The sequence below is a fragment of the Cervus canadensis genome, chromosome 2 (assembly GCF_019320065.1).
Source record: "Cervus canadensis isolate Bull #8, Minnesota chromosome 2, ASM1932006v1, whole genome shotgun sequence".
Classification (NCBI taxonomy): domain Eukaryota; kingdom Metazoa; phylum Chordata; class Mammalia; order Artiodactyla; family Cervidae; genus Cervus; species Cervus canadensis.
In genome coordinates, this window is record NC_057387.1 from 94,653,924 (window position 1) to 94,764,860 (window position 110,937).

Here is a 110,937-nt window from a genome sequence, read left to right on the forward strand (position 1 = left end):
AGTCATATCTCACTCTTTGCGACCGCATGGACTACAACCCTCCAGGCTCCTCTGTCCATGGGATTTTCAAGGCAAGAATACTAGAGTGGGTTGCCATTTCGAGAATTGATGTGAGGCTGGCTCACTGATTACAGGGAAACTAGCAGAAGGGCGTGCTCCTCAGCACCCCTTTGATAAGCTGTCACAGGGTCTAAAGTTAGAATATGGCCTGGGGCAAGCATGTGGGAAGGTCAGGTGAGTAGGGTGCAGGTGAAGCAGGTACTGGTCAAGCAGGGGAGGTACAAAGAGCAAGAGAACAGCCATCTCCTGGCTTAGTGCTCCCAGTTGTTCTTTTCAGGATGGCACCTTCAGTTTCCTCTCCATCCTGGTCACCCTTCTGGGCACACCTGACTTTGCCAGCATGCCTCCTGGTGGGCACCTCGAACTTCAGTACAAGCAGCAGGGAGTGCCACAGCTCCCTTTACTCAAAGAGGGGAGGGCTAAGGAAGCTTAAGTACTGGACTGACCTTCAGAAGCATTTTGTTACGTCTAACTTCCTCATTCAGCAACTACTATTGATAATCACATTCCCAGTGGGAGGCCCTTGGAAATCTGATCAGGTCACTTCCCAGCTTAAAACTCCTACAATGGCTTCCAATTACTCCAAGTACTCACTGCTTCAGAGACCGCTGACTTCCGCCTGTTCTCTAACTTCATATTTCACAAGCATCCCCTTCTCTCTATGTTGCAACATACTAGACCTTTCAGGTTCCAGAATATACTCTCCAGTTTCAGAAGCTTCAGTCACATGGCCCATTATCTCTGCTGGAAGATACCTCTCATATACACACATCCCTCTCCTCCTCATCCCCAGGTCTGTTTGAATATGTCTTCCTCCAGGCTACCCAGGTGGCTCAGTGGTAAAAGAATCCATCTGCTATCCTCCCTCCTGTGAGGGAGACACAGGAGATGTGGGTTTGATCCCTGGGTCAGGAAGATCCCCTGGCGTAGCAAATGGCAACCCGCTCCAGTATTCTTGCCTGGAAAACTCCACGAACAAAGAAGCCTGGTGGGCTACAATCCATGGGGTCACAGAGTCGGATATGACTGAGCACGCACGTCCTCCACCACGCTACATAAGGTCTCCCAGGTAATAGGCGCTCTACACTTCTCTCAATACTTTGCTCCCTTGTAATTTACTTGTAATTCACTTGTAGTTTCTTTTCCATCTTGCCCACTAGGTTGTACATCCCTTGAGAAAAACGACTTGTCTGTTCTGTTCACCCCTTTCTCTAGTATCTAGGATTAGGTCTACCATATGATAGTCTGTACTTTATACCTTATATGTACCAAATATATTGGTACTGGAGTGTTAGAGACACAAAAATGAATACGAGCTTCCTGCCCCGAATAATTCTCAGTTCGGGGTTGTGGTGAGGAGAGAAAGCACACAAGGGAAGCGTTATATTCATAACATATACAGAGGGCAGGGGAAGCAGAGAAAAAGAACAACTCAGTCTGCTTTAAAGGAATCAGAGAAGGCTTCCTGGAGGAGATGGAAATCTGGGCTAGCAAGAACAGAGAAAAGGGCATTTAGACAAAGAAGACAATGTATCATGACACAGAGGCCATAGGGGATAGGTTACACTTGGGATACACAAATAACTTGTAAGAGAAGGGTGCATTGGGGGATAGGGAGATGAAACGCAATCAACAACCAGGGGCCACTTGACCCTGCAGGCAATGCAGAAAGAACAAAGAATTATAAGCAGGTAAGTAAATGACAGATTTGGGTTTTCCATGTGTCAATCTTTGTTGCTGTGTAACAAATCATCCCCAAACTCAGTGGTTTAAAAACAACCATTTTGTTTGCTCATGATTCTAAGCATCAGCAAGTTATTTGGTCTTGACTGGGGTCACTCACGCAGTTTGGGTTATTTAACCACTTAGCTGAGGTTAGAAGGTCTTAGCTTGGGGTCCATCACATGTCTCCCACAGCTAGCCTGGGCTTCTTCACATAGCAGTAAAAAAGAGCCAAGATAACAGTGAAAGCTGCAAGGCCTCTTGAGGCCTAAACTTAGAACTCAACACAGCATTCATTCTGCCAAACTTAACTGGTCAAAGCAAATCATACAGTTAGCCCAGATTAAAGGGGTGAGGAAACAGACTGTGTCTTAGTGAAGGAAATGGCAAAGTTACATTGCATTGGGACAGGATGTGACATTTAGTATATGCGCTGCTGAAGCGAGCACCAGGATGTGACATTTAAAACTTAAAATACCAAGTATTAGCAAGGCTGTGAAGCAAAGTACTCTGTATTTGGATTGAATCACCATGATCTATGTGAAGAATCTTGGCTGTAAGAGAGCTCAAATCAGAAGTTCCTAGCAGGGTTTTATGCTACTCCGGTCATGTAGTCAAGTCACACGTACATAACCAGTTACACCAGTTGTAAACGGTCAGTAATTAAAATAACCCTGGGAGTCACCAGGGGAACTTCAGATTTAAGTAGCACAACAGAAATACCAATACCTTTATCTGGGCTGTTATAGCCATGCTTCCCGGGAAACAAACTCACTCAGAAGGACAATGCAGATAGTGGAGTGTCATTTATTACACCTACAGGCCCAAGGCAGAGTCTCCTCTTAGCCAAGGGCCCCGACCAGCATTTGTGAAAATCTTTTATACCCCATGTGTACGTGTCCAAACCCACCAGCCCAAATCCCTTGAGGCTTACAAAGAAAGGGTAAACACAATCACAATAACCCCATCATTCACGTGTTATGTGTTCAAACAGTTAATAATCAATAAGCCTGTGGTTACATTCCGATAGATACTGTCCGGAGGCAGGGGAGATTAGTGTCTGTTTTCTCTTAGGCAATGAGTAACCTGGATGTGATCTTCAAGATTCCCCTGCCCAGATGGGGTCTTATCCTTCCATTGTCATTCCCACAGGGGCTAAGCACAGAGTTCAGAGTCCATTGGAGAGGCGGCCTAGCACAATCAGCACGGACAGGCCTGAGATGGAGTCCAGGCCCTATGAATTCCTTCTTCAGGGCCAACAGTGAAAAACCAGACATCCAGATAGATAAACAGAGCTTTTCCAATCCAGCTGTAAATCAACTCTCTTCCATAATGTGAAATTCTAGAATAGGCAAAACTATAGTGACAAAAAGCAAATCAGTGGTTACCTGGAACCAGGGATTAGGGAAAGGAATTAAGTACAAAGGAGCATAAGAAAACATTTCAGGAGATGGAACTGTTTTCTGTATTTTGATGGTGATGATGGTTATACTATTATAAGGAATTATCAAATACATTTAAATGGTACATTTAGTACTGATAAATTATATTGTGTGTAAATAATAACAAAAAAGAAGAAATTTTTTTTAAGTATCATGCTACATTTAATCTTTGGGACTTAACATTTAATATTTTATTGCTAAGAATCATTCGTATTGTTATGTGTCACTGTAGTTCACTTGTTTCGAAACCAGTATAATATTCCATTGTGTGAACAGTCCAGTTTATTTGTTCACTCTCTTGCTCATGGGTATTTGGGTTTGCTTTTGTGACCAGGGCTGCTATGAAAACATTCTTGTATGTATCTCCTGATGTACATGTAAGAGTTTCTCTTGGATTTATCCCTAGTATTGTAATAAGTGAGTTGTAGGTAAACATTCAATTACAGGAGATAATCAAACTATTTTCCAAAGTAGATCTCTGCTTATCTGCGTCTTTCTGTCCCCAAATAGATTTCGACCCCAACTGCAGGAGACACTATCCCCTTGAATTATCACTGCTTAGCATTTAATTAGCACCAGGCTGGCTACCCAGGAGGCCAAGGGAAGAAACCCAGGCACCTAAGGCGTCCAAGCCTCAGCAAGTACTGAATGTTGAGTAAGCAGCAGGCAGGAACTACACAGCACACATGGAAGCTAATTAAAGTCCTACTCCCTGGAGCTCCATCTTCCTAGCTTTACTTGATTTTGAGTCTGGAAGATCTTTCAGGGCCCTCAGTTACGATGCAAATTCCAAGAAAGGAAAGGCTTAACCTCATCTAAAATCCTTCTCAGCTGACACCTCTAATACCCAAACAAGGATTAGCAGGAAAGGCTTAAAGAACAAAAGGAGAGACAGAAGAGGAAGAGAAGGGTTAAGCAAAGTAGGAAGAATCCTCTTCCATGCAAGAAGCAGTTTTTCAGAAAAAAAATTTAATAAAAAAAATAGTATCTGCAAGTGACCATAAGCAATTTTTAATATCCCTACCTTTAAAGAACTGCCTTCTTTGTGTTAAAGTTACAAAAACAACACAACTAACAGTCAGGCATTCAGTTCAGTCGCTCAGTCGTGTCCGACCCTTTGCAACCCCATGAATCGCAGCGTGCCAGGCCTCCCTGTCCATCACCAACTCCCGGAGTCTACCCAAACCCATGTCCATCCAGTCGGTGATGCCATCCAACCATCTCATCCTCTGTCGTCCCCTTCTCCTCCTGCCCCCAATCCTTCCCAGCATTAGGGTCTTTTCCAATGAGTCAAGTCTTCTCATGAGGTGGCCAAAGTATTGGAGTGTCAGCTTCAACATCAGTCCTTCCAATGGACACCCAGGACTGATCTCCTTTAGGATGGACTGGTTGGATCTTCTTGCAGTCCAAGGGACTCTCAAGAGTCTTCTCCAACACCACAGTTCAAAAGCATCAATTCAATATTGCTCCAAATACACACTGTGAGGTGAGAGCCTGTGATGCTGGGAGAAGAGCTCTGAGGGATTTGAGGCTTAGCCAGAGAACTAGCAACAAAGCTCAGTGATGCACCAGGAACAAGAAAAAAAAAAAAACAAAACCTGAAGATAACAAAATAAGACATTAGGCAATTCCTAGGTGCTCAGAGAGCTGCCATTCTGAAGAATGAAGAGGCCTCATTTTCTCCCACAGTCCCAAACACTACATCCCCAGCAGTTCCCTGGCCACCTGTCATACAGGAGCTCAAGGAATACTTACTAGAGGAGTGAACAAGGGAAGAAACACACAACAGAGTATCACAGCCCTGTGGCAGAAGCAGCTTCCCAGCCACATTTGGGCAACAGAGCTGTTGACAGTAGGAGGATGCCTGGAATTATTTGGCTCTGGAGAGCTTTCTTAATGTAAGTAAGCAGATTATAATGCACTGGCTTAACATTTTCAGTTACTCGTTCCTGAAATCAGATCATGGGCCATATGGAGAAACTTGGCAGGCTTGTGTAGGTCCTTCAACTGCTTAAGACTTATCATGCAAAACTCATCTCAAGTGTGAGAAAGGTTCAGTAACCAGAGGCCTGTAACCAGGCTGAGGTCCTGGACTCTGGGTACCTGAAAGTTAGTGCTCATTAGCAGCACCTGGTACAAGAGGAACTAACAAAACTTGGACTGACATGAGACCACCCCCAACTTCAGCCCCAGCTCCATGGAGCTTCAACAATTTTATTGGCTAAACACTTCTTCCCAAGTTTACAGCATCACTGGTTCCTCCTCCTAAACCCCTAGTGGGGCAGGAACCTTTAGCACAGGCTCAAAGATGGGGAGCGGGGATTGGAAGTGGGGTGTAATAAGTGAGTTAGAAACCTGCTGATGCTCCACAATTGGACAGCAGGACAGAAAAACTCCTATTTCCTACTGCTGAAAACCATCTATAGAAAGGCTTGAATGGGATGGAGATTAACCACTGGTCTCCACAAGAGTACACCCAGTCTTCCTACACCAGGACTTCAGGAACAGGGCAATGCTACGTCATTCTACACATTTTGCAAAAGTACATAGGCCCAAAATTGGCCATGAGGTTTGGGATTACCAGCTCCCCAACTTGGCAGGATGGGAAGAAAGAAAATGTGTTCATGAAAAGCTTTCGGAAGTGAGTCAAGTCTTCCACCTGAACCTTGATGCTGTATTGATTGTCCAGGAGCTCGATGGCACCTTGCACCACATACTCATTCTGTAAATGTGAAAGTGAGCAGGTGGAATAGACAACGTGGCCTCCTGGTTTGGTGGCAAGGAGTCCAGCCCTGTAACCAGAGAGAGAGAGAGTGGTAGTAACTAATGAGCTTCACAGAAGCAGAAGGGCAACAGAAGAAGCTGGAAGGACTGGGGAGCCAGTTGTGGGATGGGTGACTGTGTTAGCCTCTGCATGCCTTCCACAGCGACGTCATCTGAAAAGCTGTTCTTAAAGCAGAGAGCAACCTAACCTTACTCCAAGGGCTCTCCTCCAGAAGCTGTCTTGAAACAGCCACCTGATCTTTGACTCCAGTTATAGACCAAACTCTGATACTGGCTATGAATCGAGTTCTTATCCCAGCTGTACAGAGCCTTGACCTCAGTATATATTTCAAAATTGTGTTAATCATTGACATAGGGTTAAGGGTTAGCCTGGAGGTAAAAGTGAATCTGTGCAGTTCATCCTACTATGTATTTCTACCACACAGAGTTTTTATGTCCCAGAGTAAGACCATCCTGTGATGTTTGTCTCCTTCAGACAGATTCCCAAACAGAAAACCCTTCTACGGGCGATGGTCTTGGCAACAGCTTCTAGCGCCCCAGATTCCCAGATCACTCTTTCCCAAAGTCCTGAGTTTTTGTAAATCTGTTACTCACGCAAGAAGCTGCACCTGCAACATAGGCAACATCCGCCGCTCCTTCTTCCTCGAACGCTGAAAGATGTTGTTTTCCTCCTCATGAAGGGAGTGGCGGTCTGTGGTACAAGGCACATCCACTAGCACCTGCCCAGAAGTGTAAAAGATGAAATATTAGAGCTCCTTACAGGCTCCTCTTCCTTAGGTCAGGGCTATTTTAGTCCCTTGACCTGGAGGACTCTGCAGAGTGCTGCCTTGGCCCATCCCCCAACTGCAGAGTACCTGACAAAGCTTCTCACCTTAACCTGGTGGACAACTGTGAAATAAAGAGTGGGAAAATAGTACATCTAGGTATACTTATGGCTGGTCAAAAAACCAAAACCAACATATAAATAATTGTAATTAAATAATTGATATCAACCTAAAAAGAAGTCTTCAGTGTTTCAGAGCTCTGTCCTTGACTCTATACCTAGCTATTTGAATGAAAACATCCAATTTACAGATGACATAATGACCAAAGGGTAGCTAATACACTGAGTAACAGGATCAGGATTCAAAATTATCTTATTCTAAAACAATGTCATATTCAACGTGGAAAAGTTTTATTTTTTTTCCATTTATTTTTATTAGTTGGAGGCTAATTATCAATGTGGAAAAGTTTTAAAGTGAGAGATGCAAAGTCATTCACTTATTGGGGAATTCCCCAGCGGTCCAGTGGTTAGGACTCCCCACTTTCTCTGCTCAGGGCCTGAGTTCAATCCCTCGTCAGGGAACCAAGATCCCACAAGTCACACAGCACAGCCAAAAATAAAGTCATGCATTTATTTATTAAAAGCCTACTCTGATGGGCAGCAAAACAAAACAAAAAGAGCCCTCACCTCCCCCAAAAAACCAGTCCTATATTTACATTTCAAAAAAAGTAAAAATTATCTATGGAAAAGATCTGTAAATTTTCAGTTAAGCAGAAATTCCATGTAAATTAGTAACGACCCAGGGTTCAATATTCTGATGCATTCTTTGGCTACATGAATTGATACAGCACACACAGAGTAAGATAAATGATTACCTTGTACTCTGGTCAGGTCATATCTCAAGAAATGTGATGGGACTAGCGTTCAGAAAAAGAGACATTAATTAAATAAGAACGCTCAGAGAAGGGATAGGAAAGCTCAGAGAAGGGTCACTGGGATATTTAGAAACCATATGACAATACCCTCTGTTTCCTGAAACCCTTGTAATACAAAATACCTAAAAAGGATAGATAAAATACATTTTAAAAATAGTCAATATTTTAAAATACGTAGCTCAAAGAAAATTAGAAAAATCTGTAGAAGCCAAAGAAAAATCAGGAGTACAAATCCAAGGAGGCATTCCAGAGCTGAAGCTGATGGCTTCTTTTTTTTTTTTTCCAATTTGAAGTATAGTTGATTTATAACGTTGTGTTAGTTTCTGTTAAACAGCAAAGAGATTCAGTAAAAAAAATATATATATATATATATTATTTTTCAGATTCTTTTCTATTATAGTATATTATAAGATATTGAATATAGTTCCCTGTGCTATACAGTAGGACCTTGTTCCTTTTTTCTTTTGGCTGTGCTGTGTGGCTTGTGGGTGCTCAGTTCCCTAACTAGGGATTCAACCCAGGCCACAGCAGTGAAAGCCCAGAATTCTAACCACTAGGCCAGCAGGGAACTCCCAGGACCTTGTTTATCTATTTCACATACAGTAGTTTGCATCCACTAATCCCAAACTCCTAATTTATCCCATCCCTTTCTCCTTTGGTAACCATAACTTTGTTTTCTATACCAGTGAATCTGTTTCCATCTTGTTCATTTGTATCTTTTTTTATTAGATTCCACTTGTAAGAGATTTGTCTTTCTCTGAGTTACTTCACTTAGTATGATAATCTCTAGGTTCATCCATGTTGCTGCAAATGGCACTATTTCATTCTTTTTTATGGCTGAGGCATATTCCATTTAATATATGTATCACATCTTCTTTATCCACTCATCTGTCAATAGACATTTAGGTTGCTTCCAAGTCTTGGCTCTTGTAAATAATGCTGCTAATTAGTTTTGTCTGGACATACGTCCAGGAGTGGGATAGTTGGATCCTATGGCAACTCTACTTTTAGTTTTTTGAGAAACCTCCATACTGTTTTCTATAATGGCTGCACCAATTTATATTCCCACCAACCATGTAAGAAGGTTCTCTTCTCTACAACCTATCCAGCATTTATTATTTATAGACAATTTTTTTTTAATCTTTTTGGCCATGCCACACAGCATGTGGGATCTTAGTTCCCTGACCAGGGATCAAATCTGCACTCTGTGCATTGGCAGCGTGGAGTCTTAACCACTGGACCACCAGGAAAGTCTCAATTATTTGTAGACTTTTTGATAACGGCCATTCTGACCAGTGAGAAGTCACATTGTAGTTTTGATTTGCATTTTCTAAAAATTAGCAATGTTGAGCATTTTTCCATATGCCTGCTGGCAGGATTAAAATTATCTAATGTAGAATTAAAATAAACCTTCCTAAATAAAAAACATTTAAGAGATTACACAGTGAAATAAACAGTAAGTAAAACAAACAGAGTAAATACTTTGACAGAGCCAAAACCAAATATATCAGGGACATCAATTGTTTTAAAAGAGAAAAATTTACAGATTGGTTCAAAAAACAAAACCCAATTCTAGGGAGTATATGAGAGACATATCTAAAGGGTAGTTATTTAACAAGGCTTAATATAAAGAGATTGGAAAAGGTACAACTGCAACATATATAAAAGGAAAGCTGTTAAGTGGGGAGATGGGTAGGTACCCTGCCATGAAAATGCAGAGCTCTGGCACTCCAGCTGATGGCCAGGTAGAGCTCTGGGAGAAATGAAATTACCAAGAGTGTATGGAGTCCTGAGATAGTATTCTTCTTTGAATCTGAAGTGCTTAACACTTGCCTAACACAGTATGTAGTACACAACTATTTGATCAACAAATTAACAAAGACATCTTCAGGACATTAAAGCTGTTTTCAAACATCTGAAGCACTTTCATATGAAATGGGAGGCAGAGCATTGTAATAGAAGGCATAGCTGGAATCAATGAATGGAAATAATAAAAATAAAAGGGACTGTGATGATGACAATATTATTAAATGCTTTCTATATGCCAGGAGCATTCTACATGCATTCCTATCACCTATGGGATAGGCATTAATATTATCCTTACTTTACAGAGGAAGAAACTGAAGCTTAAACTGAAAGATTAACTTCTCTGGCTGATAAGTGATGGAGCCAGGATTCCAAACCAAGCAGTCTGACGCTAGAATCCTTGAACTCAGCCATATACCATAAAATCTAGAGATTTTAATTTAGTAGGAGAAAGAATTTTTTCTAATAGCAAAGGTGTTCAACCACAAAACCTGAGTGAGCCCCTGTCACTGAAAGTATGCAAGCACAGGCTGAATAATGATGATGGCTACTACCTGTCTAATCTTCATGGCCAGTTGATGTACTGACACTTTCCCTGGATATGCTCATTATTAATCCTCATAATAATCATTTCCTATTTTACAAACAAAGAGGCTGAAGTTCACCAAGATCAAGCAGCTGTCTCAAAGTCAGTAAGTGACACCTCTGTGATACAAAAACAAGTTAGGTCAACAGCAGAGGTTACGCTCCCTCTACTCTGCTGCCTGTGTGCCAAAAAGGCTGAATAGGGGATTCCTACACAGATGGGAAGTAGGTCTCTCAAGCTATCCAAGATTCTATAAGCCTTGGTCTTTCTTTCCATGTCTTAGAGTGGCTGAGGCAAGATGGTAAGAACTGAACAGAAGAGAAAAATGTGTCAGATGACAACACAAAGGCAATAGCTACATATATTTTATATATTTAGAAGTATGTGTTTTAAATAAATATTTTTAGAATGTGCTGATTAGAAAATACAGAGAACTCTCCTCCACTGTTGGTGGGAATGTAAATCAGTGCAGCCACTATGGAGAATAGTATGGAGATTCCTCAAAAAACGAAAAACAGAACTACTGCGTGTGTGTGTGTGTGTGTGTGTGTGTGTGTGTGTGTGTGTACTCAGTCGCTCAGTCGCATCCGACTCTTTGTGACCCCATGGACTGTAGCCCACCAGGCTCCTCTATCCATTAGATTTTCCAGGCAAGAATACTGGAGTGGGTTGCCATTTTCTTCTCCAGGGAAACTTCCCGACCCAGGGATTGAACCCACCTCTCCTTTATCTCCAACACTGGCAGGCAGATTCTTTATCACTGAGCCACCTGGGAAGCAGAACTACCATATGACCGAGCACTCCCACTCCTGGGCATATAACCAGAGAAAACCATGATTCAAAAGATACATGCATTCCATTGTTCATTGTAGCACTATTTACAATAGGCAAGACACTGAAGCAACCTAAATGTCTATCAATGAAGGAATAGATAAAGATGTTGTACATATACACTGTTGTTGTTGTTTAATTGCTAAGGCATGTCAGACTCTCTTGCAACCCCGTGGACTGTAGCCTGCCAGGCTCCTCTGTCCATGGGATTTCCAAGACAAGACTATGGAGTGGGTTGCCATTTCCTTCTCCAGGGGATCTTCCCGACCCAGGGATCGAACCCTCCTCTCCTGCACTGCAGGCAGATTCTTTACTGCTGAGCTGCCTGGGAAGCCCACAAGAACACGAGAGTGGGTTGCCATGCCCTCCTCCAGGGGAACCTTCCCACACGTATTAATACAATGGAACGTTATTCAGCCATAAAAAGGAATGAAACTGTGCCATTTGCAGAGACATAGATAAACCTAGAGGCTGTCATATAGAGTGAAGTAAGTCAGAAAGAGAAAAACAAATAAAATATCACTTACACGTGGAATCTAGAAAAATGATATGGATGAACTTCCCTGCAAAGCAGAGAGACACAGGTGCAGAGAATAAACTTACGGATACCAAGAAGGGAAGGGAAAGTGAAAGTGAAAGTCGCTCAGTCGTGTCCGACTCTTTGCAACCCCATAGACTATACAGTGCATGGAATTCTCCATGCTAGAATACTGGAGTGGGTAGGTAGCCTTTCCCTTCTCCAGGAGATCTTCCCAACCCAAGAATCGAACCAAGGTCTCCCACACTGCAGGTGGATTCTTTACCAGCTGAGCCACAAGGGAAGCCCAAGAATACTGAAGTGGGTAGCCTATCCCTTCTCCAGCGGATCTTCCCACCTCAGGAATCCAACTGGTGTCTCCTGCTCTGCAGGCAGATTCTTTACCAACTGACTATCAGGGAGGCCCCGGAGGGAAGTAGGGGTGGGATAAACTGGGAGACTGGGATTGACGTATATATACTACTATGTATAAAACGGATAACTAATAAGAACCTACTGTAGAGCACATGAAACTCTACTTAATGGTATGTGGTAACCTAAATGGGAAGGAAATCTAAAAAAGAGGGGATACACATAACTGACTCACCATGCTGTAAAGCAGAAACTAACACAACACTGTAAAGCAACTATACTCTAATAAAAACAAATAATTTAAAAAATAATAAATAAAAGAAAATACAAATAACTTAAAGATGTAAAATTACTTTCCTCTTCATTCATAACAAAAATGTAATTAGATGCTTCAGTTTGGCAAAAACCAAAAAGTTGGACAACTCGAGGAAACAGTGCCCTTATTCATTACCGGTAGAAGTGAAACTGACTTAGCCTTCACAGGGAGTGATTCAGTAACCTCTGTCAATATTCTAAGTACATATAAACTGTTATCCAGCAAGCATACCCCAAAAACAAAACCAAAAGTTTGACTACAGGGCATATTATTAACTAAAAAAAAAAATACAAACTTCAGAATAGTAAGCATAATACACTACCATTCCTATTATTTTTTATATACACATTTATATTTGTATATACACAAAGAAAATATTTTAAGGGGATACAGAAGAAAATATAGACAATATGTAGGGAGAGGAAGTAGACAGCTGTGAGGCAGGATTAAGAAGGAAACATACTTTTCTCCAGATACCATATTGAGCCTTCTGCATTTAACATCATGTACTGTATTAATATTCAAAACTAAATAAAATGAGCTTAATCATACTACTTTAATGAGGGTTACTGTGCAGCCAAGTGAGTAGTGAAATAAAATAAGCCTAATTAATTTTTTTCCATCCAGACAGGTTCAAACTCTTTTTGTTCCCTCTAATCAAGATAGTAGGCAGTCATCTAAGCTGAACTGACAGTTCTGCAGATGGCTGTTTTCACCACATCACCCAAGGAGAGAGTTGCCCAGGTCCACAATCAGCCCTACATCTTCAAATACATATGGCTAGATCCTACCTGCTCAGGGCCTAGCACCAGGAGGGAATGCCAGGTTTGGCTAGCTGGATGTCCCAGGTCAGGAATCACTCACCCGGTCATAGGTGTCCCCCTCCAATTCTCCCCACTTCCTGCCATCCCATGATGTGACTCGAACTCGATTCTTATCCCTGACATCTTGTGGCACATAGCTGTGAAGGACCCTCTGTAGCCTGCTCATTCGTGACGTGGAGAGATCATTGGCAGCGAGATTACCTGTGGGAGTATAAATTTTTAGAATTGTTTTTTCTACTTCTGTAAAAAAAAAGCCATTGGACTCTTGACAGGAATTGCACTGAATCTATAGACATTCTGGGTAGTAGGAACATCTTATGCCTGCAGGAATAAAGAAACTTCAGAGGCCATTGCACAACGAAGCATCCCACCAGCAATGGTGCTGATGGAGAGTCAGACAAATTCTCAGGCATAGCCAATCAATGCAGACCCCCCAGGCAGGGGCAGGTGGAGGAGAAACATTTATTATATGCAAAGCACAGTACTAGACACTCTGGAGTAGGGGCTGCAAAGGCAAACACCAACTTAACCCAGAAAGGTTATATAAATAAGACAAAGCAGACTAGGTTAAAACATTTATTTCTTTAAAAAATATGCTCTCTCTCACCTTTCTTGAAATATGCATTTCGCTTCATCTTTGGTAGATACTACATATTATTTACCCCTAATTTAAATTCTACTCATTCCTTAGTATGGGCTTCCCCAGTGGCTCAGCTGTAAAGAATCTACCTGCAATGCAGGACACGTAGAGACATGGGTTCAATCCTTGGGTCAGGAAGATCCCTTGGAGAAAAAAATGGCAACCTACTTCAGTATTCTGGCCTCGAAAATTCCATGGACAGAGGAGCCTGAAGGGCTACAGTCCATGAGGGAAAAAAGAGTCAGACATGACTGAGCAACTAAACAACAATTCCTTAGTAACAGAACTCCAATTTTATTTGAGAGAGAGGGGAGCAATATTCCCTAAAAGACTACATTTCCCAGCCTCCTTTTACAACTAAGTAAAACTATAAGACTAAGTTCTGGTCAGTGAGTTATAGGCAGAATTATTGTGTGGGACTTCTGGGAAGATGTTTAAAAGAAGCTGATACAGGGCTTCCCTTGTGGCTCAGTGGTAAAGAATCCACCTGCCATGCAGGAGACATGGGTTTAATCCCTGGTCCAGGAAGATCCCACATGCCATGGAGAAGCTAAGCCCCTGCTCCACAACTACTGAACCTGTGCTCTAGAGTCCAGAAGCCGCAACTACTAATACCACAGGCCACAACTACTGAATCCTGTGTGCCCTAGAGCCCGTGCTGTGCAACAGGATAAGCCACCGCAATGAGAAGCCTACATACCACAACTGGAGAGTAGCCCCTGCTCGCTGCAACTAGAGAAAAGCCCATGTAGCAACAAAGACCCAGCACAGCCCAAAATAAATAAAAATTATATATAAAAAACAGAAGCTGATACAGGGACTTTCCTGGTGGTCCAGTAGTTAGGATTCTACCTGCCAATGCAGGGGACACAGGTTTGATCCCTCATCTGAGAAGATGCTGAGGGGCAACTAAGCCCATGTGCCACAATTACCGAAGCCCACGCACCCCAGAGCCCGTGCTCAACAAGAGAAGCCACTCCAATAAGAAGCCCATGCACCACAACTAGAGAGTAGCCCCCTGCTAGTGGCAATGAGAGAAAACCCACACAGCAGTAAAGACCCAGTATAGTCAAAAATAAATTTTAAAAATTAAGAATAAATAAATAAAAAGAAGCTGATACAATCAGGAGATACGCCTCTTTTGTCCAGGCTTTTCTTCCTGTCTGGAACTTGACTGTAATGATTGGATTTCCAGTAGTCAAGCAGTCATGTTGGAGGCATGAGGCAATCCTGAGGATGGAAGACAGCAATAAAATAGGTTGCAAAAAGAAAGAAGAAACCCTGATAACTGTGGAGCCTCCATGCCAGTCCTGGACTGCCTATATTCCAGCTCTCTTACGTAAGAGAAAAATAAACATTTCTTCTTTAAGTCAGTTAGTTAACTTTTCTATTGTATACAACCAAGCTAATCCTGAATGATTCACCACCTAGCTTTAATTTTCCCTTTTGTGATAGACACAAGTTTAAGAAATATTTCACTTCACTCTTGGCTCTAAGAAAAATATTACTATGAGCATAATGATAAATGGCAATTGATACCTGGCCTCGGAGTCAAGGAATGAAAGAGAGCAGTGGGCACTGCGGTGAAGAATTAGAGAGTACATACTTTTATCTAGTGAGTGAACCACTTTAGTCTCCCCACAAAGAAATATGTCCTAATTTTTGAGGGCACTCAAAGAAGTCAAAATCGGATTCTCTGCTCAAGAGGAATTTGCAGCAGGATATCAATTGAGAAGAGAAAATCTGGGTTCCAGTTCTGGACCTATCCCTAACTCCTTTGGAAAAGCAACTCTCAATTACTTCTCTTTGGCCCTTCTTCCTCTTCTGAGTTCCAGTTCCTCCTCATCCAAGAAACTCCACCTTATCCATTCCCCCTTCTGATGGATTCTCACAGCACTCAGTCAGATCAGCATAGCCCGGCTTAGGGTGATTGGACCCATTAAGCCATATCAACATTTCTTCATTCCCTCTGGACTTACAGAATGTGGAAATCAAATATAGTACCTCTCTGAATCACCTGTAGGGCCTACCTTGAGGCTGGAAGCTAATTCAAACTGTGCAAGTCGACTGATAAGAACTGGAAAAGAAGGGTCCAGGTCCAACAAAAAAGGCTATGGCAAAAGAAGCCTGGCTGAGCTCCATGATCAGTATCACAGCCATCCCCACCCTTCTGGCTTTCCTGGTGGTCCAGTGGTTAAGAATTTGCCTGCCAACGCAGGGGTCACGGGGTAAAGATTCCACATGCCGCGGGGCAACTATGCTCGTGTACCACAACTACTGAGCCCATGAACCCAAGAGCCTATGCTCTGTGACCAGAAAAGTCACTGCAACGAAAATCTTGAGCACAGCAACTAGTGAGTAGACCCCAATTGCCACAACTGGAAAAAGTCCATGCACAGCAACAAAGACCCAGCACAGCCAAGAATGAATCAATGAATAAATAAAAATCACAGCCTCCTTGTGAATCTTTCTCAAGATAAAAATACTGCTTATATTAAGGCAGGATGTCAGCAAATGGATGGCTGAAATGAACATTTACAATGAACAAAGCCCAGGCTGAGCTATACTACTAAGTCTTAGGCCTGTCCTCAAGGAACTCCTTATCTTGGGGAGAAAGAACATGTATACCCATTATCCTCTGATGCAAGGCTAATGTACTAACTGTTTCAAGGGTGATGCCCAGGGTGTGAGGGCACAGGAGACAGAGGACACACTTTGTAGCTGGCCAGCAGAGATCATGAGAGAAGACTTCCAGGAGGTGGCACACTTGAGCTGAGGCTTGAGAGCTAAGAGGGTGATAGGATGGGGGTATTCCAGAGACAATCTACAACATGAGCAAAAGAAGAGCCTTATTCAGGCAACAAAGAGTAGCAGGATATGGCTGAAGCACATAAAGCTTGGGGAAGAATGACATATGAAAGCTCTAAAGGACTACTGTGGCCAGATCTTATCATTTCAGCTGTCAGGCTAAGAAAATGGAATTTATAGACAAAGGGAACAGATGCAGAGGGGTGAAAAGTGTCATGTAGTAGATTAATCAGGGCTTTGCTTTAATCTGCTTTCAAAGACCTTGCTCTGTTCGGCAGTCTTACTTGGCCACCTGACAGAGAAAGAGAGGAAGTCACTGCAAACAGGAAAAAAACCCAGCTTAGCAAGTATTACCCTACCTCTGACCTGGACCAGAGAGCTCATCATATTCAGTGAGCCCCTGACTGGGGGAGGGAGAGGAAGGGAGAGGGAGCCTCCATGCTTAAGACACCAGCCCTCTGACTTACGGCAACAGCCAGTCTGAAGCAATGCTAATGTCTTTCCCCCAGGGGCTGCACACAGGTCAAGCACGGTGTCACCAGGCTGCAGGCCAAGGGCCAGGACAGGCAGCAAGGATGCAGCATCCATCAGGTAGTAATCCATGAGACCCAGGCTGCCAAGCCTAGAAGAGAAGAGACCACCTTAGAGTGAAAAGCCAAAGTCAGGAGACCCACTGGAAGTCAAGGTCTCAAGTCCATACCCTCAGGGATTACTGAGCTCTATGTAGCAAAAACTCATTTCTCCCACCCACCCTCAGTTATGTACTCACTCACTCATTCATCTACATAACAGCCAGAGCAGCCTTTTAAAACAGAAATCAACTTACCCGATTCCAGCCACACTACTCATCTTGCTATTCCTTAATTAAGCCACGCATACTCCTATTTTGTAGTTTTTCTGCTTTCTGCATGCAGCATACTTCCTTCAAATATACCTCATTTGCTTCCTCACTTCTTTCAGATCCTCCGCGAAAGTTACCTCACCAAAGAGGCACTGGTATGCCCTGACCACTCTATCTGAAAATAGCAGCCCCCTACTCCTATCTATCTATCTTTAAAGTACTTATTATTCACTTTGTTAAGTATAGGTGTGTGTGTGTGTGTGTTTTTCTCCTTCTCTCTCTCCCTATTAGAGTGAAGGTAGAGACTTTGTCTTGCTTTGTTCATTATAACATCTCCAACACCCGAAACAGTGAATGGCATGTGGTAGGAACTCAGTTTTATTAGGTTACATATTGAGATACAAAGTTCTTTCTGGGTTCAGAAAAGAATGCCATTCATTGTGCCTGTCAGAGTTAAAATTATCTGACTTAGGTTTGGATGAAGGAATGGACTTTCATTAGGTTAAAAAAAGGGAGTGGGGTGGGGAAGAGGTGCATTCTGAGCAGAAGAAAACAAAAAAATCAAAGGCACAGAACCAAACTCTTAGCTTCTTTCAGACACGGTGAGAAATCTGGTGTGTTAGAAATACAAGGAGATCCAACCAGTCCATCCTAAAAGAGATCAGTCCTGAGTATTCACTGGAAGGACTGATGTTGAAGCTGAAACTCCAATACTTTGGCCACCTGATGTGAAGAGCTGACTCATTTGAAAAGACCCTGATGCTGGGAAAGATTGAGGGCAGGAGAAGAAGGGGACGACAGAGGATGAGATGGTTAGATGGCATCACCGACTCAATGGACATGAATTTGGGTAAACTCCGGGAGTTGGTGATGGACAGGGAGGCCTGGCGTGATGCGGTTCAATGAGTTGCAAAGAGTCAGACACGACTGAGCGACTGAACTGAACTGAGAAATACAAGGTACACGAGATTGAAGTTGGAAAGCAGATAGAGGCCAAGGTTGTAACATATCAAGTTTGGACTATAACCTGTAGGCAGTTATCAAAAATTCTTAAAGAAAATCACATGATCGGCTAGTGAGAGTTTTAGAAAGCTAGGTAGGCTAGAAAGAACAAATTAGAAACAGAGACACCAGTCAGAAGACTGTTACGAGAGTCCAAGTGAGAGCTAGTGACACACAGATAGAGGCAGCAATCATTAGGGTAGAGGGGGACGACAACAACATAACAGTCACAGAAGGACTCCGCACTCCCAGTTGTCATAAGGGCAACTGCGGTGCAGCCATTCAGCCTGAGACACAGTTCAGCATGGACAGCCTTTGGGGACAGTCTCAAGGAGAGAGAAAACTTGGGTCCCTGCTGCCCTGACAGGAAAGCTCTGGGAGAAAGATGTGACAAGACATAAGACACAGCACCATCGAGGATCAGCTACAAGAACTACAATCCTTTCACACTTGAATTGTCTGTGAAACTGTGTGCCTTGTACCTCACAAAGGAGAAAGACGAGAAATCACAGAAAAATATAGAATTGCTATCATAGCAGTACTGGCTCACAAAATCCATTCTTATCAAGTTCCTTCCTTTTATTAATTTATTTTTTTTAAGTTCCTTTCCTTAAGAAGCATTACTCAACCTTTTTTTTTTGGGGGGGGGGCGGTTCATAGTTTTGAGAATCGGTTAAAAGTTACAATATCTCTTTCAAAAAAAAAGGCACAGTATACTTATAGCTGATTCACATTGTTGTATGGCAGCAACCAACACAACATTGTAAAGCAATTATCCTGCAATTAAAATTTTAAAAAGAAAAGCAAAACAACTTTTCGATTTCTGGAGGTTCCTGGACTCCCTGAATACATTTTTGAACTTCCCAGAGGTTAAGATCCCCTTCATTTACAGGGAATCCATCAAGACAAGAAGGGAAAAACTCAAATACAGAGAGCTGCTTTCCCCCTACTCTCAGGGTGTCCTCAGGCAACTAAGGAAACCACATGGTCTTACTCCATGGATCTGCCTAAGGCCAGGGCCTCCAAACTGGCCTCTAACCCTGCTCCAATCTATCCCCTCCTTACTGTGACTAAACCATCTTCCTGAAACACAACTTTGATGGCAATAACATCAACAGTAAGAGATACTATGTATGAGTATTATATTGCAGGGACTATACTTGGTTTTTAATATGCATCATTTGATTTAATTCTTACCACAACTCTATGAGGCAGGAGAACTCAGATTCTAGAGCCAGACTACCTGGATCTCAAATCCAGCCCACCTGCTCATCAGTTGTGTGACCTTCAGCAAATTACTCAACTTCTCTGTACCTCAGTTTCCTCATCTGTAATGAGTATGTACCAGATAGGATTAGTGTGATGAAACAAATTAACAGAAGTCAAATGCTTAAAACAGTATCTGGCACATAGTGAGCTATACTGTCAGCTATTACTGTCATTACTTTCCAAGTTATCTTCCTGATAACGAAACCAAGGCTCAGGTATCCAATGCCACCTGTCTTTTTTTTTTTGGTTGCACTTCATAGCATGAGGAACTTCTCCAACCAGGGATCCAGGGATCAACATGGCGGCCCCTGCAATGAAAGTTTGGAGCCTTAACCATTGGACAACCAGCGAAGCCCCATATTATCTAATATCAATAAGTGGTAAAGACAGGATTCAAATCTAGGTTCCCTTAACTCCAAAGCCCATGCTTATAACCACTCTGTTATTCCTTTCCTCTGCTCTGAACCCCTCTTCAGTGGTTCTCTAGAACACATACTGGCCATTTACAGCAATATATACTAAAAGGCACACAGTATGAAGCTACCCAGCCCTGGTATTCCAGTCATTTATAAGCAACCGTAGACCATCAGGAAACTCCCCTTTCCCCAGCCTGCAAACTCCTGGAATTCAAGATTCCTATACATGGCTTCCCATGTACTTTTCCAGCCTCATCTCTTACTTCTCTTAAGCATACAGTTTTCCTTCAAACCAGCAGCTAAGACTACTGCAAAGACTCCTAATTTACAACCCCATTTCTAGCCTTGCCTCTCTCCAACATATTTTCCACACAGCAGCCAGAATGATATTTTAAAAATTCAAATCTGATCACGTCATTCTCCAGCTTAAAACCTTTATGGCTGGGACTTCCCTGGTGGCCAGTGGTTAAGACTCTGTACTTCCACTGCAGGGGGCATGAGTTCAATCTCTGGTCAGGGAACTAAGATCCCAGATGCCAAATAAAAACGACAACAAAACAAACAAACAAAAAACCCTTTCATGGCTCCCTCTTCCTTTTAGAGAAAAAGTCCATAATCCCATATGGCCTGTAAAACCTTCCTTATCTGGTTAGATGGTAAAGAACCCTCCTTGCAGGCGGAAGACCTGGCTTTGATCCCTGGGTTGGCAAGATCCCACTCCAGTATTCTTGCCTGGAGACTCCCCATGGACAGAGGAACCTGGCAACCTACAGTCAATGGGGTCACAAAGATTTGGACATGACTGAGCGACTAAGCCCAGCACAGCCTTCTTCTGTAGCCTCACACTCCCATCCCCAACCCCATGCCACCAGTTTTAATTCCTATTCAGTTTTCAGGTATTAGCTTAAATTTCACTTCCTCAGCACTAGATCTTCTAAATATAAGACTTCATGGCATCTTGTACTTTTCTTCTGTAGCACTTATCACAACCATAAATAGTTAACAGTTATCTCCCTCACTACACTGCAAGTTCCATGGGGACTTGTGCACTTCAGAGTGCCTGGCATTTGGTAGACAATGTTTGCTGAATGAAAGAAACAATCCTTCAAAGATCAACTCCCACATCCTGCAACTACCACTGAGCTCTCCTTTTCTCAATTTCTAACACAATTTAGCATTTTATTACAGAATCTTTTTTCATTCAAATTCATATACATCTGAGCATTGGATAAGATGTCTGGAAGGTCTCCTTTCTTTTCCCCAGTCTAATACTAACTTTGTGTTCCTAAGCAAGCCCTATTTCCTAGACAAGGCCCACTTCTTTGGTTTCATGAGGTTACCTGTCCTACTCTCTTTGATGGGGGCAAAATAAGAAAGCAATTGTAAATAACACACATTTTAACTAGAAAGGGTGCAGTAAGTGCTCATATAAGAAGTGTGGGTTTTTTTCCTTTCTTAGGAAGTAGCATAGAGCAGGCTCAAAGTGCAGGTACTGGGGTCAGACTGCCTGGGTCTAAATACTAGCTACACCACTTACTACCTAAAGGACCTACAGAAGTCAGTACCTTAACTTCTCTGCACCTCGGTTTCCTCAAAGATAAAAGAAAAACAGTAATATTATCCACCTCAGAGGACTGTTGACAGAACAAAAGGAGGTAAGGCCCAGCATGTATAAGCACTTAGTAAATATTAGCAATATTAGGATTCCTATTAAACAGGACAAGAGCTTCATCTCTTCCTGTATACTTCCAGCAGACACTCAGCACAGCGCCAGCCATGCTCCAGATCCTACCTGGCAGGAGGGAAACGGCTGACATCCCCTCTGGTGAAAGTAAAACAACGAAGATTTGGACTGCAAGCCCAGGACGCAGGGGATGGAGCAGCAGTTTGGCTATTCTCAGGCTCTGGTTCCCGGTGGAAGATAGCTTCATTCACGAAGTCCCTGGCCTTCAGCTGCTCCAGCTCAGCACTCACATGATCCCCAGAAGCGAAGTTATTGACCAGTGCACCATACTTCTGCTCTGAGAGGAGACTGACCCGGATCGATGGCCAGAGATCTCCAAATTGCACACTGTAGGTCATGTCAAAATTCTGCAGAGCCAGTCGAGTAGCAGGAAATTTGGGCTCTGTGGAAGCCTGGAAGAAAGAGAACAGGCTTATAGGTCTTCCAGTCCTCTATCCCCTTACTGCCTGAGCCCACCACCACCTTAGAGTGCTGGGGCAAATATGGATCCAGCTAGTGCCCACTCCTGCTTTCGCATCGTGCCTCTGCCTGCCAGAGAAAAAGTGTATGAGAGAAAAGTAGTGGCCTTTCTAACTCAGTGTTGTGAAAGTAAACTCTAGCTCTCACAATAGCATGTGGGTGTCACCAAAAATGAGGGCACTCCTTGAGACCTAGGAGAGGACTCTTGAGGTAAGTCTATAGAAGGTTGGTAGCAACTATAGAGACCCTGGGCAAAGAACAGATTTAAAGATGGAAGACATTTTTTTCTTTCTGAATAGTCCTTCCATTTTCTAAAGCACTTTCACATCTCCTAGTTTAGATGAGCACCATAAGAGACGGAGCAGTGGGATACAAAAAATATCAACCTTCTACATTTGGTGGAGAAGAGAGGGTAACTTACCTAAAGGTCATGCAGTGACTGACACCACAATGCTCAGTATCACAGGCCTGAGGGTCATTTGGGGAAAGTTCCCAGATTCCAGGAAGGTGGGATGAGAAGAGCTCACAGAAACCTTGAAGTGTGAATCAAAGTGGGGACGTACAGAATGACTGCTAAGGAGGTAGCAGAGAGGGGCGTGAGTCAGGCTTGAGGAGTACAGAAATAGGTCGAAAGAGAAAAGCTGAGGAGTCCACAAGTTGGCCCTGGTTGCCACAGCCGGGATGCTTACTATGGCTGGCAGCCCTGTTACTGTCTATGAATTTTGGGTTGGCTTTGATTTTCGGATTGCTTGGAACTCCTTCTCTGCCCTCATTTCTTGTTATGGTGGGGGCTCTTGCTGCGACCATGACCTCTGCTACGGTGGGGACTCTTGCTCTGTCTCAAACTTTTGCCACGGTGGGGACTCTTGCTCTGGCTCCTGCTCTGGCCCTGCCTTCTGCCATGGTGAGGACTCTTGCTTTGGCTCCGACTTCTGTTACGAAGGGCACTCTTGATCGGGCCCTGACTTTTGCTAGGTTGGGTACTTTCACTCTGGCCCTGATCTTCAAGACGTGGAGGACTCTCTTCCTGGTTTTTATTTGTGCTTTCTTGGGTATTACTGCTCCCACTCCAACTTCTGCTAAGATGGAAAGTCTTTCTTTGAGTCCAAGTTGTGCTAGGGTCATGGGCACTCTCACTCTGGCTCCAGCTTGCGCTTTGGTGGGCGTTGTTGCTGTCACTACACTGGCATTCACTAATAACCAAAGTTGAACTACAACTGGCATTAGTACTACAGCTGGAACTCTTGGTTGAAGGCACAGGACAGCTGTAGGGAATCTGGGAGGACTCCTTGTGGGAGTCTCGAGAAGCCATGGAGTAGACGTGGAGGCCACATGGCATAGCATCAAGGTGACCCCGGGCTCTGGGGGCAATGGGTAAATTTTGGGGGTCAAAGGGTGTTCTCAAAGGGATAAAAGAATAGATGTGGGTAGAACAAGGAGGCACCACAGGCTGGCGATGAGGTTGGAGTGGGCCCCGGGGAGTGCTATAGGTGCCACCAGGGGGCACCACAGGCTGGTTATGACACTGAAGGGGACCTGTGCATTGGTTGAGGAGACCAGAGACTAGGCCAGGATCGGGGGTGGGGGGAACCATGGAATATACATGGGTACTGCAGGGGGGTCCTATGAGGGGTCCTCGGGGGCCGGCCTGAGCATAACTACTGGGTAAGACAGGATCACAAGGAAGGCGAAGGGGAAGGGAAGCAGGGATAACTGTTTTGAGGGTTCTGGGAACCACAGCGGGTGCAGTAGTCCCTTGGGGAAGTTCTTTGGGGCAGGAATTTGAGCAAGTTGTGATGGTTGTCACCATACAAGAAGGACCAGAGACGCCAGAAGGGTGGGAGGGAGGTGGAGGAGAGGAGCTGGGCTTGGGGGCCCTGGTCTGGTCAGGAGAGTGCTGGGTGACCAGGGAGTGACATCTGTGGGGAGAACGTGGTTGTTTTACCTCTGAGGATTTGGGAGACTTTGCTTGGGGACAAACGGGCACAGAGACAGGGGATTCCTTACAGCTTCTGCAGGGGGGTGACTGGGGTGGATTCATAAACTGGTTGCCTGGAGGTGAAGGGAAGAAGGCAGAACAAGGACAGTGGGAGGACAGGGGAAGAGGTGGTTCCTGGGGACAGGGGGGACCAGAAATCATAGCACCTGGGGTTATTCGGAGATAAGAGCTACCACCAGTCTCCCAGGAATAAATGGACTCAAAGCAAGGCTTCCTCAAATCCTGTAACTGGGGGTTGCCAGTACTCCCAGGGGATAGGTGGATGGCATAGAAAGGGTTCCCAGGGGCAGGTATGTGAGCCTCTGGGGGAAGATGGGAATAGTGATAAGAGCCCTCCTGAGGTGAGCTGGGAGAACTAGATGTGCCTGGCTGAGAGGGAAGTGGGGAGCCACAATAATTTTTCCCAAAAGTCGGGTCAAGCTGTGGTTTAGGTTCATGAGAGTCTAGATGCTTAACATGGCCATGGTAAAAGTTGTCAGTGGGTGGGGAAGATGCTGAGCAAAGAGGAGGATCATTGTAACTTCTCCCTGAGGACCAGGAAGAGAGCAGAGTAGAGGTCATGGCCCCAGTACCCAAAACCCTCTGAGGAGGTGGAGAAATTATAGGTCTAGTTTCCACATGCCGATGGGCAAGGGGAGGTGAAATTACAAGCCCAGTTCCCAGGGACCTATGAGTAAGAGGAGGTGAAATCATGGGGCCAGTTTCCAAAGGCACATGAGTGAGGGGAGGGGAGGTCATCGGGTTGGTTACCAGGGCTGGAGGGTATCCACCATAGTAACAGAGGTAACTGTGCTGGTCTATGTAAGGGCCTCGGGGACAGGGACGTGGTGTTCTCGGAGGACTGATCCAGCTGCAATGAGCGCTCCGCTGACGGGCAGGGGGTGACCCCACAAGGCGGAACCGCTCAACACAAGGACTTGGAGGGGACGAACCCGACAGGATAGGCTCCCGGCAGGAGGGCCTTCCTAGGTGTGGAGAACAGGGTTCAAAACAACACTCCCCTGGGCGCAGAAGAGCCTGCGGGGTTGGGGAGGGCGGTGGCGGCGGGGAAAGAATCGGTCGGGGTAGGGAGGAGGGCTGGCCGGCTAGGGAAGAAATTCCAGGGCTACAAGTGAGGCCAGAGAAAGGAGCTCTGGACAAGTGGGGTGAGCCCATAAGGTGGGAGGAGTCGCTGCACCTTTTGCCTGGTTGTGGGGAAAGGTCTGGAGGATGGTCGCTATAACCTTTCCCGGGAGCCAGAGGCAGCTCGAGGGTGAGCAATGGGGTTGAATCCTTTCCCGGAGGGCAGCGGAGACCCGGGAGGGAAGGATAAGTCGCTACGTCACTTTCCGAGCGGAGAGAACGGCGGGGCAGGAAGGTCTAGGAGTAAAGGAAGAGAGGAGATCATGAGGGCGGGGGGGGGAGAAAAGGGGAGGGACGGGGAAAGGGAGGAAGGGAAGTGGAAAGGTTAGTGGGGGTCCAGGGAAGGAAACCAAGTGCCGGGAAACGAGAGGCGTGACAGAACTGAAAGAATGAGGGCGGGGTGATGACGTAACTTAGAGGGGCGGAGTCTGGAGTCCGCAGACCTAACTAGAGGGGCAGCCGAAGACTTGTGACGAAATAAAAAGGCGGATAGAGGCGAACACTAAAGAGGTGAGAAGGAAGCACCCAGTCACGCCGCCTGAAGGGTGGGGGAAAGGTGACCCAAAGCGTTCCAGAGGCGCTGGAGTAGCGAAACTAACTGAGGGTGCGAGATGTGACAGGGCTGGAGAAGTTTCCCGAGGGGCGGCGGTAAAAGGCTGCCGTCACTGGACCTTACCCATTTCTTCTTATGTCGTTGTCTCCGCTGGACCGTCGCAAAGTCCGCACGCTTCAGCATGTCCCGAACACCTCTCACTACGAGCGCAGCCATGTCGGCGTGCGCCGCTTTGTAATTCCGACCGGAACCGCAAAAGCAGACGCTCAGGTTCCGGAGAGGTGGTGTGCCCCACTGTGGACGAAAAGGGGGAAGAGTTACGGCTGACTCTCTCCTGGGGCTCCGCCCTCCGATACGAAGCGAGTGCAAACCCCGCCCAGCTAGGGATCTGTTGCTGTTGTTGTTGTTTTTAGTCACTCAGTTGTGTCCGACTCTTTGCGACGCTCTAAACTGTAGCCATCTGGTCCCATCACTTCATGGGAACTAGATGGGGAAACAGTGGAAACTGTTAGACTTTATTTTGGGAGGCTCCAAAATCACTGCAGACGGTGATTGCAGCCATGAAATTAAAAGACGCTTACTCCTTGGAAGGAAAGTTACGACCAACCTAGATAGCATATTAAAAAGCAGAGACATTACTTTGCCAACAAAAGTCCCTCTAGTCAAGGCTACGGTTGTTCCAGTGGTCATGTATGGATGTGAGAGTTGGACTGTGAAGAAAGCTGAGCGCCGAAAAATGGATGCTTTTGAACTGTGGTGTTGGAGAAGACTCTTGAGACTCCCTTGGACTGCAAGGAGATCCAACCGGTCCATCCTAAAGGAGATCAGTCCTGGGTGTTCATTGGAAGGACTGATGCTGAAGCTGAAAACTCCACTACTTTGGCCACCTCATGTGAAGAGTTGACTTATTGGAAAAGACCCTAATGCGGGGAAGGGTTGGGGGCAGGAGGAGAAGGGGATGACAGAGGATGAGATGGTTGGATGGCATCACCGACTGGGTGGACATGGGTTTGGGTAGACTCCAGGAGTTGGTGATGAACAGGGAGGCCTGGCATGCTGTGATTCATGGGATCGCAAAGAGTCGGAAACGACTGAGTGACTGACCTGACTGAAACTGTAGCCCACCAGGCAACTCAGTCCATAGGAATCTCCAGGCCAGAATACTGGAGTGGGTTGCCATTTCCTTCTCCAGGGATCTTTTGAGGGTCTGAAAAAGAGCAGTCATTCGCAGAGAATGGTGGCTCCCTCTGAATGCTTGTAGCTTTAGGAAAGACTCTAAATTCCCCTAACCCAGTTGAGGGATCAAGGAGGACTGCGAACTGATTGTTGAGTACAGAAAGAGTTCAGCTCAGTTCAGTTGCTCAGTCGTGTCCGACTCTTTGCGACCCATGAATCGCAGAATGCCAGGCCTCCCTGTCCATCACCAACTCCCGGAGATTACTCAAACTCATGTCCATTGAGTCAGTGATGCCATCCAGCCATCTCATCCTCTGTCGTCTCCTTCTCCTCCTGCCCCCAATCCCTCCCAACATCAGGGTCTTTTCCAATGAGTGAACTCTTCCCATGAGGTGGCCAAAGTATTGGAGTTTCAGCTTCAGCATCAGTCCTTCCAGTGAACACCCAGGACTGATCTCCTTTAGGATGGACTGGTTGGATCTCCTTGCAGTCCAAGGGAGTCTCAAGAGTCTTCTCCAACACCACAGTTCAAAAGCATCAATTTTTCGGCCCTCAGCTTTCTTCACAGTCCAACTCACATCCATACATGACCACTGGAAAAACCATAGCCTTGACTAGATGGACCTTTGTTGGCAAACTAATGTCTCTGCTTTTTAATATGCTATCTAGGTTGGTCATAACTTTCCTTCCAAGGAGTAAGTGTCTTTTAATTTCATGGCTGCAGTCACCATCTGCAGTGATTTTGGAGCCCAAAAAAACAAAGTCTGACACTGCTTTCACTGTTTCCCCATCTATTTCTCATGAAGTAGTTAGGTAGGCAAAATGAGGCAAGAAGAGCCTTCTAGGCAGAACTTGTATGGAGAGAGATCCAGAGGTAGTGAAAAACGAGGCTGCTGAGGAGGTTTTGCAATGAAGCTGAAGTTTCAGGACATGTCATTTGTCCTCCCCCGTTCAAGGCACATACCTAATTTTTGTATTTTTCTAAAAAGACGGTCTCCCGAATTTTGTAAGCTTCAGGCCACATTACTTTTCCGACAAAGGTCCCTCTAGTCAAAGCTGTGGTTTTTCCAGTAGTCATGTATGGATGTGAGAGTTGGATTATAAAGAAAGCTGAGCGCCAAAGAATTGATGCTTTTGAACTGTGGTGCTGGAGAAGACTCTTGAGAGTCCCTTGGACTGCAAAGGGATCCAACCAGTCCATCCTAAAAGAAATCAGTCCTGAATATTCATTGGAAGGACTGATGCTGAAGCTGAAACTTCAGTACTTTGACCACCTGATGCAAAGAACTGACTCCTTGGAAAAGACCCTGATGCTGGGAAAGATGGAAGGCAGGAGGAGAAGGGGACAACAGGGGATGAGATGGTTGTATGGCATCACCGATTTGATGTACATAAGTTTGAGCAAGCTCTGGGAGTTGGTGATGGACAGGGAAGCCTGGTGTGCGTCCATGGGGCCGCAAAGAATCTGACACGACTGAGCCACTGAACTGAGACCCTGCAGAACTTGACTTCACCATAGGAGCCAGTGAAGAGGAGGGACATGATCAGATAATTGTTTTTTAAAATGATCATCTGATAGCCAATGATCAGTGCAGATGGGAGGAAAGTAGAGAGATCAGATGAGAGAAGATCATGGTCTGGATTGTGTCGTGGCTGTGAAGATGGAGAGAAAAGGATGAATTCCACTTACAGAGGAGAGAGAAGTACAGAACTTGTTGACTGGCCTTATCTATAATAGTACAGATGACACCACCAGTTAATAGCTGTCCTCTTACCCTGGTGTTATTCTTATGACTTGTCACCTGATATGTATTTATTTTCTTATAGTCTGCTAAATAATTTTCAAAAGGTTAAAAACATAACTTATAAAATTATAAAATGAACACATGCCAAAGACTTTATTCATCATCATAAACTGCTTAACCATTATTATCCTAAATAATGGGGGAACCAGTGAGATGGTAAGACTTGTTCAAATAAGAATTTGAGTTTCAGAGATTTGGATTATCAGCCAGAGGAATGCTGAAATGAATTTGCTAATAGTTGCAGAAACACTAATATCCTATTAAGCAATAAACTGTACTGTTAGAGATTAACTCTTTTACCAGAGGGAATTAAATTCCATCTCTAGTGGACAAAAATTCATTTGCATTTCTATGGATAAGAATTATTTGCATTGCTTGCAGACAGGATTTGCATTGCCATCAGTTTTTTACAAGTTAACCTCTATTGGTACAAAGTTGTAAGATTACCTAGTAATGTGAAGTCAATCAAAGGTATGCATGCATGCTAAGTTGCTTCAGTCATGTCCAACTCTTTGCGACCCTATGGACCTGTAGCCTGCCAAGTTCCTCTGTCCATGGGATTCTCCAGGCAAGAATATTGGAGTGGTTTGCCATGCCTTTATCCAGGAGGTCTCAAGCCAGGGATTGAACCCACATCTCTTATGTCTCCTCCATTGGCAGGTGGGTTCTTTTCCACTAGCGCAACCTGGAAAGTCCGTTAATTAAAGGTATACCCCAGCACTACAATAAAATATCACCCAGTTATCTTCTGGGATTTACAAGCCCATTTACAAGCTCTGGACAATTTTTCTGGATGTCTCCCATCATTAGGATGTATATTTTTAAAAGCAAGGATTTTGTTTAATTCATTGTTGAATTATCAGCCCCTAGTACTGTATATGGTACATAGTTAGCTCTCAAATATTTATTGAATGAGTGAGTGAAAAATGAGAAAGCAGAGATGTGAGTGTAAACAGTTTCCCCAAGAAGTTTGTTACAGGAACCTAGCAATCATAAAGTAGAGGGAGGTATGTGTATAGAGAAAGACCTTTTTTTTAAAAGCTCATAGTAATACCCTATATGGGAAGAGTCTGCAAAATAATGAATATATGTATATGTGTAACTGAATCACTTTGCTGTATACCTTACTCCATATGTATACTCCATACCAAATATGGAGTGTCAGGACCACAGCCATAATCTCCCTGGGAAGGGACCCTTCCCACTCCAAACCTCAGTTTACCCATCTAGAAATTGGGGGAACAAGGGGAGAGGGTTGTACTAGATCAATGATTCTCAAACATTTTGGTCTCGGGACCCCTTTAAAATCTTAATGATTGTGTTAAGTAAAGGTTATTTCCATCCCAAAAAAATAAAATCTTAATGATTATTGAGAATTATTGAGATTTTGTTTCCTTTATCAGTATTTGCAAGCTTAGAAATTAAAACAAATTTTTAAAAATATTTATTCATTAAAAATAATAATAAGCCCATTACATGCTACCATAAATATTTATATGAAAAATAACTATATTTTCCTAAAAGAAGTTTAGTCAAAAGATTGGCATTGTTTTAAAAATCTCTTGCAAAGGGACTTCCCTGGTGGTCCGGTGGCTAAGACTCTGCGTTTGCAGTCCGAGGGGCCCAGGTTTGATCCCTGGTCAGGAAACTAGATCCCACATGCTGCAACTAAGACCCAGTGCAGCCAAATAAAATAAATTTTTAAAATATATTAAAAAAACAAGTCTCTTGCAAATTAATGTCTGGCTTAGTAAAGCTGGATTCTTAGATATTCTTCCTCAGTTCAGTTCAGTCATGTCCGACTCTTTGCAACCCCATGGACTGCAGCACACCAGGCCTCCGTGTCCATCACCAACTCCCGGAGTTTACTCAAACTCATGCCCATTGAGTCGATGATGCCATCCAACCATCTCATCCTCTGCCACCCCCTTCTCCTCCCGCCTTCAGTCTTTCCCAGCATCAGGGTCTTTTTCAAATGAGTCAGCTCTTCACATCAGGTGGCCAAAATTCTTCCTCGGTGTGTTGTAATATGTTGTTTTAATTGAAGTATACATAAAAAAATCCAGTCTCACACAAATATATAGTTAGAAAAGAGAGGTATATTTTTATAGCTTTTCAAGATAACTATGAATATTCTTTGATACTACACCAAAATTTGACAAGTGGTAGTTTCCTTTAAGGCAGTAGCAATGTGAAATCTGAAACCATATCAAGAACTTTTCATAGTCTGTTTGTTACATTAAAATCTGTTCAGTTCAGTTCAGTCACTCAGTCGTGTCCGACTCTTTGCAACCCCATGAGCCGCAGCACGCCAGGCCTCCCTGTTCACCAACTCCCGAAGTTCACCCAAACCCATGTTCATCAAGTCGGTGATGCCATCCAACTGTCTCATCCTCTGTCGTCCCCTTCTCCTCCTGCCCTCAATCTTTCCCAGCATCAGAGTCTTTTCAAATGAGTCAGCTCTTCGCATCAGGTGGCCAAAGTATTGGAGTTTCAGCTTCAACATCAGTCCTTCCAATGAACACCCAGGACTGATCTCCTTTAGGATGGACTGGTTGGATCTCCTTGCAGTCCAAGGGACTCTCAATCTTCTCCAACACCACAGTTCAAAAGCATCAATTCTTCTGCGCTCAGCTTTCTTTATAGTCCAACTCTCACATCCATACATGACCACTGGAAAAACCATAGCCTTGACTAGATGGACCTTTGTTGGCAAAGTAATGTCTCTGCTTTTTAATATGCTGTCTAGGTTGGTCATAACTTTCCTTCCAAGGAGTAAGCGTCTTTTAATTTCATGGCTGCAATCACCATCTGCAGTGATTTTGGAGCCCAAAAAAATAAGTCTGACACTGTTTCCACTGTTTCCCCATCTATTTGCCATGAAGTGATGGGACCAGATGCCATGATCTTAGTTTTCTGAATGTTGAGCTTTAAGCCAACTTTTTCACTCTCCTCTTTCACTTTCATCAAGAGGCTCTTTAGTTCTTCTTCACTTTCTGCCATAGGGTGGTGTCATCTGCATATCTGAGGTTATTGATATTTCTCCTGGCAATCTTGATTCCAGCTTGTACTTCTTCCAGCCCAGTGTTTCTCATGATGTACTCTGCATATAAGTTAAATAAGCAGGGTGACAATATACAGCCTTGACATACTCCTTTTCCTATTTGGAACCAGTCTGTTCTTCCATGTCCATTTCTAACTGTTGCTTCCTCGTCTGCTTACAGATTTCTCAGGAGGCAGGTCAGGTGGTCTGGTATTGCCATCTGTTTCAGAATTTTCCACAGTTTATTGTGATCCATACAGTCAAAGGCTTTGGCATAGTCATTAAGCAGAAATAGATGTCTTTCTGGAACTCTCTTGCTTTTTCAGTTATCCAGCGGGTGTTGGCAATTTGATCTCTGGTTCCTCTGCCTTTTCTAAAACCAGCTTGAACATCTGGAAGTTCACGGTTCACGTATTGCTGAAGCCTGTCTTGGAGAATTTTGAGCATTACTTTACTAGCGTGTGAGATGAGTGCAATGGTGCAGTAGTTTGAGCATTCTTTGGCATTGCCTTTCTTTGGGATTGGAATGAAAACTGACCTTTTCCAGTCCTGTGGCCACTGCTGAGTTTTCCAAATTTGCTGGCATATTGAGTGCAGCACTTTCACAGCATCATCTTTCAGGATTTGAAATAGCTCAACTGGAATTCCATCACCTCCACTAACTTTGTTCATAGTGATGCTTCCTAAGGCCCACTTGACTTCACATTCCAGGATGTCTGGCTCTAGGCAAGTGATCACACCATCATGATTATCTGGGTCGTGAAGATCTTTTTTGTACAGTTCTTCTGTGTATTCTTGCCACCTCTTCTTAATATCTTCTGCTTCTGTTAGATCCCTACCATTTATGTCCTTTATTGGCCCCATCTTTGCATAAAATGTTCCCTTGGTATCTCTAATTTTCTTGAGGAGATCTCTAGTCTTTCCCATTCTATTGGTTTCCTCTATTTCTTTGCATTGATCACTGAGGAAAGCTTTCTTATCTCTCCTGGCTATTCTTTGGAACTCTGCATTCAAATGGGCATTTCTTTCCTTTTTCCCCTTTGCTTTTCGCTTCCCTTCTTTTCACACCTATTTGTAAGGCCCCCTCAGACAGTCATTTTGCTTTTTGCATTTCTTTTTCTTGGAGATGGTCTTGATTCCTGTCTCCTGTACAATGTCACAAACCTCCGTCCATAGTTCATCAGGCACTCTGTCTATCAGATCTAGTCCCTTAAATCTATTTCTCACTTCCACTGTATAGTCATAAGGGATTTGATTTAGGTCATACCTGAATGGTCTAGTGGTTTTCTCCACTTTGTTCAATTTAAGTCTGAATTTGGCAATAAGGAGTTCATGATCTGAGCCATAGTCAGCTCCTGGCCTTGTTTTGCTGACTGTATAGAGCTTCTCCATCTTTGGCTGCAAAGAATATAATCAATCTGATTTCGGTGTCGACCATCTGGTGATGTCCATGTGTAGAGTCTTCTCTTGTGTTGTTGGAAGAAGGTGTTTGCTATGACCAGTTGGTTCTCTTGGCAGAACTCTATTAGCCTTTGCCCTGCTTCATTCTGTACTCCAAGACCAAATTTGCCTCTTACTCCAGGAGTTTCTTGACTTCCTACTTTTGTATTCCAGTCCCCTATAATGAAAAGGACATCTTTTTTGGCTGTTAGTTCTAGAAGGTCTTGTAGGTCTTCATAGAACTGTTCAACTTCAGCTTTCAGCATTACTGGTCGGGGCATAGACTTGGATTACCATGATAAAATCTGTTGGTCTGTCTTGTACTTTCATCGAATCTTTTGCCTGTTGCATAATTGTTAGATCCTACAGTGGTTATTTGGAAATTGTTGGTTCACTGAGTTATGCAGAACTTCCACGTTTTCATATTCATTATATAATATAAAAAATCAAATTTGTTAATATCACTGCTCATCTCATCAGAAAATTCTTTAAATGTTAAGAAGTTTTTAAGCTCACAGTGGTGGGTATAAATTTTTCAGAATCGTAATTTTTTATTAAAAGTGCAAATTGTATTTTTGGCAACAAATACTATCAATTGACAGTTTTCCTCAAAGTGGCTTTCTTACTTTACTTCTCAAGAAAATGCTAGCATATTAAAATACAATTGATTTTTGTCAACTGATCATGTATCTTGAAACCTTGTTAAATGCAATTATGTTTTAGTAGCCTTTTTGGAAATCTTCTAAGACATTCTGTGCACAAAACTTGTCTTTTATGGAGTCACTTTTACTCATTTTTTAAAATTAATTTATTTATTTTTGACTGCACTGAGTCTTCATTGCTGTATTTGGGCTTTCTCTGGTTGAGCCAAGCAGGGGCTACTCTTCGTTGCAGGGCAGTGACTTCACTTGTTATGGAGCAAAGACTCTAGGCTCCAGGACTTCCAGTAGTTGGGGCACACAGGCTCAGCAGTTTCGGCTTGCAGGCCCTAGAGCTTGGGATCAGTAGTTTTGCACAGGCTTAGTTGCTCTGTGGCATGTGGAATATTCCCAGACAAGGGATCGAACCCATGTTCCGTGCATTGGCAGGGGTATTCTTATCCACTGCCCCACCAGGGAATTCCCAGTTTTACTTCTTTTTTTCCAGTCTATATACCTTTTTTTTCCTTTGCCTTACTCTGCTGGTTATGACTTACAGTACGCTGTTAAATACAAGTAGCAGTAGTAGACAAGATGTCTTATCTTGTTTCCATTCTTCAGGGGAAAACATTCAGTAATTTGCCATTATACATGACATTTACTAGACTGAGGAAGTGCCCTTCTGTTCCTAGTTTGCTGAGGTTTTTTGAGTCATGAAGCGTTGTTCATGTTTCTTCAAATGCTTTTCCTGTATCTATTGAAATGATCCTATGGCTATTCTTCTTTATTCTGTTAATATGATGAATTATATGGATTGATTTTTGAATGATGAACCAATGTTAAAAACTAAGTTTTCAATTTTGCAGAGGGGAGCGGAGTAAGGAGGAAGGAAAGGTTTTAAATTATGAATTCAACTTCTTTCCTTGATAGAGGGCGGTGGTTTTCAACCACAGGTGATTTTTGCCCACAGGAGATATTTGGTAACATTTGGAGCTGTTTTGGGTGTTACAGCTGGGTGGTGCCTCTGGCATCTAGTGGGTAAAGGCTAGGGATACTATTGAAAACCCTGCAATACACAGAACTGTCCCCTCATACAAAAAATTTATCCAGCCCAAAAAGTCAATAGTGCTGAGGTTAAGAAACCCTGATTTGAATTTCCTAATTCTTCTTGTACCAGTTTTGATAATTTGAGTCTTTTCAAGTGTCTGTTCATTTCACCTAGGTTGTAAAATTTCTACACCTAAAATTATTCAGAATATTCCGTTGTTGTTATCCTGTTAGTGTCTATAAGCAGTGGGCATCAAACCACAGCCGTAAGCCAAATCAGCCTGCAGCCTGCTTTTGAAATATTGTTTTAGCACAGCCACACCTTTCTTTATTATGGCGCCTTTGCTGCTAAACAGAGCTGAGTGCTTAGGATCTGAATCTTTACAGAGAATGGTTGCTGACCCCTGCTTTATACAAACTATAGCAATGTTGTCTCTCTAGTTACTATAACTTATGTATGAAGTTTTTTTTGTTGTTGTTTTTTGTTTTGTTTTCATTTTTTTGGTCGCACCACATGATATGTGGGATCTTAGTTCCCTGATCAAGGGTGGAACCCATGCCTCCTACAGTGGAAGCGTGAAGTCTGAACCACTGAACCACCAGGGAAATCCCTGTCTTGTCTTTTATACTTTATCAGCCTAACTAGAGGTTATTCTATTTTATCAAACTTTGTAAGAGCCAGCTTTTGATTTTGTTGGTTTTCTTCTTTGTTTCTTTTCTATTCACAGATTTCTACTCTTTATAATTTCTTCCTACCAAATTTACTCTTTTTATTGTTAGCTATCCCTTAAAGAAATTTTTAATAGATGAAATATCTAGTATATTTACCCATATAGTTACCATTTCTGGGACTACTCATTCTTTGTGTAGACCAAAATTTCCATTTAGTATAATATATTTTTCTGAAGAACTTCCTTTAATATTTCCTGTCGTCCAAGTTCTGCTGACAGTGAATTCTTGCTTTTTGTTTGTTTAAAACATCTTTTTTTGTTTTCTTTACTATTGCACTACCATGGGTTTTTTACATTATATAAGTTTCATGTGTACAACATATTTCTACTTCTGTATATACTACAACGTTTTTGTTTTTGTTTGTTCAGTTGCTAAGTCGTGTCCAACTCTTTTGCAACCCCATAGACTATAGCCCGCCAGGCTCCTCTGTCCATGAGATTTCTCAGGCAATAATACTGAAGTGAGTTGCCGTTTCCTCCTCCAGGGCATCTTCCTGACCCAGGGATCAAACCGGCATCTCCTGCATTGCAGGCAGATTCTTTACCACTGAGCCACCTGGAAAAGCCCACACTACAGTGTGCTCACCACCAAAAATTTAGTTTCCATTTGTCACCATAAAGTTGGCTCCACTTACCCATTTCACCCTTCCTCCCATCCCCTTCCTCCCCACCCCTTCCTCCCTCCCCACCTCCTGCCTTTCCCCTCTTAACCACTTCTCTGTCTTTAGAACATCTTTATTTTGCTTTCATTTAAGGTATTTTCACAAGAAACAGAACTCTTGGGTCAATTTATAGTTCTTTCAACACTTTAAAGATGAGTTGTTTCTAATGAGAAGTATGTAGTAATTCTTAGTATGTAATACGTCTTTTCTGTTTTAAGATTTGCATCACTGGTTTTCAGAACTTTGAAAATAAATGACTTGGTGTGGTGTGTATTTATTCTGGTTGGGGTCTATTGAGCTTCTGGGAACTGTGAATTTGTAGTTTTCATCAAATTTGGAAAAAAATGTTAATATAATTTTATTTATTTATTTTTGCCTGTGTTGGGTCTCCATTGATTTGCATGGGCTTTCCCTAGTTGCAGTGCAAGGGGGCTACCCTTAGTTGCAGTGTGCCGGCTTCTCATTGCAGTGGCTTCTCTTGTTGTAGACCACAGGCTGTAGGTACCTGGGCTTCAGTAGTTGCAGCATGTGGGCTCAGTGGTGTGGCACACAGGCTTAACTGCTCTGTGACACGTGAAATCTTCCCAGACCAGGAATCAAACCCACATCCCCTGTGTTGGAAGGCAGATTCTTATCCACTGAACCACCAGGAAAGTCCAAATGTGGAAAATTTTAATCATTACTGCTTTAGATACTTGTTCTTGCCCCTCCATTAACCCCTTCCCCCTCTTTTCTGGGCCATTTGATATAGTGCCTCAGCTTACTTTTCCTGTGTTCATTTATTTTTAGTGTTTCCTTTCTCTTGTGCTTCAGTTTTTATACTTTCTGTTGTTATGTATTCAAGAATATTCCGGTACACTCATTTTTCCTTCTTTAGCAGCATCTAATCTTTTGTTAATCTTGTCCAGTGAATTTTTTATTTCAGATATTGTATTTTTAAGCTTTGGAAATTATATGTGATTCGTTTTCATATTTTCTACTTCCTTTCTCATTATGTTGATTGCCATTAAACCCTTGAGCATATTTGTAATAGCAGTTTCAATGTCTTTGTCTACTGTCTTATCATCTCTATCATTCTGGGTCTGTTTAATTTTTTTAAATTAAAGTATAGTTGATTTACAATGTTGTGTTAGTTTCAGGAGGACAGCACTGTGATACAGCCATGTATATATATATATATATGTTCTTTTTCAGATTCTTTTCCTTATAGGTTATTATAAAATATTGAGTATAGATCCCTGAGCTATATAGTAGGTCCTTGTTGGTTATCTATTTTATATATAGTAATGTGTACATGTTAATCCCGAACTCTTAATTTATCCCTCCCCTTCTTTGGTAACTTTTCCCTTTTGGTAGCCACAACTTTTGCTTTCTGTGTCTTTAGGTCTATTTCTGTTCTGTAAATAAGTTCATGTATATATAATTTCCACATACAGGCATTATCATGTGATATTTGTCTTTCTCTGTCTAGTTTCTTTCACTTTAGTCTGATAACGTCTAGGTTTACCCATCTTGCTGCAAGTGGCATTATTTCATTCTGTTTTGTGGCTGAGTAATATTCTGTTGTGCATACATACCACATCTTTATCCATTCATCTGTAGATGGACATTTAGGTTGCTCCCATGTCTTGGGTATTGTAAATAGTGCTGCAGTGGGCATCAAGGTACATGTATCTTTTTGAATTATAGTTTTCTCCAGATACATGCCCAAGAGTCTGTTTACTATTTTTCTCCTGGTCACATTTACCTGCTTCTTTGTATGTCTGGCAGTTTTTTATTTTTTTTTTACTAAGCACTTGGTATTGTGAAATTTACATTGTTGAATGCTGGATTTTGCTGTCTTCTTTAAAATGTCTTGGAATTTGTTCTGGCAGGCACTCAGGGTTTTTGTGTGTTTTTGAATCAGCTTGATACTTTCACGGTTCCTTTTTTAAAGATTTGTTATAGCCTATCTTGAGTAGCTTCTCTCTATGGCTAGTTTTAGCCCTGGAGAGGTATCCCTTTCTGGAGTTCAAGTTGAATGGGAATTCTCCACAATAGCTGGTCAAAACTCAAACATCTCCTAGCCCTCTGCTTACAGCTTTGGGAATTACTTAGTTTACAGTTACCCAGTAGTTGCCTGGGTATGTGAAGTTTCATTCTACTCATTTGCAGCTTAGTATTCAGCAACACACTTAAGCATCCTCTAAGATGAATTAAGAGCTAGCTCTCTATGATAACTCCTTCCTTTTTATGATAAAACAAGATAGTAACACTTTGCTAAATATTCACTAAAATCTGAGTAATGAGTTTAGGGCTGTTCACTGTAAAATTTCAACTTTGTTGTTTGTTTGAAAACTTAATCGATGTTTGAAAATGATTGGATTACATACAACAAATATAGTACTACCATGTACAGTAAATCCCCTACATATGAACAAGTTCTGTTCCATGAGCACATTCAAAAGTCCAATTTGTAAGTTCAACAAAGTTAGCCTAGGCACCCAACTAACACAATCGGCTGTATAGTACTATACTAATAGGGTTCGAATACTTTATACACAAATAATACATTAAAAAACAAAAAATAAACAAAACAGTTTTAATCTTACAGTACAGTACCTTGAAAAGTATAGTATTACAGTACATACATACAGGGGCTGGCATCAAGTGAACAGACAAAAAGAGATACTGATTGGAGGAGGGAGAGGAGATAGCAGAGCTGAAGGATCATCAGCAATAGGAGACGGAGGGCAAGCTGCAATTTCACTCCACATGATGTTGATGGCACAGATTCTGGTTCTTTGCTGGATTCAATTCTATCTGCTCTCTTGAAAAAATGATCCAGTGATGTCTGGGTAGTAGCTCTTTTTTCTCATCATAGATGACCCCGTAGCACTAGACTGCATTCTGAACAACTGTTGCAGGCTTCATGTACTGTTCTATGTTTGGGTCAAAAATTCACCTCAAAAACTAACAGTGCCTCCTCAAAGAAAACCCCCCTCCATTTCCTGTGTCATAATTCTCTTCAGTTCTTCACTTAGTTCTTTTACCTCTTTCCTCTCTTCGTCCTTTCTCTGGGCCTCCAATTCTATCAGATTTCCTTCTCATGTTGCACAAGAGCTTAATGAAATCGTCCCCTTACAGATCTAGCTCCAGCTTCTCACTGAGGGTCACTGAGTTGCTGAAGATCTCTTTGGACTCTTCATCCACCTTCTCAAATCCATGAAAATCATGAACAAACTGTGGGCAAAGTTTCTTCCAAACCACATTCATGGTGACAGCAGTAACTTCATGCCAAGCAAAGTCAGTTTGTTTTTTTTTAGTGGCCTTGTAGATGTTACAGTCCTTTCAAAATTAACACAAGGTTGTTCCTAATTCATCATTCACCTTTATATCTGATGAAAAATGTGATGGAAAGTCACTCTAACTCCCTTGTCCGTAGGTTGGATGAGCGACATAGTATTTGATGACAGATGCACTGCTTTGACGTTGGGATGAGAGCCATCCATGAATGGGGTGACCCAGAGTATTGTCAAGCAGCAAAAGACTATTGAATAGGACGTACCTTCCAAGCAAGATTTCTCTACCTCTGGGATGAAGTGGTGGAAAAATCAGTTCTGAAAAATGGTCTGTGAAACCCAGGCTTTGGAGTTACTATTTCACACAACAAGGAGAGCCTTTGGCTATGTTTTTAAGGGCTTTTGGGTTCTCTGAATGATAAACGAGGAGAAGCTGCAGCTTCAAATCACTGGAAACATTGCCACCAAACAACAGAGTTAGCCTAACCTTTGCTGCTTTATCGTCTGGCATCAACTTTTCCTCCTTACTGATGTAACTTTGATCTGGAATCCTCTTCCAATACAGTCCTGTCTCATCCACATTAAGAAACCTCCTCAGGTAAATAAGTGCCTTCACCAGTAATTTCTTGCATTTCAGTAAATTCCTGGGCAGCTACCATATCTGCACTTGCTACCTCACCACTTACTTTTACATTGTAAAGATTGGTTCTAGCCTTGGACCGATGAAACCTGCCACATATAGTATTAAAAGATGTGCTCTCTGATTCTTCGCTGTGTTTCTTCTTCAAGTCTTCCTAAAGGCTTTTAGCTTTCTCTTGAATCAGTATTAAGCTAAGCAGAACTTGACAGTGTTGTTGATCCTGCATCCACACACCGAGATATTTCTCTATCGCTTTTCTACATTTCTTTGATATTATTGTTGGCAATATTAGCACAGATTTCACATGTTCCATGATCTTGTTCTTTAGAATAGTGCGATTCATGTTATAAGAACAAGTGACGTCTACTATCTTTTCATCTCACCCCACCCTCAATTATTTTCACTTTTGTTTCCATTGTTATTGCTTGGTGCTTCTTAGCAGTACCAGCTACATCACTGCTGCTTTTACACTTGCTTCTGGACATCCTGTGCTTGAAATAAAGATACTGCGCTACTGTACTATACAGCACACAAAAGCACAACCACTTTTAGACGATGCATGCGTGTGACAATGTGTGCCAGACATGTGAACTTACCTGACTGGACATGCAAACACATGTTCACATCTTTGAAAGTTCAAAACTTGAAGGTTCGTATGAAGGGAACTTACTGTATTTAGGTATTTGGGAGGATTATACGTAACTGTTGACGTGGGTTCTAAGTCAGAAATGGTTGGAAGATGCTGGCCATCCCTGTAGTTAGGACAATAGGCTCAAAGAGCTTCTAAATTAAAGTGGCCCTTTGCCCCACTTTTTCCAAACACAGTCCTTCAGATTCTCAGAAGCTCCATTACCATGCATGCCTGTGAAGCCTTAGTCTTGCAGGCTATATTGAATATCAGTCTGCTGATTACTTCTGAAGCACAAAGCACTCGTTTCTGGCATGGCTCACTTTCTGTGTATGATTATTTACATATAGGTCTTTCTCATGTGCAAACTAAAGGTTGCAAACTAGTGAGCTAAAGCCCCAGCCCATAGGTGTGTTTTATTTAGCCTAATGCTTTGAAAAGTTAGTTGTTCACATTTAACAACTGGGAGATTTCACATAAAACAAGTGATCTGGCAACACTGGTTGTGCCTTTCTACAAAGCTAACAGTTGACTGCAGTATAAAGGCAATTTTCCAGGGCCTGGAGGGCCTGCTTCCCTCATTTATCACTCAGATGCAACTTCTAGTCCTCTGCTGTCTAACATAGTAACCGCACAGGACTATTGAACATAAATTAATTCAAAGTTATAATTAAATAAAATTTAAAACTCAGTACCTGTCACATTAGCCACATTAGCATATTGGACAATACAGAAGAGAACTTTGTCGTCACTGCGCACTGCTCTATTGAACAGTGCTGACCTAGCCTGTCTCCCCAATTGGAACAGCGAACATTTTTGCCTATCCCTTAGGCAACATACTTTATTAGTGATAACTGTGGAGCCTCATCACAATTTACTGTTTTTATGGGGAAATGTGCCAAGTTCTAACTCTAGACATAGGCTTATGGATGGTTCACAGGACTACAAGTTGGCCTCTATTCCACATGCTTGGAACTTACTACAATGTTTTTGTTTTTAATAATTCCAAGCTTTAACATTAAGTCACTGTCATCTAACTCAGACTCTGTTTAAGTTTTACCAACTGTCCCAGTAATATCCTTAACAAAAGGATCCAGGTTACAGCCACATGTTGCATGTGTTGTTGTCTCCTGTGTGAAATGGTTCAGCAGTCTTCCTTGACTATCACACCCTTGACACAAGTAAGGATTATTTTGTACAATGTACTATTTTATAGAATGTTCCTCAATTTATCTGGTTGGATTTATCTTACCTATTTCTTACAGGAATCTGTGATGCTGTATTCTTCTTATTGCTGCCTATAGGAGGTCCATTTATCTGTCCCATTATGGATGATGTCAGCTTTCATCTGTCTGCTAGACTTCTCCAGTGTACTTTCTCCTTTAATAAAACATATATCCCCTTCTTACCAAACTTTCAGTTGATTCACTTACTTATATAATTAGTATGATTCATGGATTTCTGCTTTATTCAGTGAGTTATAATCCACTACTTTCATGTTTGTTTTTTTTTTTTTTTCACAAATAGACCAACTTTAATAGATATTATTTTGTATTTATATAGCGCCTTCTTCGAGAACCTTAGATGCTTTACAGACATTGTATCTAATTAATCCCCACAACAACCCTGTGAGGTAGGTATTACTCCCATTTTACAAGATAGGGAGACTGAAGCACACAGAGGTTAAGTGACTTGCCCAAGGTCACACAATTAAATTCACTGAAGAGCCAGGACCTGAGCGCCTTAGCCTCCCGGCTCCCAGGTTAAATACCTCAGGAGAGAAATCTTCAATGAAAAAGTAGCTTTAAAGAAAGTATCAAGAGTAGTATGTTATGGAAGTGAGGTCTTTCTACTGCCATCAAGGAAAGGAAAAACTCTACACGGATGGTTAGAGGCGACGAGACCCATATATTACACACCACCCCCCTCCCTTTGCCTAGAGTCTCAGGGCTCCTGTCTCCAGCCAGCTTCTAAAGGTACCGCTGCCAAGGCAGAAGCCGTGTGACTTAGAAGTGAGACTTAATTCAGAATATTTACTTTCAGTTACGGTAATTCATAGATATTCTTACCCCAATACACAAAATGCGGGACAGCCATCCCAACAAACATGTACACAGTTAGACAGCAATCACCACCGTGTACAAGTGAAACCCGCCTCTCCTTTCAGTTGGTCAGCCAACACACAACCTCATGTCACTTTCTAGACGCGTCACTTTTCTCCCTCTGTCTGCATTTCATGTTTTTAATGCTCAAGTTGTCCCAGATTTGGCTAGGGGTTTTTATGTTACTTTTGATATGTCCCTATCATTCTTTGAGCACTTCCTTCTCTCTGAATCAAATGTTCAGGTTGATCTTATACTTTCCCCACCCCAGGCTTGGAATCACCCATTTCTCCAAGCCCTGGATCCTTTGACTGGATAATAAAGCCCTCTTTGTGGGCCAAGGTGAAGAATGTATACATTCCCTACATATACACATTGGCATCTGCATTTACTTACACTGAAATTTGTATTTATTTAGTTCATACCAATAACACTGCAGGCTTCATTCTGGTTTTATCCTCTTCTATATTCATAACTCCATTTTCTGCTAGCTCTCATTATCTCCAATATATCAACTTACTGGATCAATTCCCCCTGTATGTATGTACCCAATCTCCCATTGCCAGCGCTGACTGGCCAGGTCCTCTTTCCTCACCCTGTTTAGACTCCAGTACCCCTCTCTTGATGAAAGTGAAAGAGGAGAGTGAAAAAGTTGGCTTAAAGCTCACTCAATATTCAGAAAACTAAGATCATGGCATCTGGTCTCATCACTTCATGGGAAACAGATGGGGAAACAGTGGAAGCAGTGTCAGACTTTATTTTTTGGGGCTCCAAAATCACTGCAGATGGTGACTGCAGCCATGAAATTAAAAGACGCTTACTCCTTGGAAGGAAAGTTATGACCAACCTAGATAGCAGAGACATTAAAAAGAAATATTAAAAAGAGACATTACTTTGCCAACAAAGGTCCATCTAGTCAAGGCTATGGTTTTTCCAGTAGTCATGTATGGATGTGAGAGTTGGACTGTGAAGAAAGCTGAGGGCCGAAAAATTGATGCTTTTGAACTGTGGTGTTGGAGAAGACTCTTGAGACTCCCTTGGACTGCAAGGAGATCCAACCAGTCCATCCTAAAGGAGATCAGTCCTGGGTGTTCATTGGAAGGACTGATGCTGAAGCTGAAAACTCCACTACTTTGGCCACCTCATGCAAAGAGTTGACTCATTGGAAAAGACCCTGATGCTGGGAGGGATTGAGGGCAGGAGGAGAAGGGGACGACAGAGGATGAGATGGCTGGATGGCATCACCGACTCGATGGGCATGAGTTTGAGTAAACTCTGGGAGTTGGTGATGGACAGGGAGGCCTGGCGTGCTGTGATTCATGGGGTCGCAAAGAGTCGGACACGATTGAATGACAGAACTGAACTGAACTAAACCCCTCTCCACTCTCCCTTAAAAAACAGTATTTTAAGAGAAAAGCAATCTTGTTGGACACTGAGACCAAAAACTGTTTGCTGTTATTTTTTTGGCTGTGCTGTATGGCTTGCAGGATCTTAGTTCCCTGACCAGACACTGAACCTGTGCCCAACTGCAGGGGAAACTCGAAGCCCTAACCACTGGACTGCCAAGGGAATTCCCAAGACACTTTTGAGATAAAAGAAACTTTCATATGAACTGAGTATTTAATGATATTAAGCAATTAGTGTTACTAATGCCAAAGTAAAAATTTTAAAAGTCCTTATTATTGCTAGGTAATGAGTACATGGGGGTTGATGATTATTCTATCTATCCTCATGCTTAAAATTTTTTAATTAAAAAAAATAAGACAGAAGGCAAGACTGCTGATCATTGGACTTTATTAAGATGAAATCACTGATAATTACACAGAAATTACTTGCCTAAGCCAAAATCCTTGAGATTCACGTGAACTTAGTTACACAAATAAACATCATGTTCAAAACCATGAGGAAATATCCCAATGCCCAGGTGATGAAGGCTGGGTTGAACAAATCTGCACACTTATTTCAAGCTGTTAAACAGTTTGTGGGCCACCTGGATGGGGGAAAGAAAAGGATGTCATCAACTGGCATGTTTAATGTCATGAATTACAAGGCTCTTCATAATCTGGAGCAGCACTGCCTCTTCCCTAACCACTCACCTTCTCACACTCTTCTTGAGCCCTAATGAACTCCCCTCAATTACTGGAATACTTTCTTCTTAACTGGGAATCTCTCTCCCACTTTTTCATCTTTTAATTTTCCTTTAAAACCTAAATTACATATTTAGGTTTTAACAAGCTCCTGTCCTTCCTGTCTTTCCCAAAGAAACATGACTCCCAATCACAGTGCTTACCAATTCAACAAATATTTATAAAACATCTACTATATGCCAGATACCATTCTAGACTCTGAGTCACTATGGTAAACAAGACAATATCTGTGTCCTATAGAACTTAAGAGGACAATGAGAGAAATATACATATTACTTCTGGTAGTGATAAATGCTATGAGGAAAATAAAATGGTGGGGGGAAGGAACAGCAACTTTATTTATTTTTTTGGGGGGGAGGAACAGCAACTTTAAATAGAAGGTTCAGTAAAGGGCATCCTGAGGTTCTACCCAAAAGATTTACCAGTTTACTAACCATTCTGCCTCCTGTGCTGGCTTATAACTCAGTGACGGGGACCATGCCCATCTCATTCCCTGATCTTAACCCAGTTTTGACTCAAAGAGTATTTAAATAACGTTCACCATTTTAATAATTTTAAGCAATTCATTTGTATGGCCTTAAGTAATTCACATTGTTCTACAACCATCAACCTCCAGAACTTTTCCATTTTCCCAAACTAAAACTCTATACCCATTAAATAAAGGCAACTACCATTCAATTTTCTATCTCAATGAATTGGACTACTCTAGGTTCCTCATGTAAGTAGAAAATTTGTTCTTTTGTGTTTGACTGATTTCACTTAGCATGTTTTCAAGGTTCACCTATGCTGTGGCATGTATCAGTTTCCATTTTAAGACTCAATAATATTCCATTGTATGTACATACCACATTTTGTTTATCCACCCCACCAACAGACATGTTTTTTGAGTAACGTACTTATTTCTTTTTATTGCCAAATAATATTCCTTTATATGGATACATCAAGTTTTATTTATCAGCTAATGGACATTTATATTGTTTCCAACTGTGCCTGTTATGAATAATGCTTCTATGAATATTTGTGTACAAATTTGTGTAGAGATGTTTTCATTTGTCTTGGGTGTACATCTAGTAGTAGAATTGCTGGGTCATATGTTAACTCTAAGTTTAACCTTTTGAAGAACTGCCAGACCTTTCAATAAGGCTGTACCAATACACATTCCCATAGGCAGTGTATATGAGGTTTCTAGTTTCTCCACATCACCAACACTTATTTCTTAAGATATAGAAAGCAGTATATAAGTATTTTGTATATAAGTTTTCCCTCTTTCCACTAAAATCACGTTGAAAAAAAGCTGTATGAATAATTATAAACTAGAGGATGGATAAAATATGAATATACATCAATGGAAAGGAATATAATGCTCCTTCATATTTTATATGTAAGTGTGTTATGTTATTATATTTCATTTTGTTTAAGAATATTAGCTTATATAAGAAAACATATAGACAGTATGACTTCAGTTAGGTTTTTGTTCTTATTTATTAAAAAAAAAAAAAAAACTCCAGGGAATTCCTTGGCAGTGGGTCCAGTGGTTGGTTAGAATTCCATGCTTCTACTGCAGCACGCACAGGATCAATCCTTGGTCAGGAAACCCTGCAAAATGTGCAGCATGGCATGGCCAAACAAAATTTTCTTTAACTGTCAGAATGTGTTTATAGGAGCTGTGTACAAATATGTGTGCATGTGCATTTGTGTTTGCACTGTATATTATAGAATTAAAATACCTAAATTGGGATTGCTGAAGCATAAATTATGATAGTGGAGGTCATTAACTATTTTGTGGGGAGTTATTTACCGACCCCCTTCACCCATTTCTCCCCATATTTTTTTATTTTATAGCCATCCTGAGGTGTGAAGGGATATCTCATTGTGGTTTTGATTTGCATTTCCCTGAGAGCTAATGGTGTTAGGCATCTTTTCATATGCTTATTAGCCACCCAATTTTAACATAAACAATCATATCAAACTTTGCCTACCCTGTACTATTAAAATACCTTACTGTTACATATGTAAGGGAGTCAAAAACAAGTTTAAAAAAAAAAAAACTTTTGTACCAACTCTTATGTACAAGACACACTGGAGGATATATATTAAAGAATAGCCTTTTGTACTTAAAATACAGAATCCAGTTTCCCTACTGCTTAGCAGTGTAAACTGGAACATCACATCTCTTTTCTGAGCCTCAGTTTTTTATCTGTAAAATGGGAATATCTATCTTCAGTGAATCAGAGGATTATGTAAGATTATGTATGTAAAATGCTCAGCATTGTCCTGCTCCTAGGATGGAAAGAAAGGTGGTCATCACCAAGTCTTCCCTGCCACTATAAGCTTTCCCCTTCCGGACTTTAGGCTGACTTACACAGTGGTCCCTTGCATGCAAGAAGTCAAAGAGCTCCTCTGTGCAGTCCTCCTCTGTCTGTGACCTGGAGGATACACGCTCATCACAAAGCTCTAGCCGCTCCCGAGCCTTCACACATTTCTCCAGCTGCTCGCACTGCTCTCTCACTGTTGTTAGAGGATCCTGGGAGAGAAACACACAAAATGGGGATTTCGGGAGACCCACAAACCACATGCTTTAATACAACCACCAAACCAAGGTGCTGCCTCTGAATTACCGTGCAGAAGGCCAGCTGGCAGAGCCACACTGCCGCCAGTAAGAGCAGAATGGGGTCTCCCATTTAATTCTGATGCTAAGTAGTAGGGGAAAGTTTCACATTCCTGCCTTCCAGGGTTGCCAGTATGCACTGAAAGCCTCAGTCCTATCTGAAAAACAAGGTGATAAAGGAAACCTGGCCAAATTTGAAGGACATCTAGAGGAGGCCTGCCTTGTTTATTATCACATCATTTTGGGATATATAATGTCTGAATTTTAATTCCCCTCACTGGACAACTGGCCTATGCAACCCAGCTGACCAGCTAGAAAGGCCATGTTAACATGGAGAAGGATCATTTAAGATTCCTTCTAGAATTTCTTTTTAGACCACAAAGAGCACATGGTTGAGTACCAGGCCTTCAAGTTGCTACTGTGCTCTCTGATACCATGACTGTAGAAGCCCCAAACCCAGAAAAGACTCAGCTTCCCAGGCCCACATGCCACAAACACTGAACAGGAGTATTAAAGGATTTTTCCACTCCCATTCTCTCCAAGGTGTTGAGTATCCTTAAAATGCCCTTAGTTTCATGAAACTCAAAACTTTCTTTTACTGAGATGGTTCCAAACCTGAGACAGCTCTTACCACTAATTCCTCTTCCTCTTCTTCCTCCTACAAAATGAAAACAAAATTAATGTCAGCAGCAATTTTATGACATATATATTCGCAATCATACTGACGTTGTAATTACTAAGGATAGACAATATCAGTCATGTTTTAAAATTTTCTGTATTTTATGGTGTTTTGACACTTTAGGAGCCTTGCTAATCCTGGAGACAGCCCCTCCCAGGGCTGCCTAATTTCTAGAGTTGGCCAACAACTTGCCAGGGGGCACACATTTCAAAGAAACCAATCCAAAACCCTTCTTACCATCTACCTTTATATAACTTTCCTACACTAAACCAATTATTGCCCCTGTACTAATCACATTAGAGGTAAGTACCAAACAAAAAGGGACCAGCCCAAAGTCGACAGCCTATTAAGAAATTATCCAGGCTTAAACTTGCCAGTATGTCAAGGCTGTATATTGTCACTCTGCTTATTTAACTTATATGCAGCGTACACTATACAAAATGCCAGGCTGGATGAAGTGCAAGCTGGAATCAAGACTACCAGGAGAAATATCAATAACCTGACACCACCCTTATGGCAGAAAGTGAAGAGGAACTAAAAAGCCTCTTGAGGAAGGTGAAAGAGGAGAGAAAGCTGGCTTAAAACTCAGCATTCAAAAACGGAAGATCATGGCATCCAGTCCCATCACTTCATGGCAAATAGATGGGGAAACAATGGAACCAGTGACAGATTTTATTTTCCTGGGCTCCAAAATCAATGAAGATGGTGACTGCAGCCATGAAATTAAAGACGCTTACTCTTTGGAAGAAAAGCTATGACAAACCTAGACAGCGCATTAAAAAGCAGAGATCTTACTTTGCCATATAGTCAAAGCTATAGTTTTTCCAATAGTCATCTATGGATGTGAGAGTTAGACCATAAGGAAGGCTGAGAGCCAAAGAATTGTTGCTTTTGAACTGTGGTGTTGGAGAAACTGTTTAGAGTCCCTTGGACTGCAAGGAAACGGACTGCAAGGAGATCAAACCAGTCAATCCTAAAGGAAATCAAGCCTGAATATTCATTGGAAGGGCTGATGCTAAAGCTGATGTTCCAATACTTTGGGCACCTGATGGGAAGAAGTGACCCATTGGAAAAGACCCTGATACTGGGAAAGATTGAAGGCAGGAGAAGGGGAAGACAGAGGACAAGATGGCATCACCAACTCAATGGACATGAGTTTGAGTAAGCTCGGGAAGACGGTGAAGAACAAGGAAGCCTGGCATGCTGCAGTCCAAGAGGTTGCAAAGAGTCGGACACGACTGAGTGACTGAACAACAACAAAACTTGCCAGAACATGCCCATCCTGCCTCACCTAGTCCTTCTTCTGCTCCTGATTGGTTCTGGCACCTCCCCATGTGGCCCTGGGTGGTATGGCCTGCCCTCTTCTCTTGGGAACTACAGTCAGTCAGTCCAGTCGCTATATATAACTATATATAGTCAGGAACTATAGTAATAAACTTCATTCAAAAACAGTTGTCCTATCTTGGTTATGCTTTGAAGAAGGGTAATAGATATCATACTAGACAGGGTCACTGATATAAACAACTTTACAGGTTATACAATTTAAATAATTTTAAAATAAATTATAAAGTAGTCTAAATTTTAAAAAAAAGTTGTCTCCATACTTGTAACCTTACCCTACCTGATTAAAACAAGTCCTGAATGGCTGATTCATGTCAATGTATGACAAAAACCACTACAATATTGTAAAGTAATTAGCCTCCAACTAATAAAAATAAATGGAAAAAAAATAAAACAAGTCCTGAGTATATTTAAACAAGGACACAGAATCTCATGTTCATTAGCAACAAACTTAAGTGTGTACAATGCTCTAAAAGTTTATGCACTTTGTATCTGTAATGATTTGATTAATTATAATAGACCCTTAAGGGGCTCCCAATTTAGTAATAACAAGCACTAATCAAACATTTTCTGATATAGAGTCAAGCTGTCACAGTAAAATTGCCATATCAATTTTAATGTATAGATTTTGCAAATACTATGCTATATGTAATACCTAACTGTATCTATAATGTCTGTCATATATTTATGCTCATTAAATGTTTTGATTATGGGAAAAAAAAAAAAGATTCAGGGACTTCCCTGGTGGTCCAGTGGTTAAGAACACACCTTGTAATGCAGGGGATCCAGGTTCAACCCCTGATTGAGGAAATAAGATCCCACATGGCTCAAGGTCAACTAAGCCCACCTGCTGCAACTATTGCACCTGCGTGCTCTGGAACCCACATGCAATGACTATCCCATCATGCAGCAACTAAGACCCAATGCAACCAAATTAATCAGTCATTCAAGCTGTCAACTGTTCATATGGAATCAGCGTGTGTATGTGTGTGAGCTGCTTAGTCGTGTCCAACTCTTTGTGATCCCATGGACTATAGCCTGCCTGGCTCCTCTGTCCAGGGAATTCTCCAGGCAAGAAGAGTGGAGTGGGTTGCCATTTCCTTCTCCAGGGGATCTTCCTGACCCAGGGATCGAACCCGGGTCTCTTGCATTGCAGGCAGATTCTTTACCATCTGAGCTACAGGAAAGTCCCCAACTTAAATATATTTTCTTCTAAATTCTGAGACATACCAGTAGTACCAGAAATAGCTAAATTTAGTCCTGACATTCCCAAACCAAGTTAGGTAGAAAGCTAACATTTTTTCCTATGTTCTGAATTTGAATTGGGTAAATGAAAATAGCCAAACCTAAACTCTCCTTTAGCCAGAATTTAAAGATAATTTCTGTCACTGATTTTTGGCTGGCTGAACTTTCAGGACTCTAAGTACACTATCAATATAAGTGCACCAAAGCTCTACACAACTCCACTCACAAGCTTAAAAACATCATGCCCTACCTATTATTTCAACCTCAGTTTCTTTTCTTCCAAGGGGTATGGGGAAAAAAAAATATCTTTGAGAGGAAGAGCACAGTCTTGAATCTGTGGCATAGTAGTGCCTGATCAGTAACTCAACCTGTCAAAAGTGAAGCATTTGCCCGCTGGTGCATGTACATGTCCACGTTTGCAGGAAGGGAAAGAAAAGGTATATATAGAGAAAAAAAAAATAGTTCAACAATCCCTCACTGTGTTTTCAAAACTCTATACAATCTGCCCCATTCTCTACCATGATCTTTAGGGAAGGGACCAAAGCTTATGAAAACTGGGAGTGAGGGACAGGGCAGGTTTCACTGTAATACAGGCTGCTTATTCTCAAATTAACAAAAGTGTCTTCTAAATGTGAAGTTATTACTTAGGATGTACAAGTCTAGTTTTCCATTAAACAATATTTCTTAACCTTGCTTTAAAAAAAAAAAAATTCATCCTAAAAACAGTTATTCAAAAAAACTGAAATCCCATTCTGCCTGAGTTAGAAACCAGAAATCAACATCCTAGAAGCAAGACCTTTATATCCTTTCCCTATTAGCAGTGTTACTATAATGATTATTTTATTGATCATTTTTTACAATTTTGTGTCAAAAGTATCATGATATATTTTGAGAAAATAAATCCAAATACAAGTCTGAATATGGACTACTTCAGGTAATGTTTTTTATCAATGATAAAAACCAAGGTCACACTAAATAAAAAGATTCAACCTCCAAGATGTATAGGTTCTTCATAACAAACCTCAGATTTCTTCATTTTAAAACTGACTACTTGTTTACTTTGTTTTCTCATCTACTGCTGTGATAAGCCCTACTGAACTTTCTGGTATACTTCCAGGTGAACCTCCTGAGATTGGCTCCATTTCTTTCTTGTCCTTTTTCTGAAAATAAGACTAGAAAAAATTATGGGATAAACTAGTTCCCAATTATTCTTAACCCATAAACCCAGAACAACTGCAGGGAAGTGACCAAAGAACAAAAGATAGGAAATGTGATGGGAAACAAAACTAGCTGGCTTCTGTAAAACCATGTAACACTGTGGCTAAGCCTTGTCTGGAACCACGCTGTTTGAGTTCAATTCCTGGCTCCGTGATTTATTAGCTGTGTGTCCTCAGATTAGATATTTAACCTCTCTATGCTTGTTTCCTCATGTAAAATGGCAATACTATGACTACCTAATACCTCACAGGGCTATTATGTGACTTAAATGAATTAGTACATATAAAGCACTTGGAATCGGAAGCAGCCAATAAATGATTAGTATTAAACTGGCATTCTCAGTCTGAGAAAGAGCTCCCTCCCTCATCACAGAATTATACCGCACATCCCCACACTATCCCCAAAGACACTTTTCCCTTCCCCCCACCCAAGGAAAACGAAATCACGTTTTCACAGAAACTAGCCTAAGGCCTGATGCCCGGAATCTCCACAGAAGATATACCAGGATCCCTGACTCGAGCTGAGGCAGCTTGCTTCCCAAATTCGTCAAACTAGAGGCTCTGAACAGCTGATTGACTAAAAACATAAGCAGGCCTCATTTTTACAAAAATTTAGTCCACAAAGCATTTTTGTTCTCGTTAAACCTTCATCACATTCACATAATGGGAAAGCCGAAGCCCAGAGAAAGCCTAGTCACCTACTTGCCCAAGGTCACCCGACGAACTCTGGGGAAAGGTACGGGGAACCAGCTCTCCCAACCCTGCAAACTCGAGCGGGAAACGGGGGACCAGAGGGTCCCGTGCTTCGGCGGGTCAGGTCCTGAGCCTCAGGGCTGTGAAAGGAGGTCGAATCGCCCCAGAGTCTTACCTCCTTGGGATCTCCGGACCCGGTCAGCATCCTTTGCTCGTCCTCTAGCCCCATGTCAGGCTGTGGTTCTGGCCTCAACACAAGCAGCAACAGCGGCACCTATTCCACTTGAGGATCAAAAAGGACTTGTAAGGGTCACTCAGCGGATATCCGGCGATCTGGCCGGAAGTGCGGCAGACTAGTCGTAGTGGCGAACACACGCTCCGATTGGCATGTACTACCGTCCAGAGGCAGGGGGCAGGGAGAGCTGGTATTTGCACCACAGAAGGATTTGCTAAGGAATATCCTCTTAGCCACACCAGGCCCAAATATGTTGACCTTATGGGATATTTGAATTATTGATTTCTAAGAAACTTGGGACGTATGCATAAATACTTGATATTCTTTTAGCGCAGTTCCCAGTCTTCCCCACATCGTCGATGGAACCTTCCTAACTGCTGACCTTTTCAAGATGGCGGCCCGAGACTGCTACTCGCGGACTCGCGCACCTCCCCAAGATGGCGGCGCCCGAGGCCTGGCGCGCCCGGAGTTGCTGGTTCTGTGAGGTAGCGGCAGCAACGACCATGGAGGCCACGTCCCGGGAGGCGGCGCCAGCGAAGAGCTCGGCCTCGGGCCCCAGCGCTCCCCCCGCCCTGTTCGAGCTGTGCGGGCGGGCGGTGAGCGCCCATATGGGGGTTCTGGAAAGCGGGGTGTGGGGTAAGTCGCGGGATGAGGGGCTACCACTGGCAACGAACGGAGGCGGCCCAGCGGCCGGGGGGCGCGGGGGGCGAGGCCAGGAGGCCTGGGGCAAGGCCCAGCTCTGGGCACTGGAAGTCAGACCTTCGGGTCGGAGCAAGAATTCTGTGACTGGCAGGACTGGCCAGAGTAAAGACGGAGACCAAACTGGCAGGTGAACCCGCACCGCGGCCTGGCTGGGGGGCTCGGGGGGCGAGGCCAGGAGGCCCAGTCTGGGGTGAAGCGGGCAGAGCCCGGGCGACAAGAGGCAGGACTGACTAGCCGGGCCTTGGTCACTGAAGTGACACTCGGACTGGGTCGGGCTGCAGAATCTCGGATGCCGAACGGACGGGCAGGGATGGCACTGCTATTTGGGGGCGGGGGCCGAGGCCTGGAGGCCCGGCCTAAGGCCAGGAGGCCAGGCCCGGGGCAACCTAACCAGACTGACGGCGCGCGGCCTCCGCTGTCTGCCTGACAGACCGTGGGGGCCGGGACTCTGGAGGCCAAGCCGCTGGGCGAGGGCAGCCAGCGGACTGGAGAGTGAGGGGATGGGGCTGCGGGAGAGGCCGAAAGGCTCGGGGCGCTGAGGCCGAAAGGCTCGGGGCGCCGAGGCCTTTCTGACGGCCCGGGGCTGGAGGGAGCGAACTGACTGACGGCCAGGGCGTCGGGTGCCAAACTGAGTGAGCGACTGACTGACGGGCAGGGCCCGGAGCGCCGGAGGCCGCTCGGATTGGCCGGAACGGCGAGGAAGGGCCAGAGAGCGGGTGAAGGGAGGCCCGGAGCGGGTCGGCTATCGACTGAGGCGCGAATGACGGACAGGCGGGAAGGGCCACGGAGGCCCCAGGCGCGGCGAGGGCCTGGGGAACCCGAACTGGGAGGGGGCGCGGCGCTGCTTGGAGGCCTGGGTCCGGGTGGAGTGAAAGAAGGCCCGGGGCCTGAGAGCGGCCGGGACCGCCAGGCCCGGCCTGGGTTGAGGGAGCCCAGGGTGAGTAGCAGAGGCGGGTGGCCGGGGGCACTGGGATGAGGGCCTGGGACGGTGAGTCAACTGTCTGGGGGGCCTGGCAGTACAGCGGCGGCGGGGCAAGCCGAGTAACGGAGGTGGGAGGCCTGCAGGCGGATGGGTGCGAGGAGGCCGGGCCTTGGGGTGGCTACTGCTGGTAGCATCCAGGCAGCTGAGGAGGAAAACGCGGGTGGACGACCTGGGCACCGATAGTGAGTGTGAAAGAGAGGAAAGTGAGAGCTCTGGGGTAGGCCTGCCTGCCTGGGCCGAGGAGGCCTTGGGCCTGACAGACTGCTGGTGCGAGGGGGTGGGGCCGGAGGCCTGGGCTGAAGTTGGGTGAGGAGATTTCAGGCCAGGCCAGGCCAGGCCAGGCCCAAGGCCCCGGGACGGGGGAGGGGATGGCAAGAGAGGAGGCCCTAGGCCCTGGCGGTGAGAGGGTCTACTGTAGGCCTCAGGGGGTGTGGTGGTGTCTTTGCCTGGAGGAAGGCCTGAGGAAGGCCTCCCGTAAGGTCAGGAGTCAGGGCTTGAGGTCCTGGGATAGGGGATTTGGATTACACCCTGAAGAGGCCGATGTGGAGAAAAGACCCTCAAGTTTGGGGAGCTGGACCTTCAGGAATAAGCCCCAAAGCTGTGGAGTGGTTAAGGAGGTTCAAGGATGTAGGAAGGCCTTTGGTGAAGTGGGGGTGGGGCACCCTTCCTAAAGAAGCCTAAATGTCTTGTCTGGTGAGGGAAGACTGTTAGCAGTCCTCAGGCCTGGTGAGGGGGAGGGGATTGTGGAGGCCCTGGACCAACAACTAAAAAGAATAGGGTCAGGCTGACGGGGGGGAATGGGAGAAAAGTCTCAGTGGAGCTGGGCTGGAGACTCAGAAAAGTCCTGGGGAATTTGGAAGAAGATACAGTGGATCTGGCTGTGTCAGCCCGGAGCTTCTAGAATGCTAAACCTGACTAAGAGGGACTAGGACTGAGGGTGAAGTTCCCAAGTTGGGACATCAAAGCATTAGAGATATGAGCTAGAAAGAAGCAAGAGACTCAGGTTCGATCTCTGGGTCGAGTAGATCCCGGAAATGGCAACCCACTCCAGTATTCTTTTTTTTTTAAAAACATTTATTTTTATTTATTTGGCTGCATAGAGTCTTAGTTGTGGCATGTGGGATCTAGTTCCCCGACCAGGGACCGAACCCAGGCCCCCTATATCAGGAGTGCAGAGTCTTAGCCACTGGACCACCAGGGAGCTCCCTACTCCAGTATTCTTGTCTGGAAAATTCTGTGGACAGAGGACCCTGGTGGGCTACAGTCCATGGGGTTGCAGAGTCGGACACAACTGACATACACACACAGAAAGAAGCAAGGAAGAACCTGGCTTAAGAAGATGAGGGAAGGTAGAGAAGAGTTTGTGAATAATAGGGATGAGAATCTCTGTCTGTGAAAGGGGATGGCTATGCAGAGAGAAGCATATTGGAGGCACAGAGGAGGAAGAGCTCCCATGGGCCTTGCCCAGGTGGACAGTCACACAGAAACAGCTGAATCAAGTTAGGCCTCTTAGAAGGGTGAAGTAAGAGGCCTGCTAGCAGTGCTATTTTGGAGCAAGGTCTCAGTGTGGGCTAACAGCCAAGAAAGCCTTCCTGGAAGTAGTGCACTAGCATTTCTTTGTGTAGGGAGAGAGAAGGCGAAAATGAGTAGAGGCAGCAGGAAAGGATATAATGAGGAATAGGATATGGAACTTGCACTTTATCTTGAATGCAGTAGAAAGATTTCATTAGCATTTAGCATACAGAATTAATGCTTTTCTTCAGAGGGTACATTGAGTACCTACTATGTACAAAGAATTGTACTAAGCTGGATATCAGGATTCAGTTACTGCACAAGTAAGGATAAACGATCCTGGAATGTAAGTTTTAAAAGAATTTCCTTAGGTATCAAGATCTTAAAACTTTTTCTTGGCAGGACAGAGAAGCTTTTGACAGAACAGGAATAATAATAGCTAAAGTTTAGTGAAATTATGGCCAGGTACAGTCTTCAAGTCTGGTCTCTTCAAGTCTACAAGTATTGTCTTCTTTAATTTTCACAACCATCTTAAGAGGTAGTTGTTATTATCTTCATTTTAAAATTAAGGAAATTGAGGCTCAAAGACATTAATTTGTCCATGAATTCATAATTAACTAAGTGATGCAATCAGGATTTCATCCAGTTTTGTCCAACTCTAGAGACTATACCATTTAGCCACAATATTGTAATGCCGCTCAGATCTAGGGAAGTTAGCAGGAGCGAGTTTTGTTTTTAAGATATATTGAATTAAGAGTATAGAACCTAATTATTTCTATTCTTCATAGGAAAGTGCTAGTTCAGGGTACAATGGGAGCCCAAAGGATGGAAGTGGCCAGTCTGGAAGAGTGAGAAGGGAATTCAGGAAAGGCTTAGTAAAGGGCATGTGATACATGAAAGATGAGTAGTTGATATGCTGAAAATGGCAAGAACATTCCTGGTGGAGAGAACAGCATAACAAAGGCAGAAAGCAGGGAGGTAGATAAATGAAAAAAGGTAGTTTAGTATGACTGAAGTATAGGGGGCAAAGCAGGGAGCTGGAGAAGTTAGTAGGGCTCAGATTATAAAGGACTTTTTTTAATCACACATATTCAATAGGACCTTTTAAATGCAGAATGGTTCATTATGTTTGGGCAGATTATGCTTGGGCAGAAGTGAACTGCCAGCTCCTAAATGAGCCCATCTGCTTGCTTTGTGGGATTATCTCACCCTTGAAGATGTGCATGCCTCTGAAATTCCCACTGCGAACTAAGTGTCTGAAGATACGTGAACCAGAGTTTGAATTAGATTTAGGTTAGCTTCTAAAGGTTCTACTTGTCAAATGAGAAGTCTGTCTTTCTGTTTTCCTTTCCAACAGAATAAATAATGCTTGCAACCCTGGGAGAAAAAAGTAAATTTTGTGTTTGGTTTTTGTAGCCCTCCCAGGCCCAATACTTCAAAGCATCTTACCTCTGCTCAATATATATTACTTGGAGAGGATTGAGGAAACTGCCCTCAAGAAAGGTGAGTGTTTTTCTGTCTCTTTCTTAGTGATTTTAAGCAAGGCACCATAATGTTCTTCAGGTAAATATGACAGTTGATACCTGCATAGAACTTCATGCTTTTCAAAAAGTACCTTCACACCTATTTTCCTATCTAATTTCTCAATGTCCTGTGAAACACAAAACAAGTATCTGATCCCCATTATACTAATAAAAATGAAACCACAGGCACACCACAATTAAGAGCAAAGCCAGGTAGAACACAGATCTTTTGTTTTGGGCTTCTTTTGGTCTTGCCTCATGGCTTGAGGGATCTTAGTTTCCCAACAAGAGGCCCTGGCAGTGAAAGCACCAAGTCCTAACCACTGGACTGCCAGGGAATTCCCGAGCCCAGATCTTTTGAAATTTTAGTTTTTCTGTTTTATCAAACTACCTCCTAAGCTCCTCATTGAATACATGTTAACAGCTATCATTCATCCTTGTCTCAAGCACTGTCTTAGGCTATCTGGAGAAACTTATTTAATATTTTCATCAATTCTGCAAAATCATTATTAACTGCATTTTGTAGATAATGAAACAGAGGTACAGAAAAATTAAGTAACTTGCTCAAGGTCACACAGCTAGACTATGGTTTGCTGATATTTAAACCCAAACAGTCTGTCTTTAGAGCCAGTGCTCTTTACCTGTCTGCCATATTGCTCCTGTGAACCTAGAAAAGGACATTAAAAGGCTGATGTACTTTAGTCATGGAGACCAAGGAGCAGCCAAGTAAATGGGATATTTCTCTCTACAGGCCTCTCCACTCAGGCCATTTGGCGACGATTATGGGATGAGCTGATGAAGACAAGGCCTTCCAGTTTGGAAGTAAGTTAAGGCACCAGGTAGAACTCTGGCCTGACTTTGCATGGTGAAAGCAGGAATAGCACACAGACACAAACTGGGTACTGGTAAAGTGCAGGGGCAGGCATGGAATGAATTTGAGAAGGGGGCTCCAATGGCTTGTCACAAAGCTCTTTCCTGTTTAACGTTTGTCACTGACTTGCTTGTTCACCATGTTTGCAGGTGACATAAAACAGGGAAAGATAGTGATCATGTTGGACGCAGAACCTGGATTCAGGTCTTGATAGCGCTGGAACAATGGTCAAACCTAACAGGATGAAATTGAACAGAATAAACTAACTCTTGAGTCTAAAAAATTCCAATTTCATGACCTCAGGGTAGTGGGTGGAGGGGTCTGGCTTAGCAGCAGCTAGTATTAAAAAGATTAAGGGGGTTTAGTCTACAGTGTGCTGAAGCCACTCATATAATGACTGTATCCTGAACTGTGTGAACTAATGTAACTATAATGTAGACTGAAGGACACAGGGGATGATAGACCTGCTTGACTCTGCAGTGGTCAGGCTATCCCTGGAGTATGGAGAAAGAAGTCAAAGCCACATCTTGTGAGTCACATTTGGAAGACTGGAGACGTTTTTCCTGAAAAAGAGAAGACTTGAGCAATATGAACTGTCTTGAAATATCTGAAAGAGGGATTAATAGGTTTGTTCTGGGTGGAAGCTAAAGGAAGATAAACTTTTGCTAAGCTGAATGTAGAATTTTTAAACTGTGAGCTTATTGGTGATGAAACAAGCTAATTCCAGAGGTAATAAGCTTCCCATCACTAAGTGTTTAATAGGGTCTAGATAACCATCTGACACAAGGGTATTATAAAAGAAATTCAGCATTGTTGGAGATGTTGGACAAGATGACTTTTAGGACTCCTCTTAGCCCTAAGATTCTATTATTCATTGGTTCAGATATAACTCACCAGAGCTCTCATCTCTGTTGCTGCTGCATAATCAGTTGACAGGACAGACTAAGTTCAATAAATATTTACTCCAGCTTACCACATACCATGTCTTATGCTAAATATTTTAAGTACAGACATAATCCCTAGTCTTGAGAAACTTATCAGTTTACTGGGGAAATCTACAAACAAATACATCATGTATGGCAGGGCAAGTCGTATGACTGAGTGTAGCAAGGAGGTGAAAGGAAAAGAGAACAAGAAAGTCTTTCTTAGGAAGTAATCATTTGAATTGGGCATTACATGGTGAATGAGGCCAGATGACAAGATAACAAGCTTTTATCAGGAACTGCAGATTTATTTTGTGAGTATACACTAGGTTCAGTAACATTCAGCTCCATATCCTTTAGCTTCCCACTTCCAGATCTAGATGCAGTCCCTGGAGTTCAGCACAGACACTAAGGCCCAGCGAAATTATCAGGCATTATGTACAGGATTTCGGCCTTAAGAGGAAGAGAAGTGGACACAAGAATGTTAGAAAATGGAAATAGCTTTCTGCAGTCTTTAAAGAAATATGATTCACTTTGTCACAGTGTTTCCCAAGTAGTATGGTTGACTAGGAAGTGATGGAGATTGTAATATCTTTGTCTTCGAGAAAGCTTTTTCCACCATTATCTCAAGCTTCCTGGAAAGAAATGTCTGTTTGTTAGCTGTTTCCTTGTCTCAGAGTATTTCAGAATATTTAGGAAGCCCCAGGCCTGATGGCCTCACAGTCACCTACACAAAGGTCTTAACTTGGAACATATCCATTCCAGAGGGTGTCTTCTTCCACTTCCCACTTTTGCATAACAGTAACCTTCACTTCATTCATAATCAACAGTTATTGAGTGACTGTACAGTTCCAGGCACTATGCTAGGTTCTAAGTATACAGTGGTGAGCAAGATAGACATAGCCCTATTGTAAAGCAATAATATTTCAAACTGTGTAGTACTAGTATATGTGTATATTAGGAGATCTGTAGAATAAAATAGATATTCTGGAAACAAAGCAATGAGGAAATAAAGGATTATTCAATAAATGATTCTCTAGTAACTGGTTAACCATTTGGAAAAAATAAAGTTAACAGTCTTGTTTGGCAGAAACCAACACAATTCTGTAAAGCAATTGTCCTTCAATTAAAAGATAAATTTAAAATGTAAAAAAAAAAAGAGCTTCACTTTACAGTATACTCAATTTCTATATAAGATTACTTTGTAAAAAGTAAAAGCACAAAACAATTTTTAAAAATAAAGGTGACTGGTTATCTAGTCTCAGGGTAGAGAGTACTAGTAAATGGGTAGAACAACAACAACAACAAAAAATATATATAGACACATTTGGCCACATAAAATGCCAACACTATAAACACAATTTAGTGAAAGATTCTGCAGGCCAAGAATACTGGAGTGGGTTGCCATTTCCTTCTCCAGAGCATCTTCCCAACCCAGGGATGGAACCCAGGTCTTTGCAGGCAGATTCTTTATCGATCTGAGCCACCAGGGAAGCCCAAACACAATTTAAAAAGTGCATAAACTAGGAAATTATGAATGTTTTGCACCAATATTTGCAAAATAAAAGGAAACAGAGAATAAGACAAAGGCAAACAGTAAAATAAAATGAATAAAGATTTGGATAAGTCACAAAGTATACAAAAATTTCCAATAAAGTAAAAAAATGTTCAATTTCATTAATAATAAAAAATGGGAAAGTAAAATTATACCTCTTTAAAAGATAATTCCAGGGGTGGGCAGACCTTATGTTTTAATATGTTGTTGGTGGGAGCAGAAATGCTACAACTTTCTTGGTGGGTAATCTGGTGATAACTGTCAAGAGTCTTTTAAAAAATGCTCAAATTCTTCAACTAAAATTATATTTTATGGTATATAAAAACTGAGATACTCATGATTTATTTCCAGATGTTCATTATAGCAAAGTTTAATATAAAAAGTTATAAACAATTTAAGTATTCGATAATTAGAAATTATTAAACAGTACATTTATATTTTCAAAATATTAATAAAGTCATTTTAGAAACAGTTAAGTACATAGTGGTACATAGTGGTAAAAATGTTTAATGACGTGGTAGTATAATCTTTTTTTTTTTTTTAAAGACCAGAATTTGAAACTGTTCAGAATTGTCTCAGTGTTACAAACACAAATACCTATGGCTTGTCACATATACACTCCAAAAAGTTTTACACATGATTTTTTATTTGCTTCCATAAACTATTCCTGTTATCAGAAAAACAATGGACAGTATAGTTTGAGTATGGCTCTAAAAGTTTAATACAAGAAAATATTTAGCTCTCCCTGGTTTGTACACACATTTCTTCCTGACCAGTACCTGAGCTACCAGCCCATTGTGGATGGGCTAAGGATTAGTTGTATTGGTAAGCAAATGCGACTTCACCTTTTTGATGATGTGTGACAGTGAGTTGCTATCTACTTATGCATTAATTCATCAAAAAGGACCCGTTGATAGTCGTCAGCTAATTTTACACATTTGATTTTCATAATTATATCATGTAGGTATAGTTATCTTCCTCAGTTTATAGATGATGAAACAAACAGGAAAAGTGATTTGCCTAAAGTTTCAGTCTATGAATGGCAGACCTATCCAGTTGTGGCAGCCTGGCTCTGGAGCACATGCTCCTAATCACTATGTCATGTTGCTTTCACTGGTTATCACAGGTCTGAGGTGTTCCAATTTCAAGTATTCTCTCCCATTGTCTTCATGAACCAATAAAATGTCTGAAAAACCCAAGTATTTAGTTATCTAAAGCTCATATTCCACATGCCTTATAGTTGGAAACTTACACCTTGATTTTCACATTTGTCCGTTATCTTAGACCCAGATCTCATAGTAACCCATCTACTTCACTTGTGAAGTTGAAGCCTTGCTAGGATTACCTGCAAGTTATCTTTCAAGACTGTGTGGGCCAGCAAATATGTGAAAAATGTGTTGAGTGAGGATGGATTGAAGGATTCAGGAATACCTTCTTTACTTCCATTAAGGCTAAGTAGAGATTTGGATGCCAGGTATTTTTTCCTGCTCCTCTCGTGCCCCCACACTGCTGCTAGAGGGGTCTTTCTTATTGCTGCCATCCAGTTAACTCAAACATGAAGTCAATCCTGATTATTACAGCACTCAGGCAACAGCTCAAGCAAACGAAATGACACTTTTGCCCGAGAATAGGAGCCTAGCTCCTGACAAGAACCTCTTTTGAGGGTCAGTCAGGTAGGAGGAATGCATGGAGGTAGGGTAGAAGCCAAAAGAAGTGTCTTATTTTTAGATTTGAAGAACCTCAGGCCCCTACCACCTTTGCTTCAGGCTGAATAAGCACCCTGCTTAACAGGCTTTGCCTCCATTTCCATGGGAAGTCCATTTCCCATGTAGGGTAATTATCATTAACAGTAAAGTTACATTTTGTATTATAAACTGTAAAAGTTTATAAAGTGCTTTAATTTACATTTACACTGTCTCATTTGATCTCTACAACAAACCTGTGAAGGTGATATTATCCACATTTTACAAATGAAGAGGTTCGAAGAGGTTGAGTATGTGGCAGAGCTGGCACTTTTGTCATCAGACTTTCTATGCACCTTAGGAGAGAATGGGGATTTAGAGAAGTATTTGCCTTTTGAGGTAGGCAGGGCCTTTTGAGGTCCTTTTGACCTACCTTTTGATTAGTAGTTTCTAATCTCTGATATATACATCAGAATCATCTGGGGGGAGATTTGAAAATAAAGATGCTTGGATCTTACCTCAGATGTAATCACCAAGTCTGGGTACATGGCATATGAATTTTGGAGAAAAAGTCCACAGTAAGTTTGATGTATTCCAAAGGTTAAAAATCACTTGTGTTCAGAGTTCTCCTAAATGTATCAGAATAGCCTGGTGAAACCTCCTATCCATCTAGGTAATGCCTTGGAGAAAACTAAGACTTGGTCCCTCCTCTCCAGGAATTTCTAATCTGGTTGGGATGAGACATGATGTACACAGAGTGACACCACCATGAGACATATTTACCATTGTCTAAAGACATGAATAGTCGAGTATGAGTTCCAAAAGAAGTAGGAGGTGGAGTAGAAAGGCGGCGCAGTCAGTGAGATCTACAACCTTAGGGAGAAATGAACAGCCTCAAAGAGCAAAATGTTGATAGGTCCTTTCAGGGAGTTTGTTTGACCAGGCAGTGGAGAGCATTTCTGGCAGATGTACGAAGGGACAAAGGCAGGTTTGGGTCCGTGAGGTGACCAGTTTTGCCAAAGCAGAGCTTTCGTGAGCAGGTGAGAGAAACAGCTTCTCAGGTAGGCAGAGGCCATATTGTGGACAGCTTTCCCTGCCAGGCTTTTGAGGAACTTCAAATGTGCTGCTGCCCTGATCCCCTTGGCAGTGGGGTTCAATAGGGGTATTGAAGAATAGTATAATCAGAGTTATTTTTGAATACAAAGATTAACCCAGTGGACTTGTGCAAAAGTTTGGGAAGGGAAACAAGGAGAGCAATCAGGAAGCTAATGAAGTACCAGGTGTTAGGTAATAAGGGGCTGAACAAAGGTGGCAATGATAAGAATGAAAAGGTAGGATCAGATGCTAAAAACACATGTGAAATAACTTACAGAAGTACTTCACTTGAGAGACATTTTGGCAAAATTGTCTCTGGAACCAAATTTCGTGGTTTCAGGTTTTGTTTTTTGCTGCACCACACAGCTTGTGGAATTCTTACTTCCCAACCAGGGATTGAACCTGGGCCACTAGCAGTGAAAGCTGAGTCCTAACAACTAAACCGCCAAGGAATTCCCTCCTGGGTTTCAAATCTTAATCCTACCGCTTAATTATGTAACCACAGGCAATAACATTTATGTCTTTTCTTACCTGTAAATTGGATCTAACAGTAATATATACCTCAAAGATGTGATTAAATGAACTTGCATTTTATTTAGAACATTACCTGACTTAGTAAATAGCTAGCTATTGGAAGAAAGGAAACTGGATCCTATGGGTAGCACTTAGTATCACAGCTGTCTGGAATGTTCTCTGCTTTTCAGAGCGTGACCTGTTGGCGAGCCAAGTTTATGGAGGCCTTTTTTTCCCATGTTCTACGTGGGACCATTGATGTGTCTTCTGACAGGCGTCTTTGCGACCAGCGCTTCTCACCTCTCCTGCATAGCTCCCGCCACGTCCGGCAGCTCACCATCTGCAACATGCTGCAGGGTGCAACTGAGCTGGTGGCCGAGCCCAACCGCAGGGTTCTGGAGACCCTGGCCAGTTCCCTGCACACCCTTAAGTTCCGCCACTTGCTGTTCTCCGATGTGGCTGCTCAGCAGTCACTTCGGCAGCTGTTACATCAGCTTATTCACCATGGGGCTGTCAGCCAGGTGTCGCTGTACTCCTGGCCTGTGCCCGAGTCAGCCCTTTTCATTCTTATCCTAACCATGAGTGCTGGCTTCTGGCAGCCAGGCCCTGGTGGTCCGCCCTGCCGCCTCTGTGGAGAGGCCTCCCGAGGCCGGGCCCCATCCCGAGATGAAGGGTCCCTTTTGCTGGGCTCACGCCGGCCTCGCCGAGATGCTGCTGAGCGATGTGCTGCAGCTCTGATGGCCTCCCGGCGTAAGAGTGAAGCCAAGCAGACGGCCAGAGCTGCACCTGCCACTCGGGTAACACGCCGGAGCACACAGGAGAGCCTGACAGCAGGCGGCACAGACTCTAAGAGGGAGCCACTCCCTCCAGCCGCCTCCCATGAGGCTCCTGGCACCAGACGCCCACCCTCTGCTCCAGCCACCACCTCCTCTGCTTCTTCTTCCACATCCTCATCTAAACGGGCTCCAGCCAGCTCAGCCCCACAGCCTAAGCCCCTAAAGCGTTTTAAGCGAGCTGCAGGGAAGAAGGGTGCTCGCACCCGTCAGGGGTGTGGCGCAGAATCTGAAGACCTGTATGACTTTGTTTTCATTGTGGCGGGTGAGAAAGAGGATGGGGAAGAGATGGAGATTGGGGAAGTGGCTTGTGGAGCTTTGGATGGATCAGATCCCAGCTGCCTGGGACTTCCAGCACTGGAAGCCTCCCAACGATTCCGCAGCATTTCCACCTTGGAGCTTTTCACAGTTCCACTCTCCACAGAGGCGGCTCTGACACTGTGCCACCTGCTGAGCTCCTGGGTGTCTCTGGAGAGCCTCACACTCTCCTATAATGGTGAGTGCCCTGGAGGGCTGATATTTGGTCTCCCAGCAGCACCAGCTGTGCCCAACCCTGTCGGGGGCGGGGAGGAAGAGGGGCTATGATCAGGAAGCCAGAAGTGTGGCCCTACCCACCTCAGGGAGGAGACTTAATGGCAGACTCAGTGCTACTATGGCTTGATCTAGTTGGAAGCAGGGGTTCCTGAGGAGCAGGGAGAATCTTAAGAGTCTACTTTAGATATAGTAGGCTGACCAAGGGCAGGTGGGAGAATATAATGCATATAGGCTCAAGGAGTGGGCTGAGATTGGATCTTACCTATCATATCAAAAGAGCTGTACAAAAAGGTGTGGGACACTTTTTTTTTTTTTTTTAAAGATCAGACCAGCAACCTGCCTAACATTCCTCAGTTCTTGATCTACCTGTTGCTGAATGCTGCTGAAGTCACACAATTGCAGATTGGTGTACTATATACTATATACATTCCTGGTCATCAAGCTCATATGAACCCTGTTTGCAATGTCAGCTCCATTCCTACTCTACTTCCAAATCCTTTCCTCTTTTCCTTTCCTAGAAAACCTCACCTGCTTCACAGTGAAAATAGAAGCCATCACACATGAACTCCTTCAACTTGTTAACCAACCTATAAACTTATGCATTTGCACTCTTTTTATCACAATGGGATAAATGGCTGTCCTGTCTAAGGCTAATTCATCTGCTTGTGCTCCAGATCCATACATTCACCTCCCTAGGAAAGCTTGTTTTTCAAATGCCTTAATAAGAACTTTTATATACTGCCTATTATGTGCCTGGCATACTTTAAATATTCTTTAACTGGTTTAATCCTTACAGTTGTGAAGCTTACAAGGGTCACTTACAGTGACTTGCCCAGGTTAAGTTGATAAATTATAGACCTAGAACTCAAACCCAGGTAACCTGGCTCCAGAATTCATGCTTTTAAAGCATTAACTACTTAATGCTGCCTCTCTTCTCTGGATCAGGTATCCACCAAAAACTACCATACCTCCTCCATATATTCTACTTATGACTATTGTCCTACTCTCTCCTGCCCTTCACAGACGACCTTAAGAGTCATCTGTGCGTTCTTCTACTCACAACACTCCCTCTACTACATTGTGACCAAGGTTATCCGTGTTGCTAAGTCCAATATATACTTTTTAGTCCTCATATTAATTCTTGATTCTGCATTTTCTTCTTCATGTAAGTCTCACTTCTACTACCTCAAAGTTTTCTGACTTTTTCTCCTTTCTGGACATTATTTGCCTTAATATTCCTAGTTTCTCAAAGCTCTCCCACTTTACATGTTTCCTGGACAATTTTGTCCATTTCCTTGATTTCAAAGGCCAACCATGGTGAAGATGCCTCCATTTTGACATTAGCACATATCTTAACTCCAGACCAGTTTTTCCATCTGACAACTAGGAATCACAGTCTTTATAAACCACATTCCCCAAGCTGAACGGATCTTCTTCCTTCTGTTCTCAGTGACATCACAGATGATTCAGTTACCCAAAAGAAACCTGGATTCTTACTCCACATACATTAAAGATACATCTCTTACTCCACATATAGTAAAGATACAAGTTGTATCTTTATAACCTCTCAGAATCACTTATCTCCACATCTGATTCAGATCATTACTTCTCACCTGGATTCATCATTTCAGCAGTTCCTCCATACTCACCATAGTTGTTTATGCCACAATCCAAGTAATTTCAATGTGCAAATCTGTCATTCATTCATCTAAAAACTCAGTGGCTTCTTGTCACCTACTTAAGTTTTACTTACAGGGTCATTCATGTTCTTACCCCTGCTCACCTCTATAGTTGAATACTTCCCTTCCTTATACTTCATACACAGCCACATTGAGAATTTTTCAGTCCTTGGAACCTGCTGCTTTCTCCTTCAGGTCTTGATATATGCCAAGTTCACTCTGCCAGTCACTCTTCTTCCACCTTTTAGCCTCTTTTATGTTTAGGACCTTCCTGGAAATTCTTTACTGATGTAAGCTAGCCTGGGTGTTAAGTACCCATCCTTTTATTTTTTCACAGTACTCTATTTCCCCAGTTCCCATCACATGCTTTTGTTATCAGGTAGGAACAAGATCTGCTGCTCATGACTTGTCTAGCAAAAAAAAAAACCAACTGTATTTACCAAGGGCTAGTTAAGGTTTAGTTAAATGAATCAACAGGAGCCTGCTCAGTCCAGAGATAAAGGTGTAGCTTCCACGGAATTATTTGCTTTGTGGCATTAATTACCCTAACCTTTCTTGATCCTACTCCCTTCTGTGGGATATAGTTTTCTGCCCCATTCCTACCCAATGACGCTTTTAAAGTATTCCCTATTGGATCATTGTCATTCTCCAGCTTAGTTTTAGATGTTACCCATGACCTACAAGAAAAGTCCAGAGGTCTCTGCTGTTTCCTAGGCCCATCATTCAGCTAGCAGCCACAAGCTGCCCCACATTCTATCATGTTTTGTGACTCTGGCCTGACTGATGCTTGAGGGCATGACCCAGTAGACACCAGTCAGCTGGTTACCTGAGGGAAAAGCAAGACAATGGATGAATAATCGAGAATCATTGAAAATAATCTGATCTGAAGCTCAGATTTGATAGTTTAATCAATAGAAATATCTGAAGTTGCCTCTGAATGTTATCCTTGATGTAACTCCCACGATTGACCTAATGTCTTTCCTGCCATAGGCCTGGGCTCTAATATCTTCCGTCTGCTGGACAGCCTGCGGGCCCTGTCAGGCCAGGCTGGATGCCGCCTCCGTGCCCTGCATCTCAGTGATCTGTTCTCACCATTGCCCATCCTGGAGCTGACACGTGCCATTGTGCGAGCCCTGCCCCTGCTGCGGGTCCTCTCTATCCGTGTGGACCACCCCAGCCAGAGGGACAACCCAGCTGTGCCTGGGAATGCAGGGCCCCCTAGCAACATAATTGGGGATGAGGAGATACCAGGTGAAGCATTGTGTGTGTGTATTTCCTCACAAATGTGCAGGTGTATTTGTGTGGGCCAGGCAAAACATTTCTAATCCAGGCCTCTAAACCACTACATTCCTGGCTTATCTATAATTTGCCCCCTTTAGAGCCTGCTGGCTTACCTGGTGGTTCAGCTGGTAAAGAATCCTCTTGCAATGTGGGAGACCTGGGTTTGATCCCTGGGTTGATCCCCTGGAGAAGAGAGGGCTACCCACTCCAGTATTCTGGCCTGGAGAATTCTATGGACTGTAGAGTCCATGGGGTCACAAAGACCTGGACACGACTGAGTGAATTTCAGTTTTAAAGATAACCATGGGTTGGACAAATCTCAGACCAACACTAGCCTAATAGGGAGTCACTGGCACATCCACTCCAGAAAGGGGTCTGAACCAAGAACCGAACTGACCAAACTGATGGGTCCCCATGCTATATGTTCCCTTAGTTCCTATGTATTTCATATTCTACCATTTTGCATGTGCTCAGTCGCTTCAGTTGTGTCTGATTCTTTGTGACTCCCATGGACTGCAGCCCACCAGGCTCCTGTGTCCATGGGATTCTCCAGGCAAAAATACTGGAGTAGGTAGCCATTTCCTTCTCCAGGGGATCTTCCCAATTCTGGGATCAAACCCACGTCTCTTATGTCTCCTGTATTGGCAGGCAGGTTCTCTACCACTAGTGCCACTTGAGCCCACCATTCTGCATACTCTTTTATTATACTTGTGTCTGAGTAGTCTTGGATTAAAAGCACTGTTGTAACAGGCAAGGACTAAACTGTGTATTAGCATACTGCCCAGCATATATAGGTACTCAAGGACAAGTAGATGAATAAATGATTTTTCAGTGAATCCCTTAAGGACAGGATGAGACCTGCAATGGGAGTGAAGTAGATATGACCAGCTGGAATCTTCTCTTCCTACCATATCCAGAAAACTGCCTGGAACAGCTGGAGATGGGATTTCCACGGGGAGCCCAGCCAGCCCCACTGCTTTGCTCTGTACTGAAGGCCTCAGGTTCTCTGCAGCAACTGTCCCTGGATAGTGCCACCTTTGCATCTCCCCAAGATTTTGGGCTTGTGTTGCAGACACTCAAAGGTATGATCTAGCTAGAATGATAAAGGGAAGAGTAGAAGGGGACTTTGTTCTTTGGGAAAGCTAAGGTCCATGAACTTTCTCCCAATCCAGAGTACAACCTAACCCTAAAGAGGCTGAGCTTCCACGACATGAATCTGGCTGACTGTCAGAGTGAGGTGCTCTTTTTGCTACAGAATCTGACTCTTCAAGGTAAGTTCTTCATCTAGAACCCAGGGACTCATTGGTCCTCACTGCAGAATTGCCACAGTCTCACTGAGTCAACAAGCCACTGTTCTGTTCTTAGTCTTACGTCCTCATAACTATAAAATTATAGAACCTGCATCACCTTCCTTCTAGAAGGTCCCCAACCTAACCCTTCCTATACTAAACATGGGAAATTATTCACTTGTAGAGTACCTCACCTAAAAGTTTTCTTGCCTTCCACTAGCTGACAGAAATGATGGTGGTGGGAAGGGATAAATGTACTATCAGGCCCCCCTCATAGACTTGTCACTAATGTCCACCCCTGCATAAAAGGAAGTGAATGGAGAACTGTCCATCTAGAGAGTCTCCCCATAGGCTCAGTTTCTGGTTTGAATCCTGACTTAGTTGCAACCTTGCTGAGGGTTTGGACAAATTATTTTCTCCTTCTGGGACTCTATAAAATGCTTATTACCCTAGGGGCAGGTGGGGCAGCACCAGTCCTCAGGCTGCCACGAGAACTTATTCCAGTTTTTCTTTACAGAGATTACCTTCTCCTTCTGCCGTCTGTTTGAGAAGCGCCCAGCCCAATTTCTGCCCGAGATGGTTGCTGCTATGAAGGGCAACTCCACACTGAAGGGCCTCCGGCTGCCAGGGAACCGCCTGGGTGGGGACAGGGCCCTGAGGAGGGAGAGGGGGAAGGAGCCAGTCCTCTGACCTAGAAACTCAGTGGGTGAAGGCACAGACCTCTCCACTGGGAAGACAGGAGTTAGGATATAGTTGTGCTGGGGCTTTAGGAGGCTGAGCTTCTCTCCAGCCAGAATTGGGTTGGGATACCTTTATTTCCTATTCTGGGGTAAAGGTGATGAGCATTTCTCCCATCTCCTCAGGGAATGCTGGCCTACTGGCCCTGGCAGATGTTTTCTCGGAAGATTCATCCTCCTCTCTCTGTCAGCTGGATATCAGGTACCCGTGGGAGTGGGGAATGACAAGGGATAAAGCTGCAGGGACACAGACCAGGGATTAATTGATTTCTGGGTTTCTGATCCTCACCCCTACCAGTTCCAACTGCATCAAGCCAGATGGGCTTCTGGAGTTCGCCAAGCGGCTGGAGCGCTGGGGCCGTGGGGCCTTTGGTCACCTGCGCCTCTTCCAGAACTGGCTGGACCAGGATGCAGTCACAGCCAGGGAAGCCATCCGGCGGCTCCGGGCCACCTGCCATGTGGTTAGCGACTCGTGGGACTCATCCCAAGCCTTCGCAGATTATGTCAGCACCATGTGATGGGCCCATGCCTCATAGGCCCATGCTCAGTACCATCAGCTTGCAGGGGCTGAGGCGTGGGCTGCCCAGAACTCCCAACCACCAATTCTGTCTTTCTCTTTCTGCTACCTTTTTTCCTTTTTCCCTTGCACTGAGGTCCTGGAGGCCTTGATGGGGCCCAGCAAAGGCATTCCCACACCTGGGTTTGGAGCCTTTGGGTTCCTTACCCAGTACCCTGGGCCAGGAGGTTTCAGTGGTCATCAGTCACTGAGGACAGCCCCTGTCCCCTTCCCTGCCCCAGGGTTCTTGCTTTCCTTTCTCAAGCAGGTACCCAGGCTTTAGTGAAGTATAGGAGTGCCCATTACCAGGCCTCTCCTCTGCTGGGCTTACTTACCATGCTGCTTCCAGGCCTCAGTCCCTTTCATACCTTTATTCCTTTCTTTTTTTTAACCAAAAAGTTTTTCTTATAAAATAAAGTTTGGGCAAACATCATGCAGCCCTTCTTGATTTTTCTCTCAGAGAACAAAATTCAACAGTGCCCTATTGGGCAGGGAGTCCCCTCTCATCTCTTTCCTCTAACAGCTACACACCAGACCAGCTGGTTAAAGGTGGAGGCCCCGCTGCTCCTCATGGGAACGCTGGTGGAAGACAAAGGTGATGGCAGTGGAGGCAGCATCCCAAGCAGCCTGCAGTACCTCATCCTTGAGCCCCCGCTTATCAGTGCTATGGTTCCACTGAGCCAGATCTGAGGTGCAGTCAGAACCATCAGGGGGTGGCCAGACCTGGCGGTTGTTGACACAGCGGCGGCAGCGCAACCTGGGGGCAGAGGATAGAACTGTGGTTACTGTGGGTCCCAGCTCCATGCTGTGTAGCGTGTTCAGAGATAATGGCCAGCAGGGGCACCCCACCCACCTGTCATGTGTGTCACTGAGGTTAGCCTCATCCAGGGTAAACAGCTCCTTCAACTCGCCGAGAGAGAAGTGTCGCTCCACATCCTGCTCCTCATCCACCACACAGCTGCTCAGTGCTTTCTTGTGGCTCTGACGCTGAAAGATCTTCTCCTCAATGGTTCCTGCCTGGGGGGTGGGGGCAGGGGTGGAGCCCAGGGCTAAGTCACCTCCATACATAGGGGGCAGGAAAACCCAGGGGTTGAAACTATAGCTGCACAGAAGGGGAGATGAATGAGAAGTAAGAGTCTTGCCTCAATAACCTCTGATCAGCTCAGCCCATTCTCCTAGTCTATCTTTTGGGAATATAATTTGGACATGTCTGCCCACCCAGGATATTTTCTATACCGATGGAGGGTTTCAGCACCTGGCTAAATTTCTTTAGGATGAGCTGAGGTTTATCTGCAGCAGCGTTATCTGACCTCCACACCAAGCCCAAGTCTCACTCACTCAAGTAAATGTCATTTGGGTATGATATGCCAGGTCTTATGCTAACACCAGACAGAAAGAAGAATCAATATGATCCCTATCCTTCAACGCATAGACTAGTGAGAGAGAAACATACAAACTAACTGGTACAATGACAGAATTCTATAGGATATCCAGTGACCCACAGGAGGGACGGTAGCGTGAAATAATGTTGAAGAGCTTGAAAGTAAAGATTATCTTTAAGCTGAATCTTGAAAAATTAATAGATGGTTTACAAAGACAGACAGAACAGAAGCCATTCCAGGCATAAGAACAAAATCAATAATCCTGGCCTACTGAGAAAGGCCCATACTGTAGAAACTTGGATGCTAGGCTAAAGAGCTCGGCCTTGTCCTGAAAGTACAAAGCAAAACTAGAATTTTTGGAAGGCTCTTTCTGGAAGTAGTTGTGAAAAATGGGTTATGATAAGGCCAAAGGTAAAGAATTAGGATGCTGCTGCAAAATCCAAGTGGGAGATGACTGTGACTTTAGCATGGGATGGTGAGGAAGGTTAGATTAAGATGGTGGGACACATGTACACCCATGGAATCAACTGACAGTACCACCACAATATTGTAAAATAATTAGCCTCCAATTAAAATAAATTTTTAAAAAATGCATGCCCTTTCAAAACAAAAAAAGGACATTTTGAGAAGGTAAAATCAATGATAATTGGAATCTGGTTAGGAAGCAGAGAATGGTTCACAGGATTATACTCATATTTGGGTTGGGTGGATAACAGTCATTAAGTGACAAAATTCAGAAGGGGATACTCAAGACATTCAAGTAGAAATATACAGTAGGTGATAGAATTTTAAGATCTGCAGCCAGTGTCAGACACACAAGAAAAATCAAGAGTCTCTTGTTTTAGTAATTAGGAAGTCAATAATACACTGAAAGCAGGTTCAGTGGCAAAACTGGTGAGTTTAGTGAGTAGGAGATGAGATGAATTAAATCTCTAGGCTTTGGGAAAATCTGACAGTGAATGAATGGAAAATAACCCTAGGTAGTCACTACAATGGAAGAGAGGGTTGAGAAACTTATTTTTAAGGTGAGAGCTATTTGACCATATTCATAGACATCAGGGGAATAAAGGAGAAACTGATCAACTAAGAAAGGAAAGAATGGGGAAAGGGTCTAGAGCAGAGCTGGAATGATAAGTCCCAAGTAGAAAGGAAGGAAATGATTCTCATCTGAGAATGGAAAAAAAGAGCAGATGTAGAGACGGACAGAACAGAGGAAGGTAGGCGAGAGAATTTAGGTTTGGTAGCCTACATTTTCTCTGTGAGGTAGAAGACCAAAGTGTCTGCAGAAAGAAGGAAAGACAGGATTAGGAAGAAACTTGAGGGAAAAACTTGGAAGTGGTTATTGAAGGAAATGAGATACGGCCCAGCTCAAAATGGAGAATGTGAACTTGTGGTAGTGCCAATCTAAAAATGCAAGTTTTATCTGGTGCAGAAGCTGCTAACAGCTGTAATGATCCAAGACTAGGTATTAGGGGAAGAGTGGCAGAAAGGATGCACAGGGAGGATCAGGCTGAATAGTAAGGGAAGTCAAGCCTGACTGGGAGGAACTGGGGCAGATAGTAATTAAGGACATTAGGTTGAAACAGATGTAGAGGTCAAGGAAACATGAAGGCTAGAGTGCTGGAAAACTGCATGGCCCCTGAAGTCAACCAGGATGATAGCTGGATTTGGGGAAGTAATGAAGACTGAGCTGGTGTCCAAACTTATTAATGAATTAGGTAAACAGCAGAAGGTAGATAACTGTAGCAAGGAAGAAAAGAGGGTAGTTAAGTAAGGCAACATGAGCTTCAAAAGAGGTACTATAGGATGGATGGTCTGAGTGATCACTGAGAACCTGGAGACTGCCAATACCACCACTTAGCCCCGAAAGATGGAATGTGAGAAGACTACAAGGCAAGCGGCACAGGAGAAATCAGGTTTAAGAGAAAGCAAGTGTCCTGTGAAAAGGATGAGGCCATAGGGGAGTTTATTATCCACAGGCATCCAGAGAGCATAGTAAAAAGGATTTGAGGAACAGGGTAGAGAGAGGGGAAGAGCAGAAGGATGATGGGCTCCAGGCTAAGCCCATACCCTGCTCACCACTACAGGCAGAGGGGCCACACAGAGGCTATGAGAAACACCCAAGGTGATCCTGAAGGTCTTATTCCATGACCCACCCCTACTCTGGACATTATCACCATCCTTACAGACAGCAGGCGATAGATATAGCAGGTCTTCTTTTGACCATCACGCCAGACCCGGGCCATGGCTTGTTCATCATTGGCTGGGTTCCAGTCAGGGTCAAACATGACCAGTCGGTTAGCCCCGATGAGATTAAGGCCACAGCCCCCAGCTTTGCTGCTTAGCATGAAGACAAAGTCAGGACTCTGGAAAAAGAAAAAAAAAAGAACTGCTTATATCCCAAATTAAGAATCTTACGCAGACCACCCAACTGTTCTCTCACGTGTGGACTGCCAGTTTGCCTGCCTACCAGCCAATTTATCAGCCCACAAGCTCAGTTCCCAGCACAATCTTTATAAACCAACTAGCCTAACCACACCCAGCAGAAAAAAAAAAAGAAACCCTAAAGCAGAGGCCCCTTATAAATTCTTTATCAACCTTTAGTTTTCATGTTATTGCACTGGTAGCATGGGGACAGTGACCGTGCATTTACCGATGGGTTGTTGAAGCGCTCCACAACCTTGGCTCGCTTCTTAATGGACATCGTGCCATCTAAGCGAACATATAAGTACCTGAAGGGGAATCCAAAGATCAAATCAAAAAGTAAACAGAACATAGAGGGGGAAGGGGAGGGTTGGGCAAATTGACATATATACACATAGCTAGTGGGAAGCTGTTGTATAGCACAGGGAGCTCAGCCTGGTGCTATGATGACCTAAAGGGGTGAGATGAGGAGGAGGGAGGTTTAACAGGGAATGTATACTTATGGCTGATTCACACTGTTGTTCAGCAGAAACTAACATGACATTGTAAAACAGTTATCCTCCAATTAAAAAAAAAAAGTAGAGTGTCCTTGGAGGCAGAGCTACTGAAGAGATAGAACCAACCTCTCTTGAAGGTTTTTCATGTATAACCTGAAACCCTAAACTCCCAAAGGGATTGGCAAGGAGCTAAGGGGCCAGGACTGTCCTGTGGAATACCTAAAGGACCAGGGGCTATTCTGTTTGGAGATGGAGCAATAAGGAACAAACATCTGGAAAGTCCCTCCTGTGCCTGCATTTTGGCTCACATCCACCAATCCAAACACCTGTTTTTCCTATGAATACAGTAGGTGAGGTATCCCTATGACAGCTCTTCCCTACCTTCGGGCTCGGCAGAGTTTCTCAAAGAGGTCCAATGTCTGAGTGTAATTGGACACCAGCACTACTTTATCACTGCTGTGGCTTCGGGTCACCGCCAGAATGTAATCAAGGACCAGCATCTTACCTAGGAGATCAACAACTATCAGCCCCCAATGAGCCATCCCAGTGGCCAGATTCTTACTCTTGAGATGGAATAGATCGAGCACAAAGAGACAACCTCCTGTCTCTCTTCCCAGAGGGAGCCAAAGACTGGCAGGAAAGGACTCACCTGACAGCTGAGGCTCTAGAGCCTTGGAGTTATAACCAGGGGGAAATATGTCCAAGGTACCTTCAAAGCCACCTTCCTCTTCCACACACTTGTCATAGATTAAAGCTGGATCTGAAGAAAAAAAAAAAAAGCCCTCCAAATTGCCAGCTACTGGGTTTAGAAGTTTCACTTCAGTGCTCATTAGAACATCTTCTAGAAACCTACCCAGACCTTCCTCAGCACCAGACTTGTTTCCAAAGCCCAGTGTGTAGTCAGTGCCACCTGGGATCATGAGTAGACAATCTTGCTCACTAGTGTGTTCTGTGTTCTCCCAACAAGGGGGGTGTCATACCAGAGAGGGCAAAGTTTGTTATTTTTCCCCCATCCAACATTTTATAGGCACACTTGTGCACACACACTCTCACGCACAGTCTTGTATGCTCCAAGCATCAAACATGGGTCAAGCAAGGCTAAGCTAAATTTTCCAAAGCAAAGGGTCTGGTCTAGTGCATAAGCTTATGCCTTGGGAAGGGTTAGAATCACATGTGGCCTCCATGAAGACTACAGACAAGTTTCAGTAAAGGTGGCTGAACTACCTTCCTCGCTCACTTTCACAGAGGACCCCAGGGCATGGATCTAACTCACGATTACAGAGTTTCTTCAGTGAGGTGATGGAAGAAAGAGAAGACACACTCATCTTGCCCTCACGCAACTCTTCTGCTGGCTTGGCTTGTCTCAAAAACCTCTTGTATAATTCAATCTGAAGTGGTGTCAGCCTTTTAAAAAAAAACAAAAAGAAGAATAGCTTGGTCAGTAGGAAATGCAGGACCACACTTCTGCCTTCTGAGGACACCTTGAGAGCCCAACCATACCTCAGGGGCTGAGCTTTTACCCACTCACTCCACATCCCTCAGTTGTTCAGTACCTACAACAAACCACCTGCTCGATCTTCACAGGCAGATATTTAGAAAGGATATCAGATGTCCTCCGTATCAGGCACCTGGAAGAACAAGATAAAAAGGCAAGGGGCTGATAAAACTGCCACACTAACTACCAGAATAAAAGCTGACACCCGAAGGACCAAGGCTCTTTGTAGTATCAAATATCAGACACTCATCAGCTCTATGGCAAAGATGTCTATATCAGGGTCTCAGCCATGGGAACGGAGACCCTTTCTTAGGGTCTAGCTTGACGGACAACTCTTTCTCTTCTTCAGAATGTTAGCTTGTCTTCAAGAGAAGGCAGAGGTCTTCTACTAAGCCTGGTGCTCTGACAGGGAAATGAATCTGTAAACCACTGAGTTTTTATGGGAGTTTCTCCTTGCATTTGCCCACTGCCTACTGCCAAATGGCCCGAAGTTCAATTAAATTCTGCCCCTACGACCTGGCAGACCAGGAAGGACAGAAATCAGGCACCTGAGCAGCAGCTCCTAAGAGCACATGGACCCTTTCCTGTCATCTTAACCTGAGGGGGAGGTGGCAGCTGGCAAAAGCTAGACTCTTCAGGATATAAATCATCAAGCATATATAACTACAACATAGGAGTCCAGAATATACCTGCCCCTTGAGCAATGTGGCCCCCATGGAAAAAGCCCCATCGGGAGGCACACCACCCATCCTTCAGATCTACTACCTGTCACAGAAAGCTGTGGGATGTGGGAAGAGAAGTTTGGTGCTTTAGATCTGAGACACACAAAGGGAGCTTCTGAAGTACTAACAATGCTCCAAGGGATACAAAAACTTCCTCAGCAGGATGCTAAGTGGCACCAAACCAGACCACAGGGGCCAAGGCCAGGAAGAAAGCAGGGAATCAGCCTGCCAGACCCCTTCATTTACTCAGTGGCTATTATTGTCAGGGCACCATCCCACTCTCTTCATAGAATCCTACCCCCCAAAGGCCAAGGCCACAAAGGATTGGCCTTGGATGGCTAAGGAGGCAATTCTGATGACCTAATGTGGGGGGGACCCCAAAAGAGGTACTACTGTCACCCCCACCCCCATTACCTATTCACAATGCTGGTGAGCTCCCGCAGTCGCTCCTCTCCTACACGCCTATCTTCCTCGCTGGCAGCTGCATCTCGACCCTTCAGAATTGGCAATTCAAAATGCTTCTTGAACTCCTGAGCAGTTCCTAGCACAGGAGAAAAGGCATTAAAGAATGCAGAAAAGTAATGACTTTTCCACTGCCAGGAATGGCAGACTACTTTGTCACAGACTAACCTTCCTGCCAAGAACAACAAAGCTGAACAAATTATAGGCAATTTCTGTTTGAATAGATCAGAGAGCTACCAAAGCAGTAAAGGCCAAATATTAAGATAGCAAGTAGATCAAAACTCAAATATATACCTAATTACATTAAATGTAAATGGACCAGGGACTTCCCTGGTGGTCCAGTGGTTAAGATCCCACAGTCCCAATGCCGGGAACACAGGTTCAACCCCTGATCTGGAAGATTACATACGCTGCAGGGCAATTAAGCCTGTGGGTCTTAACTACTGAGCCCATGCCCTAGAGCCCCGTGAGCTGCAGTGATCACGAGAGTTAACAACTGATATAATCATTCTATGCCCATACATTCTGGTTTTCACTTTCAGTAGAGTATTCAGTGAATTACATGAGATACTCAATACTTCATTATAAAATAGACCGTGTGAACTGCTTTTACCTAATTGTTGGCTAATCTAAGTGTTCTGAGCACATTTCAGGTAGGCTAGGCTAAGTTTTAATGTTTGGCATTAAATGCATTTTTTTTAAGGTGTATGATTTTTTGTGTTGCATACCATTTTATTTTTTATTTACTTTTTTGGCTGCACTGCGTGGCATACATGATCTTAGCTCCCCAACCAGGGGTTGAACCTACACCCCCTGTAGTGGAAATGCAGTCTTAACCACTGGACCACTAAGGACATCCCTTAAATGCATTTTTGACTTAAGACATTTTCAACTTATAATGGGTTCAGTGGCACAGAACCCCATCATAAGTTGAGGAAGATCTGTACTGATACATGCTACAATGCTGATGAACCTTGAAAACATGCTAATTATGAGAAGCCAAACACAAAAGGTCTCATATTATATGATTCCATTTACAGGAAATATCCAGAACAGGCAAGTATACAGAGACAGAAAATAGACTGGTAGTTGATAGGGGTTGCGGTAAGTGGGGTTGGGAGTGACTGTTAATGAGTATAGGATTTTGTTTTAGTCAGGAATTTCAAAGATCAGATACCTCACAAAAGTGGATCCCAAATGGCCAATGAATATATGAAAAGGGGTTCCACTTTTACTCAAAATTAAATAAATGTGAAGAAATGTCACTAAGCACCCAGCAGAATGACCAAAAAAAAAAAAAAAAATTCATCTCTTCTAAAGATAAATATTGGTGAAAAAAAGCAGAGGTCAGCAAATTACATCCACGGACCAGTCACCTGTTTCTGTAAAGTTCTATTAGAACACATCCATGCTCATGCATTTACATGTTATGGCTGCTTTCACAGTACAGCAGAGCTGAGTACCTGTGACAGACAGTATGGCCTATGATCCTACAATACTTACTATCTAGCCTTTTAAGAAAAAAACTGCTGGCCCCTGATGTAGAAACACTGAAATTCTCATATACTGCTAGTACAATCACTCTGGAAAACTGGATTATTTACTAGGGCTAAACTCATACATAACATATGACCCAGCAATTCCATTTTTATGACAGAGAAATGCATATTATTCTCAGGTAAAAAAAGGTAGAAGAATGTTCATGGGATCATTATTCAAAATAATAAAAAAATGGAAACTCAATTGTCTATCAACAGTAGAACTGATAAATTCTGGTATATTAAAAAAATGGAATAGTATACTAAAATGAGAAACAAACTGCCATAGACAACAACATGAATTACTCTCTAACATTATATTGAACAAAACAATCCAGATGCAAAGTAAAATATATGATTCTTTTTACATGAAGCTCAAAAATGGGCACTAACAAACCCTTCCACAGATATCTATGTACAAGAACTGCCCAACGTATGATTTTTAGGGGCTGGGGGGCAGTGAGGAGTTGCTGCTTAATGGGAAGAGTTCCAGAATTGCAAGATGAAAAAGTTCTGGAGGTAGATGGTGGTGATGGTTGCACAACAATGTGAACGTATTCAATGACACTAAGTTGTACACTAAATAATGGTTAAAAACAAAACTGCCCAAGACAGTCTTCTCTGAGGCAAGAGCTCTTCTGAGGCTGCTAGGATATGATGAGCAAAAATACCTGGGGGTAGTATTTCCTTCTCTAGCTCATGGAGACCATGCCCTGCACAGCCCCTGCCACCTCTACGGTGGGAAAAAGGGCCAGGGTGGGCCTTGCTAAGCTGCCCAGCAGAGCCAAGGTCTCCCCACGGCTCTGGTACTCCTTGACAAGAGAAGTCTTCCTAAGAGTGTCTAGTAACCCACATTTAACTGTGGTCTCCTCTCTTCTCAGCTAGAGTTAGACTCGCAAGGTTAAATCAAGGCCCCTCTCCAGTGTAGCAGAAAAGGCCAGATTCTTACCCAGGATTCCCGAATTAACAAAGTGTACCAAGCTGAAATACTCAAGGAGATCATTTTGGATAGGGGTCCCGGAGATGAGCACCCGTCGGCTGGTGTTCAAGCTGTCCAGGGCCTGATAAGTCTGATTCTCGGAGTTCTTGAGCCTGTGTCCCTGCAAGGAAATTAATTCTCACTGAGGTCTGGGCACAATGTGGCCTCCCTAACAGTAGCAAAGTCTTGTGTAGACAGAAAAAGGGGAATCAAAAGCATTACAGGTCCTGAGCCTTGGGAACTGGGCAGGGGCACCAAGAGTGAGAGTTTATCCACTCTCTTGGGGAGAAACGGGCCAGGCTCAAGGACAGACCTTCAGCTTCTAGATCAATGCTACATCCATAAAGCAAGGATTCCCTGTTTCTTCCTCTGCCCCCATCTCCAAAGCCACAGCAGCCTGCCTATCCTCTTCAGTGATCATCTGGACATGTTAGAGACCCAGGCTTTCAGGGAATTCTCCCTCCCCCACTAGCCCAACCATCCTAGAACCTCCCGAGTCAGATGCCTTCTGTATTAGACTCCTGGCTGTGTCTGGACTGTCAGTGGTAAGGGAACTTAGTCCAGGTTCCTCCTCCCCTCTTTCCTCAGAACCCATCCAGTTCAGATCTAAACAAAGAGCCTCTCTCTGCATCCCTTCTCAAGCCCTATATCACCGCCACCCACTGCCCCTCCCCCACCCAGCACTCTATCTCACCAAGGCAGAAACTTTTAAAAGCAGAGACCATGTCAGATTTGCTTTTTAACTTAATGCACAAGACAGAGTTCTCTATTCAATGAATGTTTGCTGAAGAATGAAATGAATAACCAACATTGCTATTGGAGAATTAGATACAGAATTTTATTTAACAAAATGACTGAATGTTGTATACCTAAAACAAAAACATTTTATGTCAATTGTATCTCAATTAAAAAAAATTTAAAGACATCCTAAACAAAATTAAGTTTTAAAATGACTGAAAGCTCAAGCACTAGTCCTGAAACAAAAGGCTGAGACTTCTGAGCTGAAGAGGGAAAAGAAACTTTAAACTTGTGAAGAAATTACCCAAAAGGCCCTGGGAAATGCGCATCAACAACTGGAACCCTCTAAACAGAAGCTCCCCGAGGGCAGGCAATCATGGGATCCCCAAGGCCTGACTCCTCTAACAGGTACTTCATAACTCAATTTAATGAACTGAGCTGATACACTACCTTTGTGGGTCTCTGTGGAAGAGGGCCAACCCCAGCTCCTATGGAGCCGCCCTGGCTCCAGACCCAGCTCCTGCCACCACTGGCCACAAATTTAAAAGCCAAACCCTGGCATCTCAGCAAATCAAATATTTGGCTAGCTAAAAAGTTGTCAAAGTTCTGACTGAATTTCTACTCTGGCAGAATTCTCAGCTTATCCTTTTAAAAGCAAAAAAAATGATACCAAGGTTAAATAACACCACTTCTCTCTCATGAGCCCCATGAATAGATTCTTGTTTTTAACACATTTCCCCAGCATCTGACTGGCTTTGTGTTCTAGAACTTGTAAAGAAACGTACATGGAACCGGTGAGGCATACAGGGACAGACAGTCCTTCCATAGCCAAGCCAAGCTTCACCCTACACCAAGCTTTGGTTACCCCCGAGGCAGGAGTGGAGAAGAGTCAGGCCTTAAAATCTCAGACCTGGATTCAAGTCCCAGCACTCCCCTAAGCTTGTTTCCTAACCTCCAAAACTGAGGTGAAGACAATGTCAGTCCCTCCCATTTATAACACCTTACAAAATGGTTCCATATACCCTCTTTCTTGATCTGGATCATGTCCCTTTCAGGTAGACAATGTGCCACCTCCTCTACAGTCTGAGAGCAGTTTCATCCACAGACATGCTTATAAGCAGCGAAGCCAACACTGATTCCAAGTGTTCTCACTTGCTCTGCCTAACTCAGATTACTATGTGGATCAAGATTTTGTACAAAGTTATCATGCTATTATTATCTTTCATTATTTCTGTGTGTTCCAGAGAAAAGCATCAGCTAGGAGGAAGCTGGGAACATGAAAGCCTGGGGAAAAGGCTTTCCAGGACCTAAACAGGACAAACTCCTAGAGAAGGCTGACCATCTTTTCAGGACTCTGGCTTCCTCAGGTCTCTGACAAACAACACAATAGGGAATGGCAACCCACTACAGTATTCTTGCTTGGAGAATTTCATAGACAGAGAAGCCTAGTGGGCTATAGTCCATGGGGTCACAAAGAGTAGGACAGGACTTTCACTCTCCTACTCTGACACATGAAAGGTAGATGAGGGGCTTCCCAGGTGGTCTAGTGGTTAAGGCTCTGCACTCCCAATGCAGGAGGCCCCGGGCTGAATCCCTGGTCAAGAAACTAGATTTCGCATCCCCCAACTAAGAGCCACAATGCCACAATGAAGATCCCACGTGCTGCAACTAAGACCCAGCAGAGCCAAATAAATAAAATTTTTTTAAAAAGGTAGATGAGTGTAAGGGAAGGCCAGGACGCTGCAGCGTACAAAGAGGCAGCTTGGAACCTTGTACCTCAGAAAACAGGAGAGAATGAGGGAAAAAATCAAACACTATAGAGCAAAAGAAAATCTAGATGCCCTCAGCCCTCAAGGGCTCAGACTGCCATCAGCCTGCCTTCCCTTCCCCTCCCCAACATCCTGGCCTCTAGACCAGGCTCCTGGCACAGTCCCTTTCCATGATGAAGCAAATGCCAGGGTGCTGTGCAGTGGTCACGTGCACACCCCACCTCAATCTGCTAAATCCCTTACTCCTACCAAGGAATGGCCCACCAGGGTATCAAAAGTTGGCAGACATGCCAGATAACGACTCTTCATAAGGACAAAAGTTCAACTGGGAAACAGCTCAGGGCTAGCAAGCATGGTTACCCTAAGTAAGCTTTTCTTCTTTGTCCCCTCCCAAAAGACCCTGATACTAGGGTAATCTATAGTCCCCAAAGCACCGTCAAGCCTGCCATCAGTTAAAGATGGGGCCAAGTCTTCCAGCCACCCGTCCACTAAAGCACCAGGGAATGCCCTGACTTTCCCCAAGATGTAAACAAGATCAACAGGCCCAGGGCAGCCAAGCCCCCTTTAGACCTGGGAAATTCTTTATACCAGGAAGCTCCCAGCCACCCTCACTCCTTTCTAAGTAGTAACATCCCTACTACCTTTCATGCTCAGTGCTGGAAAAGGCCAGAAAGCAACAACTGCTATATTTCCCTCAGTCCCAGAGTCAACACAGGTTCACAGTGTGTATGAACTATCCGCACCACTTTCCTGTCTCTGTGCATCTGTTCACGTGAGTCCTCTCAGCCTACATAAAAATCAGAGCTGACATTTACCAAGGTCTTATGACATACCAGGCACTGTGATAAAAGCTTTCCTTCATTTAATCCTAACAATAATCCCATAAGGCAGATATTATCACCCCATTTTACTGACACAGAGAAGCTTGGGTAGTTAAGTAATTTGTCCAAGGTCATATTACTGGTATGCAGCAGAACAGCCAGGATTTGAATAAGACCTCTCTGAACCTAGAACCTGTTCCCCTAAACCCTGTACTGTGTTTCTCCATCCATCCAAATCCCTCCCAGCCTTCAAAGTCCTTTGGTCTAGGAAAACTGTGTAGAGGGAACAAAATCAGTCAGCCCACAGCACCTCACTCTCCTTGGCATCCCAAGCACTACTTAACCCCTCTTTTGGCAGATTGGTACCCTGGGCTCTCCCTCTCATCTGCTGACTCTGAGGCGGTATGTTCTGTCCTCAGCATCTCCCAGTATCTAGCACAGCCCTTAGATGGCACTTTTCAGTGAGAAGACGCTGACAGACTTTTCTCCCACCACCGAAACAGCAGTACGTCAAGTACCTCATCACATATGACCAGTCCAACACTCCCTTTCTGGAGGACTCCAACGTGAAGGCGGAAAGTCTCATAGGAAATGATGAGGATGGGAGAAGGCACTCTGGCACCACGCTGGTTCATAAATCCTTCTACGACAGAAAAGGTGTCAGGACAGCAAGTCTGAGAATATGCTAAAGAAAAAACCAGTTTGATGATTCTGTAATTTAGCCTGGAAACAACTAAACTCTTTTTCATGGTAATTCTCTTATCCTCCACCCACTCCCTGCCCTCGACCCCGGTTATCAGTGAGGATACGCTTAAGAAAGGAGCAGATTGTAAGGAGGAGTGCAGTCATGTTTGTTAAGGCTCCTACCCAGCTTTTGGTCTATCTCGTCCTTAGAGCCTCCATCGATGGCCAGAGGTTGGATCCTCCCTCCAAGCCATTTCCCAACTTCATTGTACCAGTTCCTCACTAGGCTGGAGGGCGACACCACCACTGCCTTGTCGATTTCTGGCTTGCAGTCTGGACTCTGGCGCAGAAGCGTCCACATCAGTGTGATGCACTGCAGCGTCTTGCCCAGGCCCATCTCATCAGCCATGATGCAGCCATGGCTCCCGGGGATGCGCCGACTGGTGACACACTCCCACAGGAACTTCACTCCCTGGGGAATAGTAACAGCTCTCAGCCCCCTTTGGCACCCCGCTGCTGCTGCCCCCGGGATGAGAGCCTCTCAGGCCCAGCCGCTGCCCCAGCTCAAACCTCACCCCCACCACCATTTACCTCTCTCTGATGAGGCCTCAAGACCTTACTCAGAATAGGATCAACAACCACATGAACAGGAAGTTTTTCCCTGAGAAAATACAACACAGAAAACACAGCTCAGACACTGCAACGGCACACCCTCAGAAAGCTATGTCCTGCTGATCCAGAGGCAGTTGCCTAAGACAGGACCTCTCTGGCCCATGCAATCAAACCATGCATAGCAAATTCCTCTCCAGGGTGAGAAATCGAGGAGATGGCGTTGGGTTCCCTATGTCATCACCTGAACATCCCCTGCTCCCCTGAGTGAGCCTGGTGGGAAAGGATGAGGAAACCCACCAACTGGACATATCTACACACTCTTCTCCAGGCACTCTCCTCCCCAGCTACTCACTCTCTGCATGGTATGCAGTCATGACAGCACTCTGAAAACACGTGCAGGTCCCAGGGTGAAACCACACCAAAATGCTCTCTGCCCTCCAGGCTCTGTGCGCTCACAGAGGACCACAACTGCTCAAGAAACACCAGTGCACGTACTTGTCAAACTTCAGCTGGTCATGGGCGCTCAGTGGGGGAGGCTCATACAGAACCAAGGCACCTTCTTCCAGGGGGTCATGGAGGGCTCGGCGGACCCCAGCCCGTTTGAGGCCCAATGCCCGAGAGCCCAGAGGACCTAGAAACCAACAATTTGTCACTTGAGCCTCTAAGCTGAGGAGCTCCAGCCGGCCCAGGTTAAATGCCTATCCTTCACATAACCTTTCCAAAGCTTCCACATGACCCTCTCCCCCTAGTACCTCTCTCTCCAGATGCAATTTGGGCACCTCTGCCTAACCATTAACCAGCCTCCCTCAGATATTACTTCTCCCACTCAACTACAAGCTTCTGGGGGGCCAGGTCTCTTTCATCTTAGATCAAAACAATCCTGGAAAGGTCTGAAACCCTAACGGAGCCTTTCAAGACTGAAAGCTCAAGAGTTTGCCTCCTCCCCCCAGCCCGAGTGAGCACAACGCTCTGTCCTTTGTACAGAGGGGGAAACCTGCAGAACCTAGACCCCCAACAGAGTCAGCCTTGTAAAGGACATGCTACTGGACTCACTTGGACTGAACGGAGCCTGGGTCCATCAGCCACCCTGGCCCACCAGAAGCTTCCTACACACTGGTACATCCCCACCAAGATGAGGGGCACTTAGTCTTGGTGACCCTATCAAACACAGACCTCATGCAGGCCCCAGGAGGGTGACCCCACACATAGTCATCACTGGACTGGCATCTTTAACTCCAAGGTAAGCTTGTACTTACAAAAGCAGATGTTTTGATCTATTTGGGCATATTCACACATGACTAATTTAAGAAACAGAAGAGTCTCCACTTTTACCTTGATAATTTGGAATGGGGATTTTGAAAGGCTTTGACAAAATGCTTCGAATAAATGCTTCCTAAAAAAAGAAGAAACAAGGATTCAGGACTGCTTGGAGATGTTATGGGATATTTTTATAAAGACAGTAAAAAATGCCCAGGTAAGCATCATAATATATTCAGATCACCGTAGTTTGACTACATCTCATTCAGATGCATCTAGAACAGAAGATGTGCTCCATATTAAATTATTAGGTTTTGTACAACGGCTTTCATCTTTGAGGCTTTGCATGAGGTTCCACAAATCCCCAGGGACAAGGCAGTGCCAAAGCAAATACCTGGCCTTGGTTAACCACAAGACTCAGAACCTTTAGCTCATGAAAGATCATGCCAAGCAAGCATACCGAACTATTCCCTAAGCTGCAGTGCCTTAAGAAAGCACCACAAACTGACCCGATCCCAGTACTAACAGAACTCTCAAGTCTAGATTCAACCACTGTCCTATAAGGCTATATCTTTCCAAGCATAGCTCACACTTCTTTTGTAATCTCTGATCAATCCTGCTTACTGCATCTAATTCCCACATAAATTTTCACATCAGCCTCCTCGGGAACTAAACAGCCCTTCAAAGAGTAGTGGTCACAGGAGAAAAAGGAGTAGTATCAGTAAAATAATGTTGATAACAACAAAAATGACAGTAATGATGATGACTAATAATGTATGTCAGATGCAGTGCTAAGTCCTTGCATTCATGTTACCAATTCTCATTAATAGCTCTTTGAGGTCTCTATATTACTGGCACCCCTATTTTACAGATGAACAAATTGAGGCCGAGTGGTTTCCCAAGTCACACAACCATGACGTCTGTAGGACTTTCCTGATTTCAGGGCCTTTATTTGTAACAGATGGGCAATATGGCTTCCTGACCCAACCTATTTGAGTTTAGCATGTGGACCAGCCCAGAGTCAACAGCTTCCTGCATGGAACGGCACAAGAGAGGGGAAAACATGAGCCAAGAGGACATGAGACAGGGGGCAAGCCAATCACCAAAAAAGCCGGGGACAAGGATGACAGGAAGTCTCTGTGCCATCACTTCAGCCTGGAATCAGCACTGGGCTACTGGGCTGGGGCAGAAGGACGCTCGGGAGTCCACAGTGTCAGCTCCTGAGCTAACTGACAACTCCCATCTAAGTTCTCATCTATAGACACCTGAGCCCTCTAGGCAATTACAATAGCCTGTGAACCTCAACAAAATAATAAAGAGTTAGCCAAGAGAGCAAGGAGAAAACAAGAGCAGAAACACTGAAGGCAGTCTTAATGGGATACATTAGTGGGAAAGTAATGAAAAATACTCTCTTCTAGCAAAAACACAGTTTAATAGGGGGGAAAAAAAAGCAATTGCCCTGAAATTTTTATCTTTTTATTCTGATCCACCTGTATAGATTATAAATTAAATTCTAGAAACTCAATGTACTTTAAATAAGAAGACTGTAAATTCATTATGGCAATGTATTGCAAGATAGAAAAGAAATGTGGGGAACTGAACTTCATCACCACGCTTAAATAACACAAGGCTAGGGTTGGAGAAAGGCTCCAATTCTTTATTTGCAATTTCTTTGCAGCTGAATAAAATCTTTTGATTATTTTTAATTATCAAAGAAAGGATAATGAGAAACTTATACATGAAAGATGCTAACAAAAAGCTACCATTAAGTCAAAGAAGAGGAAAAGGAAAAAGATGGACTCAATTTCTTCCCTAACTTGGCATCAATTCTGCTTTTAATTCTGAAACTGAGATATTATTTTCAAGATTATCAATGTAAGAGGCTAGTATTAAAGCTCTAAGTAGCCAAGAATTTATGCTCCAAATTTAAAAAGACTTTCAGTAAAACCCAGGAACTGTAAGTTCTGCAGGTAGAAGTTCAGGCTTGTGGAACTACTGTGGAAGGAGGTAAGGACCCCTGGCTAAAACCATCTGAGGGCACACACAGCCTGCAAGACTTGCAATGCAGCTTCCAAGAATCTGGCCTGGGAATAGTCATTAGACTCTGACAGAGGGAGGGGAGGAAAGCATGCTCTTACTCGGTTTCGTTACTGAAAATCCACATCACCCTTTCCTCTAGATGATAGAAGAGGGAGAAGAACATTCCTCCTCCTCCCCAAGGTCAAAGCTTCCCTCTTCCACAGATAGTCATTCTATCAGGCCTGCCTGATCTTTCTCTATCTCAAGCTTCTTCTACCAGCTCTTTCTCACCAGCATTTAAGACATGCTTAACTCTCTCCTATCTGAAAAACAGAATGTCCTTTGACCTCATATCTCCTCCCCTTCAAACTTCTAGAAAAAGTAGTGTTTCCCCCTTATCTCCCACTCCTCCTATCTTCTGAAATGATTCTTCCCAAGGTCATCAATGGCCTACAAGACCTTAAATCCAAGAGATATTTTTCTACCCTATCTTACTAGACAAAGCTGGTCACTCCCTCTCAAATAGTCTCTGCTTTTGACTTCCAAGACACCATCATCCCACTATTTTGTCTTTCTGGGACTTTACACTCAGTCGCCTAACAGGCTCCTCTTCTTCTGCCCAATCCCTTTAAAAGTCAGTGTTTCTCAGGGTTTGACCCTAAGTTCTTCTGACTATACATTCACATGGACATGCCAATACACTTTTTGGAGGTGTCAAACTCTATGCCAATCACCTCAAATCTCTTTCCAGTCCATAACACCCTCCTAGGTACCACATCCACATGTGCAAACCTAGACAACCCACAGGACTTAAAACTCATTGTGTCTAAGACTAAAGTCTGCCCCCAGGTCTGCACTGACTTCTGTAGTCCTAAAGCATTTTTTTCCTTTGGGGATCCTTCCTCCACAGCCTTCACACAGGCTGTTCCCTTTACCTGGAACATTCCCTGCTCTCTTCATCTGGCAAACTCCTCACATTCTTCAGGACCCGACCTAATCAGCATGTCCCTCAGATTCGAGTCTCCACCAGCCTCCAGACTGTTAGGCCTCTTGTTTGCAAACTCTCACCACCCTCACACTTATCTCATAAGATAAATCCTGAATTAAAACAGCTCCAGAGGACTAATACTACTTTTCTAAGCTCAAGAAACAAACAATATTACTTTAGTGAATTATATACATATGGTAAAACAATCACAAAAAGCAAGGGATGATGAACATAGTTAGGATGGTGGTACCTCTGGGAATGGAGAAAGAATTATGACTGATGATGTTCTAGCCCTGGGTGGTGGGTTCACAGGTGCTATTTCGGTTTATACCTTTTATACATTATACATTTTATGTTTCTGTATTCATCAAATAGTATGTAAAATGTTTTCTGAATGCATAAATAACTAACCTCCATTATACATTCCTATCATATTCCCATTTTCCCTTCAAAATGTCCCTATAAAGGAAAAACACAATCTTGTGTCTCTACCATTGCAACAAAAACAACAAAACACCTAGGAATAAACCTTGCTACAGGACATCCTTGGTGGTCCATTGGTTAAGAATCCACCTGCCAGTGCAGGGGACGTGGATTTGATCCCTGGTCTGGGAAGATTCCACATGCTGAAGAATCAGTACTTGCAGCCTGCGTCACAACTACTGAAGCCCTTGCACCCTAGAGCCCATGCTCCCCAACAAGAGAAGCCACCGCAATGAGAAACCCACTCATAGCAACTACAGAGCAGCACCTGCTTACCACAACTAGAGAAAGCCTGTGGGCAGCAACAAAGATCCAGCACAGGTAAAAAAAAAAAAAAATCCTACCTACAGAGGCAAAGGCCCTAAGGCCCTGCTTATTTAACTTATATGCAAAGTACATCATGCGAAATGCCCGGCCGGATGAAGCACAAGCTGGAATCAAGACTGCCGGGAGAAACATCAATAACCTCAGATACGCAGATGACACCACCCTTATGGCAGAAAATGAAGAACTAAAGAGCCTCTTGATGAAAGTGAAAGAGGAGAGTGAAAAAGTTGGCTTAAAGCTCAACATTCAGAAAACTAAGATCACAGCAGCTGGTCCCATCACTTCATGAAAAATAGATGGGGAAACAATGGAAACAGTGACAGACTTTATTTTCTTGGGCTCCAAAATCACTGCAGATGGAGACTGCAGCCATGAAATTAAAAGACGTTTACTCCTTAGAAGAAAAGCTATGACCAACCTAGACAGCATATTAGAAAGCAGAAACATTATTTTGCGGACAGAGGTCCACCTAGTCAAAGCTATGGTTTTTCCAGTAGTCATGTATGGATGTGTGAGTTGGGACTATAAAGAAAGCTGAGCACCGAAGAATTGATGCTTCTGAACTGTGGTGTTGGAGAAGACTCTTGAGAGTCCCTTGGACTGCAAGGAGATCAAACCAATCAATTCTAAAGGAAATCAGTCCTGAATATACATTGGAAGAACTGATGCTAAAGCTGAAGCTCCAATACTCTGGCCACCTGATACAAAGAAGCAACTCATCAAAAAAGACCCTGATGCTGGGAAAGATTGAAGGCAGGAGGAGAAGGAGACAGCAGAGGGTGAGATGGTTGGATGGCATCACCAACTCAGTGGACATGAGTTTGAGTAAACTCTGGGAGTTGGTGATGGACAGGGAGGCCTGGCGTGCTGCAGTCCATGGGGTCACAAAGAGTTAAGACACGACTGAGCGACTGAACTGACTGACAGAGGCAAAAGGCCTGTATGCAGAAAAGTGTAAGATACTGATGAAAGAAATCAAAGATACAAACAGATGGAGATATCCCAATTTCTTGGATTGGAAGAATCAATTTTGTGCAAACATAAGTGAGTATACTACCCAAAGGAATCTGTAGATTCAGTGCAATTCCTATCAAATTACCAATGGCATTTGCCACAGGACTAGAAAAGAAAATTTTACAATTTATATGGAAACAGAAAAGATCTTGAATAACCAAAGCAATCTGGAGAAACAAAAATGAAACTGGAGGAATCAAGCTCCCTGACTTCAGGCTATACTACAAAACTACAGTAATCAAGATACCGGCTCAAAAACAAAAATATAGACCAATGGAAAAGGACAGACAGCCCAGATATAAACCCACACACCTATGGTCATCTTATCTATGACAAAAGCAGCAAGAAAATACAAGAGAAAAGACTTCAGTAAATGGTGCTGTGAAAACTGGACAGCTATGTGTAGAAGAATGAAATTAGAACACTTCCTAACACCATACACAAAAATAAACTCAAAATGGGTTAAACACCTGAATATAAGGCCAGATAGCACCCCACTCCAGTACTCTTGCCTGGAAAATCCCATGGACGGAGGAGCCTGGTAGGCTTCGGTCCATGGGGTCGCGAAGAGTCAGACTTGACTGAGTGACCTCACTTTCACTTTTCACTTTTATGCATGGGAGAAGGAAATGGCAACCCACTCGAGTGTTCTTGCCTGGAGAATCCCAGGGATGGAGTCGCACAGAGTCGGACACGACCAAAGTGACTTAGCAGTAGCATAAGGCCATACACAATAAAACTCTTAGAGGAAAACATAGGCAAAACACTCGAATCTTTTTTGATGCACCTCCTAATGAAAATAAAAATAAACAAATGAGACCTAATTAAACGTAAAAGCTTTTGTACAGTAAAGGAAACCACAAACAAGACAAAAAGACAACCCTCAGAATAGGAGGAAATATTTGCAACTGAAGAAACTGAAAAAGGATTAATCTCCAAAATATACAAACAGCTCATGCAGCTCATTATCAAAAAAACAACCCAATCAAAAAAATGGGCAGAAGACCTAAATAGACATTTCTCCAAAGAAACCATACAGATGGCCAAACAAACACATGAAAAGATGCTCAACAAAACTAATTATTAGAGGAATGCAAATCAAAACTACAATGAGGTATCAACTCACACCCATCAAAATGGCCATCATCAATAAAATCTACAAACAATAAATGCTGGAGAGCGAGTGGAGACAAGAAGTCCTCTTGCACTGTTGTTGGGAATATAAACTGGTACAAACACTATGGAGAACAGTATGGAGGTTCCTTAAAAAACTCAAAATAGAACTAGCATATGAACAGCAATCTCACTACTGGACATATACTCAGAGAAAACCATAATTTAAAAAGACACATGTAGTAGTCAGTTGTGTCTGCCTCTTTGTGAACCCATGGACCATAGCCTGCCAGGCTCCTCCCAGGCAAGAATACTGGAGTGGGTTGCCATTTCCTTCTCCAGGGGATCTTCCCGACCCAGAGATCAAACATCTCCTGCATTAGTAGGCAGATTGCTCACCACTGAGCCACCTGGGAAGCTCACACCTGAAACACACACAACACTGTAAATCAACTATACTCCAATAAAAATTTAAAAAATGAAATATCAACTCTCTAAAGCAAAAAATAAAGTTATTACAAAATAATGACTATACTTCCTTGTGTTGCATGTCCTTGTTGCTTATTTTATAAAAAAAAAAGACTGATGTATTCCAATGTTCACTGCAGCACTACTTACAATAGCCAGAACACGGAAGTAACCTAAATGTTCATCAACAGAGGAATGGATAAAGGATAGATAGTATGTATGTGTGTGTATGTGTGTGTGTGTCCGTCCACAATGGAATTAGCCATAAAAAGGAATGAAATTGGGTCATTTGTAGACACATGGATGGACCTAGAGATTGTTATAAATGAAGTAAGCCAGAAAGAGAAAAACAAGTATCATGTATTAACGTATATAAGTGGAATCTAGAAAAATGGTATAGATGATATCTGCAAAACAGAAATAGAGACACAGAAGTAGAGAACAAATGCATGGACACCAAAGGGGAAAGGGAGAGGGTGGGATGAATTGGGATTGACATATATACACTCCTGATACTATGTATAAAATAAATAACTAATGAGAATCTACTGTATAGCTCAGGGAACTCTATTCAGTGCTCTGTGATGACCTAAATTGGAAGGAAATCCAAAAAAGAGGGGAGATACACACACACAGCTGATTCACTTTGCTGCACAGCAGAAATTAACACAACACTGTAAAGCAACTATACTGCAATCAAAGTTAATTAAAAAAACAATCTTGCATCACCTCTATTCTCAATACTACACTATTTCTGACACCTGACATGTGGGTTTTCCACACCTCAAGCAAATCTTCATTTCCACGTGGGTTCCCTACACCTTAATTCCAACACTATGTTCCAGGAGAAAGCATCAGAAGCAAATCTCAAATCGAGGTGCTTCTGACCACAAAGTGAAAGTGTTAGTCGCTCAATCAGCTCTTTGCGACCCCATGGACTGTAGCCTGCCAGGCTCCTCTGTCCACGGGATTTTCCAGGCAATACTGGAGGGGATTTTCCCAACTCTGGGATAGAACCCGAGTTTCCTGCATTGCAGGCAGTCTTGAAAGGCTCTGACCACAAGCTACAAATCAAATGTTACCACAACCCCTTCCTTAGATTAATTCACTAGCTGATTCAGAGAACTCAGATAAAGTTTACTTACTAGATTACTGGTTCATCACAAAGAATATTAAAAGATATGAATGAATAACCAGATGAACAGACACACAGAGGGAGGTCTGGAAGAGCGATGAACACTGGAGCTTCTGGCCCAGAGAAGCTTCGGGTGTGCCTCTTCCTGACTTCCAGCTCACTAACTGGGAAGTTCTCCAAACCCTCCCAAACCTTTTGTGTTTCTAAGGAGGCTTTTGACACAGGTAGGACTGATTAAACATTGGCCATTGGTGGGTTGGTTCCCCTGGCAACCAGTCCCAAAGTTAAGTGCTTTCCAAAGTCATCTCATTAGTAAACTCAGGTGTGGCTGAAAGGGGTTCATTAGGAATAACAGAAGACATCTTGATCCCTCTTATCATTTAAATTCCAAGGGTTTTTGGAGCTGTGTCTTGGTGTCCTTCAGAAGGTTTAGAGGAAAAAGCTTCGGATGGAGCTAGGCAAATCTGACAATTTTGTAACTTTAAGCAAATTATTTAACCCCTCTAGGAGTCAGCTTCCTTATCTTAAAAAAATAAGTTACACAAGATAATGCACATAACCTGCCATGGTGATGATTACTTTTGATTTTACTAAAGGATACAGTGAAAGCTACAGGCTCTGGTACTTCTTAAAAGCCACTATGCAAAATCAGAGACAGTTCTCTGACGGGTTCCAACACCCTGCCTAAATGGGAACGTCTTCACTCTCTGCACCTCGTTGTCATCACCAGTCTGAGCCACCTGAGAGCTGGTGCCCAAGTAGCTACAACAAGGGGGATTCCAAGTCAGGCACACTAAAGAAATCTCTAAGAAAAGAGGTCAGGCCTTTTCCAGGCCCTGGGAGCTGTGGCGAGGCCGAAAGCTCCCACTAAAGCATCTGCTGGCTACTGTGTGAGGACTCAGGGAGCCTCCCTAGACAAAAGAGGGCACACACAGACATTGACAGGTTATAGCTCGGGCTTACATGTTGACTGCTGTCCAGACAGGGTGGTCGATTCGTTAGCTGAGTCAAAGGTTTCCGAAAAGGAGACAGGAAACACTCCTGGCTCTGGGTCTCACAGCTGGATTTCTTAGGTTTCTTAGGAGTCTAGGAGAGAGAATTGGAGAAGATGAAGTCTGGATGATACACAGTTAGCCACAATGACAACTAATATTTAAAATGCTCATTAAGCGTGAAGCACTGTGCTAAACTCCTCACATGTGTTATCGTATATCATCTTCACAGTAATCCTAGAATACATGTTTACATCCTGATGTAACAGGTGAGAACAGTGGAGCTTAGTGAGGTTAAAGAACTTGCCGATTTTGAGGGGCAGTGAAAAGTAAAAGTCACTCAGTCCTGTCCAACTCTGCCTCCCCATGGACTGTGAATTCTCTAGGCCAGAATACTGGAGTGGGTAGCCATTCCCTTCTCCAGGGGATCTTCCCAACCCAGGAATCAAACTGGCACTGCAGGAGGATTCTTTACCAACTGAGCTATCAGGGAAGCCCCGAGGGGCAATGGAAGTGAATGAAGTGGGCCTGTGATGGGCAAGTCCATCAGTAGCACTGTCAAGCTGCTCACAAATCTTCACTCCAAAAGCCCCAAGGAATGAGTGACTCTTTGCTTTCCTCCCAGGGTTTACCAATGGAGGCCAAGAGTAGAGCTGCTCCCAACTCCCAGGCCGCTCTCGTCAGTCCCCACCATGTCTGTGAGAACACCAGCACTGAAAGCATTTTCTGGAGCAACCAGGAGCAGACAACACCAAGTGCTGCCCCAAGTTCAAGTCTGAGACCCATGTAAGTGACAAGGGGCAGTCAAGGCAGCCTGCACACCAGCAGTGCAGCTACAGAACGAGCCCCACTGAGCCATCAGGCAAGAATCCACTTGTAGCAGCTTGCCAAGGTATCTGAAGCTACAAGGCACACCTGAAACAAACACCAGACCCCTTTCACTCTCTCTATGGGCTTTCACTCACATGTTGCAACCGCCCCAAACTGCCTTCTAGATATTTCTTAGCTAATCCCTTCCTCCAAAGTTCCAATGACCAAGCCACTGCTTCTTGAATTGCTTTCTCTGAAGTGCATGCTACCTCATCATCCTACTGATTTAGGTTACATAGGTCCTGCCCACAGTTAGCCCCAAAAAGCCTCCAAGGCAGGGCTCAGTCCAAAGTCGAATGTGGTGCCCTTGATTATCTGCAGGGACTGGAAGGGCACCACCCCTCCAATCAAGGCCCAGGGAAGCTCAGATTCTACCGTAGGCCCAGTGCTACTGTTCTGTGACACTGGGCAGGTGACAAAGAGAAAAAGAGCTGCTAGTTGCTGCTGGGGCCTCCTCCTTTTTTCCCAAGGTTGCCAAAGGGTCCAACCCAATCAGCTCTTTGCTTTGGAACACCCCTTCTTATCAGGAAAACTGAGGCATACTAGCTTTTAGTGAGCACCTTGAGGACAAAGATTTTATTTATCCAGTTCGATGCCTGACACATAGTAAGCACTCACTAAAAGAACAGTAAGCACTGAAAGGCTTCTGGAGGTGACAGGGTACATTTCATGTAACCCCAGGAACCAAGTCTAGGATTCCTCTCCGCCTAAACGGCCCTGCAACCCGACGTCCCCTATCCCCTTGAGGGCAGAGTACTCACCACTGCTCCAGGCTGCCAGTCTTCATCATCAGAGGGTCCATCTTCCGGTTTTCTTTTGGCCAGCTGGCTGGGAGCTAAGCTCCTCCTCTGTAAGAAGAGGACGGAAACAGTCCATTAGACCCAGTCATAGGGCTAGCCACAGTCTCCCATAGGTCCATACTTACCATCCTGGACCCAGGAATATAAAATGTCAAGTACCCATTAGGCAAAGGTCAAAGGCACCCAGCAGCTGAGAATGTACAACCAGCCTAGTAAAGAGCGGGCTGCTACTCTTTTGAGAGCATGGGCTAATTAAAGGAGCAGGGATGGAGGGAATACAGCCAGGGGATGAGGTTTGGGCCCGAAGTATGAAGAGTGTCGGTCTCCAGGTAGCCAAGGCGGGAGAGAAGGGCAAAAAGGAAGTACCCAATCAGAAGTGGGTAGAGGTCTAGGATGGGGAGAAGAGGCAGGGGAAGAGACGGCCAGACTGGGCAGAGGAGAGTCGGGATAACGGCCCCAGATGGACCTGAAGGCAGCGGGTAGCGGGGAGGGGGGGGGAGGGGGGGGGGGAAGGGTGATAATCTGAGGCCTGGGGAGGGCGAGTCCAGAGAAGGGATTTCCCAGGTCGGAGTGAGGATGCGGGCCTAAGGGAGGCCGAGCAGGAGTCCAGGCAGGACACGCAGAAGACCCGGGCTTGGGAGGGGAATCCCAGGCAAGGCTGGAAAGAGCCGCAGAGCAGAATCCCAAGCACTGCCGCTTAACCTTCCTCTACCCAAAGCGCGCGTTAACAGCCGCCAGGACTCCCGGGACCCGCCAGGCCCGGTCAATCGAACCTCCCGCGGTGCAGCCACCGCACCACCCATTGGCTGCGTTCGATGCGTTCGGCGCTCGCGCCTCAAGAATGGGGGCGGGCCTAACCCTGCGGTCGCGGAGAGGAGGGGGCTGTGGAGGTGGGTTGGCTAAACGGACCAGCGACGAGGTGGGACTTAGGAGGGAGGGCGGGGTCCGCGGTGGCGGGAGCGGTTGGGCGAGGTGGGTGGGGCAAGAGGACCAGCTAGGTTTTTGTGCTTGGGGGCAGGGCTTGCCTTCGGGTCCACTGGCGCGTTGGAGAGGCCGTTGTGCTGCCTGGGAAGCAACTGAAGTGATGGTTTACTTCAGATGGGGCTACGAAGGACTTGCGCCTGGGTGCAGAAGGCTGGGACAGGGGGGCTTAGTATGTGACAGAGCTGGAGAGGAGGTCGGGGTTGGAGTTAAATGTCCCTCCTCTTCCCCCATCCCCACCCGCCGAGGGTGGGGGCAGTTTTTCCGTCTGGACTCCCTACCACGTGGTCGGCTTAGGCAGTGAAAGCTCCCAGGGGACTTGATTTTTAGCTCTGGGGTGTCTCGAAGAAAGCTACCTTCCTTTCCTAGGCAAAACCGTGCTGGCGGCAATGTGGCTTTGGAGTCAGGCCTAATCCTATACACTCAGTCTTCCTGTAGGCTCAGTCTCTTAAAACGTCAATTACTTCATAACGAAACTGTATTAGTATTTTGGCTATTCTGAGAACTAATGTGCTTAAATTTATCGATATAATGCCAAGCACAACCTAGGTACTCATTAGTAAGGGGTATACACATAGCATTTATTGCCAGGTACCTCTAAGTTTCTGAGTTATAATCATTTAATAAAGAAAGCGGAGCGCTGAAGAATTGATGCTTTTGAACTGTGGTGTTGGAGAAGACTCTTGGGAGTCCCTTGGACTGCAAGGAGATCCAACCTGTCCATCCTAAAGGAAATCAGTCCTGAATATTCATTGGAAAGACTGATGCTGAAGCTGAAACTCCAGTATTTTGGCCACCTGATGTGAAGAACTGACTCATTTGAAAAGACCCTGATGCTGGAAAAGATTGAAGGCAGAAGGAGAAGGGGACGACAGAGGATGCGATGGTTGGATGTCATCACTGACCCAGTGGACATGAGTTTGGGTAGGCTCTGGGAGTTGGTGATGGACAGGGAGGCCTGGCATGCTGCAGTCCGTGGGATCGCAAAGAGTAGACACGACTGAGCGACTGAACTGAACTGAATGCTCACAACTGTGAGGCAGGTTTATTATTGTCCCTGTACACTAAAAAAAATTGCTCACAACCTAAAAGTTGAGAGTTAAGTTTTGTTTGGTGGAAATTTTTAGGACATCAAGCCCAGGAAGCAGAATCTCAAGTAACCCTAAGAGAACTGCTCAGAGGAGGCAAGGGGGAACTTCCATATATAGAAGTTTTGCAACACAGAGCAAGTAGTCAGAAACATCTAAAGTGAAAGGGTTAGTCATTCAGTCGTGTCCTACTCTCTGCAACTCCTTGGACTGTATGTAGCCTGCCAGTCTCCTCTGTCCATGGGATTTCCCAGGCAAGAGTACTGGAGTGGGTTGCCATTTCTTTCTCCAGGGGATCTTCCCAACCCAGCGTTTGAACCTGGGTCTCCAGCATTGCAGGCAGAGTCTTTACAGTCTGAGCCACAGGGAAGCCCTAAAAATTATTGTAGAAATAATTGAAGAAAGCCAGAAATCACAAATTAAGGAATTTAGTGATTTTCTGTGTATGGGAAGATGCAAGATTCTGGGCTCAGTGAAATTATGCCTTTGATCTGCACCTCAGCTCTCTGGGGCCAGTATCCTGTGCTTTCAGGCTTCCTTGATGGTTCAGACAGTAAAGAATCAGCCTGCAATGCAGGATACCTGAGTGGATCTCTGGGTTGGGAAGATCCCTTGGAGAAGGGAATGGCAGCCCACTCCAGTATTCTTGCCTGGGAAATCCCATGGACAGAGGCACCTGGCGACTACAATCCATGGGATCACAGAGTCAGACAAGACTGAGCAACTTTCACTCACATCCTGTGCTTTTACATCCTGAGTTTCCTCGGGGTTCACCTTAGAGAATGGCTGCAGTCTGATGGCTGCTGGACAGCAGGTATTCTTTGTTTCCTTTATGAGTTCCCCCAGGGCTCACTACTTTCTGTGGTGGCTGCAAGTCTCCAATTGCTGATGACTGTGACATATTTTGAAAAGACCCTGATGCTGGGAAAGATTGAGGGCAGGAGGAGAAGGGGGTGACAGAGAATGAGATGGTTAGATGGCATCACCATCTCAATAGACATGAGTTTGAGCAAACTCCAGGAGATAGTGAAGGACAGGAAAGCCTGGTGAGCTGCAGTCCAAATGAACAACAGTGGCAGGCAGTATTCCATTTGTCATCCTCATTTTACAGATGAAGAAACTGCTTAGAGAAACTAAGGTTACACACCTTGAGAATAACCAGGATTTGAATTTAGAACCATTGTTCTTCAGTCACCATGCTGTGGTAAGGAGGGGCTGAGCTAAATTTTGTGGGGCCTGAAGCTTTTGTAAGTACTTGTTTAGGCCTTCTAAAGTTAGGTACACATTAAAATTAGGTACTCAGGGCTTCCCTGGTGGCTCATTGGTAATGAATCTGTCTGCCAATGCAGGAGACACAGGTTCATTCCCTGGTCCAGGAAGCTCCCATATGCTGCAGAGCAACTAAGCCCAGCCTTCACAACTGCTGAACCCACACTGTGCAGCCTTGGAGCTGCACCTACTGAGCCCACATGCAGCAACTACTGAAGCCCAAGTGCTCTAGAGCCCATGCTCTGCAACAAGCCACCACAATGAGAAGCCCACACACAACTGGAGAGTAGTCCACTCTCACTGCAACTAGAGAAAGATCACAGACCAACGAAGACCCAGCAGAGCCAAAAAATAAATAAATAAAATTAGGTTCTCGATATATATATATATATATTTTTTTTTTTTAATGAAAAAACAATTATGAAATCTTGGAAATTTAGGTCCCTTTCTTCTGAAACCTCTAGGCAATTTATCAGAAAGCCTTCCTGCTGCAGTCTGGCTTCTCCTCAATTAGAACACTCTGGTCCCTAATAACTTCCAGGACTCCAGGGTCTGTGCAGGTGGGCCCTGAAGCTTATCTTTAGCTTTATGGTAAATCTGCCTCTGATGACAACTATTATTATTTGCCTGAAGTGGGACAGGATATACTTGCTTACTGACTTTTTAATCATGTATTTAAAGATAATTACCAAAAAAAGCTAAAAAAAAAAAAAAAGATAATTGCAGATTCATATGCAATTGTAAGAAATAATACTGAGAGATACTATGTACCTTTTACCACGTTCCTCTAATGGTAACATGTTGCAGAAGTATAGTATGACATCAGGACCAGGATATTGACATAATGCAGTCACCATACAGAACATTTCCCTCACGTCCTGAGAATCCCTCATGTTGTCCTTTTATAGCCAGACCCTTGCCCCTCTCACTTCTGCCCCTTCTTTAATCCCTGGTAACTAGTAATTTATTCCCCATTTCTATAGTTTTGTCATTTCAAAAATGTTATCTTAATGGAATCATATAATAGTAACTTTCTAAAATTGACTTTTTCCACTCAGCATGATTCTCTAGAGATTTACCTAGATTGTTGAGTATATGCATATCATATCAATATTTCTTACTGTTGCCGAGTAGTATTCTGTGATGTGGATGTACCTCAGTTTATTTAACTAGTCACATGTTAAGGACACCCAGGTTGTTTCCAGTGTTGGCTCTTATGAATTCCTACAAGCATTCATTTGCAGATTTTTGTGTGAACATGTCTTTATTCTCTGGGATAAATGCCCAGGGGTACAATTGCTAGGTTATAGAGTATTTGCATGTTTAACTTTTTAAAAAACTCACAAATTGTTTTCCAGAATGACTGTACCATTTCACATTCCCACCAGCAATGTATGAATGATCCAGTTTTTCCACATTCTCATAAATTTGATGTTATCACTGTTTTTTACCTTAGCTGTTCTGATAAGTGTCGAGTAATATCTTGTGATTTTAATTTGCATTTCCCTAATTGCTAATGACATTGAACATCTTTGTATGGACTTGTTTGACATCTGTATTTCTTAGTGAAATGTCTCTTCAATATCTTTTGTCCGCTTTCTAATCAGATTGTTTTTTACAGCTGTTTTGAATATGCTTTACATATTCATAAAATAGTAGTTGTTTGTCAGATATGTGGTTTGCCAATATTTTTGTCCATTCTGTAGCTTATTTTTCCATCCTCTTAACAGAGTCTTTCACCAAACAAGCCTCCTTAATTTTGATGACGTACAGTTTATCAGTTTTTCCCTTTTATGGATCATGATTTTGATGTCAACTCTAAGAACACTTGACCTGGGAACACCTTGGTGGTTCAATGGTTAGGACTTGGCACCCTCACAACCACAGCCCAGGTTTGATCCCAGTCAGGGGAACTAAGATCCTGCAAGCTGCATGGCACTGTCCCGCCAAAAAATGGTTAAAAATAGTAAGAAGAGGGGCTTCCCTGGTGGTTCAGTGGTTGAGACTTCACCTTCCTATATGAGGGGTGTGGGTTCATTCCCTGATTGGGGAGCTGGGATCCCACATGTCTCAAGGCTAGGAAGCAAAGGCATAGTGCAGAAGCAATGTTGTAGCAAATTCAATAAAGACTTTAAAAATGACCTACATCAAAAGAATCTTAAAAAAAAAAAAAAAGGAACACTTGACCTAACCCTAGATCCCAAAGATTTTCTCTTAAGTTTTTTCATAAAACTTTTGAGTTTTATATTTTGCATTCAAATATGTAATCCATTTTGAGTTAACTCTTTATATAATGTGTGATATATAAATGGAGAGACTAATTTCCTATCGATATTCAATTGCTCTAGAACCATGTTAAGAAGTGATGAAATGGGACTTCCCTGGTGGTCCAGTGGTTAAGAATCCACCTTGCAATGCAATGGACGTGGGTTTGATCCATGGCTGGAGAACTAAGATCCCACATGGCGCATGGCCTAAATAAATAAATAAACAAAAAGATTAAAGAAGATAATTTAGTTGATACAAACTTCATTTAACACTTCATGATCAGACAGTAGCCATCCAGAAAACTGTTAAATGGAGCAAAAGACAGATAAAGAATAATAAACAGGAAGAGAAAAATAGAAAATACCTGATCGACTGGGACAACATAGTCAATCCTGTTTGGAGTGAGAAGGAGCAGAAATTAAGTATAGAGCCCAGAGCTGGCTTGGCATTTGGCGATGGCTGAGGATATAGAGATGTATGTTTCTGCTGAAGCAGAGTATTTACAGGGACGTGAAGGTTATCTAAATTTCCGTGTCACCACAAGCAGGAGTGGCTGCCTTTGGGCCTTGTTGAAAAGGCTATCTTTCCTTCACTGAATTGTTTTTGTACTTCTGTCAAAAATTAGTTGGGTGTATTTGTGTGGATGCATTTCTGGGATTTCTATACTGTTCCATTGATCTATTCCTTCATCAGTACTATACAGTCTTGGTAACTATAGGTGTATGTCTTGAAACTGGATAGACTGAACCACTTTCTTTTCTTTTTCAAAGTTGTTTTACCTATTCTAGTTTCTTTGCCTTCCTGTATAAATTTGAGGATAATCTTGTCTGTGTTTACAAAAAACTTGCTGTGATTTGGATAGAAATGTCATTAAACCTATACCAATTTGGAAAGAATCTATATTTTTACTGTATTGAACCTACTAATCCATGAACACAGTATGTCTCTCCATTTGTTTAGATTTTATTTCATTCATCAGCTTTGGGTAGTTTTCAGTATACATATCCTATACATGTTTTTTTTTTTTTTTCAGATTGACACCTAAGGTTTTTTTTTAATGATTATTAGTGATATTGTGTTTTTATTTTTGATTTCCTCATGTTCATTGCTAGTATATTGAACTGAAATTGATTTTTGTATGTTTAGTGTGTATTCTGAGACCTTAAAGAACTAACTTATTAGTTCTAAGAGGCTTTTTGGTAGGTTCCTTGGGATTTTCTATATAGACAATCATGTTATCTGCATATAGGGACACTTTTATTTCTCTTTCTAATGTATATGCCTTTTATTTACTTTTTCTGCTTTATTGCACTGGCTAGAACTTCCCATAAAATGTTGAACAAGAGTGATAAAAGAAGACATTCTGTCTTGTTCCCTATCATGGGGGGAAAATATTGTCCTTCACCATTATGTATAATGTTAGCTGTAGGGTTTTTTTTTTTTTTTTTTTTAAGCCGTAGGTTTTTTGTTGATGTTCTTTAACAAATTGAGGAGCTCCCCATTTTTCTGGGAAGTTTTATCATGAACAGTTGTATTTTGTTAAAAGCTTTTTTCTGTATCAATTGACGTGATCATGTAATTTTGCTTCTTTAGCCTACTAATATGATAGGTTACATTAACTGATTTCTTAAAGTATATTTTTAAAAAATTAATTAATTTTTTATTTTTGGCTATGCTGAGTCTTTATTGCTGCACACGGGCCTTCTCTAGTTGCAGCAAGCGGGGTCTACTCCCTAGTTGTGGTTTGCAGGCTTCTCATTGTGGTAGCTTCTCTTGTTGCACATCCTGGGCTCTCCAATGCTGGCTTAGTAGTTGTGGCCCATGGGCTTAGTTGCCCTGCAGCATGTGGAATCTTCTCTAACCAGGAATCAAACCCATGTCCCTTGCATTGGCAGGTGGATTCTTAACCACTGGACCATCAGGGAAGTCCCATATCATTCTTAATATCCAGTATCTAACAAAAAATTGTGGGCAAGTGAAGAAACAGGAAATGTATTCTTAATATCCAGTATCTAACAAAAAATTGTGGGCAAGTGAAGAAACAGGAAATGTTCCTCAAAAGTCCATCATAAAATCCTGCCCTACGATGACACAGATGTTAAAATTAGCAGACAAGAATTTTAATGCACCTGTTATTAATAGTTTCAAAGACATAAAGAAAAATACGTACAAATAAAATGCCACTCCATTACATAGCTACTAAAATAGCTAAAATTAAAAAGAGTAACACTATATTAAAGTGTTGGTGAGGATGTAGAGCCTTTTCATACTGTTCATGGGGTTCTGAAGGCAAGAATACTGAAGTGGTTTGCCATTCCCTTCTCCAGTGGACCACGTTTTGTCAAAACTCTCCACCATAACCCATCCTGTTTAGTTTTTTGTGCTCCAAAATCACTGCAGATGGTGACTACCCCGTGAAACTAAAAGATGCTTGCTCCTCGGAAGAGAAGCTATGACCCGCCTAGACAGCATATTAAAAAGCAGAGACGTTACTTTGCCAACAAAGGTCTGTCTAGTCAAAGCTATGGTTTTTCCAGTAGTCATGTATGGATGTGAGAGTTGGACTGTAAAGAAAGCTGAGTGCTGAAGAACTGATGCTTTTGAACTGTGGTGTTGGAGGAGACTCTTGAGAGTCCCTTGGACTGCAAGGGGATCCAACCAGTCAATCCTAAAGGAAATCAGTCCTGAATATTCATTGGAAGGACTGATGCTGAAGCTGAAACTCCAATACTTTGACTGCCTGATGTGAAGAAGCGACTCATTAAAAAAGACCCTGATGCTGGGAAAGATTGAAGGCAGGAGGAGAAGGGGACAACAGAGGATGAGATGGTTGAATGGCATCACCGACTCAATGGACTTGAGTTTGAGCAAGCTCTAGGAATTGATGATGGACAGGGAAGACTGAAATGCTGCAGTCCATGGGGTTGCAAAGAGTTGGACACGACTGAGCGACTGAACTGACTGACTAAGGGTGCAGAGCAACCGGCATTCATATACATTACTGGTTGGAGTATAAAACGGTAAAAGCATTTTCAGAAAAGTGTTAGTGTTTCTTTTATAAAGTTTTACTTGCCTTATGACCCATTCATTCCACTCTTGTATTTATCCAAGAGAGGTATTTATTTGAGAAACAAATGTTCACAGAAAAGCTTGTACATGAATGTTCACAGAATCTTAATGAATAAGAGCTCCAAACTGGAAACAACACAAATGTCCATCAAGAGGTGAATGGATTAACAAATTATGGTATATTCATAAAATGGAAAACTACTCAGTAATAATAAGTAACAAACTTTGATACGTAAAATATGTATGAATCTCAAAAACATGATGCTGAACAAAAAAAAAAGCCACACATAAAAAAGTAGATGTTGTGTTATCCTACTTACATGAAATTCTAAAACAGAAAATACTAATGTTTCTTGATACAAAGCAGATCAATGGTTGCTTGGGGCCAGGGCAGTAGAGACTGACTGCAAAGGAGCATGAGATAAATTTTTGAGGTGATGAAAATGTCCTATGTATTAATTGTAATGGTGATTACATGAGTGTATACATTTTCAAAACCCATCAGATTGTAACTTAAAATGGGTTAATTTTCTATATGCAAATTATACTTCAATAAAGTTTATTTTCATTAAAAAGAGCAAAATAAAGATAATTTCAGATAAATAAAGAGAATCATCACCATGAGATCTGTACTACAAGAAATGTTAAGCAAAATTCTTCAGACTAAAGAAAAATGACACCACATAATCCACAGAAAGGGAGATCACCAGAAATAATAAACATGTCTGTGTGGTAGGCAGAATAATGGCCCATCAAAGATGTCCCTGAGCTAAACTCTAGAGTCTATGAATATGATAGGTTACATGGCAAAGGAGAATTAAGATTGCAGACTGAATTAAGTTTGCTAATCAGCTGACCTTGAGATGGAGAGATTATCCTGGATTATGTGACCCAATATAATCACAAATATCCTTGCAAGTAGAGAAGGGAGACAGAAGAGTCAGTGTCAGAAAGCAGATGGCCTCTAGAAGCTGAAAAAGGCAAGGAAACAGATTCTCCCCTAGATCCTCCAGAAAAGAAGGCAACCCTTCCAGCACCTTGACTTTAGCTTAAGGAGACCCATTTCAGATCTCTGACCTCCAAAACTATAAAGTAATAAGTTTGCACTATTTTATACCACCAAGTTTGGTGATAAATTTGCGTTGTTTTATAAACACTAAATTTGGTAATTTGCTACAGTGGCCACAAGAAAATAATACTGTGGTTTATTATAAAAGTCTGGCTTAAATTTTTTTTTCTTCTCATAATCTCTTTAAAACTCATATAAATGTTGAAACAAACATTATAAACTATGTTCTGGAATTTATAACTTATGTATGTAAAGTACACCTGACTACAGTAACGCAAGGATTGGGCTGGAGGGTAAAAATGAAACTATCCTATTGCAAGATTCCTGTTTTATGTGAAGTAGTACAATAATTGTCTTATCACTAGTGAAAGAAAGGTGTTAAAATCTCCAATTATGATTGTAGACTTTTTTTTCCCTTTAGTTCTACCAATTTTTTTATTCATGTAACCTGAAAGCTCTTTTATTAGGTGCAAACATTAAAAATTTTTAAGTCTCTATGCATTGATCCTTTTAGCATTATAAAATGTCCCTCTTTTTCTCTGGCAATACTCCTTATCTTGAAGTTTATTTTGCCTGGTATTAATTTCCAACATTCCTTGGATGAGTGTTTGCATGCTATATTTTTCCCAACCTTTTAATTTCAGCCTATTTTTATCTTTGTATTTAATTACATCTCTTGTAAAGAGCAATAGTTGGATTTTGCTTTTTTATTCAGTCTAGACAGTCTCTGTTTTTTAATTGCAGTTTAATTCACTTACATTTAATGTAATTATTAATAAGTTTGAACTTAAGACTGCCATTTGCTATTTGTTTTATATTTGTCTCATCTGTTGATAGAATAAGTGGATAGAAATTCACCAGGGAGATAGAAGACTTGACCAATACTATCAACCACCTAACCTAATTGACATTTATAGAACATTATATCTAACACTTGGAGAATGCTTGTTAATTTCAAGGAGATATGGAACATTCACCTAGATAGGGCATCTTCTGGGCCATAAAACAAGTCTCAATAAATTTTTAATTCATACAGAATATGTTGTCTGGAATTTAATTATTGTTCAGTCGCTAAGTCATGTCTGACTCTTTGAGATCCCATGAACTGCAGCACACCAGGCTTCCCTGTCCTTCATGATCTCCCACAGTTTGCTCAAACCCATATGCATTGAATCAATGATACCATCCAACCATCTCATCCTCTGTTGCCCCCTTCTCCTCCTGCCCTCAATCTTTCCCAGAATTAGGGTCTTTTCCAATGAGTTGACTCTTCACATCAGGTGGCCAAACTAGTGGCGCTTCAGCATCAATCCTGCCAATGAATATTGAGAGTTGATTTTCTTTAGGATTGACTGGTTTGATCTCCTTTCTGTCCAGGGGTCTCTCAAGTATCCTCCAGCACCACAGTTCGAAAGCATCAATTCTTCGGTGTTCAGCCTTCTTTATGGTCCAACTCTCACATCTGTATATGACTACTGAAAAAAACACAGCTTTGACTAGATGGGCCTTTGTTGGCAAACTTATGTCTCTGCTTTTTAATATGCTATCTGGGTTTGTCATAGCTTTTCTTCCAAGGAGCAAGCGACTTTTACTTTTGTGGCTACAGTCACGTCCACAGTGATTTTGGAGGCCAATAAAATTCTGTCACTGTTTCCACTTTTTCCCCATCTACTTGCCATGAAGTGATGGGACCAGATGCCGTGATCCTAGATTTTTGAATGTTGAATTTTAAGCCAGCTTTTTCACTCACCTCTTTCACCTTCATCAAGAGGCTCTTTTGATGAAGTTCCTCTTCAATTTCTGCCACTAGAGTGGTATCATCTGCATATCTGAGGTTGTTGATATTTCTTCTGGCAGTCTTGATTCCAGCTTGTGATTCATCCAGCTGGGCATTTCACATGATGTACTCTGCATATAAGTTAAATAAGCAGGGTGACAATACACAGCCTTGATGTACTCCCGTCCCAGTTTTGAACCAGTCCATTGTTCCATGTCCGGTTCTAACTATTAATTCTTGACCAGAATATAGGTTTCTCGGGAGACAGGTAAGGTGGTCTGGTATTCTGATCCCCTTAAGAATTTTCCACAGTTGTGATCCACAGTCAAAGGCTTTAGCAGAAGTATAAAAATAAACTTTCTAAAAAGCCACAAATATTTTGGTAGTTAAGCAATATACTTCTAATTAACTTATGGACCAAAGAAGAAATAGCAAAGGGAATCAAAAAAACAATTTTAATAAATTGAATAATAAAACACAAGATATAAAAAATATATGAGATGTAATAAGTAAAGCAGTGCTTAGAAATGTACAGCTTATTTGTTTAAAAATAGAGGCTTAAAATCAAGAATATAAGTTTCCACCCAAGAAGCTATAGAAAGATAAGCAAATTAAATGCAAATCAGAAGAAAAAAATAATAAAAATTAGAGTTAAATTTGATGAAGAAGAAAACAAACAATAGAGAAAATTAATAAGGCCCAAATTTGGTGCTTTAAAAACATTAATAAAATGGATAAACTCTGAGCAAGATTCTATTAATCAGTAATAAAATGGAGCATCACAGATTATACATAGGAACAAAAGAGAAGTTGTCACTACAAATCCTACAGACATCAAAGGATAAAAAGTAAGGAACTTCTGGGAAGATGATGATTATGATGGCACATATCTTTTCTTTTTCTTAATTAATTAATCTATTTTTGACTGCACTGGGTCTTCATTGCTGCGCTTGGGCTTCCTCTAGTTGCAGTGAGCAGAGGCTATTTGTTGTGGTGCACAGGCTTCTAATTGTGGTGGCTTCTCTTGCTGTGGAGCACAGGTTCCAGGAGCATGGGCTTCAGTAGTTGCAGCACTTAGGCTCAGTAGTTGTGGCACCTGAGCTTATGTTGCTCAGTGGCATGAGGTATCTTCCCAGACCAGGGATCAAACCTGGGTCCCCTGCATTGGCAGGTGTGCTCCTAGCCGCTGTACCACCAGGGAAATCCTGGCACATCATTTTTCAGTCTCTTCAGATCCCCACATAAAAACTGACATGGCAACTGGAGACTCAAACTTTTAAGAACATGGGCAACATTTACAACAAGATTTGGTGACAATTTATCTCCACAACCCTAAATTACAGGCAAGTGGGGACAAACCACCAAGAGCCACCAGACTATATGGGTTCAGCATCTGTACAGAAGAAAGAAGGAACCAAAGGGATGGTATCTGAGAGAATAAGAATAATAGAATCCCTAAAGTGTCAAGAGGTGCTCACTGGATTCAGGAAAGGCCAATGAGAACAGTAAATGAAACTTAGGAGGGATCTGCAGTCTAAAATAGCAGGTGAAGGGACTTCCCTGGTGGTCCAGTGGCTAAGATTCCGTGCTCCCAATGCAGGGGGCCCAGATTAAACCCTTGGTCAGGGAACTAGATCCCGCATGCCACAACTAAGACCTGGTGTAGCCAAATAAAAATATTTTTAAAATTTATAAATAAAATATCAGCTGAGTGCAAGGGGCCCACAGTGAGAAGGACTAAGTGGCTGGAGCAGGTCAGACACCTATGAATTGTCAAAACCAGCACACCTGGAGAAACTGCTAGGAGTGGAATAAAAATATAGTAGGATAGGGACATCAGAGATGAAGAAATCGAAGATGGATACCAATCTAGAGCCAGGAAATCCAAGGAAACAAGTCAGACAAAATAACAGAAGAAGGAGTTCTCTGATGTTATAAAAGCTTTTCTGAATCCTGACTTATTCCTTAAGTTCAAGAAAACTGATTTCACAGAAAATGAACAATAGGAAAGCATCAAGGTCAAATGTCATATAAAGTTATTACCAAAAAACTTTAAGAAGAACATTAGACTGTGAAAGCACATCACAGAGATGTGCCACAAAGCAGATCAAAACTACAACCTACTGTTTGAAAGCAAACTAAAAGACACTAAGAAAATGATATGTGAAAGAACAATAAAAATCCCAATTAGAAAAACTCAGGTTTATTCCAGGCAAATAGCTTTATTCCAGGCAAATAGCCTTATTCCAGGCAAATTCAAATCCCTTGACCCAAATCTCTTGTCTCACCCTGTGTGCTAAAAAATTGACAGTGGTCCTAGTACCTTTCCTATCAAATCTAAATCCCAGCTAACACTGGATTTTCCTTCTATATTAAAATGTCTTTAATTTG

At 43.1% G+C, this 110,937-nt stretch overlaps 4 protein-coding genes and 1 long non-coding RNA gene across 10 annotated transcripts; 2 read left to right on the forward strand and 3 right to left on the reverse strand.

Moving 5' to 3' along the window:
* Positions 1-5,400: 5,400 nt before the first annotated feature.
* On the reverse strand, positions 5,401-26,111 carry NSUN4 (NOP2/Sun RNA methyltransferase 4). Its single transcript, XM_043461450.1, has 6 exons — positions 25,935-26,111; positions 21,727-22,070; positions 16,874-17,028; positions 12,999-13,159; positions 6,603-6,727; positions 5,401-6,016 (listed from the first exon to the last, which is right to left on the reverse strand). The coding sequence occupies exons 1-6, from the start codon at positions 26,025-26,027 to the stop codon at positions 5,740-5,742; spliced, it is 1,155 nt and encodes a 384-aa protein (XP_043317385.1). The 5' UTR covers positions 26,028-26,111; the 3' UTR covers positions 5,401-5,739.
* LOC122437029 lies at positions 25,719-42,379 on the forward strand. Its single transcript, XR_006268165.1, has 3 exons — positions 25,719-25,768; positions 39,778-40,232; positions 42,168-42,379. It is a non-coding gene; the product is annotated as an uncharacterized LOC122437029 (long non-coding RNA).
* Positions 42,380-44,781: 2,402 nt separating this feature from the next.
* LOC122437032 (cytochrome b-c1 complex subunit 6, mitochondrial) lies at positions 44,782-53,305 on the reverse strand. 2 transcript variants are annotated; one of them, XM_043461459.1, is made up of 5 exons: positions 53,110-53,219; positions 48,391-48,417; positions 47,770-47,917; positions 47,514-47,675; positions 44,782-44,994 (listed from the first exon to the last, which is right to left on the reverse strand). In XM_043461459.1, the coding sequence occupies exons 3-5, from the start codon at positions 47,830-47,832 to the stop codon at positions 44,962-44,964; spliced, it is 258 nt and encodes an 85-aa protein (XP_043317394.1). In that variant the 5' UTR covers positions 47,833-47,917; positions 48,391-48,417; positions 53,110-53,219; the 3' UTR covers positions 44,782-44,961. The 2 variants fall into 2 exon arrangements, with proteins under 2 accessions (XP_043317394.1, XP_043317393.1); XM_043461458.1 differs by lacking the exon at positions 47,770-47,917 and having other exon boundaries at positions 53,110-53,305.
* A 301-nt stretch (positions 53,306-53,606) lies between these two features.
* Positions 53,607-71,869, forward strand: LRRC41 (leucine rich repeat containing 41). 3 transcript variants are annotated; one of them, XM_043461451.1, is made up of 10 exons: positions 53,607-53,805; positions 57,782-57,868; positions 58,640-58,710; positions 64,719-65,856; positions 68,564-68,824; positions 69,772-69,936; positions 70,027-70,125; positions 70,661-70,783; positions 71,007-71,082; positions 71,179-71,869. In XM_043461451.1, the coding sequence occupies exons 1-10, from the start codon at positions 53,607-53,609 to the stop codon at positions 71,396-71,398; spliced, it is 2,439 nt and encodes an 812-aa protein (XP_043317386.1). In that variant the 3' UTR covers positions 71,399-71,869. The 3 variants fall into 3 exon arrangements, with proteins under 3 accessions (XP_043317386.1, XP_043317389.1, XP_043317388.1); XM_043461454.1 differs by lacking the exon at positions 53,607-53,805 and adding an exon at positions 53,848-53,998; XM_043461453.1 differs by lacking the exon at positions 53,607-53,805 and adding an exon at positions 54,118-54,808.
* RAD54L (RAD54 like) lies at positions 70,764-97,792 on the reverse strand. Of its 3 annotated transcripts, XM_043461456.1 has the most exons (19): positions 97,151-97,792; positions 96,987-97,073; positions 95,327-95,449; positions 86,892-86,952; positions 86,055-86,190; positions 85,539-85,608; positions 85,131-85,419; positions 84,782-84,906; positions 80,906-81,056; positions 78,371-78,497; positions 77,293-77,367; positions 77,013-77,143; positions 76,389-76,499; positions 76,121-76,244; positions 75,472-75,550; positions 75,005-75,184; positions 72,290-72,453; positions 71,968-72,193; positions 70,764-71,117 (listed from the first exon to the last, which is right to left on the reverse strand). In XM_043461456.1, exons 1-18 carry the CDS (start codon positions 97,151-97,153, stop codon positions 71,980-71,982), a joined length of 2,250 nt encoding a protein of 749 aa, XP_043317391.1. In that variant the 5' UTR covers positions 97,154-97,792; the 3' UTR covers positions 70,764-71,117; positions 71,968-71,979. The 3 variants fall into 3 exon arrangements, with proteins under 3 accessions (XP_043317391.1, XP_043317392.1, XP_043317390.1); XM_043461457.1 differs by lacking the exon at positions 70,764-71,117 and having other exon boundaries at positions 71,793-72,193; positions 84,782-84,903; XM_043461455.1 differs by lacking the exon at positions 70,764-71,117 and having other exon boundaries at positions 71,793-72,193.
* Between the last annotated feature and the right edge of the window lie 13,145 nt (positions 97,793-110,937).

Coding starts and splice junctions, on each gene's coding strand:
- NSUN4 (XM_043461450.1), bottom strand. CDS start 26,027: ATGGCTGCGCTCGTAGTGAGAGGTGTTCGGGACATGCTGAAGCGTGCG. Junction 6,728..12,998: donor AGGGGGACACCTATGACCGG/GTGAGTGATTCC, acceptor ACTTCTGGGCAG/GTGCTAGTGGATGTGCCTTG. Junction 6,017..6,602: donor TTGCAGGTGCAGCTTCTTGC/GTGAGTAACAGA, acceptor CTCTGGTTACAG/GGCTGGACTCCTTGCCACCA.
- LOC122437032 (XM_043461458.1), bottom strand. CDS start 53,163: ATGGGGCTAGAGGACGAGCAAAGGATGCTGACCGGGTCCGGAGATCCC. Junction 48,418..53,109: donor GGTCCGGAGATCCCAAGGAG/GTAAGACTCTGG, acceptor TTCATTTTGTAG/GAGGAAGAAGAGGAAGAGGA. Junction 44,995..47,513: donor TGCATGCAAGGGACCACTGT/GTAAGTCAGCCT, acceptor TCCCCCATCCAG/GTGGCCCACAAACTGTTTAA.
- LRRC41 (XM_043461451.1), top strand. CDS start 53,607: ATGGCGGCGCCCGAGGCCTGGCGCGCCCGGAGTTGCTGGTTCTGTGAG. Junction 65,857..68,563: donor CCTCACACTCTCCTATAATG/GTGAGTGCCCTG, acceptor TTCCTGCCATAG/GCCTGGGCTCTAATATCTTC. Junction 70,126..70,660: donor ACAGAATCTGACTCTTCAAG/GTAAGTTCTTCA, acceptor TTTTCTTTACAG/AGATTACCTTCTCCTTCTGC.
- RAD54L (XM_043461456.1), bottom strand. Junction 86,953..95,326: donor GTCTGGACAGCAGTCAACAT/GTAAGCCCGAGC, acceptor TTCTTTTTTTAG/GAAGCATTTATTCGAAGCAT. Junction 78,498..80,905: donor TGTTAATTCGGGAATCCTGG/GTAAGAATCTGG, acceptor CTCCTGTGCTAG/GAACTGCTCAGGAGTTCAAG.